Source organism: Acanthochromis polyacanthus, chromosome 1, assembly GCF_021347895.1.
Source record: "Acanthochromis polyacanthus isolate Apoly-LR-REF ecotype Palm Island chromosome 1, KAUST_Apoly_ChrSc, whole genome shotgun sequence".
Taxonomy (NCBI): domain Eukaryota; kingdom Metazoa; phylum Chordata; class Actinopteri; family Pomacentridae; genus Acanthochromis; species Acanthochromis polyacanthus.
This window is the reverse complement of record NC_067113.1, coordinates 22,353,239-22,475,134: the sequence shown is the minus strand read 5'-3', so window position 1 is coordinate 22,475,134 and position 121,896 is coordinate 22,353,239. Positions and strand designations below refer to the sequence as shown.

Sequence of the window (121,896 nt, the reverse complement as noted above, 5' to 3'; positions counted from 1 at the left end):
GTCCAAAGGACATTCTCCCAGAAGCTTTGTGGCTTGTCAACATGCATTTTTGCAAATTCCAGTCTTGCTTTTTCATGAGTTTTTTTCAGCAGTGGTGTCCTCCTTGGTCGTCTCCCATGAAGTCCACTTTGGCTCAAACAACGACGAATGGTGCGATCTGACACTGATGTACCTTGGCCTTGGAGTTCACCTTTAATTTCTTTGGAGGTTGCTCTGGGCTCTTTGGATACAATTCCAACGATCCGTCTCTTCAATTTGTCATCAATTTTCCTCTTGCGGCCACGTCCAGGGAGGTTGGCTACTGTCCCGTGGGTCTTGAACTTCTGAATAATATGAGCCACTGTTGTCACAGGAACTTCAAGCTGTTTAGAGATGGTCTTATAGCCTTTACCTTTAAGATGTTTGTCTATAATTTTTTTTCAGATGTCCTGGGACAATTCTCTCCTTCGCTTTCTGTTGTCCATGTTCAGTGTGGTACACACCTTTTCACCAAACAGCAGGGTGACTACTTGTCTCCCTTTAAATAGGCAGACTGACTGATTATGAGTTTGGAAACACCTGTGATGTCAATTAAATGACACACCTGAGTTAATCATGTCACTCTGGTCAAATAGTTTTCAATCTTTTATAGAGGTACCATCATTTTTGTCCAGGCCTGTTTCATTAGTTTGTTTTTTAAATAATTATGTTAATCAACAATTCAAAAGTAATGGCTGTTTTTGATTATTTAATTTTCAATAAATTTTTATTTATTGTTACTTTTGTGAGTTTCAAGTGATTTCAGTGAGAATTGTGGGTTTTTCCTTCTTTAACTGAGGGGTACCAACAATTTTGTCCACGTGTGTATACTGGTTTATTGATGTTGTGGCACAATGTCGGTCTAGTCCAAACACATCGCCATATGGGGTTTATTTAGTTTGATCAATTTATTGGACTTGCTGCAGGATAAGACCTTGGACTTGATTGTCTATCCGCCTTACCGACACAGGGGTGACAGACTAAAGCCAGAAGGTTATAGTGCAGCTGTTTAAGCATTCAAGCACCCGGTGTGGGGACCACTTTTACAAAAGACACAAGTGGGTGAGCAGTAAGCGGACAAACTGAACGACGGCCAAGGTCAGGGCTCAGATTTAGCTGGGCGCCTCTCAACCAACAGCTGCTAAAATCAGAATGGACCAGTTGTGGTTTATTTTCACACTGAGCAGGATGGGAATAACTGGAGGTAGCTGGTTGCACGCGTTCCATCTTCAGAGGATATAAGGGAAGGTCCTCCCAAGGATGGGACAATGAATAGGCAATATTGATTACTGGAGCATTGATCAACTGGTCCCAAGACAGATAACAAGATGTTCAAGTCTTGAGTAACAATAGACGTCTTGTAAGATATGGACCGCACAGGTTGATCTTTCCTTCATTTTTCAGCATTAGAAGTAGAACCCACTCATGAAATCAACAATCAGCATGATTCGTGGGCTGGTCTTGGCAAATGCATTGCCTCTCTCTCTCTCTCTCTCTCTCTCTCTCTCACACACACACACACACACACACACACACACACACACACACACACACACACACACACACACACACACACACACACACACACACACACACACACACACACACACAGAAGCTGAGTGCGTAAAGAGGAAAATTGAACACACATTCAACCCACGTAGAAGTATTCAAACCAGCTCTCCAGTCCATACCAGATTAGGAGACCCATACACGTCACTGCTAAGACATAGAATTACACCAGACCTTGTAAAATCTAAGAGACAAATGGGGCTGCTGGGCTTTCATCTAGTCACCGTAATGTTGTTTGGAAACCAGATCGGCAACATGAAGGACTGCGCTGATATCCTTGTGCAACATAAAGGATTTCTTTATTCTTTCTCCTTTTTGATTAAGTTAATGCAATCAAGCTGATGTATCTTTACGATAGAGGAGAGACGGCTTCGTGGCTGAAAGTGCCCACATCTAGACACTGTCAAAAATGATTTGTAATCTCCCTAAAATACTGTTAACTCATTTTTTACATTTACTGACAACTTACTGTATGTCTCTCGTGTAAATTAAAGCAAGATAATTCCTATTTTTTGTGGCACATTTCAGCTTGAATATATATCGTAATATAAAATGACTGCATTTCCATGTGCATTTTTTAAGTATAATTGGAATATGACACTTACATCCATATCCCTCTATAAAAATCATGATAGTAAGCAGGTTTTTGATCGTCTTCTTTGCAGGTGACCCTCAATATCCCACTATCTTATCTGCAATCATCTGCACCTAAGAGGAAAGATGAGAAACCAGAAGGAAGGGTTTACATGTCACACATTTCTGGTTTCTATTCAGATGAATCAGGACCAAAAATCAGGACACTCCAAAACAATGGGCTACCGCATTTAAAGTCACTTGTATTTGCTCTTTTAACCCATTAAACCTGGTCTCTGTTAATCAGTTACATATTAAAAGGTTTTTCCAATCAAATATTTCCTTCCTTAAAATAGCTCACACTGATTCTTTATCTAGAATGTGCAGATCTATAAAGACCTGCCTCCTTTTCTCCACAGATTCCTGCCCACTGAAGCACACCAGTTCACCCACAACTCCGATCGAACCCAGTGAAACTACTATTCTTTGCTGCACGAAGGCAAATTGCAATGTTGAAGTCATTCTGCCATAGACTACATTTATTAACTGAAAGCAGATTCTACAGAGGAATAATGATAGAGAAAGCCCCACCCTGCAAGCTGATAGGACTGGTTGCTTAGATTTATTGCATAGGAAACCCCAAAAGCATGAATCACTGCAGTTTTAAGGGGGAAATGTTCAGTAATGGCTGCTTATTTTGCTCACGACGTGTCTCCCAGTATATAAAAACATACATTTACATGTTCACAGAGGGAAAAAAAACTTGATCTTCATTGGAGAGGTTTAAATAAACACAGGCTATAAGGGGGACTGAGTACTGCCAAATCTGAAGAAATCAATAAAATATAAAGATTATCCCCAACTCAGAATTTATACAGGATTTACTTTTCTGTCTAAAGGTCAATTATAACTTGCTGCAGAATAAAATCTAAGGAGACATTTCACTTACAGCAGAACACAGTCGCTTTTGTTAATCAGGCTCCTCTTTGCAGTGCATTCATTCAAATCAAAACTGAATAATATCCGCACTGCAAACGAGATTTAATCAAGACCATTCAAACACACTATTGTCGTGATTGCTGCCTATGAGGCCGCTGATGAGACTGACAACCTATTAAGGTACAAAAAGACTGAAACTGAAAAATTAGCACTGATATAATGTTGCTGTTCGTGGGGGGAAGAGAGAAAGAAGTCATTTGTGCTATTTTGTGTTGACAACACTTATGTGCATTCCTGCGCACTGCACGTCATTGGCTCGAATTTATGTCTATCATTCCATTGATCATGGCGCCCCGCCCTCTAGAGTCGGATATGAGCGCTAATTGGTCGTTCCATTAGTCCCCTGAAAGAGGCGCTGCCCAATGAGCGCTGAGGAGGACGGACCCTTTCCGGTGGAACAGTCTCTCGCGCCTACAGTGGTGGAATCGAACGTCCCCGAGCGCACACGGCGTAGAGGAGAGTACGGCGCACGAGTCTGTGGAAGGGAGATAACGGTTTCTTTTTGCCCCCTCTCCACTCAAACAACAAGAGCGAACCAAACCTGAATTTTAGGGGGGTTTACAGAGTCTTCTGCTCACAAGGAGGAGGGAAGCGAGGGATTGGAGCCGCAAGTTTTTTTTTCTTTTTCGTTTTTTTCTCTCTTTTCTTAAAAGAGGATTCTGTGTTTTCACGGTGGTTTGTTCTCCGCTCTCGCCGCAAAGATGATGGTCGGAGAGGTCGAAGTGAAGGAGCGACCGAGGCCGAGTCCCGACTATTTGATGCAATTGTTAAACGAGAAGAAGCTCATGACCAGCTTGCCAAATCTCTGCGGCATCTTCACACACCTCGAGAGGCTTCTGGATGAAGGTAAGCGGCGTTCCGGAAAGAGAGACCCCCGAGGGAGTAGTGGGGAAAGCGTGACCACGGCGCAGTCCGGTGTCGGCACGGCTTCGCTGGGCATCCCTGCTGCATAGCGTCAGTGAGACCCATATGCACACTTAGCATCGGGTACCCCGATATTCCCGGTCGTGGCAGGCACAGTAACACAACTTCCACTGTACAGTATCTCACGCAAACCAACTAGAAACGAAGCAATATCCTACGTTAGTTTGTTTTTACCCATACCAGTAAGATATGTGGATTTCAGAGTTAATCGTTCACGGAGTTTGTTGCTGCACTCTCGACTTTGTGGCGACGACATGAAAACTTTCTCTAACTCGCTTAGAAAAACCACAACTGCATATTGTTATTAAAATGTTAACAAATTTATTCGCGAATAAGTTCCGAAACACACTTTAGCTCGAGCAAATTTTCGTCAAAGTCGACGGGGCCTGATTCCACATGTTCCCCAGCAGTTTAGCTCGGGTTAGCCACATTTTAAGCTAGCGAGCCCTGGGTGTCTACGTTCCGTTGAACTCCTGAGGAACCAAACGGTGGCGTTAACTTAGCTACGTATGTGATAGTCGGTTTTGTTTTAGTCGTATGTCAGAGCGTGTTACACTGTCTGGCTTTCGCTCTCGTTGTTTTTGCTTCGAGGGTCGGGTTAGTTGTTGCCCAGCGGCCGAGTGTAACAGCACGGAGGAATGTGTTTGCTTGTTGCCCAAACAATGGCCAGTGAGTTGCTGCTGGGAGGGGGAGTGCACTAAGATCATTTCAGCCGTCCAACTTTTTCATTAAAGATATCCCCGTTTTATTTGTCAATACTCGCTTAGTTACAAAAACATTTGCCTTCAAGGGAGGCTATGTTTCTCTCGCTTATAGTTCCTTCTCTTGCTGCAGCAGTCGTCGTGTTTTTTTCTCCTTTTTTTTTTTAGCCAGTCAAGCTTGCCCTACCAAAACTGCGTCGCCCTTTGTCGGCGGCGCCGTCCAGACGGCATTAGCCTGCCCAAACATCTGTTTTCTGCGCCTTGTCAGTGATTCTGCCGGTAGCGCTGATAAAGGCGACTTATTTGCCGTTAATGTTGATGGTATAAATAACATAAGCTGGTCTAAGCGGAAGGTTGGACCTATGGTTTATGTAACTGAGCTGGGGACACTAGAGAGCGCCACAGCCCCCTGGCAGACTGTCCCCATGCTGTGTGTAGTGTTGGCCTGGACACCATGATGAATAAAAATAAAATTTATTCCGTCTATTGCATAAACCAGCGGAAAAACAGGCGATTACTCCAGGCTGTATAGGACGTAAAGAGCAGTCCGTAGTTTCCGTTGCATGACTGGATTAGTAGGCTCTTCTAGTATGTAGTTGCTAAACCGGTCTGAAAAGATTTTCTGGCTGTCTTGATAGATGCTAAACAGCACACATGAGACACAAAGGCAGCTATTTCCTTGCTACCTGTCCAGAAACAGTGCTAAAACAACCAGGAAATCACTCAGCCGAATAAGTCCAATCAAGATTGGTATTTACCCTGAATGCTATGCTTTTGCATCAGATTCTGAGGTCTCTGATCAGACTGTGAAGTAACACAGATAGTATCTTTTTCCTGCTCCTTTAAATTTGCACTTCATTTTCAAGTCGAGGGTTGCAGAAATCCAAGTGGCAAATCACCAGGTGTGTTGAGAATCATAAATTTTATAGGGTGCCATGTTATCGCTTTATTTATTATTTATTTATTATTGGTTTTGCCAGTAAATGCCAAAAGTTTGATCCGCTGCACACGCCGTAAATGCCGTACAAAGCAGATGAATTATCTGTATTTTGCGTCCTTGTACTCGGTTGGGAATACTGGGTGTGTTGGTGTTTTCATTCCAGGGAGAGCTAGGAAGCAGATACGTTTTCTTTTTCATTCCCACTCTAAAGAGTTGTAGTGCTGTTAGAAAAATCTATGCGTTAATCCTGCCCTCTGTAAGCGAAAAGCCACTCTTTAGCTCCCATGTGGTAAAAAAGGGAGTTGTTTTTATACTAAACATGCAATACAATTTTTCACTTACTGGCATTTCTTTTGTGGAGCTAACTAAAAAATCTGTTTGTAACCCAGAATTGCAGAAAAGGCTGCGCTCATAAGGGTTCCCAGTTGTACTTATTAAATGGACTGTTGGCTCAACAAAATCTCTAAACTTTTGAGTTATTTTATATAAAAATTGCAGTTACTTTCCGCACTGTTTCGTTATTTAGCTTATGGGAATTTTGCCTGCTAGAGTTTCAAAAATCAGTCCTGTATTGCTGGACATGTTAATGTTTGAAAGATAGAAAACAAATGAAACTTCCCCTCCTCTAGTGTTCACAAAATCTTGCCTGAGACACTCGCATATTCAAAGCCACAGTATGTCTGCTCCAGTCACACATGTCTGAGGTTTACAAGGGTTTCCACAGCACCAGCCCAAACTTTACCCTGCCGCCAAATATTGCATGTTTGTGTGAGATGAAAGCCACTCCAGTGCAGAGGAGGCCTGCCTGAATGTCGGGTTTCTGTTAGAGATTGTTTGGTTTGCTCTCCCTTTGGATGTGGCTGAAGCTCTGATATGATATTTGTGGCCAGTCTTTTCCAGCTCCCCAACCCCTACTGGTATAAACTGACCTCGCCCCATCCAGTACAATCTTCAGTTTTTATGTACACTTTATATAAATTATGTATGCATTTTTGTATTTTAAAAAAGTCAAACATGAAGTCCACATGTACAACTGGGAACTTGTATCAGTGTGACCATTTTACTGATTCTTGGATGCCAAAAGATTTTTTTTTAGCTTCACACAAAAAGTGAAATCTATTAAATGTTTCCTTGTGAGTTAAACAATGGCTTCTTGATTTCAGAAGCAGGAGTTAACTCATAGTGATTCATCTTAAAAAGAGAAAAGAAAACCGCAGCATTGCTTAACATAATCTGGCCCTTTGTCCGGCTGCTCTTAAATGTTTTGTCAAGTGAATGTTAATTTAATGTGTCGCTTACGGTAAACTTCTGCTAACCCCAAATATTTTTAAGGATGGCTCATGCTTGTTATCTGTATCACTAAAAATGTTCTCATGATGCATCAAGTATGTTTTGCGATCATTGTCGAAACATCACACTTGACTGCAACTTCCAGTCAGACAGGATAGACTTCAGAAGGGAGGTTTGAACTTGTGGTATTGCTACTTGAATTCTGTTTGATCTCACAGGTTATTTTGTTCAGCGTATGTAGTTTTCTCCTCAGAGTGTGTTGCGTGTATTGGAGACTTCCCAGTCAGTTGTGTTTCATTGAAAGTGGGTGTCTTGTCAAGGCAACGAACAGAAAGCAGATGCTACTTGAAAAGCAATTGATGTTCAGGCAGAGTCGGGAAACATGAGCAGTCCATGTAGAGGTATCATTAAATGAAATGAAAGTATAAAACAAGAGAGGGAGTTAAGGACAGTCCTAATTTGTCAACAAAGCTTTACCTGTCTGGTCTCCTGAGGCTCAAAAGTTTTTGTGTATTGTCACTGAAATTACTGTGACAGCGCTTCTCTTCTGAGAAATATGTTTTGTCAGTTTTAAATGTGACTGAACAGCTTAAACGCCTTCTTTTGTCAGCTTTTAGCGGACCTAATAGGGGCAAAGCTGTAACCGGTTGCATTTGAACGCTTTAGACTCTTTCCCAATTTGTCCGTCTCTCAGGAGTATACGCCTTCGACAGCTGCACATCTCACCCACCCAGTGTTTTGTGCATGTCTACACAGCTGTTTCCGTGGGGGGAAGAAAGCTGACACCACCCTTGTGTGTGACGAGTGCTCCCACCCTTTAGCGAGACCTTTTGGTGGTGTGTGTGACTGGACGTCCCTGTTACTTTCCCAATATGTATGTTGTCCCTCAAGGTCACTATGGCCGATTGACAGGCCCCTTTTGAAATCCCCTTACGTTGCAGTTGTTCGTCTCCCTGAGGTGACAACTGCTATAGAGTTTTTTTTTTTTTATTTCTCTTTACGAACTGCCTGCCAACAAGCTGCTTCAAATTGCTATATTTTCTCTTGGCAGAAGGAGACAGACCATATAACATCTAGAGATGTAGCCTAGTAGTGAAGTGCAGGTAGCATTGTAAGGTAACAGAGCATAGGCGAAAGGGAGGATTTTTATTTTTTGTTGTCACAACATGTGGTAAGTGTTTCTGTGTCGAACAAATTAGTCAGACTGATTTAAAAAAATCCCAAGCTCCTTTTATCATCCCTTATACATAAGACTTGGAAAGAAGTCAAATGAATTTGATTAGTTTAAGATTTTGTGGCACTGTCAGATGTCCATATTTACTTTCAGACATGCACAGGACCTGTGACAGTGAAACACACTTGGGTAATTTTTTTAGCAACAGCTGATAATGATGAAAGTCAGTCATTTTACTTCACAGATATAGAAAAGGATTGGTTTTACAAAGTCTGATGCCGAACAGACCACCAAGCTGTGTACAATTCGGAAAATCTGTTCAAACTAAAAAACTGCAGCACAACATAGCTGCCCAGCACCTGAGACAAAACCATGTGGTGGAATGAAACTACTGCGATTCAGATTCTAGCTTCTGTATCAGCTAAAAACATTGGTGGCCTTACTTTCATCCTGCATAACAAAGCAGGGCACCAGCGAAAGGAAGTTACAAAAGTGTTGGCATGGTGGGAAAATTATTGCACCCACCTTTGCAAGTGCTGCTATTTTGTAATTGTTGCCCAGCTGCTCCTTCTTTACAATGTTTACAATATGTAAACATTTCTAGATGCTCATGAGGTTTTTCTTTTGCTGCTCTTATAACAGGAGAAAGGCCAAGTTTCATTCAGGAAAAGACATTTTTCGATTATGTTTTTTCTCAAGCTTATGAAGAGAGAAAGTGGATCAGCCTAGGACTATAAAGATGGAGATGTAGTTTTTCAGCCATGCCACCCAACCCTAGACACAGGCCTTTTTTTTTTTTAAGCTGTTCTTGTATGATAGATTCAATGGCCTGTTGTTCCGTCGCTTACTGTGTGGTGGAGCAAAGTGGTGCAATGTACCACTTGTTCCTGGCTACATCATCCCTTTGCATATACAGTTGTGTGTCTGCTTGTTTGTCTCTGTGTGCTGTGATTTAACAGGACAATCCCGGGAGAACTGTCAGCAGTTGGAGGACAAACTGTCTGCCGTCCACTGTTGTGCCTTTGTAGGGAACTGTTCCTTTGGGACAAGCTGTTTAGAGAACAGATTGTGATAAATGAGAGAATGTTAGAAGTCTTTGGTTTGTTTTCTATCTCATGTCTCATATTTCTGTCAGTCTTACATGTGGTTCTTTCTGTTTTTCATTGTATGAATGTGTCTGCCGTTGCACCATTGTACTTTCACTGTAGCTTGACCCCTGGCATTTCTCGGCACAAGGCTAGACCTGCAGTAACCTCTGACATGCAATCAATTTAGCAGCTAACAAGATTGAGCATCGCTCGCAGAGTGAGATACTGCTTAGAGCTGCGAGGGACCATAGATAGACTGACAGAAAGGGAGAATTGGGGGTGTTAGGCCAAGTCTGTTGTTGCAAGCAGAAACCTGTTATATCCCCCTACCCCAACCCCTTCTCTTCTCCGCACATTCTCTCCCAAAGCACCACTTATAAGCTGGAATTTAATTAACCAAGAGCCATTCTGTGAGCTGGTTTACTGAGCCGTCGCCACCAGTGAGAAAGCAAAATTGGAGGCTTTGTGCTGTCTTTCTTTGTGTGCCTCTCTCTTGCCCTCATGTGGTCTCTCTTTTTCAGCCTCTCCTCCCTGGTAATAAATTAGGTGGTGGCATAAGTCTGACAGGGTGAAGTTAGTTAAGAGGGTAGCAGAATCCAGTGCTGTCCTGCCAGTCTTCCTTCTGAAGCAGGGCTGGGTGATAGCAGAAAAATGTTTTGTGATAAAGTGTTCTAATTTAGTTGATATTGATAATTTTTACTGACCTATTTTTGATAAAGACCACGAAATGAAATGTTTAATGTGAAGCATTGTAGTCTATTTATCAAGACAGTGATGTTAATGTTACAACAGTGGAAAACACAAATAAATGCATTTAGACATAATTTAAGAATAAAGGAATTATCTCAGCTTGATATGGGAACTGAGTGTCACTGAACAGGGACACCACACCAACCTTTTCATGCACCCTAATGTTAAATCCGTCAACCCTTGGAGCAGGCCGCTGGGAGGTTTAGACGACTGCAGACTTGTACACTTTGGGAGACCAGCATGGAGGCCATGGGGAGCACATCAGCCAGCGAAGATTTTTAAGGAGTTGAATAGTCGGTTATTGAACCAGGGAGCTTTGTTCAATAAACTGATCGTTGCGTTTTCATTATGCACTTTCATGGTGATTTGTATGTAATGCATTTAAGTGAAACTGTAAAACATCCTATCAAATAACTTTCTTTTTGCTATTGACGAAGGATCAGTTGCTTGTAAATATCGTTGTTGTTTAAATGCCCAGGCCCTTTTTGACATGCCTCTGCCATGTAGCCTTTTGACCAGTAGCCCCACCGCAGTGTCTGCGGCAGCTTTAGTTCCTGCTCTGATGCCAACCCTGGACCCATCTTGCTCCCCTGGCCCTGCTCTAGTCCCAGTAATGCCACTCCCACCACAGAATCTGTATGATAAAGTCATCCAACGACAGCTCCTGGCTCTTATCTTAGGCCTCAATCCCGTGAGTGCTGGGGCCTCCTTATCACTGCTGCCTCCGCCTGGCCTCTGTCTTCATGCCCTACCCCAACTGTCTGGCTGACTATCTAGCTCGCTGTCGCCAAGACTAAGTATCTTCCCTTATATTACTGCTGGCTAGACAACACATTGCTAGAGGCACTTTATCTCGCTCTTTTTTTTCCTCCCTCAAGCCTTTAAAGCAGAGCAGTTGTCTCAAAATGAACAGAATTAGGTAACTGGATTCGCAGGGAATTTCTCTGAAGGAATTCTGCTATGTGGTTTGTATTAAGGCGAGAGGCATGGCTCTGTGTGTTTATTTGATGATGACAGGCAGGGTTAAAGCAGAAGATGTATTAGGGGATGTTGTAATAATTATATTACAACAGCTTCTTGACACAGACTTGTTCATTAAAGTGAGTTGCGTATTTCTTTTTCTGAAACTGGGACTCCTCCTATTGCCCTTCAACCAAGATTTGTCAGCTTATACAATCAATTTTCTTCATTTTTTTTTAATGTCTGATGCAAAAACATCTACGGGAAGTTATGCCCGTTTCAGACAGGAAAGTATTATGGAGAAGGCGAGTCAGTGGTTTGTTTTTCTTCAGACAGACACGGAGAGGGAGGGGCAGTTGTTTTCTTGCTGTGGTGACAAGAAAAGACTGCTCTTCCATTACCCTTCCTCATAGAGGTGGGATCTGTCTCTCAACTTCCTTTAGAGTATATTAAGTCACATCATGTGAACATTTCTTCTCCATTTCTCCACCATTACACAGTTGTGTGGATAGGCAACACACGCAATACTTCTCAGTTAGGAGAAGTCCGAGCCCCACCCTGTTACATTCTTTGAGTGCTTCAAATTGCTGTCCTACTCGCCTCACTCGTAGTAGACCTCCTCATTGCCTTGCTCCTCCTCTTTCTGTTTTCGTCTTTTCAGTCTCCGAACTGTCACAACGGATAAACTGGCTGACAATAAGGTTTCAGAGGAATCATACCAGCAACATTTGTCACAGTTTCCTGTTTTCTTCCCCATTTTTATCATAGAACGGAGATGAAAAAATGAGCTGAATGCTCACTCTGTTCCTCTCTCACTCGCCTACCGATCTGCATTCATTTGCTTTCTCCTTTCAGTGGAGGAATGGCAGGCAAGCGTTGGCAGCCAGCTCAGGAATTTTACCGGGAGCACAGTCAGAGCACTTAACCTCCAGCCTGGTGTTTGTTTTCGCCACACACTCTCTCATAGTGTGTCTTAGCTCAGCTTAATGTGAATGCCACAGTGACGCATAAGAACGTCTACTTTGCTTTAAATATCTGAACCTGTCGGGTGAATAATTTGTCTTGAACTTGACAAAGTTTTTCCTTTACGGCTGACAGCAAGAAGCCCAATTCAACTTAAAATATCAGTCTAGTATTACTCATAAATGCTCTAATTACATCACACACTCGCTTCTGTATCTATAAATGGACTATTTACCTTTTCATACATCTCCAAATCAAGCAGTCCACCTGCCCTGTCTTCTTCGAGATACCCCGGTGGATAAGTCTGCCTGTGGTTTGCAGCCTTTGCCTTGGTGTCTCACTAGTTTCAGGCTGGCCGATAAATCAAAGATGAATAATTTAGCTATCCCTCAGTAGCCCATGTTGTTTCTGTAAGGCTTGGCAAGAGCAGGCAGTGCTGCCATAACCTTCCCCAAGGGCCACAGAAAGTGAGGAGGCAAGAAGTAGTGAGATCCCTCAGTAGCATTCTGCCTTCAAATATGACATTCTGGGAACTCCTACAACCAGTCTCACCTGCTTCTCTGAATCTCTACAGCGTCAACACATTTGTGGTCCTTACATGTCAACATCCATGATATCACATTTGGGTTCTAACATTTGGGCTGTTGCTTCTTTCACAGCTCTTAGTGAAAATTGTTTCTTCCTCCGTTGTCTGTATTGCATGCTTCTGCATCATTTGTTTTAATTTAAACATTTATTCTGCCATTTCCACCACCATGTTAAGGCTGTTCTTATGCATTTGTACTTTGTTACATTACCACATGTGGCTGTCAACTCAAATAAACTTAGTAACTGCAACTGATCATTGCCTTTGACACATTTGTACACAAGCTTTTTGGCGTCCGGTTTCACATGAGAAATTATCAGATAGATTTGTCTGTCCTAAACATTAAAACTTGTTTTTGTTTTTATTAGAAGAAATGGTATGGAAATTGTATGTGCACAATAATGCAGTTTGCAGGTATTGTTTTACCTAGGGCAGTCATTCAACTGGTTTTGCATCTTGCAGATGATTCCTTATAAATATGTTTACTACATTGTGTTTTTTTTAAGATATTGTCATCCCTTTCTCCAGTCTTGCTTTGAATGAAATTGACAGAGTAAGAAAATATTTCTAGTATGTGTTGGACTGCCACCTTGGGATAGCTTTTCAGTACTGAGGAAATCAAACTGGTGCCAAAAGTACTGTCAACATTCCAGAAAACTGGAAATATTTTCCTGGTGTCTTTTGAGGTTAAGTTACTGGCAGTATTCATAATAAGCTGTAAAAGACTCAGTTATTCATTTTTTTTGTTTGATCTCAAAGTTTTGTTCTCAAGTTGAAATGTATGAAAATCTCTCCAGTGTTCTAAATAAAATTAGGTATATTTTACTTTCACTCTAGCTTTTTAAAATGAGCTAAACTTGATGCCTTGGGTAGCTGACCACAACCTTTTGGTACTTGTACTAATTGTGACTGTGAAACAGGTTTGATCAAGTCAAGAATGCTAAATGTAAGGTAGAACAGGGTAAAGGACAGCATTCTCAAAGCAATCGTGGTGCAAGGTTTCGTGTAAGCTCTGAGTTGGTAACTGTGTTGGTTTGCAAGTTAAAGATGTTGGTAAAATAGCTGATTTCATGTTGCAATTATGTATGTTTTCAGTGTTTCCGATCTCTCTGAAGGTGCTTGAGACTGGAAACTATGGGTTAAGTAGCAGAACAGAAAAAGCTTTAGATAAGAATTTACTTTACACTCCAACTCATTATGCAGCTTTCCATGGCAGGAACTTGTGGCAGGTGTGAGGTGACACAAAACATTTATAGGAACTGTCCCCTAATTGACCTTTTCAGCATTTCTGTTTACACTGCAATGTATGATCTGACACCTCAACCATGACACAAGTGCAGTAAAAAGACAAAAAGTAGCAACTGAATGCATATCCACTACTATGATCACACAGGAAATCAAATAATTAATGATATGTTATATGAGAATATATGGTGAATTTTACATTGTTGATGACAGTGTTTGAGACTTGAATACTGCTGCTCCACAACAGCATTGAGAGAAAAAATATAATGCCTCTCGTCATTGTCCTCTACAAGTTTAGCCAGTTGTTGAGACCTGCAGTCGTTCCTGCAGTGGAAGACGCCTTATTATTCCCCCTGCTTGTAGTGGTGGAATTTATGTTCATCTAGATGGAGGTTTGCACAAATTTCTTGTAGTGTCACAAAGAGCGCTCATTTTTTCTTACAGTTTATTATTTCACTGTCCTCTCAGCTTCTTCAGCGGTGTTTCAATTGCTTGAGCAGGGTCTTCTTTCTCTCAGGGACAGAGTTGCACAAAGTGACTGTCTAGCTAACTCCAATTACATGTGTTGCACAGTTGTACTTTATAGTGGCTGTCTGCCCCGCAGTCTTGCGCTGTAATGTAAAACATGGTTTGCTTAGCATAATTTATGCCCATGTGCGACACATCCAACTCACAGTGACGGTAGCATCACATGAATGGAGTCAGAGTTCTGCAGCTGCAAGTGAACCAGTTTTGTTTGTTCTGTTTGTTTAGTGTTTGTTTGTTTGTTGCTGCTTGTCTGTTTGTAGTGAGGCTTAAGTCTATCTGTCCTTATCAGTGCAGTGGTTGGGAGGAGATTACAGAGCAGAAACAATAGGTGGTTTTGTATGATTAGGCTTTAATTGGTGAAACAAAGAGCTACTGTCACACAGTGTGTAATGTAGGAAAGACTGACGTAAAAACCCACAGATACTGGCAGGAAAGAATGCATTCTCTATAGGAAAGGGTTAGTGAGCATGAGCCTCATCCCTGCTCAGTTGATTGATTGTGTTTGCTGAAATAAAAAAAAGGCAAGTGAGGATGGTGAGTGTGATAAAGAACAGTGGGGGGAGACAGAGAATTCCTATGTGCTGTGAATGAGGTCATCTGGTTGGCTGTGAGGAAGGTCACTGACCCTCACTCCATTCCACACGCCACCCCTGTGTCTCTCACTTCCTCCCCTCAGCAAGTGATACACAATAGCTTTTTGTGCTTTAATAGGCTAGGCACACACACTGGGTCATTTCTACCAGTTTGCATTGAAGCATACACACAGCTAGCTGTCAGAAAAGCCCACAACGGAATGCATTTTTACACATTGTATTATCACTTGGGTAATTATCTTAGCTTAATGTGCGGTGCTGAATATATCGTTGTTTAATGCAGCAGAGTAATAGAACTTCCTCAAGCCAAGACCCTCCATTCTAAGGATATTGTTGCTCTAGAAGCAGTTTTGTAGTTTTTCAGAATTGTTTTGTGATCAGTGTTGTCATATTAATTTTCAGTTCATTGTGTGTATATATTGTGAAGTAACATGTAGCACAATAATCAACATTGTGCTTGCAATTGTTGCTTTAAATTAGCATAAAGAAAATGTAACTACATACATATTTTGTGGTGGGTGGTGCTGTAATTAAAAGTTTAAATATTAGCTTACCAGTAAAGATATTTTATTTTAGACTCACCTACAATAGGATGACAAGGACACTGATGATGTATCCATTTTTATTTGACCTAATTTTTGTTGTTGCCGTTTCCTTCTAATTTGGTCAATGAAGTTACGCACCCAGGCAAACAGTATAGTGTAAATGGGTAATGTTCGTTCTATCCCGATTATGTTCCAGTTCCAAATTATACAGAGTTGCGTGCAATGTTGTATTTTTAGATTATTTGCAGACCCGTGGCCAAAGTAAGATTGGTTGTGGATCACCTTTGCAGATACTAGTCCATCACAAAAAGTTGTGATTGGCCATATGCAAAACATTCTGAACTGCCTCACTTTGAAGAGATGTTTCACCTGACACCAACCATGCTCATAATTACTAATGCTTGAATTCTGAATGTGCCTCTGACCCCGAGAAGTTTGATTCAATGGCTAATATACCGTCTGTACCTTGTACCTAATTACAAGCAAGCTCACACCATGTAAATAGACTACTAAATGTAAAGTTACATCATTTGTAGAGAGACATCCCAGCTGCCAGGAACACGCAACTCCTGAGGTCAAACAAAGTTGCTGTATAGTACTTCTACATAAAAAAAACAAAACAACAAAAACATCTGGCACAGGTAAATGATTTCTCTCTATGTGAAAATGCTACTCCAGTAGACTGTGGCCTTAGCTTCTGCTGTCTCGGCTCAGTGTCATTATATAGGAATGCTGCCTATAAAAGACTTACAAGGTGTTTCTTTATTGTCGTCTTGGATAAGATTACAGCTGCTCCTGTCTGTCTGGTGTATATATTTTCTCACAGGACATGACAGGACAAGTTCACTGACATGGTGTGCAGTGAATTCAGACATGGAGTGGTTTGAATTTGTTTGTTGTAAAAGCTTAAGTTTTAGAGTGGATATATGTTTATGACTGCCTTCATTGTGTTAGTAAATTAAACATTTTTGTGAACATTAGTGGCCCTTAAGAGGAGGGAAGATTAATTGCAGCTGAGGATAGATGGCGTGTAGACACAGCAGGGGAGGCAGGTGTGGGCATGAGCATGGTGCCAAGGTGCCAGCTGTTGTTGACACCTTAAGGTGAGGAATAGTCTGCCAGGAGATGGACTTGTCTCTTTCTGTCCCCTCTAATCCTTCTCTTCAGTTCCCTGCACTACCCTTCCTCTCCTTTCCCCTACTCTGCTTTCCTCGAGAGTATTTGTCTGACACGAGTTTAGGCTGTTTGTGATGGGACTTCTTCCTGCAACCTTATTTTTATTGAGCGTCTGACACTTTCGATGAACCAGACCTTGGTTCTATCTGCTCTCCTCCTCTCTCATCACCATGTAAAATCCTACTCTGTCTGCAACTCAAACACATACAGTTTTCTTTGCTCCCTCTCTCTCTTCCCTCTTCAACTCTGTCTTAAACATGTACATGCATCCCTCTCATCTGTTTATGTTATAATGCCTTCCGTTTAGATAATGTAGTGCTCAGCATGAGCAATGTACCATTGTTGTTGCAGAGATTTCCAAGGGAGAAAATCTGTATCTTTTCTCCCAAGGGAATGACTCATTTTTCCTGGCATTGTCTTTTCACCTATTTATTTTAACAATGTGACTCTACAGCTTCCATCACCCTTTTTTCCCCTTGGTCATTGTACTCTCTCTTCTCATCTCCTGTTTAAGATTTTTCCTCACCCGCTCTCTGCCTCCATTTGTTTTCTCTTGTGCAGCTTCCCTCTCTACTTGTATGTGTGGCAAAAAATCCAGCCTTGGGGCTACATTGCTTCTTTCATGTGAGGACCAGTGGTGACATTAAAGGCCTGCAACGTGGTCTGTCGGTTTGCATCAGCCCAGTTCTGACTCTCTGCGCTCTGGACCCTAGTATGTGCTCAGCTCTCCACTCACTCACTGCCAGCCTCAAACCTCGGTTGGAAGAGAACAACATGCCTGCACCCGCTGGCTGTAATTGTGCACATGTATATGCACTTGCAGATTTGTTAAGCCCTCACACCCAAGTGCTTTGAGGCAGATCAATGTTTAAAGGCTTAAGCGTGGTGGAAGCTTGGCTAATGACAGTTGAGTCAGCGAGAAAGCTTCTCTCTTTTTCTTGTATGCCTCTCCATCACCTCGCATTATGACACTCTGACCTAGTTGTTCAAACTCTTCCAACATATTTGTTTTTTAAAGTGGTTTAAAAGGTACATTCAGCATGACTTGGCAGACAAAACAGATCAACTGGATGATCTCCAGGACCAGAAAACCAGACCAAACAAATGCAGAGCCAAAGAGCAGGTCTTCTTATGATCTACAGGTAGAGGGGAGCAGGTCTCTGGGAGCTCATTCCTTTTTTTTTTTTTTTTTATTGTGCGTCCTTCAAGATAAGCCGTCACAATATCTTCAAGTGCATCAGATACCAGGAGAACTTTTCAGCTTCACTAAACAGTGCCAGGCCTGTTTGTTCTTCAGAGAGAATTTGTATGTATCAGTTTGACTTAAGACTACCTAACACTTGCACAGTCCATCCGTGGATAGTTGGCCCAGAACAACTGAAGTTCTGGCAGAGGAATATGCATATCCATCCAGATATTTAACACGTTTCTTCTGTGTGTAATTTGTATTGTACAAGAGTAGGCGTTTGATGTGGCAAGATTCAGATCCTGAAGGAAAATGTCCTATCAGACTGCAAAGACAATGAAGAGCCAGCACAAAGACACAACAACAGCTGTGATGTGAGTTTGTGTGTTGTCACACCCAGGGACAGCGACTGAGTGGCTGTTGGACTGGAACTTAAGATGGTTAGCTACAAGCCCCAGCAGGCCCTGTACCTGGGGATGAAACAAGCTGATGTACACAAATATACACTATGTGATGTAACCGGTTTGCCTTGCTATGTTCAGAACACTTGTCTTTTCCCAGGTTTATCTGCATGAAGAATGTAGTTGCACACTGTGCTTTAAGTTGGTGTTTCACTGAATGCATTGCTACCATTTGTAATGTGGCTTCACTTCATTGTAATAACAAACAAGCATAGGAAGATAATATAATAGCTAATTAGTACTTGCAGCTATAAACAAACATAAAAAATGTAGAATATCGGTCAACCCCTGCAAGAGAAACAAGAATGTCAAAGTACCAGTGTTACAGATCTGGCAACAACTCGTACCTTTTAGCTCAGTGTATCAAAGGTTACTTGCAGCAATTTTATACACTTAGTTTAATTTTGTGATTAAACTTCTAGTACAACTCTTTAGAAAAGGGAGTGATTTGAATTTGTGGCCATTTAGAAGACCTGAAACTGATTCTGTTGCAAAAATTTTGCATGCTACTGAAAAGCGTTTCAATTATGCCCACAAGTCCCCACATTATTTATATCAAAGTATAGACTACTTCAGTTTTAGCTAGATGCACCCATTGAACTGGCCACCAAATATGAGAGAGGATTTGTAAATGTAGGAATTATTGCAGGGCATTTTAAATTGTCTTTGCTGTAGGTCAGAGTGGAGCTTTAATTTTTTAGTTCTGTAGACATGTTAAGAGTCTAGATTTCAGAGTAAACAGCACTAAAGATTAATTGCTAATGAAGTACTCTTAAGGCAGTTATCAACCTGTTTGCTTCTATCTCTGTTTTGTGGCTCCATTGCCTTTTTGCTGGAATCTCGTGACCTCCTGTGCTGATATGAGACTAAAAGGAATGTGGCTGTCCCTCATTCTGTCATTCTCCCACCTACCATACATATATTAAAGAAAGAGATTTTGTTTTTCACTTTGCTTGTTGACATACTCAACATTGTGCTTCTGGCAGGTTTCTGCTGCTCCCATCTGTTCCTTGCCAAAAATCAGCAGTCACAGCTGATGTAAGGATTTGCCCAGGGTTTACAGTTAAAATTCAGTTCCTGTCTTATCCTCTCGTTTCTTGGCCATTTGACTGTGTTAAACTATGGTGACAGTGATCACATAAATGCAACCTCTCCTCCCTTCATGTTAACCATTGGTGTTTGTTGTGCTTTTCCATGGATTTTTATTATTTTTGGAAGGATTTTGAAGCATGAGTAAAGTATCCCTTTAGGGCACAAATGAAAAAAAAAGCTTAGATCACATAAAAGCTAGATCACATGCAGACATGAAGTCAGACAATTTTTTTTTCATATACATACAGATGCAGGGATTGCGACAAATTATCCTCCCTTCTGTCCCTTGCTATTGGTGGTGTGCACTAGGGTCTCCGTAGTTACAGGGGTGGGGACAGGAAGCGCTGTGCATGTTATCTTCTCCAGTCACATTGACAGTCAGAGCCTTTCCTTCCACCCTCTTCTTCTCTTATTTCCTCTTCTGACAGCTGGACCTTTCCTGCCATTGTTGCATGACAGAGGGGGCAGCTCTGTGTACACACAGTTGAAGCGTATTTTAAAAAATGAACAGTGGTCGCATTTTTAGATCCTGTAAGTGGTGGTCTATATTTTAAGCTCATAGTTATTCTGCCTGACTCGCTGGTTACCCCTTTGAAGTATAGTGTTATATCCTATAAGAGCTACTGACAGAAAATGCCACTTTTTATGAGGGCCTCCGGGTAGTAAGAAAAGGAAAAGGGGTACCCCTTTTTTAGCGACCAGAAGACATGGTTCCAGGTCAACACAGAATGGGGCCAAGGACTGTTCAAATGCAGACACACTCGCCATGCTTCCTGACTCTTCATCCTGTTATTCTTCCCGTTTGTTATCTTTTATTTTCACATCTTGTTGAGCTCAAAGCATGCATCCTGTGCTTCACTTTACTTAGCATCCCCCACATTTTTGTGGGTGTATGTCTGTCTGTGCAAGTGTGAATGCTTATTTGTAAGAGTATCCCAGGGGCCTCATTGGATAAAACGGTTGTGGTTGTAGTTGCCTATCTAGTGCATATAATTGACTAAAATGCTAAAAGTAGAGTTAAATGGATTATAGGAGAGCAAGAAAGTGATTTTTGAGTAGAGCAGCATGTCTCAGGCCTCACTTCTGTTTGCCTATTTCACTGGCAGGTGATGTCTAAAAATGAATTCCCACAAGATGCAGAAGAACCAACAATCTGCTTTTTCATGCATGCTTTTTAGTTTGTTGTGTGTTTGTGTTCATGCTAATTAACCCACACATTTTGATGGCTTCTGTCATAATTAAGCATTCTTTGTTGTATGCAAGGAACCACATAGATACGGGACATATTTCACTGAAATAAGCCATATTTTCGCTCTGTGTTATGGCTTAGTTGAGGCAAGCTGTTTTCTTTTTTTGACCAAGTGTATCCTCTCAAATTTGTGAAACCATTTTCGACTCATGAGGCTTCTCTCTTAAAGCCAGCCTGTTAAATGACTATTGCTGTGGCTTCCAATTTAACGCTACATATCGCTCCCCTTTTGGATGGCAAAAGCAGCAGTAAAATAGCCTATCTTTGCTTGGTATTTTAGAGGGAGCCTGAGTCTGCATTTGTGTGCATTAGGTTGGCTTTTTCAGCTGAGCTCGTGTATTGGGCTGCTTTCAAAGGTGAGCTGAGGAGAGAGGCAGTATTAGCACAGAACTCATTTTTTTCCACAATCGCTGAATAATTAGCACTATTATGAAAGTACTCTGCAAAAGAGCTTTTAGCTTTCTGTTAACTACCACACTAACATTCCCTGGTGGTGTCAGTAAGGGAATTATATCTGTGTGAAAAAAGTAAACAGTTTCTGTAGCTTTCCACCTTGCTCACTTGCCTCAGGGTGCCTCCCTCAAGTGTAAATGCACGAGTGTGCATGCGCTTACAAGTTTCACCCTATCAAAAATCCCCCCACGCAGAGCGTAATGAACTTTAGCCCCTTGCGGCAGCCATTAAGAGTAAACCATTATGGTTCAGCATCGAGCCTGCTCTCTCTGTCAGTTTCACCTCACTCTATGGTAGACCCCACTGAGTGCACGAAACTGGCGCTCCTATGGCTCATTGAGCTGCCAGCTTGCCCCCCACCAACAGACAGCCCCATAAAGCAGTTCCACATCATCAAATGTGATGATCCCTTTTTCTAATTTTAGACTGAGGGTCCTAATAGCTCTGCAGATACTGTCTGAAACACTTACTTCACTTTAAGCTGGGTGCTGGGATAGCGTTGGTGCTGTGAGTGCCTACAGCTCTTTTAGGAATTATTAATTTTTTTACATTAAATAGTTGAGCCAAATGGCTAGATATCGACAGGTTTTTTTTAATAAAATAAAGACCATAGTTATTTAGTTTGGTTAATTGTTGTGAATCATTGGTGTAAAATCATTACAGAAAGACTGGAAATTTCCTAATAAAAAGTTATTTTTATGTTGCCAAGAACCGCACACTTGTCTTTTGGCTGGCTTTGTTTCTTTGTTCATTGGTTTAGCTTTAGTTGAATGATTTAGGATAGACAATCCTGCCTTTTAAAGACGAAGACAAAAATCACAGACAAAAATTTATTTGATAAATAAGTATGTCACATTGTGAAATTGAGTTTTTAAAGTAAATTATAATAGCATGGCAAAAATTGGCCTGTTAGTTTATCTTTAGTTTAATTATCCCAAAGACAATTTGCAGTAATCGGTGGACGAAGCATTTCTGCAACTTCCAAGTAAATAGCTATAGTAATCATCATTCTGTCATTTTATTTGTCAGGTCATGTACTGGCATTCTGGAAAGCTGCCAGTTTTGGGACCATAACAGGACTGTTTTTGTGGTGTTAGCATTTTTAAAACTGTCTTGGTGGAAATGCCATCTTAGCACATTTCACAACTCTTTGCTTCTTGGCGACTTGACAGTTGTTTGATGACTTTGTGTCACTGATGATCTTGATCTCAAAATTGGCATCATTAGTCCTTCTCAAGCCTCAGTTAACTACTACGGTTGAGATACGTTTTCCAGGACAGTCACTGCGCCTCTTCATCTGTCAAAGGTAGCACTGGAGTTGACAGATGACTCAACTTATGTTTGACAAGGGCTGTATGCAGTTTTGTGAAGGTTGAGACTTTTTTGACTGAGACAGCCCAGCTTTTTAAAATATTTATTGCAATATAGGCTAATGTGGTGGTTTTTTTTCACCTGTTTACAATACTATCCACCCATCGTGGAGAGCTTTCTATAGTTTGTCTGTATTGACTTTCTACACTCTCTAGGCCATGCTGACTATTGCAGGCTTTCTTGTTCTTCATGTCGCTGAAGATGGTTCATTGTGTTTCAGGTTGTGTTCCAAAGCAGAACAAATTTGTGATCAGTCAGATACCTGTGTAATTGTGTTGCATGATGGATTAGAATCTAAACATCAAGAGTCCCTAAAACTTTTGCACAGTACTGTATTTCACTCCTCATTATATTCAGTCCCATTTGTGCCTCTCCATCTTTTCATTATTATTTTTTTTGCCTCCCCTCAGCTCTGTCTTTCCTTCGGTCCTTCTCTCCTTGTCTGTACTGTCTGTTTGCTTTGTTTAATCACCAAACTAATGTGCTATGACACATTTTTATAGCACACCGTCACCATTTCTGCCAGCAGCCACAGAAAGCCACATTCAGCCTGGCACTTCTTTCCCTTCCTGCATGCAGTCACACTGACAGCCCCAGAAAACATTGCATTTGCCACCGGTTATGATTAATGGCTTTGCTGATTGCTGTTCTTGGCTATCACCACACCTACATGTTCTGCTTTTAGCATACTTATTCTCAGGGGTTCAGCCAAAATAGATGAGGTGGTACACAGTGACTCTGACGTCTCATTGTTTCGTATGTAAGCAGGCACATAAAAATGCATTTACTTCCTAGTTTAATTTGATAGACTGCTATTTTTTCATCAATAATTCTGGGGGAAACCCAAGTTTAACCAAACTTGGCTTCAGCAGTTCCCAAAAATGCCTTCCTATTTGTGTTTTAGATCATAATACATATAGTTTCATATAATTTAGTTGTTGTTTTTTTAACACATTTTCCATAACATATAAATGCATTACATCTGTAGTAGTAACTATCCAGATGTGAGTTTGCTGTATACTGCTATTGAATGGTAAAATAGTGAAAATTAACATATTCATCAATTACAAATGGCACCATTGTAGCACTGGTTTCCCTTGCTCTCACTGTCACCATCATAAAATAATGTCAATTCGAAGGAGAATGTGGCGTAATACAAAGCAGCTGTGTGTTTCTGTAATCCGCGTTTTTAATCTGTCTCTTTGTCACAAGACTGAATATAAAGCAATGGCTAGTAAGGCAAGCTAGAGGAGAGATGCAGCACTATTTCCTTCTTGTTTCCTGCTGTATTTGTTTAGCAGATTTTTCTCTCAGGCAGTTTCCCCTCCTCCTTCCGTGTGGAGTGTTATTTCTGTGGGTTCACCCTCTCGAGGGAGCCTTGCCTACAAACACACACAGGCTCATTAGCTCATGTGTGTGGGTGTTTTAATGTTTAGATGGGTGTTTGTTTTAATATGTATTGCATGTACCTAATTTTGTGTGAGGGCATGCACATATTTCTGTGCATTGCTGGACAATAGCGTAAATGCTGTGTGAGTTGTTATCTACGTGTGTGTTTTCAGGCAGCTTCAGCTCATTATTGATGATCAGAGAGCGGAACGTGCTGCTTTCGGGGAGGTACTTGGCTGAAAAAAGCACCAAGCATATATATATATATATATATATATATATATATATATTTTTTTTTTTTTTTTTTTTCCTGCCGTTTCTGAACCAGTGTTTTTCTCAGACATGGATTGTGTTCCCGTTGGTGTGTGTAAGCATTTTTTCTGCACAAAATTCATTGTCCGTCCATCCCCAATTTGGATGAAAGAGTAGCTACGCTGTGTCTTGGCTTGTGTTTGCTCATGTGATGGGTAAGCAGGTGTGTATGTGAATGTTTTGCTGTATTTCATTACTTTTGTCCCCAACCTGGCTCAGGGAGAAGAGAATCCAGAAACCCTGTTATACCAGTCGTTTATTTAGTGACCTATCTACTTAAAGACCTGACGCTAGAGCTTTTTACCCAGCCTGCCTTAGGAAAATCCCTGACACGCAACATAAATCTCCCCCTCTGGCTGCAAAACGCACCGTCATTTCTGTCGAGAGCCATTTAGACCCCTCAGCCTGTGGGGGTCAGGGCTTATATCCATATTGTGCCAAGGTTAAGCAACTGTGTGGCTCAGTCACTATTAGTTTTCAGTTCTATTTTGAATTTGTCAGTTGTGCTACATTGTGAGCACATTAGCAAAGAGCTTTGGAACAAATTTTAAATTTTTTTGTATGCTTTGCGAATCTCTCACAATACTCACATGTGATATATACAATGAAAAAGTTAATAGCAACTGCACTTGGGTATATCTCCTTTCCATGTAGGCTGTGAAGTGATCCGTTATTAAAGAAACTCCTGTGGATGAAAACTCCTTTGCCCTTGTTATTTGCCAAAATGCTTCCTAAATGTTCTGTGACAAAAGTTCAGCTGCAGCTCATATGATGCTTCAGCTGTCTGTCAGACCAAGTGTAGATCTTCCCGAGTTGCCATTGTTTCTTCACAAAATTACCTCTTTGTCTTGCGATTGCTGCAAGACAGCAAGGAAGCACTGTAAAGGGAAACACGTAGAGGAAATTTCTAAAAAGACAGAAACTTGTGAGGGAGACCAAGTAAGCAGTTTGGGACAGATAAGTCTGTTTGTCTCCAGATTAATTACAAAACTATTCAAATGCAATTGACATTACCATGGGGATCTCATGCTCTTTGTGTTTTGTATGACTATAGTGTAGTTACATAAACACTGCCAAAAACTCTTCTATGCTGTGCATTATTACCTTTTCTTTATCCCAGTCTATGAATAGAGGCTGCACTAGAGACAATGACTGTGTACTTGGGTAATTCTTTCACAAATGGATTGGTGTGTTTGATGTCAGAGTCACAATATTGTTTTAATTGCACTAAACAACGTTGATCCACAGCAACATATTTCTGGTACAGCGTTTTGTGTTTTTCTACGGTGTTGCTAATATTTACTTGGAAACCATCGTCTTTTCTCCATGGCTCATAATTTGCATATCAAAGCATACCAGTTGTATACGAGATTAAATGTACACACATTGTAATCAATATGTACACTGTCACTCTTGTACTATTACATTAAGAGTGTCTTATGTTTAAACTATAGCAAGTAAAATAATAAACATCTAGCCAGGAGTTCTTGATATTGAAGTTCATTCAAGTTCAAAGCTGAATCTGTGTTTTTTCTTGAAAGAAATCTAAGCACATACGTATGCTTCTATCTTTAATCCTGCTGATGGTACAGCAGTGTCATTAGCAGCACAGAATAGTTTGTGCATAAACATGAAAGGATTTTGCCATGTAGACCTACAGTAAAAGCAGAGATCAGGAAGTAGAAATAAGACAGAGGCATAAGGAAACTTCTTTCCTTCATAAAGTGGGAGGGGGAGAGAGAGAGACAGCTGTGAGTTGACGATAAGACCCAGAAATGCATACGTTTTCATGGCTCAGTCACCCCCACCAATGCATACTATACTTCTGCTCTCTGCTTTAAAAGAACCCCGCCTTTCATATGCTTGGCCTGCCAAACCCTTAAACTGTTGAAGTGGAGTGTCGTCTTGGATAAAGTCGTCTGTGCCATGAATAAAGGGCAGGAATGCATTAAACACCCAAATCCTTTCGCTTGCAACGGGTACCCAGGCTTTGTGATTGCTAAAGTGCACAGCTTTAAAGTGAAAAGACTTGTTCCTCATCTCAGTCTTGTTTCACTCAGCACAGGCACATTTAGGTGAATCTGTGATTGCTGTAGTTTTTTGGATGCCGTGACTATATTTACCTCGCTTGTTTAAATCATGACTTGAGCATACATGCATAAGCAAGCGGGAAAAGATGGAATGATTTTGAACACTACTTTTTGATCTTAAATCACCTTAAACTGGTAGGGCTCATTCAGGTTCTCTGCAGAGTTTAACATTTGATCATTTTGGCTTTTAGATTAATTGACGTTAGACTCAATCTGTTTCAGGTGCCAGATATTATCAGCCTAATACTAGGAATCACAAGGCATCTAAAGCAGCTTTCCTCAGGCAAAGCTGATCACACTGATTACTCACCCATTGCATTTCTGTTGCTCTCCCTCTCTGTCCTTTGCTCTTTTTCTCTCTTTTTAACTCTCTCACTCACGCTTACTCACTCACACACTTATACAGACAGATGTGCTCTGCATGGTCAGAGGACATTTTGCTGTGAGCTACAGGGTGAGGACAAAGCAGTTATGGAGCATGTCTATTTTTGGGCTCTTAATGGACTTGTTCCCATTCTCTTATGGAGCAGGTCTCGTTGAATGATGTTCACCTGTCTCAAACCTGATTACAGTATCTCCTTGTGGACCTCTCCATTGTTTTTAATTTTACTCTGCACTCTCTTACTCTGTCTTTCTATCTCTTTACTTCATCTTTGATCTCTACCACCCCTCCACTCCATCTACCAAGTTTTTCCTCACGCTGTTTACAGTCATTAAATCAGACGGGGCTTCAACATTAGAAACCTACCTCTCCTTGTTTTCCTTTTGATTTAACCCCTTCTTCTCCTCATCCTGAGCTCCTCTGAATTGTTTTTCTTGGTTCTGTTAGCGCTCCTTCGAGGCAACCACGTTTTTGGCATCAGACTGGATAAACGCATAAAAACCTTCCCTATCCCAAGTTGATGACCTCACAGTTACTGCCTCTGATTGGCTAACAAAATGATATACTCAGATTTGATACACTGAATCAATTTGGTTGTCTTTGTTCCTTGTTCCTGCTGTCTTTTTATTTACCCCAGTCTGCACACAACTCTTAAGCCCAGCCCCTCCTGTGTTATGCCCAGTCACCGATTTCTCTATAGGGAAAAAATGCCAAACGCTGCTGTTTTTATGTTTTTGTTCAGCATATTGCTTTTAAACTTTGCTGCGTGGTGTTCATAGACTTCATGTTTATTGTGAGTGAACTGATTTTTTTTTTTTGTAATATTCGGAATTTAGCTATACCTAATTTATCCTCATCTTCATTACATCAAATTATTCTTCCAGATGCTGTTAATTGCTTAAAATCAAGAGTCATTTATTGGTTTATCTCATAGGAATATTATAATCTGTATTTGCATGGTTATGTCTATCCTATTATCATGGCTCCAATATTCAGGCATATTCTAAAATTTGCCCTAGAAATTAACTTTGATTTACAGTCAATTGTATCAGAACTTTCATCAGCATCTCCGTCATCCTCAGTAGATGACGCTGAAACAGTTGCCTAGCAGATGACTCAGCTGTCACCATTGGATCTAAAACATTTGGTAACAGGTATTTGGATAACACAGTCCCAAAGTATAACACTTGATGACAACTGAGCTGAAACCTGCCAGTGAAGGTACTCTGTGAGAAATGAAAGGTTTAAACGGACCTAGTGAAGAGACCTTGATTTGAGTCTTTTTTCCCCCAAACTGTGTTTTTAAAGGTCAAGAATAAAGTTTTGCACTTAATACCCACCCACCAGACTGCACTTTGATTTTCAGCTCCCATCCCACAGACACTTCCTCTCACATATTCCTCAGTCCACTGCCTCTTAAAGGCCTCCACCTGCCATTCTTGTCTCCCACATCCTTTCTTTCGGGTACTCATCTTTCCCTATTGCCAAGATCACAGAGAAGATGAGCAGAAATGGTCTCTTTACTTGACAAAGGATAGATAGATATGCAGCCACAGTCTGTGACATTTTCTTTTTTCATTGCAGATTTGAGAAGAAAGGGCAGAAATTGAGAGAAACAAAAAAGAGAGAATGATAAAATGAAATTTATTTGAGCTTGCATCGAGACAGAAAAGAGCAGCATGAGTCAAGAGTAATGCAGCTGCACTCTGTTTGCTCAGCGCTGTGGTTATAATTCTCTCTCTTTCCTCTGTCTTTGTCTAATCAAACCTTCCACCATGTCCTCCAACTAGTCTCAAGGTTGATTTTTGTTTCTTCCTGCCAGATGTCTGAGTATAAAAACTAAAGAGACACATTAAAATCTCCTCCTATGTGTATTTTGTGTGTGGCTGTGCATTCGCGCACACCAACCCCCCCACAGGTAAATAGACAGTTGTGACAGAAAGCACTGTGTGTTTGTGTGGTTTGCTGAGTCAGACTGTGGATGACACACCAGCACTGAGCTGAGAGACGGCTGATCCAGGTAGCAGGGGTTACTGCTTTGGAACTTTGGCATTAAATGGCTTTTCCCCATCTTAATGCCACAGTTAAAAAAAAAAAAAAAAAGAAAAGTTTCCCATTTGATGCCCTGCCCTTCTCTTACTCCAGTTGATTCTTTTCTTTCTGTTTTTTCTGTTCTTTCCAAGATAGTGACACCCTGCCACCCCCACCCAAGATAGTGATCCTCACATAGACACACACGCGGTTTCTTACAAAATCAGCCTTTTCTGCCGGGGTGGACAGCTAGACAAACGATTTTGTCGGCAGTGCAAGGCAGGGGGTAATTTTTAGGTGAGCGCAACGCTTCAGAAAAGTGTTGCCGCATTGAAATTAGAGGTTGTCAAATGCCGCACGTCTTCATTGATGGCCCAGCGCGGCCCCCTTATGTTAATGTGGCATTTCAGCAAGAGGAAATAGAATTAGGAGGAGGAGGGGTGCTGCTGGTGGTTGTTGGGTTGCATTGTCACATGTGAATATCTCTTTGTTTTCACTTGCTATCTGAAGGTGACATTTTCTTTAATACATTGGATCAAGTATATAGTATACTGTGTATTTGCTTTTACTGTAAGCTTTGCACGTGTGAAGAGAGGATTTTTCTAGCCTATAGAATACATATTCTTTACAAGTATTATTGATGGATATTACACACTTCTTTATCCCAGCAGTGATGTGTTAGTAGCTCTTTGTATTTATTAATGTTGCCTAGAAGAGACCAAAGATGCAAGTGAAATTTACAGTAAATAGTTCCATTTTATTTTGCAACATGTAATTTTGTTGTGGTTATTTTTCCGAGAAAGACAAACATGATCTTGCTGTCAAATGATTTGCAAGTGAGAATATATAGTAATACATTTATTAATTTTGTTAATATATCATTAGGTCATCCTGTTCCAGTTTTACTAACTTGAGGGTGCTTTTTTTTAACAGACAAAACATTTGTTTCTAATTAACTGTTTTTCCAGGATACCACATACTCCCTGTGTTAAGCTGTCCTGGTCTCCTCCCTGTATAATGTGTCACTGCCAAGCCCCTCCGTTCAAAGACCAAGCCAAGATGTGGCCTGGCTGCTGTATCTGTTAGGACTGATGTAATCTTTTCTCTGGGCTAGATACCATAATGATGAATTCATCTTTGGGAAGGATTGGGAGTATCCGTGGAACAGAGTGGTGAGATCATGTGGTTTGGGAAGGAGTCGCTATGGACTGACTCTCCTGGCTTGTTTGTACAGTTCAAATGTCTTCTGCAGGTGTTGTCCACACAGCTGCACTCAGATGTTTTTCCTGTGTGCTCGTCGGCCTGTGACCTCATAAGTGACGCAATAATTCAGTTTGTCATCGGAGGTATCCAGAGACAATTCTACAGCTGAATCCATGAGTTCAAGAATATTTTAAGTAATTTGTCTGTTGTACAATTGTAGCCTACAACAAAGAAGCACGTTACAAAACTACAGTACAACCTTGTTACGTAAGTCTGACCCATCTTGCAGTTTTGTGTCAGTGCAAGGTACGGATTTGGAGGTCAGGCATGCTTCACTAAGGGCGTCTATAGTTGAGTGTCGGGTTCCCCAGTTACGGTTTAATATAGAGCTCCCTATTGCCAGAAAGTCACATGGGACACACACTTATACAATGTCTCAACGCCTCACCAGCCCTACCTTTTTGTCCCAGCTGTTTCTTACTCAAACCAATGAACTTGTCTTAATAGATGTCTTTTTTGGATGTCATTTCTCTGGCCCTTTTTAGTTTAGCGATGCTATGACTGGACAGTGATGCAAAAGTGTGACCCTACAGTGTCCTCTATTAACGGGTGTTACAACTGCAGCCGTCGATCCCGATCTAATTGTGACATACTCACACATGTGGACACACAGGTTGGGTAGAATGAATGAAGGCTTTTCCTCAACCCACACAGTGATTTCTCTGGTGTGTGTGAAAAAATGAGACTTATACATGCAGTAAAAAAAAAAAGGGGTGTGCGTGAATTAGAGGTTAGTATGTGTGTATGAAAGAGTTTGAGCAGAAATCTCTGTTGGCAAAATGTGTGTGTGAGTGTGAGAGAGGTCCATTAGTTTTATCTGACAGAGGGATCAGATCTGAAGGCGGCATATACCTAAGCCTGAGCGATTCTCCGCGTCTGGTCTCATGCTCAGCCGCTCACACAGGCTGCTCAGTTAGAAAACAGCCACTGGGGAGGGAGAAAGGAAAGACAGTGGCCTTAACCCGTAAATAATGCAGCGCTTAACTTTTGTCTCTGGCATATAGAACACAAACACACACACAAACACAGATTCACTGCTTTTAGTCAGTATAGTTTGTTTTGAAAAATCACTATTTCCTGTAGGTGTTCATAAGCATCCATGATCATACATCCTTACACTTACAAGCTGTAATAATACGCTTTTGGTAATCTCAAAGAGCAAAATTACACAATTGTTTATCTATAAAAAACAATACCCAAGGCAATTAACAAATTTAAGTTTTGTTTTTCTGTATTTTTATTCCAAATATTTACAAGCTGCACTGAGCCTTTGCCCATAAGTCAAAAATCAATATGATATTCCTCTAATACAAAAGAAATCTCACTACCCTCTTGCTATATAGTTGCTAACCACAGTTTACATATTTTTGTGTGTTTCAGAGATCAACAGAGTGCGTAAAGACATGTACAGTGACACAGTGAATGGCCTTGTGGACAGACACCCGCTGGAGCTGCCTGAACCTATCGGACCCATCGTTCACCTGCAGGAAAAACTGTTTGTGCCTGTCAAAGAGTACCCAGATGTAAGTAGCAGACATCTCTCACTAGGGTTGTTATGTCATATTGCCAGTAGTATTGATGCATTTGCCTTAATTGTTTAAGGACTAATATTTAAACTTGTACCAGGAAAAAAATAAATTGCTGTCTTACATCATAATAAATAATTTTACGCAGTTGTGTGGTATAGTGACGCTCTGTGCATGATGTTCTTCAGCTTGAGGATTGTAAGGAAAAGATTTTTTTTTTCAACAAATTGTTCATATTTACAGATGAATGAGCAGCTGTAAAAGATACAAGATCTTTTTGACAATCACACATGTGCATACATATAAACTTACATCCATATGCAGAGACCCAGCTACACTTTCAGTTGGTCCTTTTGCCTTAGGCCATATGACTTTGTGATGTGTCATCATTGAAATGACAGCTGCCGATAGTTCAGCAATCTGTCAACACTATGGAGATAACTCATCTGTGCTGTAAATGGTTGCTCAATCCTTTCTTTCCTCATGTACTCCACGAGTTTTGACATTCTTGGTTTGTAAGCACACAACTCCTGGCTGTTTAGTTATTTTATTAAGCAATAGTTGTTGGGCTCTTAACATGTGCACTGAGTTGTTAATGTACTACTGTTAAAGCTATATCAAATAGCAGTCTAATTTGGTCTTGGTCTCAGGAGTACACAGCATGCTGGGGTGTTTATGGGCCAACTCTGCTGTAGATTAGTTCTCAGAGGGAAAGTAGGAGGGGGATTGAAAGGAGCAACATCAGGAAAAGTAAACTGCAACTTCATAAATAATCAGTTTAAGGAGATGGCAATCTATTGGACTTACCACTTGCTTTGGTTACAGCAGTGGTGTGGAGGACTTTTCTCAGATGACATACACATTTAAATGCACACACACAGCAGGTAAGGAATAGTACATGTTAAAAGTATCACCGTGGTTATAGAGATGAGGAGGAAGGTGAACACAGACGAGGTAAAGCCCTCGTCTGCAGTGAGCCTTGTGATGTGTGCGTCAGGCTTTGACTGCAGTCGATCAGCCACATTCCTGGCCTCATGGTAATCTTTGGCGCATATGTGAATGATTGTGCCTCGTCTTGAGGAACTGCGTTGCTCTTCATAATCCCAGCAGCTTGCAGTGAGGAAATGAATGGAGGGAGGTGACGAAGGATAACAGACACTGTAGAGCAGGGCAAGGCCCAGTCAGGCATGGATTGCATTTTCCCCCTGACAGCGTTGATAAAGGGCACAGGGGACTGGCTGGGATGAGCTTAGCTCCTGCTGACCCTCAGACCAGACCCAAGCTAAATTAACCAACCACATCTTCTCTTTCATCTTGAGTCACTGTCTCCCAATTATGTAATGCAGTAATAATGTGTCTGTACTTATGTCTACCATTGTGTGCTCATTGCTTTTATGTTATTTAAAACATTTTGTAGAAATATCAAGAATTATCATGACTGGCATTGTGTATTATAGCAAAATTTTGTTAAACTTGTGCATTAGTACATTTTAACATCATAAACATGCTTTATCTTTAAGACACTATAAATTAGTAGAATCATTAAAAGGTACATGTGATTCTTAAACATCTTTGGAAAGTGTACATGTGATATGAGTGACTCTGACAGGTTTGTCATTCAGTTCATGAACATGCAGTTGACTTAAGGGACACCTCTGATACTGTGGTCGTCTTACTGAAATTCTCTTCTATGTAGAACATGCTATTTAAAGATATACGTACAGCATGCTTTTCATTACTGCTGAAGTCACTGTATTGTGTGTGTGTGCGCGCATGTGTGTGTCTTGTGCTGTCCCTGTAAATGGACATATGAGATTTTCAGAAGAGTGAGGAAGGTCTGAAAATGTGTGGAACAGTGGGTACCACCTGTGCCTACAGAGACACTAAAGGCATGCCTCTAATGTTCACACAAACACACACAGACTGTTAAGTGTGGCATCCTCAGATGACCCCTGTGTTCCCTTTGCTCGCTGTGCTATGCTGCTTTGCACAGTGCAGGGCTGTAACTCTGTATTGTGTTTACGAGCTGTCAGGAAGGCTACTAAATTAATTAGGCTTCCCCCTGGTGGCCAAGATGACTCACTGATGACCTTAGTAGATACAAATGCACACACACACTAACATGTACATAATGATGTACAAGCACAGAGAAGTACAAAAACACAATGAGACAAAAATGCCATATATTTCAAGTTGGCAATTTTTTTCACACTTACTTTGGTACACTCATTGTCCTGGCGCCTGGATGCACTACATTAAGCCTGCAGGGAAAGAAGGAAATGCCAGATAGCTTTGTTATATTTGGATGTGATGATGGGGACCTTGGGAAATCAGCATAAGGTCTAAATGAAATAAAATTTTTTAGGCATGCTTTTCCCGTTGTCAGAAAAAGTACCTGTTGGGAACAGCGTGTGTGTGAAAAAACTGGTGTGCTAAAACCTGTTTGTGGAGGTGCCAACATCCATCTTTTTCATTATTTGAACAGCAGACACTGGCAGATAAAAATGTTGCTGTGTGTTCAGCAGGCTTCTTTACAGAACTGATCTCGCTGCACACAATTGTCTAAAGACACCTCGTTTGTGTTGAGGGGGGAAGTAGAACTAATTTGTATTGGCTAATACAGGAAAAGGGAGAGAGGAAAGAAATCACGAAGGAGCGGAAAAAGATGGCACTTCCTATACCCATCTGTCCACTGCTGAAGGAGAGGAAACTGTAATGAAGATTATTAGACTGGGGAATATTATCCCCCCTCATATTTCCGTCTGATTTCCCAGATTCCTCTCATCGAAAATGCATGTGTGTATGTCTTGCTGATGCAACTCTAGGTTCTCTCTAGAAAGCAGGGAATGATGGCACAAGTCTCTTGTTTTGTAATCCTGGCATCAACCCACGACTGTGTCATTTTTTTTTTTAAGTTTTTTTTTTTTGGCCTTTTGTTGGCTTTATTACACAGGTTAGTTGAGAGGCAGACAGGAAAGTATGGAGAAGAATGGGGAAAGACTTGCAGCAAAGGGAGCTAGAATCGAACCCAGGCCACTGCGTTGGGGATTATAACCCCTGTTTATGGGTCGCCTGTTGAGCTGCCTGGGTGCCAAAGATATGTCATTGTTGTGCTGTTTCTTTATCTTTTGAACACTTGCCATTTGCATGACTTCCTTTCATTTTTTTGACTTTGATTTAAAAACTGGATTCCCACTTTCCCTCACCATATCCTTAGGCTGGGGTCACGTTCACTCAGTAGGGGTTTCTCTTCCAGATCACCTATGTGTCCCCTGCTCAGGTTTCACCAGTAGATAATTAGATTGTCCTGGTGCCTGGACGCAGAGCAGCATGTCAGTTCTACCAAAATAACTTGCCTTGCTAGCATGCTTCTACTCTAATTCCCTTAAGTGTGTCCCTCTTCTGTCCTGTGTGCACTTGCCTGTGTGCCCCACATCTGTCTGCAAATGTGTTTGTGTGTGCCTGTGTCTCTATCACTCTGTCTGCCAGTGTGTCTGTCTACCCACCCCCTCACTGTTCTTCAAAGTCAGCCATTTCCTGATGTCGTCAGCGATGCAGAACACTGCAAAGCGTCACCGTGGTGACTGCATCTTGACTGACAGCTGAGTCGCAAGCTATCTGATAACTTCAACCTTCAATTAAATGCTATCTGTGGCTCTGCTTCTCTGCTATGCACACGCTCACACACACATTCATAGACAGCTGACTGACAGCTCAGCATGTCATTCCGGTTGACCTTCAGGAATCCGATAGGATGTGTGACATGTCTTTTAAGCATGTCTCGGTCTCCACTTTATTCCCTGTGTATTTCTGTGTGCCAACTGCTAAATGCCCAGGTGGGTTGTGGGCAGGTCACTTGTTGGCGAGAAATGCTTCGTGCTGAAAACATGCACATGCACACATGGAAGCCACCGCTGTTGTGCTGACTCTTTGAAACTAGACCCTCAGTTAGACGAAAGCTGCTGAGCAACTGGTAAACAGGACCGTCCAAACTTCTCACCAGCTCGAAGACATCCAAAATGAGGGCATGATCGCTAATATAGGATAGGACAATAAAAATACGGCAGGGTTCTCGCCAGCGCATTTCAGCGTAACGGGCCGTTACGCTGTCAGTTTAAAAGATTACACTGTGATTAGGGCCGCTGCGCTGTTATTTTGACAGATAACGCCATGTGCATTTGTTTTTATCGACTGGGTGCCTATCTAGGTTAATTTATGTCTCCCCACCTCAGCTGTACTTTCCTGTCGATTGACCTGTTCCCATCTAAAATTAAGAGCTGCTTCCAATCTCGGGGTTACAATTAGTATGTCTCGGTTGTTTCCGTGATGCCATGTATGGTGAATAGTGACCTAAATCACGAGCATTTGGAGCATCTGTGTGACGCTCATTTGATGACATCTGGGCCGGCCGCTCGCGAGATTTAATGAAGGCTAGTGCGCGTGCGGGAGGACCTGCCGTTACGCTGTAAAAAAATCCTGGTGAGAACCCTGTACGGGCGAAGATACAGTCCTGCTCTTGGTATTTCTGTTGCATTTGTGTTTGTCTGGTGTTCAGGGAGTTGTCATGGCACTTTGGGTTGTTTACCTCAGTAATAGGATCCTTTTAAATCCCCAACCATCACCCACCCTCACCCTCAGTTTCCCCTTTGTGCTCCAGCTGTCTTAACTAACAAACCTCAAAGGAACAAATGTTTGATCCGCCTGCACGTCTACATTTTTTTAGACATTAGCCTGCATTTGGTGGCAAATTAGTCGAGTGGTACACCACAAATAACTTATCTGCCTCAAAAACGGAAAGGAGTGAAGTATCAATATTTCCTTTATGCACTTAATTTTTGGAGAGGTCTTCATCAAGTTTTTCTTGTCTCAATAATGGTCAGCTTTTTAAATGAAGCACATCTATATACACTTTTTTTAGAGAAATAAAAAAAATTATGGAAACATCAAATGTCTCAATTTGCACATATATAGGATAAAATATATGAAGAACTGTGGTAATGCTAATATAATAAACTGATATTAAATATTGTTCTATTGATTGGGAAAAAAAGCAATTCTGGTAAGGAAAAAAACCTCAGAATTAATATTTCTGTCTATACAATGAATCATAGAGCATTTTATTACAAAATGCAACTCTGCATTCCCTAGAAGGATAAAAATGTGTGCATGTGTACATGTGTGCTTGCTTTGTTTGCTTTTACTGTACGACAGCAAACTTTCCTTCATTGCATCATGATGATTCACCTTCACTGCAAGGCAGAATGATTTGAGAATACCAAAAAAAGTGACTCTAGTGGTTTGAACAGACAGAATGTCCTGGCCCTCTCCGTTTCACTGCGGTAAAATTGCCTGGCCAAACCAGCCACTTCTCTGCACAGGGAAAGTCATTAAGCTTGTTCCCATGAGGGTGTCATCACTTATCATGCCAGCTCCTGATATCCTTCTGACCCCCTTAAGTCATTACCAGTCCTGGAAATGTACCGCCCCACACCTTACCTCACCTCACTGATAGAGCAGCAGAGCGGAGGATTTTGATAGCTGTGGCTAGCAAGCCATGCATCATGACAATAATTTGATAAACGGACTGTTTTCTAGTTAGCTGTTTGATAAGGAGGTAATTACAATGTTCATTTAAACATAAAGAGCTCGACTTATTGTCAGTTAACATGGCAGAGGGCAACTGTGTAAGCTGGTTGATGTGTGTCCGTAATGCACTAATGCCAAATTTCATCTCACCTCATGTATTTGTATACTGTAAGTGGATGGTGCCTTGTCCTGCCTTGACCTGTCCATTTGTGTATCGTGAAGGCACAGAGGCGAAAAATGAGAATGAAGGACAAAGGACACAGGTTGATGACACAAGAATCAAAGGTTGCATTGGGGATGTAGTGCGAGGTTTTATCTTTAGTATCTGCGAGCACATACTGCATCCCACTGATTCAGGATTGTTGATGCCGATACCAACATCGATGCTATCGTATCAAACATGATGCTCACATCCAATGTAGTGGTTTGGCAGCTGTGTCAGCATTGACCTTTTTGCAAGCAGACACTTAAGGAATCTAAAAGTTATTGCAAACAGTTCAGCAACGAGGACACTGCTGCAAGGACTAGTACCCACAAAACAAAAAAGCTGTAGTACTTGGGAGGAAGTTAGGGTGGTGGACAACAAAGTGATGCTGGTGTGACATGGATAACGGTGATGGAAATGCATCTGTATTGGTGAGATGTGATTGATCTTCACTACTTTATTGCTTCCCTGCCTTCGATGGATAACAGGTTTGTAGAGAAGGCAGCATGGCATGGCTAACTCTATTCCACAACTTTCTCAGCTTTGCCAAAGGGCAGTCTTGACTTATCGCGATCAGCATTCAAATGAATGCTGAAGGAGAGATTGAATGTTAATTTTTTTTCTCCATACGCTGTTCCAAGGGTTCACAAACTTTGCTCTGTGCCTCTTTCACTTACATCTTCAACACTTCCAGCAGACATCAATCTTTACGCCTTCCATCTCTGCATCCTTACTCTGTATTTTCACCCTGCCTGCAACCCCAAAATAAACCCAAACAGAATTATCAAAGGAGGCATGGATTAGGCACTAAATGCTGGATGTGCTGAATAGAGAGCTTTGAAGTCTATTGGGCTTTGAGGCGAAAATGTCACCACTGGAACCTAAGTCTAATTTTCACTCCTTCATCACTGTGGCCTCATGTCCCCTGTCCCTTGTGTAGATCAAGTATGCAAGCTGCTGTAGGTTAATTCACCTGTCTACTGCTTTTTACTGTGTGGAAAATGTATGTGTGCAGTTAGGATCAGGCCACAAAATGAAAGTAAATACGATGGATTAATTGCATGATGAAACATTTCCACCTAAAAATGAATGAGTGATTAAAGGCAGACTGCCGGCCGGTAGCTAGGAAGGCCGTGTGTAGTCAAAGAAAAACATTGATTTGGGCTGTGAGAGACCAGTGCACTACAGGGGGATGACAGATAAGCAGAAGAGGAAAGGGAAGATCCTGTGTATTAAGACAAAGAGGCAAAGGAAGCCTGCTCCGTTTCCCGAAGCTATGAATGGATACAGAGAGGAGGAGGTGTGGAAAGAGAAGGGATGTATTTTAGCAACTAAGAGTGGTGTTAAACTCTGTGCCCTCTGTGAAGCATCCACAAACTATAACTTGAGTGAAATGGTAAAATGAGATGGAATGTATCTAAGGTATGAGGAAAGTGGGAGATTTTGCTGTAGTAAATGGTTAGAGAGGATGTTAGGACATCAGTGATACTGTCTAACATTAAGGTAACTTTATGGTTAGAATCAAATAGGTGAAAAGACGGAGAGAGATTGAGGTGATGGTGCTTGGTGTATCCAGATTCCGCCTCGTCTTGATACATTGCACTGAACGAACTATTCCTCATTTCCATAAGCCCAGCTAGGCTCGCTAATAAGTGATTGGTATTCTCCTCCTGGCCTGGCCCCGCTCTTCGATAAGCCTTCCATGCACCCAGCCAGCGCCCTCAGCATGATCTCATTTCCTGTCTCCCCACCACCACAAACAAACACGTCAAAAGGCACAATTGTTCTGCTTCTGTGAGCATTGTTGGTAGAACTGCTGTTGTTTCTCAGTTGTTCATACAAAAACAAACTAGTATGCCCGTGCACGTAAACCCATGCGGCAGTCAGCTCTGGGTGCTGAGGGTGTCTGCAGGAGTTCGCTCCATACATTGTGTTTCACACACACACACACACACACACACACACACACACACACACACACACACACACACACACACACACACACACACACACACACACACACACACACACACACACACACCCTCACAAACACACAGTGGCAGAGACGTAGATGCTCAGAACATAACCCGCCTGTGGAGTAGCGATAACTGGAGCTAAACAAAGGCCCTTTAATGTCAGTGTAAGCCCTTGTCCTGAAGGGGGCTTTGTGTGTATGTAGGTGTGTGTGTGTGTGTGTGTGTGTGTGTGTGTGTGTGTGTGTGTGTCTGTCTGTCTGTCTTCCTGTGTTTGCACATGAACTGTGTTTGTATATATACTGTATCTGTTTGTATTTATGCCTTTGTTAGGAAAACTGAGAGAACTCAGATAAAATGAGCCTGAAACAGAACTGAGGAAAAGAGGTCGGAGTGCGGTGACCCTTATTTCCTTTCCTTGTAAATAAGCAAAGGAAATAAGAGAGAAATTTATTGCTTGACAATAATCACCATAATTGTATTTAATTGTTCAAAGTCTGGTAAATTTTGATGAATTTTAATGTCACTGGTGTCTGCCCCAAAGGCTCCTATAGCGTGCAAAACTTTGGAAATCTAGCCAACAGCCGTGGTGGTTTCCAGACATTAGATTTTTTCAAGACCTCATTCTGAGGAACCAGTGCAGTTGATTTAACTGCCGGAATACAAAACATGAAAACTAGCTTTTGGTGTGTAGGAGGCTAGATAGTTTAGCTAGTGCAAGTGAAGAGCGGATAGTGTATTTGGCAGTAAGGGCATGGTATCCATCCTACTCCTCTGGCTGTACTGAGTGGAGTTCCTGGCAGATTCTGTGGCCCTGTACCCTTCTGATAACTCACCCGCTTGGCTGTCCATTGTCTCTACATTCCAGTGGCTTAAAATGGAGGTCGCCTTTTCTAACAGCGTATCAGCATCCATGAGAAGAATGTCAAACCCCCAGTGCAGAGCAGAAAACCAGGGAGCACACTAGTTAAACCACTGAGCTTTATTCCATTACTGACATAATTAGGGTTTTATTTTCCACAGTAGAGTTGCACTTCAAATTGCAAGGTTTAATTATAATGAGACAGTGTTATTTCCTGGTACATCTCCAGTCAGTGGTGAAGTGATTGAAAAAGAAATGTTTCTTTTTCAATCACTTCATTTAGTCATTTAATGTGCACATTAAAATTTTCTTTGAGTAATGCTCTTGATCGACCGCTTGCCCTGACAAAGCTTCTTTTCTGTGCCATGAGATTGCGCACATGTGTCTGCCATGTGTTCAAGCCCTGAGCCACACACACTTTGGAGTTGTGTAGTTGGTTCATTCACATGCATTGTTGTGGCAAGGTTAGCCTTTCTTGCTTATAATAGCTCTCTAAGTGCTGGAAAAACAAGCTGTTTGTCACTTTTCCCCTCTGTGCGTGGTATCGTCTTTCTACCCTTTTCTCTCTTCATTCCTTTCTGCTTTCCTCCATCTGGCCATGGCTCACTGTCAGGTGCAGTTGTCATCGACATATTCATGTCCACAGTGAACACCTCCTCCAGTCATAAGTAGAGTTGTATTATTAACCGTGAGAGCAGGACAGAGAATAAGATGTTCAGTGCTCCATCTGCAGCTTTTCTTTCTTTTTTAGCTAGTTTCTATCTCCAATATCAGATATGCTCTTTCCCGTCCTCTTCTCAGTTTGACACTTGAAGCTTGCCATCTAATTCATCTACTATACGTATTTAATATATTCACGGTGCGCAAGTCTGGTGGGATTTAGACTGATGGAAGATTTTGTATCTTGTTAGGCCAATGGAAATGGTCGCATGTCATAGCTTCACACAAATCTAAATATGAATGTAGATGTTTTTTAACCTTGTGTGTACTCATTTTGTGTGCCACACAACAGCAGCTGTTTTGCAGATCTTACACTGCAGTTGCTAACGGAGTAGGTTGTATAACAACACCCTGGACATTGTCACTGTAGATTCATTTTAATAGTTTAGAAGCAGAGTGTGTGTTTTTTACCACAGCATCACCATAATGCCCAGAGCTTGGGGTTCACCCTCGTCTGCAGCAGCGACTATGATGCAGACAGACAGCTCTCTCTTCCGTGCTTCTCGAGGCTGTGCATGTGTGTTTGTGTACGAGTCAGAAGCAGGCCACCACTCTTTGGTGGCTGACCTCAGAGGACAGGTGTTCTTACATTCTTTAGTTAGCACATTCACCCACAAATGTAGCCCTTGCACCAGTTTCCTTGATTAAGGTTAATCAAACAGACAGTTGCCTTGTGACAGAGAAACACACGCTTAAAGCTTGTCTACCCGCATGCTATGAACATCCGTAGGGACTGAAGCATCTTTCCAGCTGCAGGGTGTGTCTTTCCTGTCAGAGGCAGGCTAGGGATGCAGGCAAGTCCACTTACAGGGACAGGAAAAACAACAGCCTTGAGTTTTTGATTGTCCTCAGCAGTGTTTGTTTACATTGTTTAGGGGAGATTCGCCACCATCGCGTTAAATTTGTAATCCCTCTGTAATTAAATGTGACTTTTCTGATGGTCTTTTGGATTTTGCAGAGGCATTGGTGCGGTGGAGTGCATAAACAGATGTGACTGCGTTTAAGAATTTAATGTAGCTATGTCACAGCCCATTGTAACGGCCCAAGAGATGATTAGTTGTGGTTGTGATTGTAGAGGAAGGCTTTGCGCTATGCCAATGAGCATTTGAATATTCCAGGTTTGAGTAAAAAGATCCCCTTTTGATATTGTCTGAGATGCTCCACTCGTCGTGCTCTCTGGCAGCCGCTGCACGCGTTGCAGAAACATGGGTGCTTTGTGTACGTCTTTATGCGTCACAGTGCTCCTCCTTTCCTTCTGTTTTGTATTTTGACTGAAAATTGCACTGAATTATTTGAACATGTTTTTTTTCATTCATCCCGTTGGAAACCCGTTTCATGTGAAGAGGATTACGTTGGTAAATACATTTCCTTTTGGTACAAAGCTCCAAAGCCACTCACCAGTGAAAGGGGTCTTGATAAGAAAATAGTGTCAATCACACTACCTCACCTCACACCTCCCTCGAGACTCTCAACACCCCATCCACCCCATTTTCCTGTTAATTCTTTCCCACCATCCTGCCCAGACTAATTCTCGGTAGTTAATATTCTATTTCTTCAGAGACAATTTTGACATCTACGGTGTTTGATAAAGCAGGTGCAGGCCAACCCCACTGTGGTCTGTGATTACGCTGTGACTGTGGCGAGAAAATAAAAAAAAAAACACCCCATGTTGCTATTTAAGGGAAGTGTTAAATAAGCGGGAAAAAAAACATACTGAGGACATATCAAAGCTGGTGGGTGTCATCTTTTCTTTGTCCTAGAAAAGCAGAAAGTGAGATGTGCAGATGTGCTTTTGGTGTGGTCACAGCAGAGGCCTGATATCCAACACGGTTCGTGTCATGCTCTTTAGAAGCTCAGGCAAAGTAAAATGTGCATGTGAGAGAATATTCATGCACTGAGTTTCAAATGTGTCTCAATTGTGCTCCGATTTTATTTTCCCATCCTGATGTAGTGTAAATGTTTCAGTCTTGTGCATATTGTATTTGCACATTGATTAACAAGTTTGTTTCTCTCTCTGTGTCTGCAGTATAACTTTGTGGGGAGAATCCTTGGCCCCGGGGACTCACAGCCAAACAGCTGGAGGCAGAGACAGGATGCAAAATCATGGTGCGGGGCAAGAGCTCTATGAGAGACAAGAAGAAGGTAAGCTCATCAGTGTGGCATTTTTTCCCTGTATGTGTGTGAGATTGCACTCATTCAAGTAAAACAAGAATGTCTAAATCACCTGCTTTTGTTTTCCAAAGCTAGTGTACACTTAAGCTCACTTCTTTCTTTCTCCACAATGATTTATCATTGTCTTCACATGTCACATAAAATTGTGATATTTGCTGGGCTAGTGGTCATACAAAAACTTAACACTAGCCCTTTAGGAACATGAGGCAGACGCACGCTCAGTAGATGCCTGGTGGCTGCATTCTGACATCTGATAATGCTGTTTGCAAAATGCTGCGCAGTGGAAAGTATAGAAGGCAGTAGTAAAGCAGACAGCCAAGGCCAGGGGCAGCCGCTATTTCTGGACCCACTGGGCTGAGGTTGGAGACATAAAAGGCTAATGTTTTGCACCTATATATCTTGAAATTTAAGGGGAGAACTTACTCAGAAATGTTTTGCATTATTTCAAATGCAAATTCAACGTACAGATGACATTTTTAGAATGCTCTATGGTTTGACCGTCACCAGCCACATGACCATATTTGAAACTTTAGACTGTCTGTGACAAAATGATGTTGATGAAATCAGGCCATGTTGGGTAATTCTGTTGCACTGCTATCAGGTCAACCTATGACCGGGTATCTTTGTGTGCTTTTTGAATTTTGACACACCATACTATTCAGCTGTGGCAAATGACTGAAGAATTGAAATCTAAATTTTTACATTTATTGCAACATTAGCTTATGGGCATTCCCCACTGGGAGGTTTCAAGTGTGTCAGATTAGATTTAGTGATCTACTTTGAAGTTACTGTGAGGAGAAACTGACAGTTTAGAAAAGTGTGATATATCAAACATCTGTGCATATTTTGCCCAAGGGCCTTAGACCAGGGGTGTCAAGATCCGTTCCTGGAGGGCCACTATCCTGCATGTTTTAGATGTTTCCCTCTTCCAACACAGCTGATTCAAATGATCAGGCTCGTTATCAGGCTTCTGCTGAGCTTGATGATAAGCTGATCATTTGAATCAGGTGTGTTGGAAGAAGGAAACATCTAAAACATGCAGGATAGTGGCCCTCCAGGAACTGAGTTTGACACCCCTGCCATAGACCCTCCTGCAATTGCTGCTTTTACCAATTTTTCAGGTTTTTTTTCTGTCACTGACAACTTTTGGAGATTAATCTATTTTTATCCCTCTGTTCTTTTTGTTTGCACCCTTTAGTTGCTCAGACTTGCCAGGCAGTGGTGCTATATTACAATGCATTTACATAATTTACTGTATTTCATTTTTTTGATATGGCAGTCACCTGTGGCCAAACAGAAGAAATACACATAGACTTACGCAGATTTCCAGCTGAGTCATAATCTTAGAAACTCCAGTATGCTGCAGGGCCAACTTGTTCGTCCCTCTTTCTCTTTTTTATGGTTCCGCCATTCGTATTTTAGTTTCTAGCTCTTCTTCTCATTTCCCTTGGAGTGTGTTCATTATCGCAGAACAAGATGAAGACACTCTGCTACGGTTCTTTCTTTGGAATTAGATCCAGAAGTAGTTAAATGGGAGTGAGTACGATCATGCATGTACAAACCCACGCACACACTTTAGAAGTTTGTCTTAGCTCATTACATGAATCTGTGATTACCTTCTTAATCTCTCACTATCTTAAAACTTAATGACGTGTGCCGGTTTGTTTTTCTGTGTGGTACTGCGACGGGACTTGTGAAAGGCCCTGCGCAATTACTATGCTAACTAAGGCCCAATATAGTTAAACATTTACACGAAAATACAGACAAGCAGGATAATTTCTTTACGCGGTGTTTTGATATCTGATGAAGTGAGTGTTTCTTTGATAGTCCTGGTTTCTGCTCCTACTGTGGTTCTGTATACATAGAAGGTAGGAAGTTGATGGGGGATTTTAAAGGTGGAATTTTTTTCTTTTCACGCATACGGATCATTACATTGCCATTTTTTGGAAATGGCCTCTGTCGAAATTACATTTCGTTCCTAATGTTCTTTCTTCCCTTTAGTTTAGTATAATGATGTAGATATTTACAGTAAAGTTGAGCTAAGCTGGGGAAAGCAGCGAATGCTGTGCCAGTTTTTACATCCATAAATCACAACAATCACTATGAGGTTTACTCTCTGGACCCCGAAAGCTTTTGGATGGCCTGAGTGTGTCATAGCCACAAACAAAGCCACAGCAATAGCCTCCAGTCTCTGCATCCTCAACCTCACTATTTTCAGCTTGATACCCCGTGGCAGCAAAGGATGCCACGGCAGCAGCTTAGCCAGTGTGTTTATTCAGGATCCATTAGCGGCAGCATTTTTATGCTCTCAATAATTCAGCTGGTTACTCCCTCTTGGGCCGCACTGCCTGACGGGGAGCCGGCTCACTGGAGCTGCGCTGTGGGAGAGAGTCGAGTACAGCCTGAGAGAGAGAGAGCAAAATGAAGAACAATGGTGAGGGAAGAAAAGCAGATCAAGTAGAAAATAAGGAGGGAAGAAGCAGGTGAAGAGAAAAATACAGGATACCCTTGTAGAAGAAACCAAATGCTTTTATAATTAAGGATATCCATATTACTCCTTTCGCTCTCAATCTGTGTTGGATTGTTTCAGTCCTAAGCAGCTATTGATGCCAGAGTTGAATTTATTTAGTTCTATTTGTTTTTCCTACGTCTTGTACTGGTGAACCTTGCATGAATTTGCTTTGCAATACAGGTTTCCCTTGTTTCCTGTAATACTCCATGTGCAAATTATTTTGACTGCTGTCATTTAATTATTCCCTCAAGTGCTATTTAAGTCTATTGTCACTGAATAATGTCCTGATATAGTGTTCCTCTTCGTATTAGTCTCAGCTTGATGATTGTCATGAACAGAAAATGTTTTCCTAAAGACTGCTGTAGTTGCTTGTAAACGATCGGATATATTTTCACTTCAAAAATAAAAAGACCGTGATTATGTGACTTAAAATGATGTAAAGTCTTTGTAATCATGTCATAGGAAGTGTAATTGTTTAAATACTAACAAACTGATGTTAAAATGATGAGGTAGGTGGACAAGAAATCATAGAAAACATATTTATTGTTTATTTATTGATCTAATTCACAATATGCAAATGGTGGAATCACTAAACCTGCCTTTGCATGTACATGGGTGAAAACTGAAATTCAGCTGACATAGCTGGATTTAGTGGAGACCAATCCACGACTCACTTGTCTGTAGATTGCACTTTATACTTGGATCAAAAAAGACTAAATGTAAAATGTTTGAGAGGTTGACTAAGTTTAAGTATATACTTGTAATTTCTCTAAGTTTGGCCTTTCGATATTCTTTTATCTGACACATTTGTTGAGATCACACACCAACTTCCATAAATATTGTCCTGATGGTCTACAAGGACTCAAGAAGTCATATTCCAGTTAAACTTTAATCTCTTGCATCAGCTTTGGTCTCTTGGTTTTTCACTCCTACAGTCACGCTTAATGCAAAACAACACAGCGAACAACTACAATTAAATTACAGGTACGTTATATCGACCGTTGCGTAGGTAGAATAGGTATTTCCTATCCCTTTTGCAAAAGCAATTCCCTAATTCTATTTTGGCTCCCGCACAGTGAGATTATGGTTAACTCTATAGACAGCTATTTTATTTAGAGCCACACTTAATAACATTTCAGACTTGCACTTGTGAGAAATGCTCTCTATCAAATAAGTTGATTGTCCTGATACGTAATAGCTAAAACTGTGGCATCAGCAGTGGTCACTGGCAGAACAGAATATGCCTCCGGTTCGAACCATCAACTTCTGCCAACCAATAGATGGTGTCACAGCACATCTCCCACATTTTCTTGCTTAAGAACTAATGTGTGACATTGGCTGTCAATATGCTGGATTTGATTAGACTGTTGGCACTGCAGCCCTCTTGTTTTGTTCAAATTTTATGCTGACTTTTTCATTCCTCATCTCTTGACCCAGTGCAACTGGAACGCTTGTTTCTTCTTTATTAAGATTGTAGAGTCCAGGTATAACAATGTTCAAGTATTAGTTTTGGTACAGTGAATTGTATAATGCTGGTTGAAAAAAGGCTGCTGTATCTTATATCCACACAGCTTACATTTTATTTTGTTTTGCAATTTGTGAAAAGAAATCTGACTGAATCAGAGCTCACTCGAATCTGTAAGCATAAAGTTGAGCTTTATTTACATTCCTAACAGCATAACCTTCAGTGAATGTTGTGGTATTTAACTTGTTTCATTTCAGATCGTATGCCAAAGTCAGTTTAGATGTATTTATATTTAACAATTAATGCCTGTTTTCTCTGTCAGTGCTGATCCACCTTCTTCTACAGCCCCATTTGGCCCTTCTTGCCCTTCCATGTCCCTGCAGCTCTCTACTGCACCTGTTTGGTCTGCTGGCATGGAGCCTCACTCGCGTTGACCTTAGTTGGGAACCGAAGGGACAGAGTTCAAGAGGCATAGTTGAAACAGTGTGGATAGTTTTGTTTATGACTGTTAAAGTGCAACATTACCAGGACAAAATTATAGCACCACATAGTCAAAAGTCCAGACGAGGCAGCACTGTTATATTAAGTAGGACTGACCTCCAGCCACTGCACCAAGGATTGAAAGCTTTGTGTCTGCAGTTGTGCCCCCTGTTATGTGTCCTCGAGCAATGGAACAAATCCTCTCCAGGTTCAGGGGTGTACTGACTCTACAGTGTGAACACAGTCCGATAAAAGAAATACTGAAAACCCCAACTGATTGTTGACTTTTTATTCATTTGTTTATTTATTTAATATTCTTATTACCAGCCCTAAAAGGCAGTGTGACCGTGAAAAATGCCATGGTATATTTCTGTAACCTTGTTTTTCCATGTGGTGCCAGTCAAGCTGTGAGAATTGAGGCCTTAAAGTTTATTGGGCTCTAGCTAGGGAGTGTGAAATCCAGCAGGCAAACAGGTGCTGTGCAAATGATTGAAGTCATGCAACCTTTCTGACCAGCAGTCTTTCCCTCTGATCCTATTCTTAGATGTTTTAAGATGCAGTGTCCGTGCTATTTATTCAGGCTACATGTTTTGCCAAAACCCATTACCCCTGGTATGTGGTTATTGCCATGGCATTTGATGTTGGCCTGCATGGACATTGTCTTCAAAGGCCTTCCCAATATTCCTGAGGACTCTCGCCTTACCTCCCCTCTCTTTTCTCACCCTCCCAACCTCCCTCCCCAGCCTTCCTACTGTTTGTCATGCTGTCACTTTCTCTCAGAGGGCACACAGTGACCTTGTTCACAGGCAGTCATGCTGGTGTATGGTGGTGTGTGCGCATGGATGCGTGTCGGTGTGTGCACGCGCATGTGCACTTTTGCCAGATCTGTTTCAGTACAGTATTTAACAAATTTGAATATGCGCTGGCATGCACGCACTACACTCGCACATGCACACAGGCACATGATTGACTAATCGTTTTGGATTCACCTTAAGCAACAATCTGTCAATTTGCGTATCTACCATGTGTTTTCACACTCTGCCCTGCATGCAGAGGCAGCCTTTGTGGCCCGTCTGTCTTGTCCCCTCCAGAAAATGCTGAGTCACCCACCAATCCCCATGTGCCCAAATAGGCCATAAGCAAACAGCAATGGTGAAATAATGGCCTGACTGCTGAAACTAGGCCCCACCAACCACGTGTGGAAAAGGGGAAACGAGAGTAGAATATTGAACTTTCTTCCATCTGTGTGTGTGTGTGTGCATGTGCATGTGTGTGAGTCTGTGTGTTGTAAAGAGCAATGCCATGGCAACAGCTCTCTGTGGAGTAGAAAGCAGGTGGGTGGCACTCGGCTCAAGCTTTAAGCTTTGTGTGTGTGTCTGTACGTGCTCCCTCTCGCTTTGTGGTGCTCGTTGAGTGTATTGAAATCATGTCAGGTGGACCTCCTGCAGAGCACCGCAATGCATTGTTAGTAATTAGGCACCCTCAAAACTCAGAAATGAACAGTGATCTGAAGTTGAGGTGGTTTGTATGGGCGAGAGTAAATTACACAGTATTCATCAACAATCTGTGCAAAGATGCACCAACATCAGCTCAAGTCAGGAGGGGATGCAGTTGACTGCATAAGACTCTGGCCTGCTTTGGAAAAAGAAATCACAATTTTGAAATATTTTTGAGTTGAAGTCATTTTCCTGCATTGTCTTCATTGACTTAACACTAACATTTGAACATTCTAATCCGGTTTTGATGTTGTAACGTGGTGTCACACATCAGAGAATCTGAGGTTGCGCCTTTTTCAGACAACCTAAACCTCAACTCCTCACCTCAGGGGGAAGTAGTCAGCTTTCAAACCGCTGGCTTTCCTGGTTGTACAGTGACATGCGATACAACCTCAAAAGCTTTTTAGGGCGCTCTGTGTCTGCTCACTGCATTTACTGTCAGCAGAGCAAAAAGAAGAGAGAGGAAAGTAGCTATTCTAAATTGAGGAGCGCGCTTTTAAAATATATATTCCAAATGTAAGGCTATTCTATGTTTGTCTCTGCCTATGCCATTTTACCTTTTCACACATGCGTTAACTGTGACCGGACTTGTTGTGGAGGCAATTGAAAACATAAAGCGTTTCCATACCTCAGCCTTCCCAGGTTTCCTTAAACGGCTTCCTATTTAGCTGTGTTAAAATGCTACCGAGCAGTGATGGTTGGTTTTGAATGCAGTCCATTTTGCCTTTCAGGTGTTGCTAGTACTATAGTTTGGGAACCTGTGAGTGCTTTGGTGTTGCCTTTTATAAGAAGAAAAACCCCTTCAGAGAGAGCTATTGCTGCCCAGACAGTATTGTCTGCAAAAACATGTGAGAGACAGAGGCACAGACGCTCTCGAGCACCTTCACACACAGTCCCACAGCACTTTGAACTGTATTCGTGTGTCATAATTCCATTCCTACTAGTGAAGCTGGTATGGTTTAAAAATCCAGCTCCATCTCTCTCTGATCCCTGCATCCATCCATCTTTCACTGATATTAATTGCTGCAGGGCTAACTGTCATCTTTGCCTCTGTGAAGCGAGAGATCTATTAAAGAAGGGTGTCCTTTCAAAGTTAAAGCTAAACAGCTGACTAAAGCGCCAATCCTGTCATCCTGCTTCCCTTCACGGGGCCTCATCGTCCTCTGTGTATGCCTGCCTCTCGCCTCCGTTTTCTCTGATATGCCGTGTTACTGCACCGGTGCTCAAATACAGCCACACTGTCACATTCACTCACCTTCTCTCTTGCTCTTCCTATTTTTTCTGTTCAGGAGGAGCAGAACAGAGGGAAGCCAAACTGGGAACACCTAAATGAAGACCTTCATGTCCTTATCACAGTGGAAGACACACAGGCCAGAGCTGAGATCAAGATGAGAAGAGCAGTGGAGGAGGTCAAGAAGCTCCTTGTACCCGCTGTGAGTACACACTGTACACAACCTCACATATACACATTATGCATACAATAGTGGCAACTTATGGCTTGATAGGATATTTAATGTTCTCCATCATTTAAAATTCCCAGTAAGATTAAGGGCATGGTTCAGGACTTATTTAGTAATGCTAAGAGGGACATGTCCATGCTCAGCCATCTTAGTGAACACCCCAGGATGATGGGGCTACATATGGTGTACCACTACTACCCCACTGTTAGCATCCTGTTTACTTCCATATATAGACCAGGGGAACAGGTTGGCTGTACCTCCAGTGGAGTGGAAAAACATAGCTAGCTGCACACACCTCCTGTGACTGCCACATTTCATCTCCGCTTCCCCTCTGCCAAGACTTCCTCATGCACTGTGCCACTAGTGACGGGCGCTGGTAGTTTTTGGCACACAGACTGTATTATTGCTTTTAACTGCAGTGGACAGGTGGGCAGGGCAGCTGAAGGCCCAGGTTTGCCGCCAGGTGGCAATGCAGAGGGCTTGGTGGTCTCCGGAAATAGGGCCAGCCAGTGCCAGGCATTCAAGGTTAAACAAGGTATCCAGCGTCACTTGAAATGTAACCTTGTTAAGCTGCTTTCCTTCAGGCACGTCCTGTTCATGCAAAATTATTCCTACACGTGCGCTTCACGTTTAGATTTTTCCACAGTGGGAGAAACAAATGCAACAAGGACGATGTTTGCCCCAGATATAACTGTATTACAATTTATCAGCTTGTAATTTCTTAGTAGTAGAATAATGTTGCCTTCAACAACCACTAGGAGACTGACACCTCATGAAAGACGACCACCTTTAAATATAAAAAAACCTCAAAGAATTGAGGATGACAGTGCAACTTAAGAGCGAAATTGTGGAATGATAGCAAATCTATATGCACACTATTTAAGAATTAAATATTAGTGGTCATTTCTACCTCTCAGTCTCTCCTTTTTTTCTGGGCTCCTGCTTACTATGCAAAGGCAGGGCCAACAGATATACCAAGTGGACAGAGAGACACTCACATCTGAAAACACACTTTTAGGTCACAGTTTACTTGAGTTGATGACAACAGTGCTTATTATCGGAACAAGCAACACAATTTGCTAATAAGGGATACGGAAGAATGCAGGGTTTTACAAGTTCAACACGAAGTCTTTTCTCCTTTCTATGAGTAGTAGTTTCAAATTACAAATAGCAATTTTAAGGAAGGTAAAGGCTCATGTTTTGTTTTTCTTGTTCACACTGTAGTATCTGTATGATTAATATTTTTGGTTATTGGATTAGTGTATCTGCCAGGTAATTATCATTCATCATTATAGGCTCTAAAATTCCCGATCAGCGTATGTCTGCATGGAAATGTAGGCTCAATTCATTCTGGCTGCATTTAGGGCCTTGAACTGCAACTTTTATGCTCTAGGCATTCGAATTGCACGGGACGCAGAAGTTGTCATTGTGCGTCTCCCGTCTAATATGATATTTCTACCATGTCTGTCTCAGAGAGGCCTTAGCCAGTTGTGACAGCGTGGAAAGCACTTTAATTCCTGTCTTGTTGTTCAGGATTGCTCGTCTTTTTCTGCCTGTCATTTCTTCAGGCACTTGCTTTGTTGGTGGGTGCAGGGATATTTAAGATCTCTACAGCCTCTATGTACACAGAGGACGTAGACACGCTTATATGTACCAAGTTGGGGAGAAACCATATTTGGAAGTGACGATGTTTTAAAAACAGGCATGCAGAATGAGTCACTGTTAGCACATGTCGACACATACACAACAAACCCCCTTTTAAGTCAATGACAGCTCTCAGCAGCTAAGACTCATCTGAATGGAGTGCCGCAAAAATTGCTTTCTCAAGTACATTAAAGATGGTCTGGTGATTCAGTACCTGAACCACGGAGTGGATTAAAGAGACACTCTTTTATTTCTCAAACACAAGAAAGCAGCTTTTAGCTCTTCTGAGACTCTAATGAAATCTTGCTCATAAGGTTTCACTCTACCTTTAATTCAAATAGGAGTTTTATAGAGCTAATTAATGACCAAATGCAGTCCACAAAAGGGCATTTTTCCTTCAGGGAAGTTATCTTTGTTCAAATGAACTTATCGAAAAGATCCTTCCATTACATAGACAATGTGTGCTTTGTGTTTTTCTGAACATATCAAGTTTACATATAAAGCTCTCATTCTTTAGGAATAGTATGTCCTGTTTTGTTTTATAATATAATAAATATTGAACATACGTCTCCTCAGTTCATATATTCCAAATGTTCAAGATTATAGCTCCAAAGTATATTTTCAGCTAGGGATTGCCTTTTATTGTTTTTTTGGAAAGTATTTTGTCTCGATGAGAGAAATAAAAAGCAAGTTTGAGTCTCTGTTATAGATGTAATCTATCTTGCTTGCATGAGGAATATTACCATCACCACGATGGCCTCTCACTCAGCTAAAGTAGGATGAATTGAAATGTTATTTAAAGTGATGATTAGTTTCAGTATGACAACATAAATGCCGAGTACTCCTCAGTGTTGGGTTGGTACATTATTTGTCCATGAACCCTTCAGACACTGTACTTTTTTCATGCCATTGCGTGCATCTGCATGCACACGTGTCGTGAGTGAGTGTGAAACTGGCTGGCTCTAATGCCCTTTATCATGCTAAACTAAATTGGATTAAAGTATGGACGTGCTGAGTACGCACTGTTCTAATGAAGGGCATCTTCTACACATTTGGCAGCGTAAAATTGCCTTTATTACATTGCACAGGAAGCAAAATGAGGTCATGCTTTTTATTCTCTTTCAAGGAAAAGACTTTGCTTGTCACTGAAGAGGGCCCAGCTGCAGTAATGAAGCAAAGATGGTGGATAGGGTGATAGCCCAAAGTTTGTTTTGTCTGCCAATCTGGTCCTAAATTGAAGGTGAAGGCTTTATAATGATAGTTTTGCCTTTTAAATATTATCACAATTGACTCACTTGGGATTAGAAGTCAGGATGTCTGCGGTGAAAAACCGTATACTTAACCAGTTAAGCTGAACTCACAAATAACATTGTTTAGCAGTTTACATTCCATTCATTCATTCAGTCATCCTATAAAAAATTGTAATTTGCTTTGAAGATTTGTTCAAAGGCACTAACCAAATGTAGTAGTTGGATTTTGCAATAGCAATTTGCACTTTTTGGTATTTTGCTGAAATTTGTGACAAATTATGTGAAACTTGAAAACCGTTCCAAGACATTTGTGAGAGCACGTATGCTGTAAATACATTTTGTCTGTGTCAGTCAGCCAGCCAAGCAGGCACTGACTATCGTTCAGCCCTGTCAGTGGCTGTTCCTTACACAGGTATTGCTGGGGAGCTGAAGAACAGTGCTGATGGGAAGCGTTAAAGGTATACACTTGTTCCTCTTTGCCCCCGGCATTGCTCTTTTGCTCCTTAGTCCTGTGAACTCTTCAACTCTACATGAACTAGGAACAGGGGAACATCGGCAAGATGAGAGAGGCACAGGGAATGAGAGAGAGAGATGGGTAGGAGAGCTTGATTGAGCTACTCTTTCAAGTCTGGATTTACTCCACTGATCCTGCCCTAGTACACACACCAGCACACACTGATAGACATGCCTGGAAAAAAGTGTCCACGTGCATGCACACACACACACACACACACACACACACACACACACACACACACACACACACACACACACACACACACACACACACACACACACACACACACACACACACACACACACACACACATATACACCGACTAAAATGCTCCACTCATCCCTTGAGTCCTTCGTTAAGGCCCTCAAACGGAGCCGGCAGCAGAGCCCCACTGCACTTTAGGTAACCTCCACTCTGATACTTGCTGAACTGTAGGCATAAACCTTGAATGGCCCATTCCACTTCCCCTTCCTTGTCCCTAGAAGAACTGCACAACAGTAATGATTGGCCAGTAGCTGGACATTGTCCTGTGATTGACAGAAGAACATGGCCAATTGTGGGAGGCAGAAAACCTGACTTGTGTATATGCCAAGGTTATGAACATGATGTTAGTCACAAATAAGAATCAGCTCCCAGCTGACTTGCATAAACAGACACCGGCTTAAGTCCAAATCCCTCTGAATTATCTCCATATGTTATTAATGATCTTCTGCTGAGTTGTACTCCCCAAGTCAAACACAGCTTGGGTAGCAAACACAGAAATTCCTCTAATAAGTCTTGGCCGAGCGACTGTATGCATAATGGGTGCCACATATCTACATGAATTTGGATCAAACTGGCCTTTAGCTGTAGAGCAGTTTCTATATAATACTCATAAAAATGGCAAACATGACTTCTATATTGGCTAAAACATTTCAGCATTTGTGCTTTTGGCAGCAAATCTATCTAATTAGTTTAATGTAGGTATATTTTTTGTCTTTGACAAAAGAGAGAAAATGCCTGTTGTGACGTTGCTGATTAGGATGTGACCACACTGTTTCACTAAAAGCAGGAGTTGTCCCCAAATGATGTATAGCAGATTTGCCTTTTAATTAGCAAAAATATAATTTGTCAAAAGATACATAAAAAATAAAAGTTAGATTAAAATCCAAATACTGTTCCAGAATGAGAGTATGACAGAGGAAGAACTAGTGTTACCCAGAGAAGTAAATTGAATATATGTTGCCTTTCTTTATTTCTTTGAACATTTTTGAGGCCTGATAAGAACTCGACAAGCTGCCTTCCTACAGTGGTTAAAGGTACAGTCAGCAATTCTAATCCAATATACTTTATGTCAAATTCAGCAAAAATGTTCGCATGCTCTGCTTGCTTCCATTCTGTGTGCCCTGAAAAAAAATCTGCCATTTATTCACGGCTCTAGCTCTCTGAATTTGAAGCCAACACAGTGGCTTGGACGGATCCAGCCAGCACTATTTCAGTGTGTTCTGTGCGCGTTTGAGCTTCCGCACGTTCATGCTCATCAAGCCAAGTAATGCGTTCTAGTCTTCCTTCACTGTTCACCAAACTTTCTTGTGTGCTGACGTCACAATGCTACTGGCAAACAAACTTTAGCTATCAGGCTGGAATGTGTGCCTCAGTATTACCGATGTGCCAGAAATTAGGGAACAGAGAAAGTGCGATTAAATGAATTTTTTTTAACCCGTTATTTTTTTTCTGTAATTAATTAATTGAAATTAACGCATTGAAGTCTCAGCCCTAATTTATATTGGTTCCAGATATCGATTATCTTTCTCCTTGAATAATCAGTATTTGGATCAGCTCTAAAACAAACACATTGATCTCTCCAAGGTGTACATATTTTAATGTTGAACCTGTACATTTGTTTTATGTGTCTTATTGGTGTATATATATGCACACATGCTCATTTAAGTGTGTGTCTGTAATTGACAGGTGTATGCAGTGGGAAGTTTCATTTAACTATTCTTCATGTCAGAGTGTTGCTTGAAGGACTGAAAAGAAAAATATAGGCAGACAATTGGACAAGGCCATTTGCAATCACACAAAGGCCTTGTCCTTGGGTAACCCTGAGTACATTTGCCTGAAGACACAAATGCTAAGAATGTCTTTGTGTTGACTGGAGTTCTTTGATTTTTTTCAGAGTGGGCAGTAAAGGCATTTTTGGTTACAGGATTAAATGCTTTTGCTTGTTTTTTTGTTTTTTTAAACCATTTGTGTGTTAAATAATAATTCAGAATTAGAGAATTAGAATTAGAGAGATTTGTTGGGGTGCAGTGTCTTCGAGCTTTGTATCAATTTCAGTTTTGATGTTGCTGATCTCGAAAGTTAAATATAAAAATCTGTTGCATTTACAGTAAAAATCCAAAGCAGGCAAAATATAAAAGTATATATGTTACCCTGGAAACAAGCCCCTTCTGTGGCATCTCATGCTTTCTGAGAGCTCAAATGTAAGGTTTTGTAGTGATAAGTCATCTACCTTCAGATTTTATACTCTTGTGAGAAGTCTGCAGTTTTATTGTTTTATGATTTATTTTTCCCCAGGTATTTTTATTATTTTTTTTAGATTGCAAGGTCTGGTAGATAGTGATATTGAGATCCTGCCAACCAGCTCTACTTCTAATGCAGTGCAGTGACAGCAGGCACTCATGGAAAGAAACATACTGGGCATTAAAAGAGGTAGCTGGGTAGTTTTTGAATCTCTAAAACACACACACACACACACACACACACACACACACACACACACACACACACACACACACACACACACACACACACACACACACACACACACACACACACACACACACACACACACACACACACACACACAAAATTCACAAAGGTTAGGTTTTCAAAGGAGAATGGGACACACAGAAAGAAACGGCTAGTTGGTGAAGGGGCACTTTGGCCCTGAAGAGCCAAGTACATGTCTCCCTGAATGAAACTGTCATTGCAGAGAACAAAGTGAGCATGGTAGCAGCCTGAGCAGACTGTGGCCTCGAGCGCCACTCTCCATTTGTGGGATGGTGGGAACCCAGTCCTGTCTCCTGACTCCAGCTTGCTGCTCCCTCTTGTGCTCCATCTCCCTCACTTTCTCCTCCATCATTTTGTCGCCCTTTTCAGAAGCTCTATTTGGAACATTTTCTCACCTGTGTGGTTCTTGTATCCGTAACAGAAATAAGAAGATTATTTTGTCATTCTGTTTTTTTGGACATTAGTCTCATTGTAGTCCTTGTGTGCTGAGACTTTCTGTTTTTGGCATGCTTGTATTCCCCCTTTTTTCTTGTTCCTGTTTCTTGCTCTCCTGAGTCTTCTGTCTCTCCTCTCTCTTTCTCTATTCTTTCCTCTGTTATGGACCACCTTTGAGAAAGAACATACAGTAGATTGTGTTTTTCTGAAAGGCAGACAGATGGACCTTAATGGATGCCAAGCTTGGCTATCTGTGGGGTGTTGTGTCTGTACTCACCAGTATGCATCCGGCTTGGCAGAGTGTACAATGGCAGCACCATCAGAACCACTCAGTCTGGAAAGGCACAGGCAGAGAGAAAAGATGATGCAGAACAAGCAGAGCTAGATTTAAACAGTGGAAGTCTGTTCTAGGCAGCAGTGTACTGACTTTGCAATCAATAAACACCTCTTTCTGTTTTTCTTTTTCTAGTTCTCACTCCCCTCTCTCTGTGTCAGCAGTGTATGACAAATGAGTACAAAACGCCATCTGGCTGCACCCATCCATGTGCGCCTCTCCAATTAATGATGTTTATTCTCTGTTAGGCCTACCTATCACTACCATTCTCTTCTTATTTACTCTTAATCTACTTCCCCTCTGCACATCTTTAGTCAGGCATGATACCGAGCTGTATCCACGAGCAGAAGCTCACATTTCTTATTGAATCTGTCTGATTGCCTTGTAGGATGCACACCCTTAACTGTGCTCAATAATCATGACTTTTGTATTTCTAAAGATACTACTCTGTGTTAGGTGGTCTGTGATTATCTCAAAACTTGATGTTTGGGGAGATTGTGCATCTTTGGCTCCTGGAAGAGAAGAAGTTCAGGTCCCATACAATCATGTAAGCTGTGATCATTGAAGGGGATGGTAGACTCACATCACATTGCACAACAACCTCTTTTGTCATTCCATGCAGCGTTTGTCTGCATGTAAATGTGATAAATGACAAAAGTAGCTAGTATCACTCAATGCCAGCCAGCTCAACCAGGCTCACAGACCTTGCAGGCAAGTTGTAGGTAGATTTTGTCAGCTTGGCAGCCCCTCTGTCCCCATAGGCTGTTATTACCTTCATCAGGCTAATGAAGGAGTTGGATTGGATCATATTAACCTCCTGATCTCAACCTCCCAGGACACCACAGTTACAACAGGCTGGACTGCACTGTTCGCTGCTCCCATTATATATGCGTGTGTGTGAGAGAATGGTGAGCCCATCCCACCTGCACGTAGACACCACATCTCCCACATGAATGTTAATCATCTTTTTAATTGGCTTCCTTGACTTGGTGACCTCTACTTGAGACGGCAAGGCTGCATCACGCCCCTCCTTCAATTCTGTTATGCTGTTTTTTTGCTTGGCCCAAGGTGTGTGTGTGTGTGTGTGTGTGTGTGTGTGTGTGTGTGTGTGTGTGTGTGTGTGTGTGTGTGTGTGTGTGTGTGTGTGTGTGTGTGTGTGTGTGTGTGTGTGTGTGTGTGTGTGACCTTTGACTTTCAGCTATCCTCTTGTCCTCCACTTTCATCATTATCCATCTTCAGTCCTCACACCCATTTATCCAGTTATATCCCCCAGCTAGTATGTTTGAGACAGATACTTCACAGACCCATATTGGAATTATCACTTAAATTGTTTTACTAGAAATTAGCAGATGTGGCTTTCCTGAAATTTGTGTCAATAAGAATCACTTCTGTACCTCTTCTGATAGGTTAATGTGTGGTAAGTGGCTATGATCAGCCATGTCAGGTTAAACGGCTTTTACTCAAGCAATGCATGCTGACATTTTTTAAATCCCCTCATAACAGCCTTTTCTTTTAGCTTTATAGTTTACATAAATACCTGACAAGTTTAGGCCCAACGACCCAACTTTAACTGCACTCCAGACAGCAAAGCAACAATAAATGCATCGTTTTCATGGCCTAATGTTGGCCTTTGTTTGAAACACCTGAAAGCAGGCTTGGATAAGACCTTCACTAGCATCCCAGAACACCAGTGCTGGGTAGAAAATATATGACCACACACACACAACCAGTCACATCACACATACCTATGACCCACACATGAATCTGGAAGCTATTTTTACCTACCACTGTGCCTTTCTGAGGGGAAGGGATGAAAAGAGTTTGGTTTTTTTTTTGTATCTATTACCACAGAAATGTGTAGGAGAATAGAAACTATTATGCTACTTTCCTCTGTCAATCACAGTGAATAGCCAGGCTTGTGCCTGTTTTGCATGCTTTTTAATTTCCGTTTTTACCACCAAGAATGTTTTGAGTTTCCACCCTTAATTGCGGCGGTCTTACTAATATAAAGGAAAAAGCTGATTTTTGCAACAGTGGCGTTGCTGTGTTCACAGTTGCGCATTTGCAGCACCCAGTAAATTTGACACTTATTCTCTTTTAATACTTCTTTTTCTTTATTTCTAGCTATCTTTCCCCACCCTGTTTTTTCTCTATTTGTCTTTTTTTTTTGCGTATTTTCCGTGTCTTGATGTCTGCCTCTTTCTCTCTTTGAGTGATTGACAGGACAAACCATTTACTACTGTCTTCTCTGCCATGGCAATCATACACAAAAGCTTGACAGAAAATTATATAGTGCATTATGAAATTGCATAAACAGTACACGCATTTGATTCTGTGTAAAATGCATTTCTCAAAAATATCATTTGTTACTTGTTTGAAAAGAATTTCAGTTCTCAACTCCCATATGTTTTCCAGTCAAAGCTTTTTATTGCTCTACTACCTGCAGTAACTAGTGAGGTTCTGTCTTGTGTGCCGAGTCCCTCCTGTCAGCTCAGACCCAACAGGAGGGCCTTGGTCTTGTCTTGCCCCAGAGGGTTCTTTCGCTGCCATCCCTTCCCTCCACGTCTCCATCTGCCCATTGCTCTTCATCTCCAGCTCTATGGCTCTCCTGGGGGGCAGACAGGTGGTTCTGACCCTAAAGAAACAGTAATCCCGTAGGGAACAACCTGCCTAATTCTGGCCATCTCTCCTCCTCCTCTTTAATTTACTGGCCCTTGAACAGAAAGGCAGGCAGGCTTTTTTAAAACTAGTTTTACTCTCTCTCTGGCTCCCATATGTAGCTGAAAAATACACAAAAAAACACACATTGAAAGACAATTTAAAGCAGATGTGATAAGACAACGCTGCAGGCCATTCAAATAAAGACAAATTATTATCAGATAACTTAGAACAATTTAACTGATTGCAGCATCTTGGTGTTCATCAGAGTAATTGTTTAATCTTGGGTGTTTCAGACCTGTAGTAATATCACTGACATTAATAATAGAGGATATGAGCACAACAGACCACAGTTGTAACTGGAGATGCACAGATATGGCATTTCAGAGCAGATACCAATAAACAATAATTAGCTGCTTTTTAGGGCAAATTTTAATGTGAAACCAGTATAATAACCACCAATAATCTTCCAAATGCAGAAACATAGGACTATAATCATATATGCATTTATAACAAACATCTTCCGTATTTCTCACCTTTTTTAAAATTTTTATTTATTTTGTAAATTCTGCTTTTTCATTAGTAAGTTGCAACCATTTGCAGCAGTGGTGACGTACTTTTTTTCATCAAGACGCAACAGTAGTAAACCAATGTTTAACAAAATCAAAAACTGAAACAAACATTAGTTTGTTGTGATGGATTTCTTGTTTTTGCTGTACCAAATTGTCTCCTAGCATTGACCCCTGACCTCAAAACCAGGGTATGTAGCAAACCACGATATTTCCGTGCCATTACACCCATAAAAAAGATGACTGCTAACAGCTCTGTGTCCTCATCCTGTCCTCCTCCCTTTCCCTCTCAGATATGCAGATGCTCACTGCTGGCAAAGAGCAGAATGGGCTGGTTGGTATCAGCCTCAAAGTCTCCACGAAGCAAAATAAATTTTATGTTGGGTATTTAAAGTCACATTGTGACAGCTATGCGTGTGCTAAATCCACTTTTGTGTAAGCAGACAGCAACACAGAGATTACAGGACAAAGGAGGCACGCAAGTATCAGAACTCAGAGATGATTTTGGTTGTATCGGCTCCACAGCAGATCCTGGATGTCTGGACATCATTATTATCTGAGATTCCATTATCAGACAATAACAGTAGTTTAATTTTCTTGCCTATCAGCCAATAATGTGAACTACCAACATATTAAGCATCTCTCATTTAAGTGTTTTTGACTGATGAGTGAAAAATTGTGCATTCACATGATGATGCACATAAGTTATGTTGCCATGGCTATCAAATGCTCTACTGATTCACCTATGCAGTCTAATTATTAGGTCACTTTATAAACAGTTCATGAACAACAGATTGTTTTTGAACAGTTTTAGACCAGTTATCTGAGCTACATATAGGTTCAACTGTCAGCATTTTCCCCCAAACAAACAAACAAACCAGAGTTTGTTTTCACTGAACTAAATAAACTAGGTGTGAATATGCACTTAGACAGAATTTCTTGCATTTGTCTGCATCTACTTAGAGGCACACTTATAGAAAGTTCATGGGTTGTTGTCAGGGTTTGTACTCCACAAATGTACACTTGCACACACATGGTAACATAAGAGCAAGGAATGTGGTGTGTGACTTTGAATTCCACTTTCCCTGCTGTTCCCTTTATCAGTCTGCTCACGAAGCCATCAGCAGGAAATGTGAAAATCCAAGGCAGTGAGAAGATTCAGATTGCAATAACATTTTCACTGAATGACATGTTTCATCTTCTTCCCTACCTTCCCACAGTTGTTTTATTCATCTGTCATTCACCATCTCACTGGTGGGGAGGAAGGAAAGATTTGCAGTAACATGCATGTGCTTTCCACACATGTTAATGGCAGCATATGTAAAACAGAGATGAATATATTTGTTATCCATAAAGTTTGCAGTGAATTTACAGTGAATAATGGGTCTACGATTAATCATGATACAAACTAATGGACACACCTGAAGAGGACTAGAGTTAAGTCAGTTATTGTCTGTGATCGCTCATCATCCATGGCCCTGAATGCAACCTCAATCTCATCACGCAATTTGCACGCACTCTCTTAAGTTCTTCCTTCTATTTCCTTCTCTTATTTCTCCTTGAAACATCACCCTGTTGCTAATCCATTTTATTAATTTCTTCTGTCTGGAGGGAATTAGTCCTGTTTCTTCTCCTGTCTCATTCATTAAAATTTTTTTCAGTCAGCCACGATCCCTAGTGAAGGTGCATTCTGTGTACAGAGGCCCCGCTGTACCACTTGCAAAATAGCTTTGCCCACATGTACTGTCCTTTTAATTTCAATCATAGACATGCACTTTAGTCCCTAATCACCCAGGTCCCTCACATCATTGTAAAATAACCTCTTTCCTAATCCACCTGGTTCTGCTCAGTTTCTCCAGGGGAGTTTTCAAGTGTCCTAATACACTATGCAGAAAGAGAAGGCAGGTAACAAGGCAGGCTGAGAGGCCCGGGCAGTTTTAATCTGCCCTAGTACTCCAGTGGCAAGGAGAGGGACCCTGCAGGCCCCTGGCCAATCTCTCTGACTCTCTTTGAAGGTCCCCTTAATCCCTTTACTGAGAAGCAAGGAAATGCAGAAGTGTGCATATGCCTGTGGACCGATTTTAGGGGAGTTGCTGTTAGAACTCTGTCTCCAAAGACTCAATGCTGATTGAGACTTGTGCACATTGTCTCTCTGCCACTTTGTCTCTCGCATACGCCACTTTATACATTGTCCACCCCCAGTAGTTTCTCAACTTCCCCAGGGCCCATACTAGGGCCAAACTTCAACATCTGTGATGTGGGAACACGCATACAAACACACACATAGTGCTTTCATCTCTGCCTCTCCAGCGACAGTGTGTCCCAGTGTTTAGGAAGGAAAATAGGATTGTGTAGAGCTCAGCGTTTAGAGAGCCCAAAGGCTGCCCATCAAATTCAGCTTCTACAGTCTGTGATGCCTTGCTTTGCCAGCCATCGCTCAAGTCATTTCAAACTCCATTCTCTCAGTCTTCAGTCCCACCAGCCAGCTCTGAACTGATGGCTTTCTTTGTTCCCTCCATGGTGTCTTGAATGAAGAGGGTTTGCTTCAGTTTTTTTTTCTTTTTTTGACTCACTAGGGTTCATTTGCTTTGTTTATTCGAGTCTGCATCTTTTCTCTTTCACACTCCTGTTGTTTGTTAGTGGTGATGTTCACTTACTGTCTGTTGCTGACTGGGTGTCCCATGGTATAACTTGGGTTGGGTTGTCTTTTTTGTTGTTATTCAAAACACTTTGTTGAAATCCCAGTGTTTTTGTCTTGGCAGAACTCAACATCTGAAACACTAACATCCTAAATAAAATAGAATATGCTGTATTTTTCAGTCATGCACTGCAGGAAATCCTGGGATGCCTCATAGCTATGCAAGCTAGTCAATGATTAAATCATCAAAATAATCATAGAAAAAGTTCTTCTTTTGCAGTGTAGAGAACATTCAGTTTCATGTACTCCCAGATCAGTTTCCTCATCCACCTTGTTGATGTGACTAATTAGAAGTAAATATGGAGAATGTTAGGTGTGTTGATTGAAGTGAGACTTGCATTTTTGCAGATATTGACAATTTGAGCTTTGCCAGGTTGCATGGTGCCACATAAGCTAACCACACCCAACGAAGGTGTCCTAAAAGTAGTTCCTGGCCCGTGCATGTGCACATCCATCCAAAGGGTTCCAGGTTTGAAGCCACATCTTGCAGGAGGTCCTGAGATCCCTGTTTTAGGAGAAAGCTCCAGTGATCAGCTCTAAGTCAGGATCTCTGAATCTGATGCAAATCCCCTAGCAGTATTTAAAGCTCGCAAATCATCCCTGGCCAAATCCCTTCAAGATATTCCCTGCTCGATTGGATGGCATTAAAGGATCGCAGCGACAGAACAATACACCGTCTGGCAGTGTGGTGGTATGAGGGATAAGGGGAGGGGTTGAGAGAAAGTGGAAGGAGGATCTGGAATAGAAGAGCACGAATAAGGTAGACCTTAAAAGTACACATTGGGAATGTGAGAGGAGGCGAGGCAAAGAGATGGAATTTTATTGTTAGGCAGGGAACAGATGATCATGAGAGGACAGCAGACACAGACAGCTGTTTGTTGGGCTGTACAGCACAGTGGGACCTCATGCTCTTAGCCTGTAACATCATCTGTTAGTCAAAGCCCCATTCAGGCCAACAAGCTTTAATAATACATCTAAATCGTGTTGTTAAATCTGTATATATTTTTCTAGGTTATTTATATGAAGTTTAATCCGCTCTTAATGCTGTTATGTTACATGGAATACCAGCCCAGTTTCTAAGGATAAACAAGATCACTCAGAATTTCCGCTCCGCTTTTCCTCTTGTACTATTGGAAATGCTTTTGATGGGGGAGAGAAAAACTGATACATTTTTTTATTTTTTGTTAAGTTCTAGAGAGTGCAATAAGCCAGTAGAAAAACATATTTTCTTTTGCTCTCTTTTTTTCCTCTCTGTTCTCCTGTTGGTGGCACTGAGTCTGTGTATGGGTCTGTCAGCAGATATTGATGGGGCTAGCACACAGCACCAGGGCTGCCCACTTCACTCTTCTCCAGCACAATAAAAGTCTGTTATAAGCTCCATAGATTCAGGAACCAGTGCCAGTTCAAGGGCTCAGACTGTGTCTGCCACCCTGACACATGGCATGTTATGGATAACCCCATAGAAACTGTGAGAGGGAACCATGTTCTGCCAGTTAAAGTATGGTAATACTCCTCTACAACATATTTTAACAGCCTGAGCACCCAGTAGTGCTACACCAGACAGAACACAGCAGCAGTTTTACTCTGAGGCCTTGGCACTTATGTTCTTTGTTATGATGCAGAAAGAGAAGTATTAACAGAAGAGTTAGTTTCTGACTTTGTAATGTGCCATTTTCAACTGTACCTCAGTAAGCTGTGATTGACAGTAATGGGGCGGAGCAGCCATGATGTGTTTGTAATAATCTGACTGGAGTCAGGTTCACTTCTATGCTAATGAGCTGGTGTGTTGGTGGTTTAGCATGACTAATGGCGCACATCGCTAACAGAGCTGTCTGGGAGCGAGGACGGGAGCAAACGAGTAAAGGAGAAATAAAGAGGCTTTGCGGGAGTGTTGTGAAGGTATAAGACAGTGAGAAAGAAGAGTTGCAGGAGATTGCGTTGTTAGTCTTTGGGGAAAGGAAAATACAGTTGAGGCCTGATTCCCTCGGCAGATATCTTTACAAAAGCTGAGGAGCAAGGCAAAGGAAAGAAAATTGCCTGCGACAGTAAAGCAGTGAATTTGAGAAAGGATGTACAGCTCACCTAAAGGTAGATTTGATATTTTTGTTTTTTAAAGAAAAGAGAAAATCTTATATGTTTGTTTTACCTTGTATTTATGCCTGGTCTCACCACTGAAAAGTAAAAGCAGTGTAATGTGTTTTTTCTTGTATGTATGTTTTACTTTCCGTGCAATCTTCAACAATGTTGTGAAAATGCTTTACATGAGTGGTATGTAAGGATTTTTTTTTTTTTTTCTGGGGCAGTAGTTTGATTTATGATCTTGTCAATGAAAACATGGGAATCAGGCTTAGTGCACATGTGTTTTCATTTCTTACTTGAATCCAGATTCCAGGTTTGCTTTAGTTGACTAGAATTGATTAAACTTCTTGTCACTTATGTATTTAGTATGGAGATGTTTTGAAGCTTGGTACAAGGACTCATTCCTTCCTCTTCTGTAACCCTCCACTTCTGGAGAGTGTGGAATTGTTGATAAGTCGTCTTGGCAGCGTGGCAAGAGTAATCATTTCCCTCCAGATGTTTGAGTTTGGGAAGGAACCAAAAGGGAGTGAGAAGAGTGAGGGGAACAGGGAGAAAACCAGCTGCCGCCACTACCAGTTCCACCCCAGTACATGAAGTCATCTACTCCTCCCACCCTGAGGTTCCCAATATCACCTCCTCCACTCCACTCTGCTGAAATTTTCCCCTCCCATTCTCAGCTCTACACATACTGCCTCTCTCTCTGTATCCCAGGAGGCAGCCAGGGCAGGCTGTGTTTACTGCTGAGGTAATTGGAGTAGTTTAGAGAGAGCCTGACCCTGGCCCTGCTAAGGCCTAAGATGTACGTGTGTGTGTGTGTGTGTGTGTGTGTGTGTGTGGTTGTGTGCTTATACTCACATGTGTGCATACGCCTGTTTGTGATGACTGGCAGTGAGGCCAGGGAAGGAAAGCAGGCCTTAGCCAGTGTCAGCCCACGAGGGAGCAGACAAATTGGCTTTCACTACACTGTCTGTCTTTTCTTGTCTCATATTCTCTAGCTATCCCTTTCTCCTGCCTACATATCTCTCCATCTCTCCACCAACTCAAAGGCAATCTTTCACGCTTTCTCTTGTACTTGCTCTGCAGCGCTTTTTCTCCTCCTGGTACTCTTTTGTTCTACCTCTCCTTCTGTATCTCTCTCTTCTCATCATTTCGTCTCTCTGAGCTGCATAGACTGTGACTCTTGCCAGATTTGAGCAAAAACTCCCCCTCAGTTGCAGCCATAGACATGAGCAAATTCATACAATCTAATCCAGGCGCCTGTTGTGTTTATCTGCGAGTGAGATGGATAGAAAAAGGCCTGGTCGTAGGGTGTCAGGGGGAAAGTGGGGGTGTGGATAATTCATCTGTTGCTTATTATCATCCAAACACACATGCATTATATTTCAGTGAACACAAGCCTATTGTCCGTGATAACTGGCATTAGCTACAGGTTGTATTCATCTAACATATTGACACCGGCTTTGATCAGACGAGGCACAAAAGAGTGAAGTGTGACAGTGATTTAGTATGCACCTAGTGACCTCATCGCAGGGTTGTCAGGTAGGCAGTGGGACACGGCTCACCTACTTTAGCTCATCACACTCTCATCTCCCTTCTCCTCCCTCTTCCTTTCCCTCCTTCCCTCATCTCTCTGTCTTGCTTGTCCCTGATAGCTTTTACCGCTCTGCTGATTTCACAAATAGGCCTCATTGATTGAATCTGATTCTTTTGGATAGAGCAGCTTTATTGAGTGGCTTTTCCGCTGATGGACAGGAGCGTGAGGGTGTGTTTGTTTGTTGCACACATGCATGTGTGCATGTTAGGGACGATAACAGAAAACTTCCCTTTCCTCATTGCTCTCATTCTATAATCCAGCAGCTATTCCTCTCCTGGGAATTCTAGACGCCAGATCATTACAGGCTCACACATGAAGCATTCTCACACAGGGTCCTAGTGATAGCTGTGTTTGAGGGGATGTTTGACTATGGGTTGGACCTGCTGACTGAGGAGTCTGTTAATTGTCACAACACCTTGAGCAAAGCAACATTAAAGTGTTAACTGCTCTCCCCGGCACTGTTCATCATTCACCTAAGCTGTGCTTCGAGGGTGGGAAGCTCTCCAAGTCGACCCAGAGCTACATGATTTAAGTCAATCCATCTCTACTCAGCAGTGTCACCACCATCACTTTTTGGCTTTCTTCTGATCTTACTGCGCCTGTCTGAAACCATTTTAAATGTGCCATCTTAGTTGTTGTGTAGCTCAGACCATGGGGCTAATATTGCCAACACTTTTGAAACATCCGCAGAGTACTACGCAGAACAAAAGCAGAAAAGTAGGGAAATGTTGCAGGAGGGAATTTGTATTTTTATGTGGGAAAATAAGCTTGTTCCAGATGTAAAGCAGCAATGATCTGTCGGGGTTTGGGGGCTTTAGCTAACAAACTGTTAGTGAGAAGATGGGTCTATAACAGCAGCCCTAGACACATTTCACACATAGCAGCACACACCTCATCCGAGCAGCAGCATCTGTGCTCTTCCCCTCTTGCTGCCCTCTATTTTGTGTCTCTCTCCTCTCAACAGGCAGTGTGCCACCAATGTAGAGTTGGATGGATGGTGGCACCCTCTTCCCTTGCGCCCATTTAACCCCCACAACCCTACAGATCCATCATTATACAACACACACAAACACACACAAACAGGTTTAACATTCATATCCCAGCATGCATTTGTCCTGATCTGTAGCCTCCTACAAACCAACCCTCCTATCTTCCTCTCCTATTGAGTCTCACCTCTAACAACCTCCCAAATCTGCTCATTATTTTGCCTGATTTTAAAATGTCAATCTGTTATTAGGCGCAGCCAAATACACAGGAAAAGCTTGTGGCATGTATGGGATAAGCACAATAGATAATGTTTACACAACTCCCCATACAGTGGCAAAAGTAGCGATAAATGTTGGATTTATTGTTGTCACAATAAACATATTAAGCTTTGAATTTATTGTACATGTATCCCCTTCATGATTTTCATGTGGTGAAGTTAAGTTCCGTTTTTGTATCAGCTTCTTCCCTCCATTTTCCTCATTTCTCAATTTGTGTCTGGTAATACGGCTTGGCCCCATCCCAAAGAACTGCTGACACAGTTTTTGGGGAGACACACACATAGAAGGAAAGAAACAGAAAAGTGTTTTGACTTGTGTGTCATTAGTAAATTGTAGCCAGCTTGTTTCTCACTTTATTTGCCTTTTTTTTTTTAATTGTACAAGGTTGTAGGTCATGGTCCGATTGACTTGGCGATGAAAATAACTAAAGAGGATCACAGAGAACTGGAGGAAACAAAAACAGCAATTGGGAATTGGATTCAATAACTGGCTTTATTTTAGGTGTGATAGGCAGCTATTTCAGGGCTTGTTCATTCATGTGTGCAGTTGTTTATATAGAGATTGCGGCATCTAATTAGTAGTGATCCTTCCTCTCTATTGAAGAGGATTTATTGACCCATGTTAGCAATGTTAGCCATTGACCTGGGCCATGTTCAGTTCGTGTTGATGCTGCATGTCAAGTGGTCCTTTGTTCACCTCTAATTATGAGGGAACAAAATAGGACATAGTCCTGTTTAACAGCAGCTCGTGTGTATGTGCATAGTTGTGTGATTTTAAGAAAAGGTGTTAAGCTTAGGGTTTGATTTCATCTGGAATATTACTTTCACTGTGCTATATTACCATGTTTTTGTTTACAAAATGGAATAATTATCAGTTTGATTGTATATAAAGCTATTTGTTCATCATATTATTTTTAATACTAGGTCATTATTTAAGCCTTATGATGCACACTGTCAACTTCTGATTACCGAAAGAATATATACGATGTGTGTTGCATCACTATATTACTGGCCTTTGATCTGTTTTTGCAAGGAAAGTGTTACAGCTCAGAATTATTTGGTGTGATTTTTGTGCTTTGAGACATCCCCATTAAAAGAGAGAGACAGAGCACAGTAGAAGTAGCAAGAGAATTTCCTTGCTTCATTAATTGGCAGCTCTGTGGTACACTAAACATTGCGTGTGCGCGTGCGCACACACACACATACATACACACACACACACAGAGACACAGCTAAATACTGTGTATACTCTGATGCCACTGCCTTATATTTAGTCAAGGGAGACCAGCCGCTGTCACTTTTTCTCTTGCTTAACCTCACTGTTTCTCTTCCTCTCTTGGTGGCTGTGTTCAAGAGGAGTCTCAGGGGAAGGCTTAACTCTGAGCCCTCGTTCTTCTCTCCTTTCTTTCTCTCTTCCCATCCACATTTTTTCTTTCCTTATCGGCCTCTGAATAGGGCGGCAGGCTGTTGTTGAACTGTGAATTAGTCCAGGAGACAGACTCTGCACATAGGTAGACTAGCGACACAGAGGTTAGGGATCTGCCTATCCTCCTTTTATTGCTGCCACCAGTAACAGACTGATTTGCCTTACTCTTTGTGCACATGATATATTTACATGCAGATGCTGAGTGTACTTGAACCACCCGTCTTTGTATTTGTGAATTGAAATAGTGAGCGAACAAGTGTCACAATTTTAGCTTGAGTTAGCAGCAAAGGACAGAAAATCAATAGTTCACTTAAGGTTGACCTTAGGTCAGCAGGGCTTCATGTACTCATCTTTGTACCCTTCAGTTTGGAGAATAATTCACAGAAGGCCCTGCTTAAATTATGATGTACAACCTGGAAAATCACTGGGGCTTTTGTGTTGTCATGGTTATTGAGTGTTCAGTAGCTTCAGGGGAAATGGAGTTTGGGGGGTGCGGTGGGGGGTGTAAAAAGGAAAGGGGGAGGAATGGATGGGTGTGAGTGGGAGGACGGGTGCTATCTTAATTGCCTTCCGTGAATAATTTCAGTCCCCTAATTTGGCGATAATGACAGTGGCTGCTGCTTTTGTATTTATTTATCCAAACATTAATTGACAGGACTGACATTAGCTAGGGCGGTTATTGCGCATTTGATTGCGCACAAGGGAGCAAGGAAAATTACAGTAATTATCATTCTGATATGGATTATGAATATGCATTCCCACACTTAATGTCTCTGTCAGCATTTTCGTAACAACAAGGCACTCTGCCATGACAACAGCACTTTAGCTTATCTCCATCTCTGTTTCCCTAAACCCAATCCAACTCGTGCTTGTGGAGAACAGATGACATGTCATGTCCAAATGATTTAGCTGCCCCATTGTAGCATTTTAACATCCAGACATGTGGTTAGGTGAAATGATTGTCATGTGGATTGTTTCATTTGGCCCTGAAAAGGGGCCTCAACTCATGTGGAATTACTGTGTGGTGTATTATTGTGAATGCATATTAAGATTTCTGTTTTTCACAGGCGGAAGGAGAAGACAATTTGAAGAAGATGCAGCTGATGGAGTTAGCTATCCTCAATGGGACATACAGAGACAATAATGTCAAAACACGTAAGTGAGCTGCAAAGAAAACACACAGACACATTCACAGTTTAAACCACAATCCTTCTATTTTGCACCACATGTCACTAATCTTTTAACTGCATAAACCACACTTAATTACTGAAGAAAAGTATCATCTTTTTACCAACATTTTCAATAACTAACTCTATTTACCTTCATTAAGTTTATGCATAATTACATCTAAACTGTACACACCATCATATTATCTCTGACCACTACAAGAACTCTCTCTCAAGCAAGTCTCCCACCATGAGTAGGACTGCTCCTATTCTGTTCTTCTCCATATTTCTTTCCTCCTCAGCCATTCCTCCATCCATCCTTTCTCCTGCAGTTGAGATGCAATCAATCTGTGTTACTTGCTCTTGGCAGACTTTCACCACATTGCTGTATTTCACCCGCGCAACTCTGCATGTCAGTCACAAGATCACAAATCTACAATGTTTGTTCTGTAATCAATAAAAGTTATTTGTAAATGTAACAGTTAATAATTTGTAGCCTACAAATAATACTTGTATGACATCTTGGTCCAAAAATTGTGCATGTTTTCTCTGGATCTTGATTGTGTTCTTAATTATAATAAATGATTTAATTTATAACCAAAGCTCCCTGTATACTTGGGCTTATATTTTCTAGAAGAAAGTTTAAGTGACTAAATTCAATATTGAGTTTAATTTTTATCAACATCTGCTTAAATGATAACCATGGTGATCTAGCCCACCATCTAGCCGCAGTCTCTGTAGCACTTAATTTACTGACCTGCCTTTGGGGGAAGAGTCTGTGGCACGTGCTAATGCATAACCACTTCAAAAATTATATATGTGTGCTTATTTGTCATCCAACTTAAATTGACTGCTGACTGCGTAGATGATCAACATTTCTCTAAGTTACTAATAGCTTCAAGTTATAAATGCTCCTACACTGACCTTCATATCAAGTTCCAAATTCTGTTTTTGTTTTCTTTTGTGAAAACTGCCTCCTTCTCCTCTATGTATAGTCAACAGCTCCATTTCTGTTGGCATGTGTGTCATTTACTTCACCCATGTCATTTCCTGTAGATGAATGTGTAGCTGCTATGGTGACTGGTATGCTTCAAATGCATTGCAATGACAGCAGTATTTTGTGCTTCTTATGTTTTGGTGTGAGGGTTTTTTAATTTGTTTGGCTATGTTGACCTTTTTTTTCTTTTGCAACAGATTGTCGCTTTGTGGTTCACCACCATGATCATTGCATGGACTAATTTTCCCTTTTGCTCCTCTCCTCTCTCTCTCTGCCACTTCCCGTCCCCCTCCCCTCTTTTCCTCCTTTGTATTTTCACCCTTCACTTTTCCTCTGTGATTACGATCAACCACACTACACTTTATCTCTTGTCCACTTTATTTCTTTCTACTCCTGTCCTTCGCTCTCTTGCTTATGGCAGCCACCCTTGCGTTCTCTCTTGCAGCGGCAGCAGCAGCCGCTCAGGGCCCCCGCCTCATAGCGGCCCCCACAGGTCAGGTGTTGCCTCCCCCGGCACTCCGGCCCCCAACACCAGCTGGGGCCCCCATCATGAACCTCATCCGGCCCACTCAGATGGCTGCCATGCTGCCCAATGGCACCCCCACCCTGGTGCCTCCCACACCGGATGGCGGGCTTATCTACACCACCCCTTACGAGTACCCTTACGCCTTGGCACCCACCTCCCTGCTGGAGTACCCCATCGAGCACAGTGGGGTTCTAGGTAAGAGAGCCTGGGGAAGCATGGGTGCAGCAGGTACAGCGGCCAACTTTAGCCAGCCTGGACAGGAGGGCAGCTTGTTTTACCCCGGAGCTGGGGTGCTGGACGCGGCTTCCATGAGCCACAGTCAGGACTTGTTGAAAGGTAAATATGTCGTGTCCACCTGAGGATTAAAAAAAAAAAAAAAAAAGACAAACTCACAGGGTGGATGTGCTGGTGAAACTCTTGGTGATGGGATGACCAGCTCATATATGTGGCTCATATGGACACTATATTAAAATGGCAAAGGGGGACAAAAATTACCTTGTGAGGGCTAGGCTATTGTAAAAGTCTCTTTATAGTTTAGACTAAGGTTATTTCACTGTTTTAGTTACACTCTCGTCAAACAGTTGCGCTCTCAGGTTTACATCGCCTCTTTTCTGCAAGGTTTATATAGGAGGACTTGCCTCAGTGTGAAATGAGGCAGACTGAAGGAAATACACTCACATACACACAGCCTGCTCTCTAACCCTTTCATGCACTGGCCTGGAGGCACATTCAGTCTGGCGGCAGATCCCCTCGGATTTCTGCAGCTTTTGAAATCATTTCTCTGTGCTGTTCTCTGCAGGCAGGCCTTGATGCCTGTAGATAGTCCCTCTTTCACTCCCACTGGGGATGTTCATTAAATTCCTCCAGCCTTTCCTTTTTTCTCCTCCTTCCCGTCTCTCCATTGTTTTAGCTTCACCCCTCTTGAACTTGAGCTCTGTGCTAATACCTGACGTTCCCTTTAGCTTCTGTGTCAGGAGGACAGCTCAATATGAGGGCCTATAAGTTGCATATTTTTTTTCAATGGTGCTTTAAGCTCAGTGCATCTGCTACCAAAGAGACAACCTAACATCTCTCGAAGAAATAATCAGATCTGTACTCCATATGTTACACTGAGGGTGTACTAAACAAAAGTAAAGCCGTTTCCCATGTTAAGTCAGCAGAGGTCTTTGTCAGTTGCTTTCCAGCTTTAATTTGACACAGTACTACTCTAATGTTGTCTACAGCAGCAGCAGACACAAGTGTGATTTTAGCTGACCTGTGTATTTGAGATGCCTCTGGGAGTCATGTGTAGAACAGACAGGGGCAGCTGACTGGCTTTTCTCTCTTTAACTTGCAGGGTTACACCAGCTTAGTGCATTTTATTTACTCACACTATCGATTGGTGCCTTCAGCAACACAGGGCTCTGTGGAACACGCTCACTCTCATGCTCACACACACTCATGGACTTGGCTTGGCTGCCTGCGCTACTGTATCTAGCCACCATCGGCTTCTCTGAGAATAAGGAAATGTCAGGCCATCTGCTACTTCAAAGTAGTGTAGTTGGTTTCATAGCCATCAGCCAAAACCCACTCTTTACAATGCCAGAACAAAATCCTTCTTGAATTTCATAACTTATTTAACATGTCCCCCTCTTCCTCTGGGAAGACGATGTATTTTTCTTAATTCCTACATGCATCGCATTTTTTAAAAAATGCTTGAACATACTGTGATCCACAAACTGTTTGTGTCTTGTATACGAGGCAACGTCAACCACTGCAGTAGGAAGAAATCAGTTGTGACAAATATAGGAGGAAAATGACAGTCTCTGCCACCAGTGAGCAGATTGACCTGGAGAGAAATGGTGAAAGAGGGAAAGAGAAAATGAAGGAGAGAGGGAGAGGCAGGTGGTGTCTGGCACTATTCAATTACCATCAGAGCTGTATTGGATTTCCCCACCTTTCAAAATAAAGAGACAAATTTCTCTCAGTTCCCCTCTGGATCCCACAGGAGGAATCACATTATTTTTCTAGACAGCCCAGAAGCCTGTACCCTTTACCTGCCCCCTTTTCAAAGAGTCCCCCATAGAACTCTGAGCACTGTGGAATTTTAGTACTTAAGTTATGCATTTTTAAATGCCAAGTAAATCTCCAAAAAGGTGTATTATTTTTTTCTACTGCATTTTCTACATGTAAAAAAATGTGTGGTGTGTATATGTACTATAATCTGTATTACGTTATTCTGTGTATTGTTGTATTATCCAAGCATTATAAATGGTAATGGTTAAAAATGTGAATGTTGTTACTGTAAAAGATGACTGTTTTTCCCATCCTCAAAGTGAATGGTTTCTAACCTTGTGGACCTGTTACAATCTAGGTGCAATGGCTACTAAAGTGAGACGGCATGACACGCGGGTCCATCCTTACCAAAGGATTGTGACCGCTGACAGAGGTCAGTTTAGTCTCTGAGCTACACTTTGCTATTGACTGATGCATTTCAATGATTATTATGCCTAATATGCCTCAATGCCTTAGTTGGGAATTTGTACATTGTCTGTATTGTATTTTTTTTTTTGTTTTCTTTTTCCCCCTACCACCTTTCCTACCCCATACATCCACACACCAGCTAAATGGTTGATTGTGGTATGCACATTTTGTTTACATTTAGTACTTAACATATACCGTATATGTAGACTGTGTATATGTCGAAGCTCAGGCAAACGTGATCTTAAGAGGTTTTGGTTTATGCAGCTGTGAAGCCAGGACAGGTAGTTCTTTGCAGGCAGTGTTGAAGGTGTTTAATGACATTCCTCTGATGTGAGATTAGAGCCTAAAATGGGGCAGGCTTGTTCCCATACATGATTTATCTCCTCAGCTCATAAGGAGCAAAGAAAAAGGAGAAGCATTTCTATACTGTATCTGAGAGACATAGCAGGCAGAAGATAAGTAGCCATGCTGCTACCAGGCACCATTTCACCTTTGAAATTTAAGTTTATTTTGGATTTTTATTTTTCTATGGAAGATAGACACGCACAGACATAAGCTGAGGTAGCTTGCATTCTCTCCAATGTCTTGCAAATATATTGAAATAAAGCTAAAATACATTTTTAATATTTCAGTTGTACATGAGGTACTGTCATTTTATATTTGAGCATTTTATATCAAATGTATTTATGGTTTTGTGTATATTTATACTATATAAAAATATACTGCTAAATAAAGAGAAAGAATCGGAAAACATCGATTCATCTATTCATTGCACATTTAACACTAGTCACAGTTATCCCTCACATAACGTTAGTTATCGTTATCAAGTCTCCTTACCACTAATCACACTGTTTGTAACTTGCACTCCAACTTGAAAGACACTAAAACACTAGATTTTTGTTTGTCTGTTCGACCTCTCTTTGCTTCAGTTTGTTTTGTTTTGGTTCTGGGGACAATGTGCGCTTAAATTAAACCACCAAGCTACCTGATTTGGGGTGGGGCCTAGCATTTGGGGTCATGACGTGACAACGTCATGATTATAATGAGATTAGCTGGGTTCATCTCATATTGGCAAAGGGGATTAGGAGCAGGGGGCGACATAAGAGATTGCATTCATTTTATTGTTAAAATGATGTCATTCCAGTCTCTTCTTGCTGACACTAATATCTTTTCTATCTTTTTTTTTCTGTTTGTTTTGTTTTTGTTTCTAACCACCTAGCCGCCACCGGCAACTAACACATGACCTTCTGACCTCTGAACTCTTCACCCAATGACGAGCCGCCCCAAGCCTGCCTGCTGATCAGTTAACTGGTAATTGCCTTTTGCTAGCCTCTCGGACGCAAGTGAGAGAGAGAGAGAGGCACCTGCCCGTACAGTTACCCTAACACGTTCTGACAAAAATAGAAACCAACGCAGAATCTTCACAGAAAACACAACAAAAACCCAACAAAAGTTGTGTATTATTCATTTTTTCCCTCTGTTCATTGAGTTCAATTCCCATTCTTTCTCTTTCTTTTTCTTCATGAATCATATACTGGGTGGATGTGTTTGTCGTATTACTCATAAATCTGCACTGAATTATATAGCAATAAAGACCCCCACCCACCCTCCTTTAATTACTCTGATTTGATGACCTCACTTGTTTGAATCAAGTTCAATATCTATTTGACGCAAACCATTTGGTTTCAGAGTAATGACATGATCCCACTCAAACGCCCCCGACTCCCAACCCCACCCCACTCAAAAGATATATTTACTTAAGAGCACCTACCTGCTCCCACCCTTGTTCCAACACCCACCTACTGCGAGAGAAAAAGAAATAGAAGGAAAGAGAACATACGCTCACATTAACTTGTTTAATTTCTGTCATTTTTCACATGTAGTTCAGTTGTTGAGCTCTAAAATGTAATTGAGCTGACACATTCTGGGTGTGCCCCTCTAAACAGCTTTCTGTCTGTTTTTTTTTTTTTTAAAGCATGGCTGAAATGATTGCAAAAGGAGCTTTTTATGATTTATGTGGTTTTTTTTCTTCTGTCTTTTTTTAATGCTTTTCTTTTGAGTCATTTTCTCCACTTGATTTTGGTTTTTCTGTTGTTCATATTTGACTAATTAGCTTTGCTTAAATAGACTAGCCAACATACAGCAGGTGGTTAACTCTGGAAAACAAAACGCAATCGGATGTTAAAAGCAGGCCGCAGAAACTAAGAATTATGAAGGGCAAGATGGGAAGCTCAGTATTTGGGCTGATGGGTTTTGTTTGTGTGTGTGTGTGTGTGTGTTGTTTTTTTGTTTTGTTTAATTTTTTTAATTAATACTACAATGAAAGTAGGGTGTGCTGAGGCTTCGGGGACATTGGAGCAGTGCTTATTAGCTACTGGCCATTGCTACACCCCCATCCACACTACATCCACGATACAGTGCCTGATGTATTTAGAAAAATATCTCAATGAGTTAGCTGAGCTGTGATCACAAAGACAAAAAAAAAGTATTAAGTGTGCATATTTAGCCAAAGGGTTTTCCAGTGAATTATATCTGCAATTATGCATCTGTCTCACTGAGGGCTCTCTTTGTGATTTTAGAGTTTGGAAGGGTGTGAATTTTTGGTGCCTGCCTTCAGCTGGAACAGACAGCCAGTCAGTTAGATGATTTTTGTTTTTTGTCCCATTACCGCTCTATATTTTCTGAGGTGAACACAGGCAATTAACACTAAATCAACATGCTACTCGATTACAGTACATTGCTAAGGGGAAGGGCACTTTGAAGTTGTGTACATAAATGCTTTTGCCATGATACCCGGCTTCTAAATTCAGTTGTTTCATCAGCCACATTGCCAAACAAGTGTTTATTTCGTCATTTTGTTCTTTTTTTTTCCCCATCTCAACATTTGACCAATTTTCTTAAATGCATTTTTGTTTTTAATCCCATATTTTGCATGGAGGTCGGCATAATCTGAGCCTTTCTGTGTGTTAGAAATTTTTTGTTTTGTTTTGATTATTTTACTGATGAAACGTCTTTTTGACACATGCCAAACCATCCAAAAAGCGCATCCACAATGTGTCACACCTCCCTGTGATCGTAGTCTAGTTTCTGAGCCCACAATCTTCTGTTCAACTCTCTCAAGAAAAAAATAGGATGTGAAAGCCATGCCTGCCTGTTCAAATTGCTTTATACATACGTCTTATATATATATATAAATATATATATAAATATATAAAAATGTAGATATCTGTCATTGCATATACAAATACAGAAGAGAACAAAAAATAGATAATTTTACAGGGTGCTGGAGATGAGAAAAAAATTGAAAAATCTATTTTTGGCAATTTTAGCTTTTGATACTTTACTTGCAGTTACAAAATCTGAAAAACTAAATAAAAAAAAGTTTCAAACAGTATGGGGGGAAAACAGAAAAAACCGAGTGGGTGAGGAAAAAGTGCTGTTACCTTGAATATGATTGGAAAGGAAGACCAAAACAGTCATAACCCTTGGAAAGTTAGCGAGGATCAGACGGAGACGGACGCCTAGAGAGTTTAAAAGGATCAAATCAAAGTGCCTTATCAACAGTGGTTTCTGTTTTCTAGTATTCCAGTTGTGTTCAATAATATCCAGCACCCACCAAGATGGCGCAGAGAGGAAATGGCTAGTGTTACAAGCTCTGAACAGTTGAGCAGGGTAGCTCCCACCATATCGTGGTGTTACCGAAGTTATTCTATGCAAAAGAATAGCAGTCGTTTTGACCAGCTAAAAATATGTGCCATGGTTTTGTCTTCCTGAAATGATTTATTTTTCTTTTCCTTTGACTTGCTGGCCCTTTACTCTGCTGTATGAGCAGGTTTTTGTTCTCTTTTTATTTAGATTTTAATTATCACATGAAATATTGTCTTGATTTTTTATTTTTTTTTGGTGACTGTGACTAACTTCCTAGAACAAATTGAACTGCCAATAGCAAACCCAGTAGTCTGCCAGAACATGTTTTGATTATGAGCTGAGAAAAATACATAGAATTCAAGGGAATGAGTAGGAAAAGTGGGGTCGTCCCCCGCTGGCTTTCTGCCCGTTTGTTTCAACAGCTGCAAACTGAAAGCATCCAGTCCACATCTCTCGCTGTCAATTTGACAACAAGCTATCAATACAATCAGGAGATTTATAATGGACGAATGAAATGCTGGGTAATGGAACTCAGTTTCACAGCCAAATAGTTTTCAGTTATTGAAACAACTGACAGATTATTGCTGGAAGGTGAAACACACTCGTAATATTAAATTGAGGAATTCTTAGATCCAATATAACCCTTGGCAGTTTGTTTTTCTATTCATAGCTCTTTCATCATGCTGTTACACCGAAAGGTCAATGAATTTTTTTTTCTTTTTCAGTGTTATTATTTTAAATTGAAATGCAATATTAAAGTGGAGCAAGAGATGGCTATTCAGCATTTGACAGTATTAAGAAAATTCCCTCTGCAATGTTACAACTTGCTGTGTCATTGTGAAAGGCTGGATAAGTCCATCAGGTGAAAGGTTGACTCTATACCTACCGTATTCTCTCTGGCCTGCCTACTACATGTATGATAATGTAATTAACAGCCATTGTTACAGGTTTATAATGTATTTTTCTAATCTCATTTTATATGTATATTAATCATGTTTCTGAGTGCTTTTTTTTTTTTTTTTTTTTTAATGAAACCCACTGCAACTTTTCCCCCCTTAAACGGCCCTCCCTTCCTCACCCCCGTCTCTTTTACATCTTGAAAACTGTCTCTTGTGGGGAGTGTTGCCTTTTTCCCTGTTATATTTTGTTTTGTTTTCTTGCCAATTCCCAGCTTGTTTAACTCATTAGCTACTTTATTAGTTTCCTTGTCATAAGTATTTTTACATGCTTGCATTTAGTTTTCATGGTGTATGCTGTTATTTTTCTTATTAACCTCTTGGCATTTATTTTAATAAAACATTCTTAGTAAGAATTTTACTAACTTGCTGATATTTTGTCTTGTGTTTTTAACCAGTTTCATGAATGTATTACCTTGGTCTGGTTCACGGACTAACACAATTAAAACCAGTGTCTGGCCACCACTTCCACTGACTGACACGCACACCACACAAACACTCACACACACTAGTCTGCACATGTGTTTCTCACACAACACACACACACACACACACACACACATCCTAACTGGAATCTGCACGAGTTGATAAGCGTCGCTCACTGCCGCTCACGCACTCTCACCTCTGCGCTGGAGAAAATCTGCTGACACTCTTCATACTCGCCCCGCTCCGTTCCAACACTGCTGCTGTTGTCTCGTCGTCTCTCTTGGAGACAACTCTTTTGTTAGGTGTCCTGTCCTTCTGTGTCACTGACCCCCGCGAGACGGCAGGAAGCGTCGCAGCGTCGGTCGGTCGGTCGGTGGGGGGGGGGTTTAATAAGTTGCACGTTGCTTGAGGTCACCGGTTAACTTCTGGGTAAGCTCTCGAACAAAGCGCAGTCCGATTAAAAGGCCGGTTTGTCTGTACACACGGGTTTCCCTCAAAGTCAAACCCCTCTCCTAATCCCTACAGATAAAACTCCCATTTTCCCACAGCCTCGCCATTAGTTTGTGCAGGACTAATCACAAAAAACTGCATATTAGTCATCTCAAAAGGATTAATTTTACTGTGAATATGTAGAGCAGAACATCTCATCACCACACATTCTAGATGTGGTGAGTTATTTACAACAGACACTCGGGGCGCATTTATAGATGACAGTTGTGTGAATGTCTAAAGCTTTCCTCTTTTTTTTCTTCCATTGAGTCCGTGGCTTGTTCTGCCTGGATAGCAGCATTACAGTTATCACCAGCTGTTGTCTGTTTGGTGAACACTTCTCCCCATTCAGCTTATTGATATAACAGCTAATACTGGGCCATTTGGGAGCATCCATAATGCTTAGACACACACCAGTACACCATGCCAATATGAAGAGCTTTGGGATCAAAACAACCTTACTATTTCTTCCAGTGTAAAATGCTGATATGGCTTTCGGCTCGCCAGTATTTATCGTTTTGGGGGACGCTTTTTTTCCCCCTCTTTTTTTGTGTCTGAATCACTGCCAGTGTGTGTTGTTTATTCTCCTCCTGTGTCAGTGCACTCGTCCCTGGGTTCATTCAGCTGTCTTCTCTCTATTCAGCTTTCTTCTCTTCCACTAATTCGAGGTATTGACGCTGACACACAAGCAAAAAGATTAACTTCATTAATCCTGATTATTACTTTAACCCACTGAGTGGTGCCTCCAGATTTGTTTTTTTCCCTCTCCTTTCAAATCCGCACAACAACTCGGCCTTAACTGTTTGCAATTCTCTTCATGTCTCGGCAAGCAAAGAACACGGATTAAAAGTGTCTAACATCAAACTTAACATTTCTCCTCTTCTCTGAAATTAACATTTTGTCTCTGTGATCTGATAACGGGTGTTTTTCGCTAACACCTGCTTGTACACCAGCAAGTAGAGGCAGAGATTGGATTACAAGCAGCCCAATTGGTTTAATTTTTTACTTTGTACACTTTACGTTGACAGGTAGAAGCTTTTTATATTTATGAATCATCTCGCATTGGCCTTTAATGTTTTGATTGGCTCCTCGGTACCGTAATGAGCAACCTGAGCTAAAATCCGTCCATTAGCAGTCCATATATTTACGCTGTCACAAGTCTTGCCTTTTATGTCAGCGAGGTTTTCAGTGTCTCGCTCTGGGGGTGAAAAAAAATGAGCTGATGAAAAAGACAGCGGTGAGCTATTTTCCGAAGCACAATGTACTACAAACACTGCCTAAAATATTGCAGCTGTGAGTTTGGAAAAAAAAAAAAAAAAGTGCCTTTTTTCTCAGATTGGGAAATTATATATTTTTATACTGTTATCATTCAAGTGCCAATTTTCTGTCTCCCTTTATCTTGCCAACAGCTTTTTTTGTTGAGCACAAAAAACTAAATGCCCAAGCTTCTCCTTTTATCTGTTTTTTTTTTTTTTGGGTTTCCCAGCACAATGTACATATTCTACTAAACTGGGAAAGTTCGACCAAAAGATGGGGAATTTGGTCACGAGATGTTTCCCACCATTAAACTTTGGCTTAATGGGTCCTGTTTTCGATTTGATCCACTGAGAACTTCTCTTTCTGATTGGACCACAGTATGCAGGACGTGGCTGTTTGCATACTGCTGCCTGCTCCGGCAGAGTTCTCAGTGCTTTTCCAAATCTGTCGCAGGGCATTCAGTGTTATCTACTAACTACCTTTTCACCTGTCAACCTTTTCTTTTTTTCCCTTCTGTTTAACAAACATTCCTCCAATGAGTTAAACGGCAGGTTAACCAATCAGTATTGATGTCAGCGATGTAGCACTCAGGTGGTTAAAGGGCAAAAGCTACCAAAATACAGAATGAGAAAATTCTAGCCCCACTGGATTTTTTGTGGTTTATTTTTTCTTTCTTGACAGTGATAAATATGCATTAAAAAGTATAAAAACGTTTTTTTTTTCCTTCCTAAAATTCTACTAGTATGACATATATTGTAAGTTCCTCATCCATATAGTGGTGCACTAATATCTGTGAGATCTTTGTGGAGTTGTAAGTTTTTATGTGAAGTAGTCTTTATTTTGTTTTGTGTTACCTTGTTTTTATAGAGGGTTAGGCTGACAATTTTGAATAGGGTGTAAAACATGTAATGCCAGTTTTTGTTGCTCACACCAAAAAAAAAGAAAGAAAAAAAGGAAAAACAAATGTCATGTGTGCAATAAAGAACCATATTTACAAGCTTCCCTCTGACTGCTCTACCTGGACTGGTTCCTTTTGCTTCTGCTTTCTTTATCGGTGACATCATTTCTCTGGATTTGCTGCCGTGACTTTGGGGAGGTTAAAGGTAGGTGCGGCGCATTTGCAGGGAACAAAATGTGAGAGTTCAACACTGGGATGAAAAGAGAAAAAAAACTCTCGTCCGAGCCCTTAAAGTGGGATCAAGCCCTCTCTTGGATTTTCATGTGATGTTGGTGCCACGTGAATGTGAAATGCCGACCTTCTGAGAGGGTCATCCAGTTGGCATTCAGTGGAATCATTTGTTGCCTTTAAACACACTTTGAACATCTGTGCTGCAGAAGAACTGGCACATAAATCCTCCCGTTTTGTCCCCGCTCGGCTCTATTCGCCTCTTGCAGATGACAGATGACAAGGAGTCGTGTGGCATCGGGTTAAGAGTTGCCACTTCTACTGTAAACTGGAGCTATTTAGAGGCGAGTCTGTTTTAATAAAGGCTGACTATACACAGAGATGTCATCTTGTCATTGCTGCACACAGTGAACTCATCACAGAGGTCAGCCACAAGCTAAAGGCTGCATGTAGCGCTGAATGCAGTGTTTGCATGCTTCCTGATCAGTGTATAGATAGCTGTATTTCAAGCTTTAAATGTCATGCAATTCACGAGTACCAACATAATGGGTGTTTAAAATTTCATAAGTTATGCTTTTACGAGCATACAAGTGCCGATCCCAGGGTTTTGTGTTCTCAATTTAACCCTGATGTTCTTTTGGGAGTCCTGGAAGCTCAATGTCCTGATTTACATCTCAAAAAGCATGTTTAGCTTTGTTTTGTTCAGTGTGATTCTCCTGACTCTTCATTTTGAAAATTGCTTTATTAAAATGCAAAATATGACTGAAAATTATTCATTTGTTTGGTTTGGAGTCTCAAAGCAACTTCATTTATACAATAATACTGCTTTTGGATGCTCTGTTTGCAGTACTTTTTACATAGCAACACCCCTTTCAAATTAAAACCCAGTGTCTGCATTTGTAATGCTGCAGAATAATGAGGGTTTTTTTTTTCTTCTCAAAGGATGTCTAACAGGCTCAAATATCATTGTACTGAACAGGCACTAAATTCACCTTTTTCAGGGTAAGAAATACATATTTCTTCATACATAGCCTTTAAAAATGGTAAGAATATAAAATGCTTCCATTCCAAATGATTAAATGTCATTTCTGCGCTTTATCACATTTATCATTCTCAGGTCGTGGCACATATGGGTACGGCTTGAAAACATGCTTTATTTTGAAAATGTCTAAACTAAAAAAAGGTTGATATTGGTCTAAATAGTTCCACACAAACAGCAGTGAGCTGCATGGTTCCTGAGCATTGAAGAAGTAAAGCCAGCATCCACAAAACATCTGTTTTACTATTGTAATCATCAAATGTAGACAACAGTGTCTTATATTTAGAAAAGGTAAGAACAGACATGCTAACCTGAAAATCTCCACTATTGCTGGTGCCATCTAAATAAAATCTTTGTCGTCGCTGACGGCTGAAAACAGAAGCATAATCCCATCAACGGAGTGACTAAAGGTACGTATTCTTACCCCGTAATCTGGCTTTACATTCTGCACATGCGCCAACTGGGTGTGAAGTTGTCTCTGTATGCAATCAGCTCATGGCAAACACAGGTGTAAAATGAAATTCATCAACACAAACACAGAGTCCAATCCATTTTTAGTTTCTTACTTTGCAATGCCAGTTTGAGATGTTGCAAGTGTATCAAACATATCATGCTGAAGTTTGGGTTACCGAGGAAGTAGAACATGTAAATGCACCACAGAATGAAAACATACACTTTATCAGACCAGTATATGGTTTCTGTGGCCTCCTGGGGACTTGTGATGTGCAAAGATGAAGCAATCCACTTCCACCTATCACAGTCTGACTCTCACTCCTTTGTTTGATGCAGTGTTGAAAACTAAAGTGGTTCTGAATTGGACGTCTCACTCCAGCTCAAACCGGCATCTCTGCAGGAAAAAAAACCCAAACAACATTTTTCCTCTGCCTCCGTCTCCCTCTTATTCGCTCATCCTCTAGCCGGAGGACAGAGCTGCCACTGAATGGGACGGTGGGGAGTAGCGGTTCATGAGGGGGGCTGCTGGAAGTGACTTTAATGTCATGCAGGAAGCGGCGAGTGAGAAAGAGAAGTGGAAGTGGAGGAGGAGGAGGAGGAGGGTGCACGATGGTGGCTTTGGCCCCCGGGAAGATGCATCAAAGAAGCATTTGTCGCAGAGACCAGCTGGGAGTATAATCAGAGAAAGAGGAACTGGAGTTAGTGTGTGCGCATGTGTGTGTTTTGAATGGGTAGAGTGGAAGGGTTGCATCAGTGGTGACAGATGAACCGGCTTCCTGTGGAATGAATATAGGGCATTCATCAGAGTGCAGCTGTTTTCTCTCCTTCGCTGCCTGTGTGTGCGTGCTTGTTTCTTTTTTTTTTTAGGCCACAGTTGTTGCAGGTTTCAAGCTCAAATGGATGAATGAAACTCTATCGTTCTTGGGGCACCTGTGCCAAGTGACATAGTCCAGCAGCTGGATTCGGTGAGTCGGCGAGACGCACAGAAGAGCATCAGGTTTATTTATTTTGAGACGTGGGAGGAATCGGTAGCATTTCTGTCTGTTTCCAACATCCATCATTCGGTACAGTGCATGTCATCTGTCTTTCCAAGAAAAGCGCCAGAAAAACACGTCCCGATGGGTTCATGGAAGACGAGCCACATGATCTCCCGGGTCACATGTTTGTGTACATGCGGAACATTTCTTGTGATTTGCCTGTAATCAGAAAGGTCGGCTGTCAGTTCATAGGTCAGCCACATGCACGGTGACGCACAAACGTCTCCGTAAAAATCAAATCAACCGTCACGTCGGACTAAATGATGAATCTTCCTCTGCGATCAAGCAGGCCGTCCCCCAGCCTTTGCTCTGTTTCTGTGCTGAGTGATCCAGACAGGTGTGAATACTGCAGGCCTGCTGTGTCACCTAATGCTGACAGAGAATGTCTAACAGGTGTGTGTCTGCCTGTGTGTGTGTGTGTGTGTGTGTGTGTGTGTGTGTGTGTGTGTGTGTGTGTGTGTGTGTGTGTCCTCTGTCAGATCTGTCACTGTCTGTCCCTGCTGACTGCATCCTCCCCCCCCCCCCCCCCCCCATCACAACAGTTTAATAACTAAAAAAAGAAAAAAACCCACTTGTGACATACCGCGCGCTGCTTTCATGTCAGCTTGAATTTACTGTAAATTTAAGTTGTGGTGGTGGCTTGACCAGAAAATAACAGGTTGTGTCAGCCACAACTGTGGTAAATGCACCTATGGGACTTTTTGCTGCCAGCGAACTTTTCTGTGATTGAGGAAATGTGTCAACATGGTGAATCATCGGGCATCAGCAGTCTGCGATAATAAAAAGTGGAGTCAATTTAAGTGTCAGCAGGTGAAACGTCCTTTAGAAGAAGCCTCTCACCTCTCAGGAAATAGAACTAAGCACCTTTGGGAGTTTTGTACAAGTGGTAAGCACACAGCTGAGTGCTGAGAGTTTCTAAATTTCCTGGTGGCTTCAACCCAACTTATCTCTAACAATGTCTAATCTCGGATTTAGAGCACAAGCAGTTTGCCTTTCAGTAGTTGATGACACTTGGTAACCATATAATTCATATTATTGTGGATGAAGTGAAGAAGAAACTGTGGCTCCGATCACTTTGTTTTCCTGACCCTTGTTTCTGGTTCCAATCTAACCATGTTTATTGCAACATTGCTTACTCTGATTGCACTTCTCCAGAGAAAATCCCCTGATTCTACCCTGTAGGCCAAACAAATAAAAATCTTACATAGCAGTGTCCTGTTCTCACCCAATTCCCTCGCATGATTATACAAAATTAACACGGTAGAATCAGCATTATGGGGATGTTTTAAATGTAAGACGCTGAGATTGTGCTGACTCGAGTTGTAGTACCTCTATTAAAATGGGTTTTTAAGCCGCCCTTGAGTGTTACATTGGGTGTTTTCCAGTGTTTAATACTCACATATCTGCCTGCATCTCACTCTCTGGCCTGCCAAACCAGAATGCACAATATCAGAATGAAAGTGGAACTGCAAAACTGAATGCAGTGACTAATGAGATTAGTTACACCTATGCTTTTCCTGCCATAATGTGTCAAGCTGTGCAATGTGAGGAAGATGCATGGTCCATGTTAAATTAGTTTTTGCCTGTTGAAGCTACCAAAATGCCAAGTGATAAAATTAAACTAGGAATGTATTGTATGCAGCAGGATGAACAAGCTCAACGGGAGCTGGAGTCTGTAGTGGAGGATGCGGAGAAAACTACTCAGTATCATGGACAAGTATTTACAATTTTACTTTTCTCAAGAGTTTGTGCAACATCAGTTCCATAATATTGTAATATTCCAATTTCATGTCCAATATTTCATTCAGATCTACAATATTTGATTGCCGTGTGTAATATTACCCTCACTATCTCCCAATCATTTCCAATATTACTTTTCTATTCTTGTCTTATTTTAGTTTACCTATTATTATTTTCAGTAATGTATCATACTTACATCTTATTGCTTTTTCATTAGACACTGCATTCATTCTCACATTATGTCATTTTCTCTGAGCAATATCTGCCGCAAGAATTTCCAACTTGATTACTAACGTTCCATCATATCTTATCTTTCAGTTCCCATATTATACCCATTTTAAACAGGTTAATATAGATATCACATGTCTTCAGAATATGTATTGCCTGTTTCTGCTCCAAATACAACACAGATTGTTCATTCTACAAAGCTGAATAAAGCTTTCAACACTACGTGACCCTACACCTACAAATGATGATTTTTACGAATGTTCAACTAGCAAACTGAGAACATTAATGATCTTATTTAAATGCTATGTTATGCTGGGAAACCTTAGGTGCTGGCATTTATGTAGGTGACACTTTGACACCTGTTTACTTAAGCGTTGTTGCCGTGGTTATTGCACTCCCCAGTTGTAGTGCAGACAATGCGTCCCACCACTCCTTAATAACTTGAAGAACACGACAAAGAGCCCAAGGCATTGACCCAGACCCCAAACTACCCAGATCTTGTAGATCCAAGGGAAGTACTGGAACAGCTCTAATTCATGGGACGCTACTTAGCAACCTACAGCATCCTAGTGGCCAATTTGTGCCTTTCGTGTCCATGTGCATAAGGAGAAGTGGACAGTCATTACTGCATCTACTATCAAAACTCAGATAGACAAGAAGAGTAGTTTCTACAGGACATGGCAGCTACTTGCAGATGTAGCACTGAGGGCGGACTAAGCACGGGATTTCTGGAGTTTTCAGAGCTTCTCCCTGTGTGAACTTCATCAGTGGAAAGCACTTCTGGCTGCAACTGCTTCAGTTGCAACTCTGTTAATGATGAAATTCAAAAGAGTAGATGACTGACAGCTTCCTTACACCGTCTCTCCAAACTACCAAACATGTGCCATTGGTGTTTGTGCAGACTCTCCACATTGTCGTAAATATGGCAGACAGTCTGTGTGGACCTTTGTTGATTTAGGTGGATACAATTACATCACATGTACCCTTACAGACATGGAAAGCATGAACTGGCCTTAAAGATGTGCGACAGAAGGACACCCCCTGAGGTCATGTATCCTTGATCCATTGAGTCTGGATCACATCCCACACAGATGGACGCATTTCCACTGACCTGAAGGATGTGCTACCAAAGGACACCTTCTGTAGTTCTGTGACCTGCTGAGTCTGAGCTGTTTTGACGGCACAAGAAGGACCCGCACAATGTTAATGCTGTTGCTGATCTGCATATTAACAAACTTCATATTTTCTGTGTTGCTGGAATCAAATTCTTGGCCATTGTGCGCGCTTTAAGAAAACAGGCCTGTATAGCGGCACACAAGCGAGCTCTGCACTGTTATAAATCCCTCTCAGGGTGTTTTTTTTAATGCTTCTTCGCCTTTTGTTAGGCTTCACTGTACTGTATGTTCCTGCCGCTTTCCCCCATTGTTGCTGCTGTTCCAGAACGGCTTTCATGATTTCAAAATAGAGTTCATTCATGTGAAGGTGAACATCAGGAAAGGCGGTCACCACAAAAACAGACACGCAAGTGCAAACACTTAAGACTTTGCTTGCTTTTACGGAAGCTCGGGCCTCTTTGAAGGGAGTTGACCTTCCTTTGACTTGGTTCTCCTGTGGTTTGAACTCTGGACATGTGAGCCGTCTAAACACTCTTTCCTCACACTCGCGTATAAACACAAACACAGTCGCAAACGGAGGCGAAAAATCAACCTCCCTTCCTCTTCTTCTGTCTGATTCACGCTGAGAATCTTTGTCTGGATGCAAAAATAAACTCCTAATCCTACTTATCTGGGAAGGGTGTGCAAGCACGCATACTGTATGAATGTGTGTGTGTTCTCATGCATGGCATGTGCAGGTGTGTTTGTATCAGAGTTCACTTTGAAGCAGCACAATTCTGTTAGTGTGCATCTGTGTGTGTGTGTGTGTGTGTGTGTGTGTGTGTGTGTGTGTGTGTGTGTGTGTGTGTGTGTGTGTGTGTGTGTGTGTATGTTTGTTCACCCTGGGAAATGAAAACGCTGACCCAATTTAATACACCTGTGTCTCGCTGCACTCTGGCCCAGCACTCAATCACACAAACACACACACACACACACCTCAACCCAACTTCCAGTGGAGTACAGCTCTCCAACAACACATAATCCCAGAGCTCTGACTCGGCTATACAGATAAATTCAGCCAATTCAAATATAGGAGCTGTTTTTGCCTCCCCCCTTTACTTTTTGCTTTTTTCATTTCAAAATTGGAAAATAATAAAGCAGCGACACGAAGGAGAAGATCTGAGGAGATTTTCTTTCATTTCCTCGTGATTGAGACTTCGTGCCGATGCGTGAGTTAAGCACTAGAATGAGATTTACAGTTTTAATAATTACATTAAAAAAAAAAGCTGTTTGAATTTAATCATTTCAAGTCACTTAAACAAAACTATTCATCTGCAGGTGTGCCTCGGCTCAGCGAAGAGATTTAATAATACAGGGCGTGTTAATAATGTATACGGGTATACAGTGGAAAACAGCAGGTGTGAATTAAGCTGCGTATTTGTGTTCAGATTTAAGCTTTCATGTTTGTGCTGCATGTCTGCTGTTAAGGATGCAGCCTCCGTACTGGGCGTGTTTCCCCTCAGGCTGAGCTCCCAGCATGCCGGTGACGTCCCGGGGAGATGCTCTTTGCCGGGTGGCCTCACACTGTCGTGAGGCGGTAATGAACCTCCTGCCATACGACTTCACACACATACACACACAGGCATAATCTCATCCACAGCCCCCGAGGCACAAAGAGATGTCACATTAGCATGGTGCTATCTTCTCTGGAGTGTGTTTGTGTGTGTGTGTGTGTGTGTGTGTGTGTGTGTGTGTGTGTGTGTGTGTGTGTGTGTGTGTGTGTGTGTGTGTGTGTGTGTGTGTGTATGTGTGTTCAGGGAGACAAACAACTACATTGTCTCTGGATTTGTACTTCCTGTGTGTGTCTGTAATTAATATGGGCACGCAGCGGGTGTAAACATTAGAAAGGACTTTTTTTTTTTCCTCTTTTTTCTCAGATTAATCTGTCTTGTCAGATCTGCATCCACACTAAACCTCGGCACTCTGGCCTGGGAGGCATTTGTGAACGCAGCCCCAGCAGCACACACACACACACACACACACACACACACACACACACACACACACACACACACACACACACACACACACACACACACACACACACACACACACACACACAAACAACAAAACAGAGATTTATTGTCTTGCTTCGCACAGCATTGTGTCACGATCTCTGTCAATAGCTGTGATTCTATTAAATTTGTGCACTTTTTTAGGTGAATTTTCGAAACTTTTGGCAAAATCTGTGTTTTTCCACTACTTTCACAACAAAATTGCATAAATACTCAAACACAAGCGATACATCATTGTGGTCTGATTGCTTTTCCAATCTAAAACTCCATTTGGCATTGTTTGATTTTAATGGAGTGTTTCGGCGCCTGGTGGCTGGATGCCTTATGTTGTTGTGCTGGATCCTTTGTGGCCTCTATGTGGGGAGAAAATTTACATGGACTTGATTACAGCCAGCTGGAGACGATGCTCCAGAACCCACCTGTCTGACATCACGGATGACTGGCCTGGAGCTCCAGCCCTCGTCCTCTTCCCCGCCTACCGATCTGCCTCATTGGTCCTCCGCCCTGTTCCCTCCTCCAACCAGACTGCAGCAATCATCACACCATGCTTAAATCTGCAGCCAAACCCTGATTCAGTGTGAGCAGCTCATCTTGGTGTCTCTTGTTGTCTGTTTCATCTAGAAATGTAACTTCAATTAGCAGCTGTTTAATTTAATTAAAAGCTACTTGTTGTCTCTCATTTTCTGTCATCATTTAGAAATTAAATGAGTTGGTATTTGTTCTGAGGCACTTTTTTTTTGTTGCTTGCACTCATTTGTTAGTTTTGTTAGTCCCATGGGTGCTGCTATTGTGTTTTTAAGTTTGGCAACTTTTACTTTGCTATTTTGTTTCAGCTAGTTTTGTAACTCTCAGCCTTCATTTGGTTTGAATTTTTTTTTTTTTTTTGATTTAGCAGAACCCACCAGCTCTGTTTACTTTATAGTATTATCACCTTTTTTTCTTTCTTTTTTTGTTAATTATGTCATTAAGCAATAAATGGTTTTACCAAACTAATAACATCTGGTTGTATGTTGCTCCTAGCTGACCCTAGCCAGCTGCTTTGTAACATGGAGGGATTTCTCTGATTTCTGAGCATCTTGTGGGGCTTTTTCTCTGCCACTATGGTTCTTTTCCCTCCCTGGAAAAACAGGGGCATAGAAACAAGTATACCATTTTAAAAATCTATTAATTATGTTTCTATAAAAGGGGATTGTCATGGTGAAAGATCAGTGCAGCTGCATCCTCAGCTGGCTATCTAGTTTTTGAGCTCTTCTCCTGAATGTTCACTCATCCACGGCCTCTCTCCTGACCTTCTCACACCAGCACCTCACCCTCTGGCCTTTCTTATCCCCTCTGCTGCCGCCCTTTGCATCCAGGCCGCAAAGTTTCCTCCCTGTGACCCTCTCCTCCCCCTTTGGCCCAACAGGCCAATCCCCCTCCTCTGATCCAAGACATTATGTCTTTAATCGAAGCCGACAGCCGCGTCAATTTCACAGGCTGGTGTAAAGCAGCACAAGCCTGTGGCTGAAACACGCAGCTCAAACAGGTGAAAGCTCCTAGAGAACACATGGGAATGTGCAATTAGCCTGTTAATAATTAGGATGGCACATCTGGAGTCTTCATCAATACAGCTGTAATTTGGCACAGGGGGTCAAATAATTATTGGGTAATTTGTGAAATTAGGGAATTTGGAGGTTCACGCCTTTTACTGTGTCGGTGTTAGAAGGTGCTGTGTGGTTTGGTTGTGATGCTTTAATGATTTCTCCGTGTCAGCTGTTGTGTTATTGAAGTGTAACGTTTCTAACACCAGCTGAAAGAGTGAAGGCGGTAAAATGCACACCAATGAAAACAGTTTAAAGGTGGTGATGCCCAGAGGTGTAGAATTAGTGCACTCATTCATTACTGTCTATATAAATCCTTCATAATTTACAATAGTTTACTTTAATGTTAGTGGTAATCTGAGATTTTGAACATCAAACCATGTTATTACTGACAGATGTAGAGTCACGATACTAGATTTTCTATCAGTAAGAGTTTTGCATCAATTTTATTGCATTATGGGATTCGTAGAAAAAAAGCTATATCTCACCATGGACATTGTTTTATCTGTTTCTTTCACTATATGGTAAGCTGGATGTGATTTCATACAATTTCAACAGCTTTTGTTTTGGTAAGTCCTCATTTTTTACTTAAAGTCTGTAGAACTTTGCCAATGCAAACCATGAGTTTTTGAAGATATATTTATAATATATTAATTAGATGCAATTAGTTGCATTTTTCTCTTTGCTTTTATTCTTATTTCCTTTTTCTGTCTTGTTACTTTTTTTGTTTTAGTTGTCTATCTTCTCCTTCTGCCTGTTAATTCCTTTATTTACTTGCAATAAAAAGAGATCTAACAGCTGTAATGTATGCTCGGATGGAAGCTGTACTGTAAAGATGCAACCAACAATTATGTTCAGTAATTAAAAAAACAACAACAGATTCATAGTTTAGTCTTAGTTTGAAATGATCAAAATAGTTAGAAAAGTTGACCAAAGCATCCCGACATGCACTTCTCACCTACAGTTCTTCTCAGAGGATTCAGCTGAGCAAAAAACAGGATCTTACTTCCAACTTGTCCACAGTCCATTGTTGGATCTATAGGTATGTACCCTACACTACAAATGTAACCACAGAGCAGCTAAACAAACCACAACAACTGTATGTGATCTGCTTGGTAGTAACAGACGGATTCATGCAGAGACAAAGCCTCCATGAAACACAACGTGATATCTAAAAGGGAAACAGAAGAGCTATTATCCTGTCATTTTAACCATATTCTGTTCATTCTATAGAACATAAAGGTCTTTCTGCACCTCGCTATCTTTCCGCTATTGCGAGAAAAACGATTTGGTCGCTTGTATTTCTTTTAACCAATCACAGTCTAAGCGAGGGATGCAGCTTCAGTGCTCAACCAAAACTGTGATGGGTGGAATTAGATTTGGTGAAACATTTGTATTCAGGGAGATGAGCACTGTCATTAAAATGAACAGTTCTCCAAAAACACTACACGATCCAAATTTTTTGTTGTGGTAAGCTGCCGCTCGGAGGTTGTTGTCTCCCATTACGAAGAAATATCACCATCAGAATGCTGATTAAAATGTGTGGTAGCTTTTATGCACACCCGCTACCAACATCCAGTGAGTCAAAAAACAGTTCTCGTAGCTCTATCAATCTGCTTATAGACTCAGTTGGTTTCCTCTTCCTTCTCTGTCTTTCTTAAAAACCTTTTCAACCTTTTTGTGGCTTTATTTTCCAAATTATCTGCTCTGTCACTATTGGAAGAACATAAAGAAATTCAATATCATGGCATATAGCCTTAATCTTGGTTAATTAGAGCTACAAATCAAATTTTAGCATCATTTTGCAACGTGCATTAGACCTATAAATTATCCTTAATTGCAAGAGAGAGAAACCATAGTCAGATTTTCTCAACTGGTTGTCACTGTCACTCTTTTTAGGCAGTTTTCAGTCAAGATGCGTGGCTTATGAGATAAGACAAGGTAAGGCTTTAACAATCCCGAAGCAAATTCTTGTGTCAGATATTGCTCGGAAAAAACAAATGACATAAGAAAAGCCGTGTCTAAAAGTAGAAAGCACATGCGATTATTGCTCTGAACAGATGTATTTAATCCCAAACTGTGATCATTTTCTCAGCTTAGCCCAGTGCTTTTGATGGCTAAACTGGTAAAAGATAACAGCGAGCGAAGATGAAAAAATAACAGCCCTGTCACCTCTCCAACCTCCTACTCTGCTCCTTTACACTGAAAAAACCTCTTAAACATCTATTTGCATTGGATATTGACATGGGAGGCACTGTAGCCAAAGGACACTTTGTGTGTATCTCTTAGACGCCAGAGCTTTATAAAAAACTGCTGCTTTTTACACCCTGGGAGTGAATTTGGGTCAGTAGCGTGAGCAGTACTGGATATTTACACCAATTTCTGTTTTACACCCTCATGATTGCTGGAGGTAAGTCTGCTGTACGTTCACCTGGGACACCAAGGCCACAGAGAGCCTTGTACATGTCTGCTCTTATCACAGTCTGCATCTCTGCCTGTCTCATATTTTGCTCATATCTGCCAATCCAGCTCTCTTTATAACCGCTACAGTACAGCCTGTACAGCAGCTTTCACTCTTCCAGCTCATTCTTTCCAGCTCGATGCCACATCACTTTGTTTAATGGAAAGAAAGGTGGGAGGACAGACACAGCTCCTTTAAATGTATATTCGCTGTCTGTGAATATTCATTTAATTTAAGGCCAAGGTTGAGACACATCTGTTCTGATTAATTGGTGCCGCTCTCCTTAAAAGGGAGGCAAAGAGTGCATGTGCATGTAAACTGGTCTTTTTACCAAGGTTGGCTGATTTTATATTATGAAGACGAAGTTAAGCTTGAGAAACTGAAAGGATGACTCAACCCTGTTTGCACTTTTTCAAAAAGCCTTTCGTAATAGGTGCAGAGAACCAATTCTCAGTGCATTAACCTCCTGACAATATAGGAGAATTTCTTTGTATTCAAACTTTGCAGACTGATTAACCAAAAGAAAAGGGTTCGGGTTGTCAAAATGGAACAAACTAAGATGTTTTGTTGTTGTTCTGCGTCATCTTTACCACTTTTACTTTTTTACCACTGCAGCACGCTCAGCTCTTTGTAGGCGGTCTTGATGTCGTCCATGTTCTTCACAGCACTGTCCAGACCGTGGAGGATAGTTTTTCCGTGAACTGCAATCATGGGATTTGATTTGATTGTAGAGGTTTCCAAAATTTCCAAAGTACCTCTGAGTCCAGGGGTAGACAACCAGACACCTGGAAAGAGCAGCAGGACCGATCTCCTCATAGTCCAGCTGGGCGAAGATGTTCTGGATGGTGTCACTCTCAAAGTCTGTCCACTTCACCATTTTTGCGGCTCGAGTTTTCTGTAGAGTATAGTCCATGCTACATTTAGAGATAGAAATTATTGCAGGAATTTTCCTTGTGGTTTAATCTGACATTGCATCACAATATTTAAAACCTACAGACGTGGAGATCTTTAGAAGTCTCTGCGCCAGCTCCCCAACAATGCACTTCCTTTCTCCTTTTTTTTAAAGACAAGTTTGGAGAAATATTAAAATTTTCTGAGCAGAACAAGATGAAAAGTGTTACCAAGGTCAGTAGAAGAGATGCAGCCCTGCCAGTGCAGATAAACCAGCAAAACATAAAAGAGTGTAATTAAACTTGTTATGCTATATTCCTGTTTGGAGCGTCTTTGAGCAAACCGAAGGAGAAAATGTAAAGTAAAGATTAAATGCACGCATAGATAAGCAGACTTGAGCACGACTGATGCTGTCAAGGCCGTCCATACAGCACGTATGTGAGCAATCCATAAAACGTAGCCGGACAAGTCGACATGAATAAATGCTAAAAAAGCGAATCAGAACACGTGGACGTGACTGCACGACAAATACAAAATAGAAGCATGCAACAGAAGACAATAACATCCAGACTAGCTGGGCGTTTTCAGCGAGCTATGTTAAGCACAGTTTATCGACCAATCTGCTCCCTCACACACACACACACACACACACACACACACACACACACACACACACACACACACACACACACACACACACACACACACACACTCCTCCCCGCCCAGTCATGTAGGCCCGGGGCAACTTTTCATTAACGTTGTGGTATTACTTCAAACCCATTAAAATAGGCCTCTCCTAATCTAAATCCAATAATTTGTGCACTTCTCCCTCCCTTCGCTGGCATCATGCTTTCCTCTATCTAACCCAATACTAAAAGAGAAGATTCATTATCTCTTGTTTGGACAGGGATTATGCTGATCGGGGCGGCTTAAAGCGGAAGATATAAAGACTCTTAATAAAATTCTTCAGCCGTTGCAGCAATGTGCCATCTAATTTAAAGCAGTCAGACCCCTTAACACTCTCACACACACACACACACACGTCCCGTCCATCACCTTCTTTCCTAAATCTCAACATACCTGCTTCTCATCTCCATTTCTATCCCTATTTAATCCCTATTTCCCCGTCATTTGTTACTAAAACCCGCATTGAAATGTTAGTCAGGGGCAGATTTATTATCGTACTTTCTATATAAGATTATCTGCTTCTATAAAAACACGACTTGCCTCTTTTACCTCGAAAAGCCGCCGCAAAGACAAACATAAACGACTGTTTCATGCTTGCTTAAATCGTCTAAACAGCTTTGCAATAATAAAATCATGTCTGATCTGGGAGATGAGCCTTTTAATTTTGCACCACAAAGTTCAGATTCAATATAAAACACACGGATGATGCTGGATGTTGAAAAGCGAGCGCGGGAAATGAAGGAAAGTATCAGACTAATGTGATTTTTTCTTTTTTTTCTTCCTCATGTCATTGCAGTAGTTCAGGAGCAGCTGGAGTGCCTTTTTTATTGGTTTCTATTCACTGAGGCGCCAGAGTTAAGGTTTGTGGAATTCAAATGAAGAGTTCATTTCTAAAAGGGAATAATATCCCACAGCACCTGAACTTCGTCACTCAGCATGTAAGTATTCAACACTTGAAAACGTAGAGCCTTCTGTTTATGAATACTCTTTTCACTTCGCCAGAAAGGAGTTTAAGCTTAAATAGTGCTCTAATTTTATTTCATGCATTCAGCCCCCTTTTTTAAGGTTAGCAGTCAGTCTTTTTCCAAAGCAGATACAGAAAAGAAAAGGAAAAAAAAGGTGCACATTTTATCATATTGAACTCGCTGGAAGCAGCACCTTGGAGGACGGCTGTGTTGCATTTAGATGTAGCAGATTAAGTCATGAGAGTCAGTATGGATTGACCTACGGAGCACACTGGCAGCTCTGCAAATGTTGTCACATGTCATGCAATATACATGCAGAAATGAGCGTGGAGAAATGCAAAGTGCTTGCATTGAGGCACGAGGACAGTTCACAGTGGCTCAGTGCGTCCATCCATCTGTACATCGTCCTCCTCCTCCTCAGTGAGGTAATGATCACAGGCCTCGCCACCATCGCAGTCCTTTGCAATTCAAACTCCAGTTAATTTCCTGCTTCTGTTTATGTGGCAGCGAAGGCAGTTTTTATGAAGGTATCTGTCTTCTTGATGTCCTCACTATTTGACAATTCATTGTCATCTGAATTGGCTCGAAGAGTGACTGTTAGCCACGGTGCTATTCAGAAATAATATCTGCAGATTTATTCATTTTTTCCCCCTTCTGCTTCACTCTCACCTTGCCTTTGTCTGTTTGTTATTTACTTGCACGCCATTACGGGAAATAATCTGCTTCATAATATCTGACAAGAAAACGGGGTGACCCATTGATTAGGGTTTCAATGCAGATGTGAGCAAACAAAGTTATTATTGCAGACATGACAACATCACGCAGTCATTTTGTGGGCAGAAACCACAAACAAACATATGTAATTAAGATTTGTTAAGTGAGCAGGATTCTGAGGTGAGCAGGCAGTGAATGGAGGCTGCTTCAGTCATCATTAATGTTCATTTACAGGCAAAAGTCCTCTCTCGGAAACCTGAGGAGTGCCGGAGCACAATATCGAAATCTTTAAAACAAATACATAAAATATGACCTGTTCAGAAGGAGAATCAATATTGCATGTTTGTCTGGAGGAAAGCTGCTGATGCATTTGCTGTGCTGACTTTTCCAATTTCTACATCTGAGATTACCATCGCTTTCGAGTATGCTGCTCATTTTGAAAAACAGAATTTCATTCAGTCGCTGCTGTAGCTGTATGCCCCGAGGCACTGTGAGTGAGGGAAAGTGTATTAATGAAATGAGAGACAGACAGTGTTATTTAAATCACCTCAACAGCATAACCTGAGGCCTAACACAGGCTCTCTGCTGCTTTCCAGACCTGTTTTCATACCTCAGCCAACCAAACCACGCTTAATCACACCCAAATAAACCCAGCCAGAGACGGCCAAACTAAAGGACTCGGACAAACTTCGGCACACTGAATCAAATCAGGGTATTGAATCGAATCGAAATGATTTGCTTCAAACCAGGGCATGGAATGGTTGCCCTTTTTTTTTCCTATGGACCACTGAATCCTGAACTACCATTGAACAGGATGTTGAATTTCAAAAAAGACCACTTTCTCAGGACTTTACGTTGCACTTTATGATTTTTTTTGCCGTCATGTTGAATGATGGATTCAAAATTGACAGAATTTTCATGTCTGCTCTCCAACTGTGTAGTTAGAGCCAGGATTTACTTAGCCTAGCTTAATTTAGAACAAGGGTTTCTCTGTGGTCCCCCTTCCAAAAAACAGAGCGAAGAACGTTTTGCTCACCTTCTGTAAAATTTGTATGATGTCTGTTGCTTTACGGCCACCAGTATTGGTGTGCCGTTTGATTTCTGAGGTGGTGTCTTTTTAGGGCCTGCTGTGTGGGGAAAATTGCAAGTGTGGGTTCAGCTGTGGCTGCCCCTGAGACTCTTCAACACCAGCTGCTAGCCATTCCACCTAATGGCTATGGAGACGACGACCTGCACTGCAGCCCTGTTCGCCCCGCCTTCAGACATTCCTGATTGGGCCACCCTCCAGCTCCCCTCTGCCTCTATCCAACCAGATGCAGCCAGCACCGCACCTGCAGACTATATAACTGCCACCAAGTTACTAGTCGGGGTGGCTGGTGTTTATGACCAGTCCACCCTGGTGCCTCTGGCTGAATCCAAATCTCTGGACTTCACCGCACTTGCGAACTCGCGGACTTTGTGGGCACGTTCACAGGAAGTCCGGGAGTGCTGAGGGCTGTCCAAATCCACAATTCATCCAGTCCACAACGGGCCTCAAGCGGACTTTCTGCAGACTTCCAGAGAGTGTGCTTGGGGTGCAGACTTCTGCAGGCTTCACCAGTTTGATTACCCACAATTCATTGCAGTACGGATGTGACGTTTAAATTTTTCGATTTTTTTTTTATTTTTTATTGCATCTGGCCTATAAAAGCTGTGCAGTCTGAAGCCGAAATCATGAGCTGAGAAAAATAATGGCGGAAAAAGGACGAAAGCAAGTCCTCCAATGTAAGTAATACCCAAATTAATTCATATTATAGCGTATACATGATAGTTCTTCAAACAGTGTCATGGAAACGACTGAAACGGACTCCAAGTCTGTCTATTAGCTCCATTCATAATGCTGTAGACTCCCGCTCTTGCAGACTTTACGTGATGACGGTAAAGACGTCACATTACGTATGACTGAAGTCCGCGAGGGCTCAGTCTGCAAGTCCAGAGGGTGGAGATATGGATGCAGCCTCTGTGTATTGTTGTTCTGTGTGGTCTTTTGGTTTGTAAGCACATGTGGTGGGTGCTACGGACAAATTCGACCTTCTGTTGGCTTTGGTTTTGGCGTGGAGCCCTACGTCTCCGTAGAGATTGAGGCTCCAATTCGCAGTCTGCCAACTGTGTGAAGAAGCCATTCAGTACTTTGAGTATTCGTGAACTGTGTGTTCAGTATGTGTACATATTCAGAGGCACCAGTTTTGCTTAGTTCGTTTTGTGAACACTTTGTATTAGTTTTTGTTTCTGATGGTGGGTGTTGCTGATGTAGTTATGTTTGGCTAGGGAGTTCAGTTGTTTTGTTTTGGGTTTAATTTGGGAACTCTGTTAGCCTTCGTTTGTTTTATTCTGTTCTTTGATTTAGCAACACTCACCAGTTTTGTGTTCATTGTCACTTTTACGTTCCTTTTGCCACTAAGCAATAAATCCCTTTACCTAAACCAATAACATCTGGTTTTTGTTGCATCCAGCCAACCCCGAGAGGTTGGATCGTAACACAAGTGTTTTGCTAATATGGCAGATTGTAATCAGATTTTTTGTCACCTTTTTGTTCGAAACATAGATCATGGGGTTTTTGTTGTTTATTTGTGGCCACCACTGCTTTCTGTCTGTGTTGTTTCTGCTTCCAATAGTGTTGTTCATTTGTGACAGACATCAGTGATAATGGTGTATAACGACAGTAGTATGTATATCAGTCTGTGTGTTCGTATTTGATTGCAGATGAATCACAACACTAAGAGAGAGAGGGATTTTTGCCTTAAATTGCAACTACTGGATCTTTTACATGCCTACCGCAGTAACTTTCTGGAGTGTCCACTCATTGTGTGCCAACCACATGGTGACAACAAGCCTACGAGAAGTTCCTGTTTCAACCAAGAGCTAAACTTTTAGCCACATGTGGCTGAGTAAAACTGCAAAATGTTTCAATTTTTCCGATTTCTCAAAATGTCACACTATTACTTCAAAAACTGTGAACAGTCATAATAAAACATAAAATACATGTTAAACTACCTCTAGAAAGTTCTCATATTTTCAAGAAATTACATAATTGTGAGGAGAAAATTGGACACGAAAGAAACACTTATAATCCCCAATTGTTGATGACAATCATAACCTGTTACCCTGTGATATACTACTTCAAATTATATGTAGCACAGTTGATGTATCTTGTATTTAAATATATTTAAATGCCGCACGAGTTGTAACAACTAGAATTAAACCAGTACTGTGGAACTATTGTGTTCTGCTGGTGACAGTAAAGGTAATTTTAGCAAACGCTGTTGACGCAGACATAAAAATATTGCAGTTGATTGCGTTCATTCTTAAACTGTAGTACTTCCTCTGAGGTTTTTGTTATGATGATCAGTGTACGTTTGTCTGTTAATCTGTCCTTCCGTCTGTGCACAACATTACTCGAAAACAGAATAACGGATTTGGATGACATTTTCAGGGTAGGTCAGAAATGACAGAAGAACCACCTGATTAGATTTTAGCAGTGATGCGGCTTATAGTCTGGATCCACGGATTCGTTAAAGATTTCTTGCCTGGAAAATCCAGACTGACTTTATTTATGTATTAATATAAATACAAATAAAGGCAGTCTGGCATTGTGATGATAGGAGACGATTTCAAAAAGGAGGGGCTAACGAATGCAGCTTGAACGAGAAAGAACCAATCAGTGTAACATGGATGTGACGCACAAACAAATCGACCTTGAAGTCCATGTAGTACCAAACAACAATGGCATGCTGCCGAGAAAGCGTTGCGGTGAATGATTACTGCCGTTTTTGTCACAAAAATCTGCGAATACATGGGGTACTCACAAGTACAACCCTTATTTTTGAAAAGGCTACGCAACAAAAGACTCCTTCCGAACGATTAGCGGTGTTAGGAATAACTTTGTTAATGTTTGTGTTTGGTTACGGGAGGTGCGCAGGTGTTTTATGGGTAATCCAGGCGCTGAAGATGACGCAGCATTAAATCCTGCCTCCCGTGCTATGATTGGTCGTACCAAACTTTCCCGGGAGGGAAACGTGATTCAATTCGCCCAATGCCAAACTGATTCTCCTGTATCTCCTAACATGGAGATAGGAGATTACATGGAGATTCAGTTTGGATTTTCCAAGCTAAAAGATTTCTGTATTGCTGTGAAACAGCGACACAGCATCACTGTAACTAGTAACAAGTGAACGCTACGTCAGATGGCTGCTTATCCGTCAGAAATCATACAATGACTGAGCAGCCTTGGTGGAGTAGTGCCCGTTTTATGATTTTTACACCGTCGTCTCCACTAAACTCCAAGTTTCTGTAACTTCCTCGCTCTCTGTCACTAAAGTTGCTCTTCTCTGTACTCTTGCAAACCAATCATTGCTGGTTGATGCAAAATCCTTCTCTAGCTGTGCATCAGTGCGGAAAAGTCACACAGACACCAGATTTAGAATTGAAAATATACTGCAAAATACAGAGAGATTTACCTGTCGCTGATAGGCTTAATCAACATTGTGGGGACTTGTTTGGCAAAGGCCTGAATGTGACAGATGTTCATTTATGTGTAAAAGTCCCTCACACTGGCTTTAACCTAAAATATCAACTCTGTCGCCGCTAAGCCTGTTAGCTTGTGCCACAGCTGAATGAGCATACTTGGTAAACTCTTTTCACGACGACTCAACTGTGGAACAAGAATCCTGTTTGCGCGTTCAACAGGAAATCTCTAAGAACTCATCTGGTGAAAGCACGCGACATGTATATTTGAATACGTGTGTGTGTGTGTGTGTGTGTGTGTGTGTGTGTGTGTGTGTGTGTGTGTGTGTGTGTGTGTGTGTGTGTGTGTGTGTGTGTGTGTGTGTGTGTGTGTGTGTGTGTGTGTGTGTGTGTGTGTGTGTGTGGGCTTTCTGCGTTCAGAGGCTTCGGAAGCTACCTGTTCTCCCAGAACAATTAAGCCAAGCCTCTTTACAGTATCTCCGCTCCAATTAATTTTAATATTTAAACAGCCATGCAGAGACTTCTGAACCCACTAACGCAAGATTAGAGTAAACTCAATTAAATATTGATGGCCATAAATAAACATTCTAATTTGGAGAGCCGCCATGGTGCACAGTAAATCAGGAGGAGAAAAAAAATGGTTTCATCTGAAATGCTATGCTTATTAGCTGAGCAAATGTTGAACTGGGGGGTAAGGAAAGGAGGTGAGAGGAAGGACAAAGGATTAATGCAGGAGGATTGGGAGGAGAGCAAGTGGGAGAAAAAACGAAGGAAATACTGCAGGTGTTTGTGTCTTTATTGAAATTTTACATCTGCAGAATTTGTAGATACAGACGCACAGTTTGTTGCTTTGCTCTGGTGGTATTTTTTTTACAATAAATCTACAGCAAACATAGACAAACTTCATCAGCAGTACGTTAGATGTTTAAATTTTATTTTCTTCCCTGAGCTCCTAAAGGACACCTCAACCATGCTTATAATGTAGATTATAGGTTTACAAAGATACTTCTTTTCACTAAAACCATGCATTTCATGAAAGAAAAAGCATTTTTTGACAACACAGATACACATAAAGACAAGATTTTCTTGGCATTACTGTGAGCAGCAATAGCATTTCTTTCAGAATAAATGAAAGAACTGGGTGGTTCAAAGGTGAGACCTGCATATATAGACTGAATTCATATTCACATAAAATCCATTTTTCCAGGTTTGAAATACAAAAAATGGCTGTGTTTAGCGAAGCATGCCTGTAACCCAGACTGTGGTTGTGTCTTTGGAGGGCGAAAGTACACAAAAGCTTACTTTAAGTTTTACCGGATTTAACAGCAGAACTCTGGCCTCATATTCAAGCTTCGTTGACCTGCAAAGCACCGCCGTGGCGAAGGTTTGTCGGAGAGAAGTCTTCAGCGACATTTTTACATCCCTCCTTCATCCTTCGAGCCCCCAGAATAATTTTGTTTCATCTTAAAAGGCTGAAAGATGTTACTGAACCTCTACGCAGAAAACAAGTCCTTGAGAGGCTGTCCACGTGCTCGGCTCTGACTGACAGTGAATCATTCATGGAGCACAGGAAACATGATGAGAGCTTGATTAAGGACAGGGAGAGATGTTAAATCAGTCCAGACTGAGGGCTGATTAGAAGAGAACTTTTACATAAAAAAAAAAAAAAAAACTGGGGGAACTGAAAAATCCTCCTTCAGATGAGTCGATGAATCTGACTCCTTCGAATTAAAGTCAACTTTTAAACGGTTAAGGTCACATCGTGCAATGTTTCTGCGCCAGCGAAATGCGCAGAGCTTGTACAGACTTGTGAAGATTATTTCTCATCATTGCTCAAATAAATTTTTCGTAGTCTTACATTTATGCAACATGCCATCAAAGCAGTGCCACCTACATGCAAATGCATAATCAAAGGCATACATATGTACATGCAAACAGCTACACACACACACACTTTTTGCGGAGATTTTTCTACTTCAAGCTCATGAATTCATAAGACAGTGTGTATGCCAGGCAAAGCAGACTAACATGACAGCCTCCTGACAGCTCCCGTGCACAGGCAGCCTGCTCTATGTTTTAAATATACAGTATATTTTGAAAGTTATTCAAGAGCGAGGCGGGGAGTGTGTGTGTGTGTGTGTGTGTGTGTGTGTGTGTGGGGGGGGGGGGGGGGGGGGGGCAGAAACACCACATGAATAAATAGAAATCAAACATTCACTGGCTGAGGTTTTGGCACTTTGAGCGGAGATATGGAGGAAGGTGTCAAGGGGTAAGGCAACAGGGTTTGACAAGGAGGCCACGACGGGCAGCAGCCGCTGTCAGAGCGCCAGGTGGTGATGCGTGAACCGGGGGAAAGGAGACGTGACGCCGTGGATTCCTCTGCCGGTCACTGGAGAGGACCACAGGCTCTGGGACGAGCTTTAAACACACGTCCACCTGTCAGAGCTCCGGCCAGCTTCACACACACACACACACACACACATACACACACACACACACACACACACACACACACACACACACACACACACACTCACATGCATGATAGTAGACATGCAAATGCCCCTTTTTGTGGAACGCAAAAACACACGCAGTCATTTGATATGGCGTGGCTGCAGAGCGTAGGGAAATCCCTGCTCAGATCCAAAGGAATTACATCCATATTGAGAAATCTGCAGGCTGTGATGTAAAATGTTCAGTGCAAATAGGTGTGTTTTATGTCGGAAGCAAGACTAGCGATAGGTGTGTTGCTTGTCCAATGGAAGTGTTAAAGGCCAGATTACATGTCCCCACGTGAATCTGAAACCATAATTTTGCCTTAAATGACTTTTTTAGTTGGCAAATCATCCCCTAACTATAGTTTGTTTGCTCTAAATCAGTCCGTCCGTTGTAGAATTGCGTCCTGTGTGATTTGTGTTTTTGCAGATTGGTCAGTGCCCTTGTTTTGCAACAGGGCCTGAAAACTGTGACTCACTGTGCAGTCCAATATTCCACTGGTGACAAAAGGTTAAAGGTTTGGTGACACTGGTAAAGAGTCAGACAGAGCTGGTCTCATCTCTAAGTGCACTGTGCTGCTGTTTCCGGTCTTTGGCTTGGTTATGAAACGCTCACTGACAGGCAGTTTGGTATTCGTACTTTGTGGCGAAAACACTCAGTTTGTGAATGTGTTGAACTAGTCTTCTGTTCTCTATCTGTATTAATATTTAAAATCTTCAAATGTCATTTTAAGAGCAGCAAAATCTGTGACTCCTCGGTGGCAAATTTGTTATTTACACGACCCCAATCATAGTCACATTAGCACACTGACCTTATAATACATTATTCAGGCTTTTCAGTTAAAACATTTCTGCCCCATGTGTGTTTTTAGCTATAAATCAATATTTATTGCCCTTAACTTCTGAATATAGGTTATAATGTGGCTGTGTAGTGGTGCTCCTACCTCTCTCTCTCTTGCTCTCTCTCCCGCTCCATCTGTCTCTTGCATTTCCTGAGGGAAAAGCCGGACAGTGGGCAGAGTGTTTTTTGTAGCCAGCATGGGATACAAAGGCAAAAGGGAGAGAGAGGGGAGGGGGGGGAAAGCTCCCATTCACATCCCCATAATACTCTATTCATGAAACCCCATGTGCTTTTATTATTTAAAGCATTCTCCCAGCACAGAGAGCTCCATCCTGTCTCATTGTGAAGCCATCATCTGAGGAGCTATTTCCACAGAAGCAAAAAATAGTCCTATTTGTGAAATACTGATTATCTAAAATGGGACCCCAGGGCCTTGGTGGAAGGGAATACCAGATTCCACAGGCTTCTGCATCCCACTGGTGGATTATGCTTTTTTTTTTTTCTCCCAGCTTTCCTTTTCCTCATCCTAACTCTGCTTGATATCATTACACAAGCTTTGGATACCAACTGTCAGAGAATGCAGACTGTAATGCATCACTTGTCTGCACGAAAATATATAATTATGCTCATCTAACAAGTTTTCAAGGCCAAATGGAGGTAATATCTCTTGTGTGAAACAATAATCTTGCAATGCATCAGTATAATTGAATTTTTTTTTTTTTGCAAGATTTGCTTATTTGTCACCTCGCAGGAAATGGGCTGTGTTGACAGCTTAAGAAGAAGAAAAAAAAAGATGTAGAAAAGATGCCAGTAATTAGCTTTGTGTGGGTGGACTTGTGTACACTGGTGTGTTCGTGCACGAGCTTTTTGTGAGTATTTATCCTGCTCATTTGGACTACAGTGTATTGTCTTACCTGCCCATATTGTTTGTTTGTTGGATGGCCTGGTGTACCTTGACACCCAGGCCTATCGTTGCCACCATCAAATCACATGAAAGCCAGACTAATTGAGCAAGTATTGATGGAAATGTGGCGCCTTGACTCTCCCCTTTGGCCCTGCAGCTGATGCCGTCATCAAGGCTCAGGAGTGGAGTGCTGCGGGAGGATGAGACACTTTAAATACACATGGCGAGACACATTTAGAGGCAAACACAGACAGAAATCTGTGCAGAAAGAGCATCGAACATGAACTTAGGGCTTAAAGAGAAACAAAGATGCGCGCACACTGACAGAGAAAGACCCGAACTGTCACATGTACTGTACGTGTGCAATCACGACAATGGCGCTAAATACTGGCAATCAAGGCAGATTCATCAGAGCCTTCTTTTCTTGCCAAGGAAGCCAGCACACTGTAATTATGTAGACATCAGCCTCTGCGACAGCCACCCGCGCGAGTTGTAATTTCGCCCAATTTATGTTAGAAGGCTTCAAAGGGCCTATAATTTGAATCCCTTCAGCTTTATGGTAATGTGTTAGCATTGACTGTTGCACCTTTGTGCTCACATAAAATGAGCACATGTGTTGAAAGACATGCTGGAGGGAATTTTGTGAGGAGAAGACAGTCGTGTTGACTCAAGGGAGATAGCTGCAGTGACAGAGGGATTGAGGGTGCTTTCACACCTGTAGTTCACTTCATTTGGTCTAGACTGAAAAATAAAAAGGCGCTTTGCTGGCTTTTTTTGTGGTCTAGTTCATGTGACTGACAAGAACACATGTGGCACTTTGCCTTGCCATAGAATTAACTTCTCAGAGTTCACAAGGAGTTCACAACTGAAGATTATTAGCAGAGATAGCACATTCAGAACAAATAAGTCAGAAACGGAACAAAAAGAGTCATTTTTTTCTCCAATATTCTGTAAAAGTATGTATACACTGTGCGGTCAGGACAGTATATGCCACTTGTTTAACAGGGATACATCCCCTGGTTAAAGACCAGGGGATGTAGTTATTGGGAAACTGCTAAAATGCAAGTGTAGGATACAAAACACCAATCATTTACATTCTGATCTGCTCATGTGATTGCATGTTAAAGACCAGGGGATGTCAAACTTAGTGCTCAAAGCTCTGATTTTCATTTTTATTCAAGAACAGAGATACAGACTTGACAAAATAACATTTAATGAACTTACTTATAACTTTTAAGCAATATAAATTCAAGTTCTAGACACCCCTGTTAATCAGAATAAATTTGAGCTTAGTGGGAGAAATTTGCCTGCAGTCAGTTGCATCAGTGGGACCCCTAAACATTGATACATCACAAGCATACGTTGTGATCTGGCTCAGAGAGTTACTTCATATTTAGTTCTGACCCAGAGGTATTGTTGCATTTACACTAGTTAGAGAAATTGTGCATAATAGTGGAGAAAACAAGACTTATGCTGTATCTTCAATACAGGAGTTGATAGCAAATTATCTTATATAACGTTAATGCATGAACTTGGCAGCAACCCCCAAAGATTGGATATAAAGATGGACCAATCCTCTGTTATGTCCCCCACAGGTTCTCTGAGGACTGATTCTGAAGCTCAGAGTGGGGGCTTCAACTATCGCCATCTTCACAGCTGGAGCCTATCCCAAGTCAGCTGGGATAGGCTCCAGCCCCCCACCCGCGACCCTAATGAGGATTAGGCGGTGTATAGAGAATGGATGGAAGGATGGATATCTGAGTGGAGCCACCACGTAAACAAGATATGCAAATGTCTGTAGGCAATGAGCTGTCCTTTGACACCACCCACCCGTAACCCAAAGCAGCCACAGCCCTAATTGTGCAAAACTTTAAGTCATGCTACAACCGAAGCAAAAGAGCTATATAAAAATTCACCTCTCATACTGTTGTTTTGAGCAGAAAAACTTCCTACAGAGACCAAAACTGTATTTTGCACCACGCTGTAACTATGGTTATTTCTGCTTTAAAGTTGGCCATTTTAACATGGGGGCCTATGGGAACTGACTCCTTTTTAAGGCCAGGCTCAAGTGGCCATTCGAGGAACTGCAGTTTTTGGCACTTTGGTACTCCACTGGCCTCATTTTTCAGTTCCAGAGACACAGCAGTTAACATCACCATGACAGCAATAGCAATAATGAGGAAATAAACCACTTCAAAATGATATTATTCTGGGGACTGAATCAGTCTTAATAATCTTCAGCTACACTGTAAAGTGACGAAAATTTACTGATCAAGAGAACATTTGTTCCACTTCATAATGTAATGTATTTAAAACATGAGTTTTGGGCTTTGTTTAGATTGATCTTTTTCATTTGGTCCAGATAAGGAACAAGATTCAGATATTGAAACGGCCTGTCCTTCATGAATAAAGCTCTACTTGCTTATATAGATCTTAAATGTTATTTGGAGATGGTTTTGATAGCAAGCAGGCTTTCATGAACATGTACTAAAGCTACATTTATATACTCTCACAAAGTCCATCGCTTTCAGATCAGCCTAAAATAACTGCACTCAAAGGGCAACAGGTAAGGTGTGAACACGCCCTGACACATGTGGGCAGTTTGTGAACACACGTGTTCATGCAAATGACGATATGAATCCTATGTAACCTCTGTTCCTCAGCTCTGTGTGCATGCCAACATTTCTGTCCATACGGCTGATGACAGGGTGTTAAAGGAAATGACAGCATCAGAAGACTATTGGCCGATGTTTCAAGAGTCAAAGGTCGACACAGACAGCATCAGTGACCTTGAAGAATTCTTCCTTGAAATCTCACAAATGTGGATCAAACATGAAAGGAAACAGCAAATTGGTGAAAGTGAAGAAAACAAGCTGCGGGGGTCAAGGGTTGCTGGGCTGTTTCAGTGTGTCTGACCACATAACAAGCCTTTTATGCCTTCTTTCATACTCTGTGCTTCATCTCTCCCCCACCCCACCACCAGCCCCGCTCTGTCTCTTCCTTCTCTCTGAGGGCCTCTTAATGACTAACCTGTCAGGATTAGCATCTCTCCCTATTTCACACTGTGGTATCCAGCTTCCTGCTCATCCTCTAATGAACAACCCCAGCTCCAAGGACAGAGCAGACAGGGGTGAAGACAGATGAAAAGCTCAAAAGCGCACATCACAGCCTGGCTTCACATTTCAGGGCTCCGCGCCACCCGCGTCGAGCCAAGCTGGCTTTTTTCTTCTCTTCTCGCCCCCTTTTAACGTCCTCTGTCGTTCCCAGCTTCCGATGGTTAGGACAACTTAATTAATCACTATACGCCTCTAATGAATTGACCAGCCGGGGTGTATTGATCCCTGGGGTATCAGCGGCTCGCCTCTGTGAAGTCTAATACCCTCTTCTGGGCTCGTACATCAAACATCTTGAGGAAAAAGTGGGAAGGAATATCACACTGAAAGCTTCTTTTTTTGAAGAGCAAGAGGAGGTCAACACAAAAGACACTGGCTGCAGCCACTTCAGCAAATACGTGCGTTAGACAGAAAGCAAATCCTCGTCTTCTTCCCCCACGCGATCCTCCTCTCTCTTACTCTTGCCTTAGCTTGTGTTACATGTGTCACATTTATAGAAATAACACTCCTTTCATCAAGGGAATTAGTGTTATATTTCAGGTTGTCTTAAATCAGAAGAGGAGCTTACAGCTTATTAAAGTGTCGTCACGGCACCACCACGAAGGATGCCGGAGGATTTGGCAGCCTTCTTCGAGACTGGATCACTCAGATCTTTTTCTGGGCCGAGGTTAGATTAGGCATTGATCTGAAAGGCTAATTTGATGCCACATTACAGCTGTGAAATTACAGCACTGTATGCCTCTCATTTAGGAATCTGAGCCGGACAACTCCCTCTCCACTTCTCAGAAATCAGTTATGTAAATGCACGCTGAGTAGCAGTAAAAGCTCGGCCAATTACGGCATCAAAATGGAGGAGCAGCCGAAGAGTTCATTTATTAGCTGCTAATCTAAAACATACTCCACATCTGTCACCATTTTGCATGTCTGTTTTTTTTATTATTCCCATTAGGTGCTGCAGGTAATAGCTTGTAATTTAGAACACAGTATTTTATAGGTACATACACCGTGGACCAAACAATATCTTAATCAGTGTGTTCAGTAGGCTTGGTAAGGCTGTAATTACCAGCTGCTACAGTAAGGGTCAGGTGCTGATCTCTTCACCTGCTGATTAATGTGCCTGTCTCTGCCCACTAGGAGATTTAAACAAACTCTTTGTTTTTGATTGGCAAACTGAGTATAAACTAGAAACTTACTCAGTTTCACATACAGCACTGGAAAAGAAGCTTTTCCCTCCAAGGGACTTTGAATTTCTACACACTTACTGCTTTTAATCATATATTCAAAATCTCTCTTGGAGAAAAAAAAATCCCAATTTCAATTGAATCTTCCAAATAAATGAATCTTAGTAATGATTGGTATATCTGTTAGAAATTAATTCAAATTTTGCGTCTTGGGATATGCTGATGTTGACGATGGTCTACCAGATTCTTTAGCCCTGCATTCCTCTTTAAATGTTTGGTATCAAGTCCAAATTTGTTCATCAGTTGGTAAACTTTTTCCAAATTTTGCATTGAAGACACGCTGCACAGTCTTGGGTGACTGTGGGCGAGCATAATCCAAGACGCAAAATGACTGCTCTTTGGGAGTGAACGGCACTGCTCAACCTGAAAACAGAACAAAAATAAAACATGAAAAATAAAATCTTGATCTGTTTCTGTACATTCTGTGAAAATTTGAGGTTATTTCAACAAGAACTGCCAAAATTATTGGCCTGCAAAATGATGTCAAATTTTTTGAGACACCCTGTATTATATCTGGCGACTGGAAGAGGACTAAATAAAGAAAGTTGGGTTGAACCACGCTCAGGCCGGGCGGCCATCTGCCTCGACAGGTTGAGGTGAGAGAACAGGATAGAAAAGACAAACAAACTGAGGGGTATGGGGTGAAAACATAAACCGTTGCTTTAGTAGTGACTGTGGAGAGGCATGAATCTAAAGGCAATGAGACAATAGTGCGGCTCTTTAAGGTCCCATACGGTTTTGTGGTAGTTTTAAACTTGGGGACATAAAGTAAGACCTGTTAAGATATAAAGATGTTGACTGTGTCATTCCTCAAGCTTTAAAATCCAGTCAGAATTTTACTCAGCAATTAGAAAACCCTAGGTGCTAGCACATTATACAGATGATGTGGTAAACGTTACCGCTAGCTTTGATTGTATGCATGCAGATCAGTAGTGGAAATTTAAAGTCTGATTTAACACCAGTAAGCACGGACAGGATGTGAGTTAATGTGTTTTCATGTCTTTAGCACCTCAGTGCAACCCAAGCTCTGCCAGGGTTTACAGCTGTTTGCTTCTCTCCTGCTCTCTGTGCTCGCATATAGTGAATTTAAGCACGGCCAAATTCCCAATAAAGCTTTCCTCATTTGTGTATTTTTGCTGTTTCTGTTATCAGACAGCAGAATACGTATGAAATAGAGACTGAAACATAGCCCCCGTTGGCCAAGAATGACTTTAGAGGTATTTCCAAGCTGCTATTCTACACCACTAGACTGATGATTTTATAACTGCAGCATTGTCTGGAAAATTCATTATACTCATGAGTTAAAAAATCATGGCTGCGCTGTGAATTTGGTGATATTTTCAAAATAATCACTGACAGAGAAATTCCAAGGGCCAGAAGCAATGGAAAGTAGATTGTACAATGGAGATTGGAGGTATTAAGTAGCTCACACATGCAACATTCAAGGTAGGTAAGGAAACCAATGTGCAAAAGAGCGTGCAATAAATGTGCAAGGTGTGTTGGTCAGAGAAATATGGTAGCAAAAATGCTAGTATTTGCAGAAAAAGGTGCAAAATCATTGGTATTTACAGTAGGGTGCAGGACTGCTGGTATTAAAAATAAAATAGTTGCTGCATGGTTGCCTTTTTGCACCACATTTTCAATCACAGATGCAAAGGGAGTCTTTTTCCTGAACTAGGCATAAACAGCAGCAGACCTGCAGCGTTTAAAGCTACAGACATCTGAGCAGCCTGTTTGGTGCAGGACGTAAACCAGGAGTTGAATAGCAAAGGTGAAATGAACATCAATGCAGCATTTTGAGTTGAAATTTTGAAAGGCACATTCTTGGGACATGTGAAACCTTCATTACTTTGCTGGAAAAGGGCACACAAGGCAAAATACAACTTCAGTTATTCCACTACATTTTTTTTCAGTGAAAAGCATAAATTAGTGCATTAGTGTTAAACTTTGAGGGTTTTTGAAGTATTTACTGCACGGCCTTGTTGTGCTGTGACTGAGTGAGCGACTGCCTGGCTGGAGATGCCAGCAGATTTAAGCGGAGAGGACACTCTCTCCGTCTCTGATCCACACACCACAGAGCACCCGCACAATGGAGTTAGTCAGTGAAGTCTATCTGCCATAAACTAAATCCCTCTCACTCTCTGCAACTCCCTCCATCCCCTCTCAACTGCCCTGTCCCCCTTTTCTCTCTCCCTCTCTGCCTCCGCCGCACACACACATGCCGCGGACCTGCAGACTCACGCACAATAAAATGCTCTTTAACTTTGCTGAATACCCAAGCGTAACAACCCGCCTCCCCCACCTCTCCCCCCCTCGTTCCCTCTCTCATGCTGATGCATTGGGTGGGATTATGAGTGAGAGGCTGTGTGCCGTGCTGTCCCCCTGCCGCGCCTGGCCGTGCGCCGCCGGCCCATGTCTGCATGGCTGACTGTATTAAACATAAGCAGCTTTACTTGATAGGGCTCTATCCAGCTTTAATTACCACAAACTCACAAAGTCTGCGGACAGCACTCCTCACTGCCGCCACTCTGCCCAACAAACAGGGCAAAAGCCACTCATCTGTAATTCTGCAAACAAAAGAATAAGAGGGAAGAGGCAGATGCTGGCGATGTAGGAACGACAATTCTGTTGATAGAAGCACACATGCAATTCACTCCAACTGTGATATTCACTATGATAATGGTGATGGTGATGATGATGATGATAGGACGTAATTCATTATCGCAGTCATTGTCATGACGCTGCCTCAAGGTAAGGGTGACCTGGATTTGCTCATTGCATCTGCAGTGTAAATACTGAAACTCGTGTCATGTTGTGTGAACACCATGTTAGAGCAGTAGCACACTGTAATGCACTGCAGAAGTGAATAACTCCCTGCAGCCAAATTGGATCTGTGGAGCTGGAATTTGGATTCTCACTGGAAGACAAAAAGGAGTCTAAGGATAATTTGACAACATTTCATGGTGAGTTTAGTCCAGTTTTCTCCAGCTGACAGCCAAGTCTGGAACCAACAACAGGGTGTCCTTGGTGCTGCGCAGAAGACTTTCAGGCGTGTATGCAGGTAGAAATATGGTACAAAATGCCACAGTTTGCACATTCAACTTAGAAGTGTCATCAAAACAAAGCTTATTCCCAGCGCTCCTGCACACCTGCACAGGTGTTTAGTTATTGATTATTCTGAGTGATTCTCTGCAGGTTGAAGTTTGATTGGAGCTGTGCTAGAGACTGATCCTTCACTAATCAGTGCCCCAAAAGTTGCTGTTTTTATGTGCACACTACTCATACAATATGCAGGTTATGATGACAATGATGGCAGATATGCCTGCCAGAAATTGTTGTGATGTTAAATAGACATGAAAAGAAATAATTCAGGCTTTTGAGATGTACTACTTAAGAAATAAATTAGATCATTTGGACATGCGATCTGAAATTTTGCTTTATTGTCATGAGGTTTTACATTTATATAAGAAAACACAGGAGAAGAATTCAGAAGAATTATAATAAGGCAAAGAGAGGACACCTATGTGGTGGGTGTGTCATGAGTGAGGGCCTTGACTGGCATGTTTCAAACAAATCCAGAGTTTTGCTTCAAACCACTGAAAGCTTCTAATGAAGAGGAAGTTTGAGTATGTCTAATGAACAAGACAGATAACAGAGACCTGAAAAAAGGAAATGCTGCCCGGGGTGTGGCATTACCAAACATTTCAGCAACCAACCCATCCACTAGCTTTGGCTTTTTAGAAAGAGAGGTGCCTGCAGTTTTGCCAAGTTAAAATGGGCTGCAGCTGAACTGATAAAGATGGCAGTGAAGCAGCCCAGGAAGCTGGAAATTGAAGATTTGATCATCCAGTTTGCCAAAAGAAAAGAAAAGAAACTTCCCAAGGTAAGGACAATCTACCTTCTTACTAGTTGTGGCATTTGCTGTTATATTTGTGTTGGCTTTTCATTTGGAGATGTGCGGATATGTTTAGTTTTTGCTCACCACAGAGCAGCAGTGGCTCGTGATACATCAAATTATATTAATGTCCTGTTTCTATAGATAAATGATGAAGGTCTGGTGGTGTTTTGAGACAAGCAAATTTCACATGATGTTCGTTTTAAATGGAGATGATGTTTTCTGTGGGATGTTCAAGTGTCAGCAGATGTGTTTTGACATGGTCTGTAGCCCTTTGACCTTTAACAAAGAGGGGCCCACTGAGGTCTTAATCCAGCAGTGCTGACAGCCTGTCTGGCACTATCTGAAGCTCCCAGTAAAGCCACTGGTCCAAACGAATTAAGTTGTACCTCTGACAAGACAAACCAAGTTGACCACACACTGTAATTGCTCAAAGAAGGACTTGAGGATGTCACAGTGCAGTGCCATAAATTAATTAGCCTAAAGCGCTTAGTGAAAGTCAATATAATGGCTTACACCGAAGCAGAGAGGGTGAATGGAGGTGAGCGTGCGGCCGTGAGTACAAAGTTGAGCAACCGTAAATTCAGTAGTTATGAGTCTCATCAAAGCAGCTCGAATGAGTTATGGCCCGCATTAAAATAGTATTTTGCGTCCTGACTGTGGGCTGCAACCTCGAACGGAAAGAGGACAGAGAACCGGCTACTTATTGTCTCATTTTTAAGAGAAAAAAATGACTTCCATTTAGGGCAGCTGGTAGAAGGAAAACAATAGGAGGGGAAAAGGCTCGGTTTGAAATCTGGTGGTAGGTGGCTTGCGTTTGTGTGTGTGTTTGTGTGTGCGAAGTTGTCACGGTCGCCCTGCAGCCCCTGAGGAAAGACCTGGCTGCCTGCTGTCAGTGGAAATCATCCATCTTTCCTGTTCCATTCCACGGGCCTCTTTTATTCCTGCTTTGACTGCTGTTTTCCCCCCTATTTTGCACATAATGCATCTTTTAGCAGTTGTTATTGCCTAAATTAACATTTATAGCCCACTTTCTTAATATCTGCACAAAGAATTACATACATAAACACAACTTGTAGGGGGGAAAGCGAGGTGCATTATTTGTTTTTTGTTTTTTTTAATACTTAACCTCAGTAAAGCTGGCTGCTGCTTGTCATATAAGCTTCACAGCAGTTGCTCTCTAGTTCCTGAATCGCCCAGCGTCCCCCTCATCATGTGGAACTCTAAGATGTCTCGGCTTTTCAAGGCTGTTGCCGGGTTTCATGTGGAGGACTGTGGGACCATGAGAGCGTTTGTGCTGTTTGATGTAACAAGCTGACCTAATTACCCACTAACAAGTTACACCAAGGCACAGCTGAGTACCCACATCCACTCCAGCATCATCAGTCCTGTTCACTCAGCTCGGAGGCTGTGATAGGCGGTCGCTACCTTGCTTTGAACTGCGATTAAATTCATTTCGGTTCAGTCCAAAATTTTGTTCCTGAAATGTGGAAAATTTGCGCTGCAGATCCAACTTGTAGTTTAAAAAAAAAAAAAAACACCACAAGACCACAAGAAACGGCACATATTTGATGTAATTTATGATTGTTGTTTTAATCTGTTGCTTACTCACAGCAAAGTTTCCACAACCAAAAGCATTCAAAGCCATTTTACAAAGATAATGAGCACTGGAAGAATGGCTGATTGATGATAGTGGCAATGGCTGGCAAGTTAGTATATTAACAGTTCCAGTTTCTGGTGCATTGTGGGTAAAACACAGCAATCGCTCCAGCATCTTTAATCCAGCAAAATAGCATGTAGGTTTTAAAACACTTTTCTTAAATTAAATAAAACTAAATAGATAAAACATTTTCACAAGATTAAAACTGCAGCAAGAAACTACATTTTCTGATGGATATAACACCCTTCTGCAAGTTTGATAACTCTTGGAGAACTTTTTATTTCTTTAAAAATAACTCATGGATAATGAAACATTTAAGGGGAGTTTCACCAGCAGAGATCCCAGGATATAAATTACACGAGGTGAAGTTACTGGTTCGACCTCACGGGAAGATTCCTCCCCCTTCCCTCCTCCCTGCAGAAAAACTTGTAAGAACAAGGGGAGAGGAATATTTCTCATCACGTCTAAGTTATTGATGAGTCTCACAGTGAAGCATGCCGCCGCTCAGGTGGAGGATTCAGATGCTTCCTGTCTTTGCTTCCCCATTCATTCTCAATTGTGATCCCGTCCTTCCCCCTTCTGTGCCATTTGCTGCTGACAGTTTTATCTTTATGTTGTCAATCAGCTCCCTCTCCCAGGTTTTATACGCGGCTGATTTTTGCATGAGGATGGTGATGTCTTCAAGGCTTCCACTGAACAGATCACTCATTTATTCCACCTTGTCCTCAGGAAAGATTCAAGGAAAGTTCTTCACAGACAGTCAGATACTGTAAATGTTTTTTTGTTTTTTTTTAATTGAGTGTGAGCAAATCCTCTCGATAGGTAAAGGATGCCCAGGCACAACACACTTTCACACATGTCCCCGGGGTCTGCAGCCCGGTGCAGTGGAGCTCATCCCACTTTTTCCTCCATGCGCTCCCTCACTCCTCATCTCCTTTGGGAATTCCTGACCCCGTCATTTCTTCAACTCATCTCTCCGCCTCCCAGCCAGGATGCTCCATTTCTCTGTTTCCATCCCATGTTCTCCTCTTTCTACCTTGCCTTTCGCGATCAATCCCGAAAAATGCGTCCAACCTATTCTGTGCTATTTTTCTCCCCTCCTTTCTCCAGCAGAGCCCCCACATCCCCACCTCTCCTCTCTCCGGTGGCGTTTTGTTCTTGATGAACTGGCACCTCGCAATTGTTTGCATCCTGCCTTCCAATGCCTCATCCTCATCACCTTCAGAGAAAAGAGAAATTCAATATGAATTGCTGTCATTATTACAAGGACAGGGTGAGTGAGAGAGAGAGAGAGAGAAGGGGGGGAAGAGCGCTAGGGAGACGGAAAGAGATAAATAGACCAGAAAGCGAAAAAAGAGGTGGGATGTGGAAAGGATAAAATCTATATTCACTCCCTCTAACGTGCCAGCGATAACCACAGAGGCCAAGCTCCTCCTTTCAAAGCCGTCTAAACGAGGGCACAACTAAAAGCCCTGAGAGCCTTTCAGCCGGGCCTTGCCACAGCTAGCCTGTCAATACAGCATGGCCACAGGCTCCGAGAGAATAAAAAACACACACAAAAACAACCCGCCGCACACACTCTCTCCGGCCAAGTGTAAATCTGGCATACACTTTCTGTATTCTGTTGTCTGTAACAGCATGTGCATGGATGATGTGCATCCAGCACTGATCAATCTATCACTTGAGTATGACACAGAAAACATGCGGGAGTGTTTAGAGGGTAGTTAATTCCTGACGTTACACGCCGACATATGGGAGGCGATGCCGTGATGGTGCTGCGCTGACACTGAGAGACGCGTGTGCGTTAATAACACACTGAGTGAAGTAAAAGGTGTAGTAGAAGCTGTAATGATGCATGACAAACAGGGCTTCTCCATTTTTTTCCGTAAATGACTCCATTTGTTGGAGATTCAATGAGGGGCAAACTGCTCAGAGCACACGATGAGCTTTTGATGAAGAAATCAGACCTCTCAAAGCAGATGTTTGACATTTAATGAAAATTCATTCAAGGCCAGATAGTTTGAATTCTGCTTCAGTATTGTATTTCTTTCTGTCTTACATCATCGAAAATGTGAGGAGGGGGAAAAGCTTTCAATAGGTTCAAATTTCCTCTAGAGGAAGAATATTAGTGGGACACCTTGTGGAAAATGTATTTGGGCTCATTTGATGTTCATCAAGTCTCAGAACAGCTTATAATAAAATAATAGACATCCGTTACAAATGTAACTCTGTTTATACTAATAAGAACAGTTAGACACCTTCTAAATGCAATAGAAATAAATAGTAAGCTACTCGCTTCTTATTATTGCTTGTATTTCTAATGGAAGAACTGACAAAGAATCATATAAAACACCACAGAGCAATAGAATAGAGCAATCTTCTTTTATTGTCATTGCACATTTTTATGTGCAATGAAATTAATTGTCAATCCTGTTTGTGCATTTACACTGTCACATTTTGAAAGCACAATTAGAAATGTGCAAATACAAAGCAGAACATCTAGAAGACAAAGAAAAAATATGTGCAAGTGTTCATGAAAACAGTGGATTAGCTTATTCCAGATAGCTTATTTGGTATGTTAGGAATTATAAAAACAATAGTGTAACGGATGTTGTGCTTCTGGATATGTAGAAAAATATATAATCGTTGCATCATTTTCAGTATGTTCAACCACAAAATGAAGAAAACTAACAGTTGAAGTGAGTACCATCATCCTGCTTCAGTGCAATGTTCTGCTAAAAAAAAAAAAAAAACGTGTGACATTTATGCCCAAACATTGCTGCAGACCAAGCACCACTGCGTGCGAGCTGCCTCCCCCAGCAGGACATTGTGCCCCACCACCCTGCAAAAACTACCCAGGAACAGCAGAAAGACCATGACAAAGAGCCCAGGCACTGACCCGGCCTCCAAACTCCCCAGATCCCAATCCGATCAAGCATCCGTGGGATGCACCGGAACAAGCCCTGATCCGCGGAGGTCCCACCGCTCCCAAAGGCTCTGCTGCCAACGTCCCGCTGCCACACACCACAGGAGACTCCCAGAGCTCCCGTGTCCATGCTCCGACGGGTCAGAGACGCTTTGGTGGCACAAGGGGGACGTACGAAGTATTAGTCAAGTGATTTTAATGTTGTGGCTGGTCACCGGGTTATATTATGAATAATGCAATCGTGTTACGTAATCTTAGTCCCGGAAAGTAGTCTGAGTTAGAAAGTTGGAACATTTACTTTGAGATAATACAGCATTTTTGACCCATGCTACTGTCAAGAACATACGTATATTCGATTTTAAATCTGTCTGTTGCAAGGCCACCAACCTAATGATGCAAAACTGTTCATCACTCCAGTGCCCCTTTGAAATGAGATCCCAACCTTTTGAATCAGGTCACCTGGAAAGGTCTCCGGCTAAATGGCACAACTGTTGTGGAAGCTGTGCTGCTATTTGTTCTGTATTAGCCATTACAAAATCCAGAAAAACATGACATACTGAGGAAAGTGTCTGATAAGGATTCATTTGAAATAAACAGAAAAGGTGTGCAGCCTCTGTTTTGAGCAGAGTTAACTCCCATCCTCAGTCACTGCATGTCTGACATTCTAATAACCAACCAACCACAGTATATGAGCCAATTTATGTTTTGCAGCACAGATAGATGTCAACTTGATGTAATTATATGAAACCACTGTCCTGTAAATATCCGTTTTACATGACCGTTCATGAAAAAATGGACTGTGTCTCACAAAATATCAAATTATGACCTGACTACTAAAAGCTCAGCTTAAATTCTCCGACCAGAAGCATTTTCGTTCCCCCTTGTTTATTTCATAAAGCCACAAAATAAAGCCAAGGTTCTGTAGCTGCTCTGGAGGTGCATGTGGATGTAATGTATTCGGTATCTTGATCAACTGCACTTTGAAATGTGTTGTTGAATTGTTAATACTCCCGCTAATGATCATATCGACTGAGTTAAACGCAATCATAGTTGACTGCGCTAAAGGCTCTATCATGCAGCCCACACACGTAAACATGAGCCAACACACTGCTGCAATCGCTGGGGAGCCGAGGTGATCAATAAGTAAACGATGAACCGCAGACCAGCTTGAGGATTGCCGTATATTTACTATTGGCATTACACTGAGAATGTCTTGTTCATGTGCCACTGGCAATAAGGTGCAGATGGCAGCTGTGGTGTACCTTTAAAAACAATATTGTGACAGGGCAGCTGCAGTATGGGTCAGTGGTTCTGTGATGCTGCTTCGATCTACAACAGATGGGCCCTGCAGCAGTGCTGGAAATCCCCTGGTATCCCCACAAAAAACAACAACAGAGCTCTCGGCCTCCATTTTACATCCAGGAACTGTGTTTATTTGAATAACTCCTCCAAACCCATTATCTAATGACATGACTCAATGAGTCACTATCCCCCAGATACTGCTGAGGGAGAAACATTGGGTTTTTGGCAGAGAGTGACTCGAACACAGTGGAAAAAGGGAGTTTCAAATGGATTTCAGAGGAGCAGAATATTGGAATGATTACAGCACATGAAAAAAATTCTGCATATCTACAGGGAGGATATGTGATCCTGCGAGAATTACCTTGACACACTAACTGCCAAGGCTTTTTCTCAACAGGAAAGTTAACTGATTTTCACCAAGAACTTTAGAGAACACTCTTTGGCCCACCCCCTTTTTCACTCACATGCGTCATGCTCACTAGACCTTGACTGCATCCGGTATGAATTTACCTTAAACACACCAGAGAGCCTAACTGTTGGGCATGACCCTCTAGAGACCCTTTAACAAGCAGATGTGTGTGAGGGAGGCCCCTAATGACAAAACAAGATTTAGACAATGAATTAAGTGTGACTAAGATTTGTGTTTGGTATTTATTATACAGTGTGCACTGGCTTGTGTGTCTGCATGTGGGTGGAAATGTCATTTATGTTGAAAGGGAAAAATGGTTATTAAAGGCTGTAGGGAAAAAAAAGAGGTATTTTGAATCAAAAAATACATAAATTAATACGTTTAAATCACAAAATCATGAGGAACAGAATATTTGCCGTAAATGACCGCAGAATTTAATTGTGTAACATTTTTGTTTAAACTGTAGCAGAAAATTAATATGTTGTTCTGTAATTTGCAGGGTAAGTGTTGCAGTTGTTCTTTTAAATTGGGTTTTCACTCCTTTATTCTCAAAAAAAGCCCCCCAAAAAAACATCTTCATCCACATGAAACACAAATGAAATACAGTCAATAGCATGCCAAAACAGCAGGCGTCATTATACCTCATCCATTAAAGTCAGGTTGGACAACTAGAAGCAGCACTACAATTATGTGTAAACATATAAAATGTCCTGTTAGCAAAACTAGCACCACCACTATTTTGGTTATATGTCCACTATTGCACCGACAGCACACCAAAAACTTCTCATCTACGCATCAACACTGCAAACTGAATTTCAGATTGTCTTAAACTTGGATGGAGTTTTCCAAAAGCTCTATTGTCAGTGTTAGCTATTTTTACAAAAGGCCAAAATATCATAGAAAAAGCCACAATTTCCATCTATCAATCCACGTGTTGACAGAGCCTAAAAATGCTCTCTAGTTATCTGTGATAAATTGGGTCACTATT

General features: G+C 41.6%; 1 protein-coding gene across 1 annotated transcript; it reads left to right on the top strand.

Moving 5' to 3' along the window:
• The first annotated feature begins 3,550 nt into the window (after positions 1-3,550).
• qkia (QKI, KH domain containing, RNA binding a) lies at positions 3,551-82,531 on the top strand. The gene is given in 9 exon segments (XM_022196572.2): positions 3,551-4,005; positions 31,282-31,424; positions 42,800-42,827; positions 42,830-42,915; positions 50,188-50,331; positions 70,669-70,756; positions 72,186-72,485; positions 74,644-74,718; positions 75,973-82,531. Coding segments are annotated over 9 exon segments (1,026 nt in total). The 5' UTR covers positions 3,551-3,860; the 3' UTR covers positions 75,990-82,531.
• The last annotated feature ends 39,365 nt before the right edge of the window (positions 82,532-121,896 follow it).